The sequence below is a fragment of the Carcharodon carcharias genome, chromosome 8 (genome assembly GCF_017639515.1).
Source record: "Carcharodon carcharias isolate sCarCar2 chromosome 8, sCarCar2.pri, whole genome shotgun sequence".
Classification (NCBI taxonomy): Eukaryota; Metazoa; Chordata; class Chondrichthyes; order Lamniformes; family Lamnidae; genus Carcharodon; species Carcharodon carcharias.
Window position 1 is genome coordinate 141,928,106 of NC_054474.1, and position 144,179 is coordinate 142,072,284.

The following is a 144,179-nucleotide window of genomic DNA, read 5'->3' on the forward strand; positions in this document are numbered from 1 at the left end:
AAGATACAAACTGGCACTTGGGGGTCTTGTGGGGGAGGGGGGTGCGTGGGTGGTGAGAAATCAAAATGGAGGGCAGAATTCATGGCCTGAGCATTGCCTGTTTGAGAGCACAATCAAAGAGGGATTTCCCCCAAGTGCCAGTTTGTATCTTGATCTCATGCTTTTGCCTTTGGAAAAATTGAACTTCAAATTACCTAATCGCCATGACGACACCCAACAACTCGATATTGATCTCAGAGATTTCGTGCCACATCACGAACTAAGATCCAGGAGCACTGAGATACATTATAATGAGTTGACTTTGTAATCAGGTCAAAATTACTACAAGCACGTACACAGTCTCCAGAAACCATACTCCTGACACTGCTGTCTGGTCTGTTTTAAGTTGCAGTTAGATTTGTTAATCAGATCTCAATGATTCTGCATACTTATTTTATTGATCTTAAGGTGATGCTAATTAGGTAATAAACTTAGCAGAAGTCCCTACTTATGGCTAATGCCTTGAAAACCTTTTAATAAATGAAGTTTGCTTCAAATGTCCTGATTTGTTAATACTTTACTTCAGGAACCTAATGAACACGAGGACAGCGTTGAAATCACACAGGTCATTCTTACAACATTGTCTGTGTTTAGATTTTCATATCTGGCATAGTTGAGTAACTGTGGTGAATATGAGAGATCCCCAGGGAGAGAAAACAAAAGAGAAACACTCAGCAGGTTAGGTAGTGTCTGTGGAGAGAGGAAAAAGGTTAACATTTCAAGTCTTGTGGTCTTTTGTCAGAATCTGAAGATGAATAGCTGCCCATCAGGTGATGAATGATTGTAAGTATTGATAATTCACTGACAGTGTCCAGCAAAATGAAATGAATATTAACAAGGGTTGCTGGACCTCCCATAGGTGGACCTCATGTACCTGACAAACTGAAAGCTGCATCCATTTCCTACCCCTGCAGAGACCTCAAAGAAAGACAGAAATATTTGCACATATATAGCACCTGTTACGGCCTCAGGTCCCCCAAATGCTTTAAAGCCAAAGTAAATTTTGAAGTGTCGCAATGTGGGAAGTGCAACTGCGGGCTCCCACAAAGGGCAGTGAGATAATGATTAAATAATCTGTTTTTCAGTGATTGTGGTCGAGGGAGGTGTATTGGGCATATGCAAAGGAGAGCTTCCCTGCTGTAAGTCAAAATAGTGGCAGGGCATCTTTTACACTTTCACAAGATAGGGTAGGAGTGCCACAATACTTCCAGTGTCAGCACACTTTATTTCTCTCCAAGTCACTCTGAACGATAGTATTTTCAACATATCACCACCCACATCATTCAAATTCTGAATGAACTAACTGGATAGACAGATAGACAGACAACAGCATGACATACAAAAAGTAGGTGTTTTAAGCCTGGAATCTACTCTACTTTCTGTCAGTGCAGCTCTTTATCAAACACAACCAACGCGCTCCAGAGTTCTCTTTCAGTTTCATTTTCTGCTGAACACACATCCTCTCTGTAGTAATTATGGTTTTATTTAGTATGTAATGTACCTTTAAGAAAAATACTTATTAAGAAAGATCACATGATTTGTAGTAACCAATAGGAGAGTAGTGCGGGCTACCTCAGCAGTCCATGTAGAGATAGAGTTGGAGTTGAAAGCACACGTGTAGTTGCTGCCCAGTATATTGTAAATAAACTTAAAGTTTCTACCCAAGAAGTGTCTGCAGATCAACTCGATTGCTATTGGCACAACTCAGTCACCCTACAATGCACTCCCTGCATCTTGGGCTCAAAGCCTCACATGCACAGCCATTTCTGAGTGAAATCATGTGCATTGATATGACATGGCTGCACACATTATTGTACTGCTGATAGCCTCAGGACCAGCTCAATGCTCCATATTTTTTTAACTTAATTAACACACCAAAAATGGCTGATCACCAAGGAAAAAAGCCCACCAACTGGATGATAGTGCTGGAGTTTCCCCAGCTTTGGTTTTATATTTAAATTGAACACAATGCCTTAATTAATATTCCTACCTTAAACCAGATCTGTCTCTATCTACCTGTAGGTAGTGGCAACATCAGGGATTATGTCACAGAAGATTACAGTAATAAACTTAGACATAAATGATGCAACAACCACCTGCATTTATATAGTGTTTTTAATGTAGAAAAGTATCCAAAATTGTTTCACATTCCCATTGGCCAGAGGGGCAGAGCCACGTTTTTCCTTTGAGTGACCATTTCTTTTTGACTGATTATCAAACCAAAAAAATTGACACTCAATGGAAAACTCTGGCTCTACCTCTGGATGATGGAAATAGAAATCTACAGATCAAGATTGAAGAGTGTTGAATTTGTCCTTGCATTTTCTTTTACAGATAATTACTTTGTGGCATAGTGATAACATTTGACTGTATTAACAATCTGTCTTATTAGGGTTCAATCTAAAGCCTTAAATTCTGCTCAACAGCTGAAGATGTAAACTGGTAAATTATGAATGGCCAATGCAATGGCCAGTTGCTGATCTACTTCAATCCATATAAACACTTAGATTTGAAACCAAGCTCACAGTGTTGTATGAAATTCTTTCCTCCCCTATTAAATGGAGCCATTAACCTGTTTAAAATCAATGAGACAATGCCTCTGTCAAAATATTGGTGGTGATTGGTCAGGTGGGAGGGGGGTTGCAGAGAAGGGATGTCAATAATTATTTGTACATTGATATCCATGACATAATGCCAATGTCTTCATGCAGTAACAGCAAAAAATTATAAAAATTAAAAAGTTAATTGTCTTGTGATGTAACATTTATGCCACTGAGAGAAACCATATAATTATTGACTCAGCTCTGTGCCTCCATCTCTCTATAACTTTACAAACTTGGACTTGTTCAAAAACATTACAATTGTAAAGAATTTCTAAAGCATCTTTGAAATGGAGCATAATAGCTCTTTGTAAGTCAGCCATGATTCAGCTCCTGCTGTGCAGGCAGCTAAAATTTAGAGTGCAGTTTCCTTTCTTGCTCGATAAGGACTCTAAATCAACAAGATGATATCTCAAATTGAAAACCTTGGCTTTCTCAATCTCATGATGGGATGTCGCTGTTCCTGTTGGGCTTTTTCTTTGCAATAGTGTGTCAAATGTTAAACTCTTTTTTTTCACCTCCTTAGTCAACGCCTCAGCTTCTGTAAAAGCACAAGTGATCCAGAGACAAAAAGTCAATGAGCAGCTACAAGCTGAAATCTCTCTGACTTCTGATGGCAGTTCTCTGCTAATGAATCAAAATGGCTTCAATAAATTAAAATCATGGACAGGATTTTAACATTAGACCATAAGACCATAAGACAGAGGAGCAGAAGTTAGGCCATTCGGCCCATCGAGTCTGTTCCGCCATTCAATCATGGCTGATAAGTTTCTCAACCCCTTTCTCCCGCCTTCTCCCCGTAATCTTTGATCCCCTTACCAATCAAGAACCTATCTATCTCGGTCTTAAATGCACTCAATGACCTGGCCTCCACAGCCTTCTGTGGCAATGAATTCCATAGATTCACCACTCTCTGGCTAAAGAAGTTTCTCCTCATCTCTGTTCTAAAAGGTTTTCCCTTTACTCTGAGGCTGTGCCCTCGGGTCCTAGTGTCTCCTACTAATGGAAACATCTTCCCCACATCCACTCTATCCAGGCCTTTCAGTATTCTGTAAGTTTCAATTAGATCCCCCCTCATCCTTCTAAACTCCATCGAGTATAGACCCAGAGTCCTCAAACGTTCCTCATATTTTAAGCTTTTCATTCCTGGGATCATTCTCGTGAATCTCCTCTGGACCCTCTCCAGGGCCAGCACATCCTTCCTGAGATACCGGGCCCAAAATTGCTCACAATATTCTAAATGTGGTCTGACCAGAGCCTTATAAAGCCTCAGCAGCACATCCCTGCTTTTATACCCTAGTCCTCTCGAAATAAATGCCATCATTGCATTTGCCTTCCTAACTACCGACTCAACCTGCAAGTTAACCTTAAGAGAATCCTGGCCTAGGACTCCCAAGTTCCTTTGCACTCCAGACTTCTGAATTCTCTCCCCATTTAGAAAATAGTCTATGCCTCTATTCTTCCTACCAAAGTGCATGACCTCTCACTTCCCCACGTTGTATTCCATCTGCCACTTGTTTGCCCATTCTCCTAATCTGTTCAAATCCTTCTGCAGCCTCCCTCTCTCCTCAATACCACCTGTCCCTCCATCTATCTTTGCATCACCTGCAAATTTAGCCAGGATGCCCTCAGTTCCTTCATTTAGATCATAGATCATAGATTAGTGCAGAGATCTTGATATAGGGTGGAAATGTATGCTGCAATGGTGGGCAACATGCATTCCCCTGCGTTTTACGGTTTGCAGGCAATTAAGTGCTGCTGCCAGGGTTACCGTCCTATTAAGGAGAGCAGCCTGCCCTCAAGAGCTGCCAGCCCAATCAGAAGGCCTTAAACAATTGTCTTCCAATAACCAAAACCACCTTCCTTTGTGCTGGCAACATTTGTTCTGATGAAAGTCTATTGATCTTGATTGGTAAGGTCAATCTTCTGGTCAGTGTCAGGACTCCTGTGTCTGATGCTGTGTCTTCCCTTCATACGATTTTTCTGTCCAAACTTCCGATGGACAGAACTCCCTCAGTACAAGAATCCATGGAGCGAGCAGCAAAGAGAATCTGTGCAGAATCCACACCCCATTGTTATGGCACTAGCTGCCGTGTTAATGAATAAGTGTTTAAGTGAAAGGGTGAGTGAATGGGTGAGTGTATCGGTGTGTAAGTGGATAGGTTGTTGAGGTAAGTGGGTAGGGTGGCAGCTGAGTGAGGTGGCAGCTGGATAGGGTGGCAGGCAGATAGGGTGGTAGGCGGGTGAGGAATGTAGGGTGGGTGGGTCGGGGGGTAGTCAGGGGGTCAAGGGGGAATCAGGAGGTTTCAATTTAAGTGATTGGGAATCATCTGTATAGTTACCCAGGTAAGTAAGTTGGAACTGTCTGAAGTCTCCGCATCTTGGGTTGTATATCCAGTCTCCGAGGATCCAGAGATCTGAGCTGACATTTCTCAGAAATTATGCCAATACTTGTCCCCAGCTGACACTTGTTATGAAAATGTGCTTTTAAAGATACAATTTCTAATTTTTCTTTTTCTAGCTGATTAAAAAAAAAGGACCCTCCAAAGACAATAGAAACTGTCCCGACTGCTACAATACACACAATCTCACAGACCACCAAGTGGGTGAAAACAAAGAGCATGAAATACCCCATCCTCCTGTTGGCTTCACATCATTCTGAGACTTTTCAAATGTTTCTGAGATGATATATCAAAATGCAATTATCCATTCTGAAACAATAACTGCAGCAGACATGCACGAGGAGAATTTATCTGGAATATACAGCTAGCAAGGCACTTTAAGGACCCCATACTACGTAGGGAAGAGATCAAAAGACATTGCTGTACTAAACAGAGGCTGTTGAATCTGTGTGACCTCTCTGTCCTTCCCTGTCCCTCCTTCTCTCTCTCGAAAGCGCTGCCTGGTTTGCAAATTAACCAGCCTGAGAAGAGGAATCTACTGTGATCTGAGACCTTTTGGTGAAAAAAATGTAGAAATCTGTTCCATGCAACTACACCCAGGAAAACAACTGAACAAAGCGGCCACAACATGAAATCACCACAGAGAGACCAGCCAAGGAACAGCTAACTGTATATTCCTCTGTTTTAATTTTCATGAACTGTAAAAATATTATAAGCCTATCCTCTCACTCTGCCATCTGTACTGATGTGTGTGTTTGTGTGTGTGTGTGTGTGTGTGTGTGTGTGTCAGCCCAGACAAATGCATGTGACATTTGAATGGTGGCTGCGATTTACCTAGTATTTTTTTAGTTTGGGAAATAGTTTCAATGACCTTATTTTGTTCTTTGTTTAACCTAAGAAAGCATGTCTGAATAATTCTTTACAACCTAAAAGTGTAAATAGTGGGACTCTTACAGAATTGGCAAAGCACATCCTCTCTAAATTCACACAAAACCCTGTTATAATCAGACCTGGAGTGAGAAAATAGGGGAGTCACTTCACCTTTCCTCATGTAGTCGTAACACACTGCAGTAACAGATATTATACTGCCTAATGTCATTGCACTGATGCATTTATCAAAGTAGTGGACTGACTGCTGGTGGCAGGTATCCAGCTTAAAGTCTATCTTAGGTGTCATATAAATTACTATGTCTGTTTTGAGGTAAAATGCTTGGAATAAGTAAGCGTGGCAAGGTTTTCAATCTTGAATATTGACACTAGGTCTGGAAAAGCTGTATGGTGTAGCAGCTTTTATTTATTTGTTTACGGATATGGGCATTGCCCATTCCCAATTGCCCTTGAGAAGGTGATGGTGAGCAGTAAATGTAGAGCAGCTCCACCGGCAACACAACATGGAGGCTTGAACCATCTAACTGGTGTTACCAATTGGGTTTTAATTTGTTCTTGAAAGTTTGTTGAAAGCAGTGAACTTGGCTTGTACCAGGTTTGGTGCATTGCTCCCTTTAGAGGAGGCCTTTCTTTGTCACCTTCTTCACACCCACCTCATGCAGCAGCCTATCCATCCACTCCATCAAACAGAAAGGGCAGTGACACTCCAGCTTTTGTTCACAGGCGGCATTTCATGCATCCATATTAGGTTCCACCCTTGACCTAGTCCATTGGCCGAGTCCATTGTTAATTTTCACCCATAATCTCCCAGTCAAAGGCTGGCGACATTTTACAATTAGTGTTGAGGTGTGCCTTGAAAGTCGGTATTCCAGCATCCCAATTTCTCAAGCTCTTTATCTTTTTAAAAAATTTTCATCAAAGCATCTCCCCTTTGGCCCATGATGCCACCACCAAACACATCTTTCTTTCACCCCCCCCGGCGATATTCTGCAGGGATCATTCCCTCCGGGACACCCTGGTCCACTCCTCCATCACCCCCTACACCTCAACCCCCTCCCACGGCACCTTCCCATGCAACCGCAGAAGGTGCAACACCTGCCCCTTTACTTCCCCTCTCCTCACCGTCCAAGGGCCCAAACACTCCTTTCAAGTGAAGCAGCATTTCACTTGCATTGCCCTCAATTTAGTCTACTGCACTCGTTGCTCCCAATGCGGTTTCCTCTACACTGGAGAGACCAAACGCAGACTGGGTGACCGCTTTGCAGAACACCTTCGGTCTGTCCGCAAGCATTACCCAGACCTCCCTGTTGTTTGCCATTTCAACATTCCACCCTGCTCTCATGCCCACATGTCTGTCCTTAGCTTGCTGCATTGTTCCAGTGAAGCTCAATGGAGGAACAGCACCTCATCTTCCAACTAGGCACTTTACAACCTTCCGAACTGAATATTGAGTTCAACAATTTTAGATCATGAACTCTCTCCTCCATCCCCATCCCCTTTCCAATTCACCCCCTTTTTTTCCAATAATTTATATAGATTTTTCTTTTCCCACCTACTTCCATTATTTTTAAATGTATTTCCATCCATTGTTTTATCTCTACCTTTTAGCCTTTTTTGATTCCTTCACCCCACCCCACCCCCACTAGGGCTATCTGTACCTTGCTTGTCCTGCTTTCTACCCTTAATTAGCACATTGCTTAGATAATATCACCATCTTCAACACCTCTTTGTCCTTTTGTCTGTGACATCTTTTGGTTATATCCACCTATCACTGGCCCTCTATCCAGCTCTACTTGTCCCACCCACCCTTAAACCAGCTTATATTTCACCTCTCTTCTATTTTTACTTAGTTCCGTTGAAGGGGCATTCGGACTCGAAACGTTAACTGTGCTCCTTTCCGCAGATTCTGCCAGACCTGCTGAGTTTTTCCAGGTATTTTTGTTTTTGTTTTGGATTTCCAGCATCCACAGTTTTTTGCTTTTATCCAATTTGGCCCTTCCTGAAGGTGCCACATATTAGCCTAGCACAATTTCGCAAGTATTGATTACCATCCTGCAGTCCATCAAGTATCCATTCATGACATACAACACACAACAATGAATGAGGCCATTTGTTTGTGAGCCCTTCATGTTGAAACCTAATCCTGTTCTTACCTGATGCTCATACGTTGCACACCTCTTATAAGGGGTCACAAAGTAAATTGGGAAACTTGGATTATTTTCCCCTTTTCTAATTCAAAGGACTATTCAGTCAATATTATTTACCCCACTGCTCCTCCAGGAGAATGAGCCAGACTGTGGAAAAAATCTGGGGCTTCTGACATCGAGCAGAATCTTGTTGTGGTGCCTAGGGTTGCACCTGAGAGCCAACAAGAGACCCACCTCTTTTTGGGAAGGCCCACTGAACCACAGGCCAATCAGGCAGTGGCAAGGCCAACAGTGGGCTTTCCTCTGGAATCAAGACCCTGGGGTGGAGGTTCCACCTAGTCAGAACTGCCTGCCAATCAGAGACTGGCAGCTCGTGCTCAGCAGCATACTGAGGAAGCTATGGCTGCTGCTGGAAGGTCACTGCCAGCCCCCACCTGACCCTGGGGTCCCAGGATATGGAAGACCCAGGCTATAGGTAAGTAATATGGGGGAAGAGGGCAGTTCACAGGGTAGGCATTACCGGGAGAGGAGAGAATGGGGGTCAAAGCAAGGGCAGGGGGTGGCTCTCAGCAAGCATCCCCTTCCCGACGTCCAGTCCCTTTGATCGAAGGACACCACCTCCTCTCCCCACCCTCAGGGATGACCAGTGGCCTACACAGTTTCAACTTTTGTTGATGCTGGCGAAAGACCCACTTGCAGCTGGGTTAATCCCTGTGGTGGCGGGATGAGGCCCTTAAATGGTCATTAAATTTCAACTTAAGGGCTTCAATTGACGGTGGATTGGGTAGGTCAACCATGGGCCTTCACCCTAGAACTTAATTCTGACGAAGGTGGAAAGGTGGGTTTTGATACATCACTGCCCCGGCTAAGCAGCTGCCCTTCCCAATTCCAAGCTTGCCACCAGTGAGAGCAGAAGATTCTGCCCCATGTTGCTGATCACTATTTCTTAAAAGAGAATGTTGACATATTTTATTTTACTGGGCCTTATTTTACCTTCTATTATCAGATAGAGAACAATTTGAAACATGTGAACACATGTACAGTATGGAGATAATTTTTATTATGTGAGAACTAAGACCATTAAAAGACACAAAAGCAACCTTACAATTTACAAAATGAAAAGATAAATCACTCATTGGAGTGTAACTCAAAAACATTGTGCTATTGTAGCATAAATGTCTTGTAAATCTTCAACAGGGACAGTCTGTTGAACCAGACAGATTGCATCTAAAAGAAACATAAAGTAGATGTGTGTGTACATGCATGTATATGCTTCCTAGCAACATAGCTCGATTGGCAGTTTGCTTACACTGAAGTAGAAGGCTCAAGCAAGAAAGCCCCAAAGTAAGTTTCATATTCACCTTCTGAAATATGGGCATACAAGTGTTTGGGAACATCAACATAAATATAGTCATCAGCATAAAGCTGGAAAGCTCCAGCCTTATAGGTTGAAATCTTCAGAAAGTCATCATCCTTCATTTGGGGCCAAGCATAGCTTTTCAGCAACTCTTCTGCCGCAGGGTAATGGTTGTTCTTTTTTGAAATAGTAGCAGAGAATTGCTGAGAGAGTTTGGAGCAGTCTTGTGAACATTTAAAGGTCACCTGTGCATAAATAAAGTAGACACCACTGGTGGGAATCACCAAATAGCCAGCTTCATCGTACTTCATGTTAGATGTTTTGAAAGCGTGTCCTCGTCTGTGCTCAAAGCACAGGTGGTCTGAGGTATTCTGGAAACCTGCCGTAGGAAAACAGGCAAATGATTGGCTTGAGTTTTGAAAAACAAAAGATTAAGAATAACACAAAAATAAGATGCATGTTTCAATTTGTTTCTAGAAGACCAAATAATGTATATACATCAGATTTGTAAAGCCAGACACAAAACTAACTAAGGGAATCGAAAAGGAAATGAAATGACTCAGTTGCTAATTGGGTCAAGTATATACGGATACATGCTGGTGGTTCCACTGTGCTGCTTAACAGAATGAAAATGGAACAGTCAGTCAGTTACACGTTCCTGCCCACTTATGAGTGTGGGTGCCCTTCCCCCAACCCACCACCAGACTCTGATAGTCAGCCTGTGAATCCTTCCACTGCTTCACACTGTTGTCCTGGGGAAGGGGGTGAAGATACAAAATCAACAACTTTGCCCACAAATAACCAAACCAAATCTCTAGATTATTGTTCCATGCTCAAAGCTTCCTGGACTGCTATCCTCTGCAGACAACATTTTTTCCATTGCCACATCCTCTGCCCCAATTCCAGCTGCAGAGGATAACTCTCTCCCAGGAGTATTTGGTTCTCTCAGTCTATGGAGGAGATTCGCCTCCACAAAATTGAGTGAGATTGCAGCAGGAAATGTCAGAATATTTGGGCAGTGAGCATTAGTGTTGCCATGCCTGCTCCTTCCTTGGCCATGTGCATTTTCCTCTTTGCTGTTTCAGTTTCCATTGCTTCCCAGAGCCAGCATTTGGACATTGTGGGTTGCCACCTCACTCCTCCTCCTCGCAGAGCCCGCGGTTTAGGCTGTGAGTTCCCCCGGTGGTGGTAAAACCTCTTGTAGCAAACTCTTTCCTCTCCATTTAGCCTCAGAGATGTATCTGCTGAAGGCCTCAGACTTGGCCCATTTTGGGAGAGCTTTCTCCCCTTGCTCTCCCCCACGCCACCTGCACCCCACACCGCCATCCCCCGCCCCCAGTTGAAGTTTCTTCAAACACGCTGGCTAACTCCTTTCATGACAGGGTCCCACTGGGACCCTGTTTTGTACATAATGAGTACAGAACCAGGAAAATTAGCTGAGCTAAAGCAGAAACCAAGAGGTGAGCACTGCTGAAACTCAACATCAAGGAAGAAAATCCACCCTCCCCACCCCCGATTACTCTGTAATCACTGATTGTGTTAACAACTGATAGGGCAGCTCTATGTTGAATGAGGTGTCCTAATCTCAGTTACTCCCTGCCTGTTTCATGCATCCAATATTTGGGGGAGGGAGGAATTCTTCTAATCTCGCTTGTGAATTTTAAATTTCCCTCCTTTAAATTTGTTCCAACTGTCAAAATCAAAGAACCTTTTCTTTCACATTTTTAACATCTCCCTATCTCAGCATTTTAAAGACCAGAATAAAAATACAGCCTGGAAAAACTCAGCAGGTCTGGCAGCATCGGCGGAGAAGAAAAGAGTTGACGTTTCGAGTCCTCATGACCCTTCGACATAGTTCTGTCGAAGGGTCATGAGGACTCGAAACGTCAACTCTTTTCTTCTCCGCCGATGCTGCCAGACCTGCTGAGTTTTTCCAGGTAATTCTGTTTTTGTTTTGGATTTCCAGCATCCGCAGTTTTTTTGTTTTTATAAAAATACAGCCTGTTGTTCTGGATTTATCTGTTTCAGAACTAGTTGGAACATATATCTGACTTTCATTTTTCATGTTTGTATTCATTTTGTTATAACTGTTGGTCCAATTTCCTCCAGTTTGTTGAATATCACCTGTGTCACTGTCACCCACCAGTTGTCCCCTATGAAGCTGTAGTTTAGTACTGACCTGCAAGCGCAGTGAAATGAGCAATTGGCTTCTCTGGTTTCACCACTGAGCTCTTAAATGTCTCACTTCCTGTGGTCTGAAAATCTGAAAATACATGTTTTAACATTGAACTTTTGCACAATCTCCGGACACTAATCCAACAAAAGGAACTTCTAGCTATGTTTCACAAAATCTTCACACTCAAGCAATTATTTTCTAACAAGTGCTGCAGATCATCTCTCAATGATATTATCTCATGTCTGTGGTCAAGTTACTCAATCGCTTATGCCATTTCTATGCTACACTTCAGAATTAAAAAATGTAAACTGGATATAATAAAACAAAGGTATTTTATACCCATTGACATCTATATAAATACATTTTAATAGTTAATTTTCAAACAGCTTTGTTCTTTATGAACTATTGTGGAAGTATCTATGTTATGTAACAGAATAAACAACTGTTTGCATTATTTAGTATGCACATCAGTGTGGTATAATTGCACTGAATCCTATGCTACTGACTAGAATTTTTTATAAATGGAAATCAGATAGGCTTTGAAGTTTATCTGATAAATAGCAAGCTTGTTGTTACTTACACTGCTGCAGAAGCCAAAAACCCACTGCCATACAATGTGCTCTCTTCTTCCCTCCTAGTGCCTAAATTATTCCTGTCTCTAAACCTTGATTGTAAGCATGTTGGCTCAATCCATCAAGTATGGAGAGGTGAGCATCACATTTGAATCAGTTACTGATTTTGCACAGGTAATTAGTACTAATTTAAATATAAAACTGAGATTGAAGCAATAGAATGTATTTTTACTTACTGGAAATGGTGGTATTCTTCATCTTTGCCAACACTTCGATACTTATGTCCTTTAAAACAAAAGGTCGCGTTTGTTTTAAATGATGTCTTTACTTGTCCACATTTTTTACCATTTTTTTCACAAAAGGTATTTAGGAAAGCTGTATTTAATGTCAGGGCTTTTATAACCAATGAGTTATTTTTTTTAAAAAAAGAAACATTTCAATATAAAGTCGTTAACATAGTAATCAGAAGTTGATCCTCGCAGTGACCAATCGGTAAATAATTGTTAGTTTGTCTGGGCATTTTGAAACAGCCTGTTGGAAATCCTTTTGAACACTAAGTCATTGAGATGGTCAGGTGTTTTTAATATAGTTAGAGAGGTTCTTAAAAGTTGGAGTACAGGTGTCAAAAATAGCAGTCTGGCCTTGGGTAGGGCACAGGCAGCCAGGCACCAGTAGGTTGCCAAGTGAGAAATGATTGCTGAAAGTCTTCAGGACAGAATACAGAGAGCTTCAAGGGAAAAAAGACGGCAAAATGCAGTGCAACAGCATCATATGTTCTTTATTTTGTCCCACTTCATGAATAAATGTTTCACCAATTGAACATATTTGATCACTTTGCTTGCTCTCTGTACATATCACCTTACTGTGGAATAAAGCAGCCTATTATTTAGACCAACTTTCACCTCAGCCTGTTTTCAGAGAGATTGCAACAGACATGGGCATCCAGTGGAGACATCTCCCACCTTCTGCTGTTGCACAGAAGATTTATGGCAGAGTGAGGCAACTCCCAAAAAGTTGAGGCTCGCAAACAGCATCCGTAGTGCACCTGAAATGTGTGGCAATTCCCTTACTTAAATCACCAAGTAAATATGTCACTACTATCTATGTTCTCCTTCAATACAACCGAAAGCTCTGAGAGTGTAAAATGATGCACTCACCTCCTTTAGCGTGTTGATGTAGAAAAAGACAATGTAGCACATGGCTGCTATTGCAAGCCACTGCAGAATAATAATAATGGTGAGAAGCAATGAGCTGCAACTGTGCTTTCCAGCAGGTGTGTACTTGGAGTTCCTGCATGTCAAGTCTTCTGGATCTGTAGAGGTTGGTTTCTGCATTTTGAAAACACCACTATTCACTTTTTGAGACTTCAGTCACTTTTCTGGATCGCTTACTCCAGAGGACTTTATATACCTTGAGCAGTTTATGACGTGCTGGAACACTCCAAGCCGGATTTCACCTTCAACGAATGAGTAAAATTTCAATTGCTGTGGAGATTAGATTATCTGTAAAGATGCACCAATAGTGGTGGCAGTCATTGTGATCTAATCTTGTTTACCTGGGGTAAGTAACGCCCCCATTTCTAAAAATGATAAATTTATCGTACCATGACATTGATTTCAGATGTACAATGTTAGTGGTCCCCCTAAACCTTTCTTCAGTAGGAAAAATAGGGAATTTTCCCAATAGTCATGAAATGCTTGTACTCTTTTAACAAAAATTATAAATCCTGTAGCTTAAAGTAAAAGTCAATAATGTTTGGAAATGCAGGTATGTAATAAATAATATAAAGGATTATACTGGCAGATTTTAAGATTGTTCCATTTTCTAGCCAACATTAAAATAACTCTCAAATGTTTTAAATTGTATGTGTGTCAATTCCCATATATCTTCAGAATAAAAACAAAAAAACTGCGGATGCTGGAAATCCAAAACAAAAACAGAATTACCTGGAAAAACTCAGCAGGTCTGGCAGCATTGGCGGAGAAGAAAAGAGTTGACGTTTCGAGTCCTCATGACCCTTCGAAGGGTCATGAGGACTCGAAACATCAACTCTTTTCTTCTCCGCCGATGCTGCCAGACCTGCTGAGTTTTTCCAGGTAATTCTGTTTTTGTTTTTATCTTCAGAATACATGTTTGAAATCAAAAATGAGTCTCCACCTCAATATCATTAGTTGGTATCCCAATCTGACATGGGGAAGAGTAATAGTTATAACATATTAACATTGATCTTGGCCTGCCAGTTCTTCCTCTCTATTTGACCCACATTCCATCATGGGAATATAGCTGCCAAGGTCACCTGTTGCAGGCCAGAGGCCAGACTGCATGCTGCATGTTAAACTCTACCCATGAGTAAAGGTATAGGAGATTAATAAACATAATCAAGTTTCCAGTTCTGTCTTTTTTCTATTTTAAATTCCTTTGTTCCCCTTTATAATGGGTTTCTGTTATGTCAACTGATCAACCTGTTTTGTATAATCTGCCTAATGGGTTCTCAAAAATTTCTCAAAATGCTCTTTGAAAAAAACTGTACATTGAATTTTATTTCCTTAGTATCTAAAATTTATAATTTACAAATGAACGGTTTAAACAAAATTTTAAAATATATATTTCGTGATAAAATTATTAAAGTTATTCGTAAAATTGTCTTCTAATCTCTTCACTGAAAAGTTTACTTGACAACCTAGGTCTCTCCCAAAAACCTGGGATTAGATTAGACCTTTTTTTACAAGGAATATGATGATGATGTGATGTGATTATGATGTAAACTGAATCAGGATTGGGCAGACTGCATATCCTCTGTACTAATGGAATATTTTTGTTTTTATTCTAGCAGTTTCTGCATTAGAAGCCAATTTGTACATAGCAAGTACAAACTGTTTTTAATGATGTTGCTTAAATGTTAGCAAGGAAACGTGGGGAATTTCCCTGCTTTTCTCCAAATAGTGCCATGGGATTACTTCCCTTCACCTGAGTGGATGGGCCAGAATTGTCCATTTCTGTTTGCGGCAGGCGTCATAGCGGGTGGAGAGGAAAATATCGGGAGATCGCAAAAATCAGTTTCACTTTGTTGTAAAAACAGTTTGTGATCATCTACTCCACCCGTCAATGGTGGGCTGCATTTCCCACCGCTGCACATCGGGAACCCAATTTCAATACGTTAGCATCCCATTATAAACCCTGCTCGCCGGAATCATCCCCCCACGCTGGATCATCCAGAATCACACCGATGTGTTTCACAACTGTACATAAGCGACATGCACTTCGCTTGTGACTTTGAGGTTTGTTTGCCTACCTTTCTTTGGGCAGCACTCGCAGTCATCAGTGCCAGGCTTCACAGGCAGCACCACATCACTTTTAGGGGGGCTCACAGGCAGGTCTCCACCTACCAGACCAGCCATAATGTAGGGGTGGGTTTTCAATGGCTGCAAGACTAGGGCTTGCTTAAGGAAGGAGAAGAAGTGGCCTGAGGCAAAGGAAGAGGCTGCAGGGCGAAGGGGGATATCCCAGGGTGTGTGTGGGGGCACATGTTGATCTGAGCAAGTCGGCTCAAGATGGTGAGGGCTGAGGAGGCAGTTCTCCAGAGGAGGTGAGGCCAACTGGAGATGTGAGAGTGTGTGTGAGACAGTGATTGGTGATGTCCCTTGAGCTGGCAGTGAGTGAGATGCCAATAAATGTGTGATGGGCTTGTGAGTGCGTGAATTTAGGTTGATGAGATGGTTGCCTTCCCCTGGTTACACAGATGAGATCATTCATCCTCTTTTTGCACTGGATGGTCACTTCTGTGCAGCGTTGGCACTGATCACCGCTGCCACCGCTTCCCAAGCTGGAGTGATGAGTTTGCTGGACCTCCTGCTGCCAGACCAGGGTGGAGGACATCATAGCTGGCCTCAAAAGCTTTCTGGTGATGGTTCACTGAACTTTTCTTGGCTTTCAGAACCATGTCTTCACAGGAGCAGTCCAGGGCTGCCAGCATTGAGAACTGTGTGCATGGCCACAGTGTAGATATGGCACCCAGAGTGAGGAAGTGGCAAGATAAAGTTAAGGCAGGTGATTCAGAGGCCGCCTGCCAGCAATATGGTGTGTTTCCTGTGGCGGTATCACTAATGAGGTGGGAATCGGATGATACAGCGCAAAAACCTACCTCTGCGGCCAGCGAGTAAAATGTCGTTTTTTATGCTTGCTACTGCGCTTAGTGCAAACCTGGGACAATTCTGCCCAAGGCCTCAGTTAAACGTCACCACGTCCAAAATATGGCACTCTCTCAATACTGCACTAGCTGGCCTAGATATTGTGCCTCTGAAACGGAGCTCATGCCATGGCTTTCGAACTCAGAGGGGAGAGTGTTATCACTGAGCCAACATTGATATTGTAAGATATCAACATTAGCTATGTATTTCTGTATTTAAAAGAGAAAGCCTCTTTGCACATATCTGTGTCAGCTTGTGCTTGAGAGAATGTGGAGAAGCAAGGGCTACCGATTACAAACCTGTTCTAGCTTTACACCAATAGACATCAGAAAGTGCATTAAGGTCAGAGAGAGGCAGACTTGTATTCGTTATTGCATCTGTGCTCATTTTTCACAAAATATGAATTTTGAAGCAAATAAGTCAACATACCTGTTTATCATCTGTATTTGGTTGACATGGTATTTGGTAGAATAATCTGATAATCACCTGTTGACAGTTACAAAATTTTAAGTTGCTACCAGCTATCAGAAACAGTGAGGTACACGCAAAATTTCTTATCTTACTTTTCCAAAGTAAATAGTGCAGTGGGAATTGAATACAAAAGTAGGGAGGTTATGGGCAGGATTTTGCCCTTGTCAGGCGGGTGGGCCCAGGAGCAGCCGTGAAACTGACCGCCACCCGAGATCGGGCCCCGACATCAATTTCACGCTGGCTGATCAATTACCAGTCAGTCAGTGTGAAACGTGTGCTGCAGTGCTCAGCGCTGCTGGGGTGAGTGTGGGAGGAGCGCGAGCACGGAATTGTGTGTGCGCGCGCAGTAAAAGCTCCCTGAGCTGCCTCAGGGAGTTGAAGATTTTTAACAATAAAAATAAAGATTTATAAAATAATGAAAACACCGTCCCCTCATGTGACTCTGCCCGTGGATGAGGTTTTGCCAAAAATGCAAAGGCTGCTTGGCCTTATCACCCGCCCGCCAACTGAATGGTTAGACAGGCAGCAAAAAATTCGACTCAATTAATTGGGCCTTAATAGGCCGCTTAATTGGCAATGGACACACCTCTCGAGCACCTGCCGAGCGAAATATCGTGAGAGTGCGCGATGATGTCAGGACGCTCGCCCGCTGTCATCACATACTATTTTACTCTCATCCGGGTTGGGCACACACCCACCCAAAGAGAGATAAATTCTGCCCTATGTTTTGGCTGTACAGGGCATTAGTGAGACCACATCTGGAGTACCCTGTACAGTATTAATCTCCTTATTTAAAGAAAAATGTGAATGCGTTAGAAGCAGTTCAGTGAAGGTTTGCTAGGCGAAGACCAGGAACGAGCGGGTTGTCTTACGAAGAAAAGTTGGACAGGTTAGGCTTGTATCCACTGGAGTTTAGAAGAGTAAGAGGTGATTTGGTTGAAACATATAAGATTCTGAGGGACCTTGACAGGGTGGATGTAGAGAGGATGTTTCCTCATTTGGGAGAATCCAGAACTAGGGATCACGATTTCAAAATAAGGGGTTGTTCATTTAAAACAAATTAGGAGAAATTTGTTCATTGAGTGTTGAGAGTCTTTGGAACTCTCTTCCTCAAACGACAGTGGAAGCAGGATCTTTGAATATTTTTAAGGCAGGGCTAGATAGATTCTTGATTAACAAGGGGGTGAAAGCTTATCGGGGTAGGCGGGAGGTTACAATCAGATCAGCCACAACCTGGTTGAATGGTGGAGCAGGCTTGAAGGGCCGAATGGCCTACTCTTGCTCCCAGTTCATATATTTGCATTGAAAACATAAACTGAGTTTTGAGCATTCTGATTGCCATTTGTATTTTGTGAAAAGATAGCAATAAAGAAGTTTCCATCTTATAGTTGAGAGACCAAGAAAGATAGAAATAGAGAGAATCAGGCAGAGATATAATGACAAACCAAATTTAATGATTATATAGCTCCCTAAGAAAATCAAAAAAACAGTGCAATCATATATTGGACTTCCCTCTCCATATCCCATTGCTATGAGACCACTCCCACTCCCACTCCCACTTGCCATATTGCTGACTGACACTAGGGCCAGGATTTTTCAAGGAAACGGTGGCCTCACCTGCCAGCTGAAAAGCCAAGGCAAGCCCACTTTTATCAGGCCAGGAAGCCATGACCAGATTATATGGTCCTCAGGTAGTTAACTGTCTCAGTCCTTGGTTCCACCCCAATGTAGTAGGATGTCTTGCCTCCAAGAACTGCCAGTCAATCAGATGGGAGCGGTGGCCACTGTTGGGAATGCAATTGTTCCTTGATGAGGAGCCGTGGAGGAGACTGGATAATGGGATAAGTTGGGCCAGCTTTGCTGGTGCCAGTCAAGCAGGCCATGGCAAGGGGTGAGGTGTTCGTAATCAAGGGGCAAAGTTGGGTTGTGCAGTTTTGGCCATTTCCATTGGGGACAGGGGCCTCCATTGGGCAGAGGGTGTCTAAACAGGAAGGCATGTCCTGCCACCGCGAACCCCCCGCCCACCTTCTCCCCCCACCCCCACCCCCACCACCTACCCCCACCACCCCCCCCCACCCCCTACCACTGTTGTATTCTATTCAGATCTTCATGGTGAAATAGGTTGTTTGGTGCAATGGTCTCGTGGTGAAGGAGGCCCTGTGGTGCTCTTGGCCAGAAGGTCTGGCTTCAAGGCTCACTTCAGGATTGATGATCATGATAGGTACATTAATAATGTGGCCAAACAGTTTGATTGTCAGTCTGTATATCCTTCCAATAGGCCTGATAGCAGGAAGAGCGGAGAGTTTCCTGGTCAGACAAAGTGCAGAAGGCAATGGCAAACCACTGCAGTACTTTGCCAAGCATAACCACGGACCAATCCGATGAAAGTCCATGGTCACCAGTGCCCACTTAGGACATGGTACATGAAGGGAGGAGGAATTCCTTATGCTCAGCATCCTCACTCCCTACTTCACCAAAGATTTATCTTTATTTTTCCGATATCTGATGATGCAGCTCAATTTAGGATCATCTAGAAATCACTGTCACAATTTGCATCTTGGATGCAAAAGATCCTTTTTGCTTTCTTGAAATTCAGTAATTGGGAGAATAAACATGCAATTGAGTCATGGCTCAGACTATAATTATTGGACAGGTCATCAATGATTCACAGTAACAAAGGCTGTGCTTGCATACAATGACGTGATACTTTGTGTGGCTTAATCATTCATTGATTTAACTAGTTGAGGATACCATTTTGTTACAATTTCAATTCAAGCTGACCAATACCATTATTCTCCAAATTTAGATTTGTGAAACATCGACAATAATTATTTGATAGAGACGCCGTAAGATTGGACATAGACTAATGCGTACTGGCATTCCAAAAGAAATATAGGGCAGAAACAAACCAGATTTGCACTAAGTGCGGTACCAGGTGGTTAAAGCATTTCACCTGCCAGTCGCAATGGCAGGTTTTCACACCATATCATCCCAAACCCGCCACCTTATTTATGCATTCTCGGAGAACACACCATTTCCATAGCGGATGGATTCCGATTTTCCCACCTGTCATTACCTTGCCGCTTCATCATGCTGGGCGCCATATCTAAAGTCCAGCCTCGCACACAAATCTCAGTGCTTCCAGCCCACGGCTTCTGCAGGGAAGATGTCTATGAAAGGCAAAAAAGCTGCAGCCCCAGGTTTAGTGATGCGTCACGGGAACACCTTTCAGATGCTGTGGATGCCCACTGCGATGTCTTCTAACCCCTACTCTGGTCACAGGATGGGCAATGTCGTGACCAACCAGGATTGGGAGATGGTGGCCAGCACCAATGCCCTGCAAAAGAGGACAGCCACCCAGTCCTGCTACAGGATGAATGGTCTCATCCATTCCGCCAGGTTAACTCACTCTCATTGCTATCAACTCACACACTCACAAACCCATCACACATCCACAAGAATCTCACACCTCAAGGGACAATACCGCTAACTCTCACACACACCCTCACATCTCCATCAGGCTCATATCCTCTCAAGCTCACATCCTCAACCTGTCCATAGTGCTGCTCACCACACAAACATTCTATGCAGCGCCATGTGTCCTGCTTACACTCTCTCCATCTGTTTTCAGGCAGGAGAAGCTGACTCAAAGCAGCAGGGAGAGGTCCCAGACTAGGGGTGGAGTGGCCCACATTAGGCCACTCACTCACTTTGAGGAGCGTGCCATCTTGCTGACTGGTGAGGATATAGACTGTGCCTGCATTGACGGTGAGGTCAGTGGCGAACACCCACTTAAGGATCCTGCAACCACATCATCTCTCCCAAAACACAACTGTGAGTGCTCTCTACCCTGCTTTTGACTCTGCTGCCATGCTTTTTTAAAAATTCATTCTCGGGATGTGGGCTTTGCTGGCTGGGCCAGCATTTATTACCCATTCCTAGTTCCCCTTGAGAAGATGGTGGTGAGCTGCCTTCTTGAACTACTGCAGTCCATGTGGTGTAGGTGCACCCACAGTGCTGGTAGGGTGTTCCAGGATTTTGACCCAGCGACAGTGAAGGAACGGTGATATGTTTCCAAGTCAGGATGGTGAGTGACTTGCAGGGGAACTTCTAGATGGTGGTGTTCCCATGTGTCTGCCAGGTGTCTGCTGCCCTTGTCCTTCTAGATAGCAGTGATCATGGTCTGGAAGGTGCTGTCTAAGGAGCCTTGGTGAATTCCTGCAGTGCACTATCTATCTCTACTTTGGATCACAGGGAGCTCTGCCAAGCGACCAACACCCTCAGCCAGCCAGTCCCTCAGATCCATCCACATCCTCATCTGCAGCCAAGAATACTCCTCCAGTGAAGAGATGGAAATGAGCCTGGAAGACCAGTCACCAAAGCAGTCGGCCCACGAGTTGATTCTGGAGGGAAAAGTGTGTGTGTGGCAGAGACTTTCACAGACTTGTGCACAATACTCTCCCATGCACACAGATCCTTCACGTTTCACATTCATCTCAATGTCCTGGGCATTTAGAATGCTGCCTGCTGGGGTTCGCTTTCAGTAGTCCATTTGAGCTGACACACCCTCTGATCAACTTCCCGTGCAACACTAGATCTCGCCCACCATGACTCTTGTTTCACTTTCGATTTGGAGAGCGTGGTGATAATTTGGTTTTACTTTTGCTCCCCAGTTCTTTAACTGCACCCCCACCCCTGCACCCCCCCCAGTCACCCATTTCCTCTCCCGCATCACATTTGACCCCCACAGCATCACATTCCACCTCCCCACCATTACCTACCAGCCTCAACCCTTTTCCTTTGGGGATGTCCAGGTGAACGTGCACATTCCCTTCCTTCCTGAAAATCCCAGCCCCATCAACATTCACCTCCCCGACTTCCTCCTTCCCACCCCCAGGGTCTGTGTCTGCCTTTGGGTCCCCACCAGCCACCCTCGCTGTCCCTTCTGTCATTACCGTTGAACCCACAGCCTCCCACCCTATGGCCTCACTGCCCTCAGTCATTCTCACCCTTCCTCCATACCACAGCCACCCTCAGTTCACTCCCCAGGAGGCAGGAATGGACCCATCCAACCCCTTCCATGCACGTTCATCTGCACTCTTTCCTCCCACCGCACCCCTTGCCCCCTCCGTACCCCTCCCCCCCACCAAAATTCCTCCCACACCCCCCTCCCAGCCCTCCCACCACCCCCCAACCCAGGACTTCAGCCCCCCACCTAGTCCCTCCCTCTTCCTGACTCCTTCCTCCACCCTTACTGCCTCAACCAACCTGAGTCCCTCCCTCAACAAAAACAGAATTACCTGGAAAAACTCAGCAGGTCTGGCAGCATCGGTGGAGAAGAAAAGAGTTGACGTTTCGAGTCCTCATGACCCTTCGACAGAACTAGTCCCTCCCGTTCCTGGCTCTCTCCTCCAGCCTCAATTCTTACCCCAGCTTTATTCCTATCCTCTTCCTGACTCCTTCCTCCCCGCTCCCCATCCTCCCTGCGCTCTCCACACCCTTTCCTCCTCCACCAACCCCCACGCACCCTCCCCTCTGTGCACCCCTTCCGCAGGCCCCCCACCCCCGGCACTCCCCCAAGGTACCCTCTCCCCTCCGCACCCCTTCCTCACCCGCCCCTCCCAGGCAACCTCTCCCATCCCCCCTCCATATCCCAACCTCCCCCCACCGGCACCCTACCCTCTCCACACCCCTTCCCTTGCACCTTCCATCCACCTTACACCTACTCCCCAGTAGCAGTTTACCCCCTCTCCCCCTGTTCTCACTCGCTCCCCCTTTGACATTCATTTCCCCCCCCCCTCAACCTCACCCCTGCCAACACCTCTTGTTCTCCCGGCCGATCCCAGCCCTTCCTCTCCCATCTCCTCTACCATCACCCACTTTGAGCATCAATGATGACTCTCCAACTTCCGTGAGCTGCTTCGCAGCAGGAGCCATTACCATGAGAATCCATCCAGCATGCCATGGACATTCCTACTGTGTGCTATTGCTGTCAGGCTTGAGCATTTCTACTCCTCGAATGTCCGTGATGCATGCAAATCCCTGTCCTGACTTCTGCATGTCACAGTTGTCAAGATGTGTTCTACACCAATGTGCTTTTCAGCCGACATGGACGGACTATTCAGTGGGGTTGGGGGAGTGGGGGTGGGGGGAGGGTGGCGCTATTCCCGCAGGCTGGCCTAATAATAATATGCAGATGTATTACAATGAGGTTCCCAATGTCCGATGACAGGAAATGCAGCCCATCATCGGCAGGCTAAGCAGACAATCGCAAACTGGTTTCATGCCGTCATGAAACCAATAGCGCCATATTGTCCGCTCATGCCACCGACATTGTTGGGCATGGAAAATCATGGCCATAGGCAACTGAAAACTATCAGTCTTACTTCAGTTCTGTGTAAAATAATGAAATTGATTTTCAGGAGTAATCATGCAGATTATCTGTGCAACAGAACATAAGATAAAGTAAACATCGCTTTAGTATCACATTTGATCAGTCTCTGATTTCCTAAAAGAAGTGATAACCCGAGCAAGTGCAGTAAGCACCATGATGACTTCCAAATTGCATTTGATAAAGTTCCATACAAGAAGTTATTGGGTTTACAAACCTCCAATGACTTGGATTCAGAAATTCAATGCATGTTAGCCAAATTGGAAAGAGGTAAACTGTAAATTACAGAATGATGTCAGCAAAGGAAGTGAGTGGTGAGTGCATTAGCAGATAAAATTATAATGCAGACCAATCTGAAGGAAAAATCATGAATTGTGTTAAAATAGCTGCACTTGAAAATCAAAGAGACCTAGGATGCTGAGACTTGGTGCTCAACATATCCAAACCAAAAGCACAGACATCAATGAAGCCAACAGGAAATTGGAACAACTGAGTCAAAACAGTACAGTAAGTTAGAGGAAGTCATGATGGAACTGCACAGTTGTCTGCTCAGACCACACTTTGAGGACTGTATCATATTCTGGTTGTAGGAAGATGTTCAAGCGCAGGAAGCAGAGCAGAGAAGACTGATGATGTTGGTCTCCAGGGTCAGAGCTATAAGTTATGATGAAAGGCTGCAAAAGTAGTGCCTCATTGATCTAATGGAGATATGCAAGATAGTTAAGGGAATAGAAAAGGTACACCTGGGACACAAATTTAAACAGTTGAAATGGGATAAGGGAACACAAACTAGTAAGAGGTAAATTTAGGACTGACATCAGCAAGTTCATTTTCATGCAGAATGATCAAAACTTGGAATGCACTTCTGCACAGTGTGGTGGATGCAATGACTCGAGTCTTCAATATGAAGCATGCAGTTTCATGGGGAGTATAGGATGGTTCTGTATGATTCAATTATGATGGATTGAATCCATAAAATATCTTGCAATGGGAGCAACAATTTGTTCCTTTTACAATTTGGTATTCTTTCAAATTATCCTGATGAGTGCAAGATGAAAAACTTCGACAACGTGTGTCTTTTTTCAGCAATACTCAAGCTCTGTCCTACCAAACCACTATATTTTGTAATCTTTGTGATTTAGTATAGGTTGTGGGGAATTAATTTGCAGATTCTCTTATTATTGTTCAGCTGGGGCAGGGTCAGTTGATCACAAACAAGATGGGTTAAGCAATCTGATCATGCACAGAGACCAATTATATTACCTGTACCAAGATCCAAACTGAAAATTACTTTAGGGTAAGAAAGTACTCACTGGCTTCAAGATATGTTGTTCATGTACATAGTTCATGACAAGTTTGGGATTTTCTTTGTTGTTAAGTTGGATTTCATTGCCAGTTCAATTAACCTTCAGTTAAAATTTTGACTGACCATATTTGGCAGTACAGGGAACTTTGGAGAAACATCTGCCCCCTCTGGTGATATAGCCAACAACCCTTAGCAGTTGATAATTAAATAAACAAGTTCCTGAATGTGTTCAACATGGGGTAAATTTTCAGTTATCACTAAGTTTCAAATGTGAAGAGAGTATGAAACTTCCATTTATATTATTGGAATGAATGATATTATTTCAATATAACGAATTGCACACCATAGGTAAGAGGTTGCAAGGGACTTTTGTCAGAGCTTTTGAATTCCCCTATGACAGCCCAAAGCAAAAAATAAAAACCAAAGTCTGATGTTTTATGATAAAGACCTGGAAAGATGACACGTAGAGTACATGTCCTACATTGCAAAGTGAGTTTACTTTTGCTTTGAGCACTTCCCCTGTGCCAGGAATAATTGACTTCTGGCTGCAAAGGAAATCAAACTTTTGATACGTCAGAAAATAATCACGTGATATTATAAAATTATACCATTTTTCTTTTTTTTTGCTCTTCTCCCTCTTATTATAAATAATTCACATCTGAGCTCGGAAACACAAAGGGTGGAATACTCCCTGCTGGTCCTAATTCTACAACCTTTTTTTTCAGATATACTGTATAAGGTATATTTATATATACATGTGTAGTAAGCCTCACTCCTTGGGTGGGATGCACCCACCCACCACTGCGATCATCTGGTCCTTCTGCAAGTCAATGGATTTCTGGCTGAGGTGCCGCCTCGCCCATGGCAGGTCTATTTTTGCGTTTTTCACTGAAAGCAATTTTGATTTTTAATGGCAAACTGCCAATAGCATTAAACTAAAAGTGAAAAGTCATGTCAAGCACTTGCTAAGTGAGGATTAATAGCAATTAGGTACATCCTATGTCATATCAACCTTTTTTTCAAATCTTACCTCAAACAAGTCTCAGCTCATGTTTAAAGGAACTTCAAGTTTGTGAAAATATATAGCCGGCCTTCAGCTTTTTTTTTACAAACAAGTGATAAAATTGCACAGACTACATAAATTGCACTCAACAATATTGTGAGTTTCCTTGTTTTTCTTACTTCCCAAACAAAACAGATTTGCTAAGAGTTTCCTTTTAACGAAAGTGGCACTCCTTTAAATGTGGAAACATTGAAACAGGTTATTAATTTCTCCCGTCCAGTAATAGTCAATTACTTACAACGTTTGACCCAGTTGGGGGGATAAAAAGGTTTCCCAAAGGAGTTATGACTACTACCAAATGAAACACACAGCCAAAAGGATAATAAAACTATATCTTCATATAATGAAGTGCGTTACATTTTACTTAGTGTGTAGTTTCTGTTCTCACAAATGGAAACCCTAATGGCAACATCTGATTTTACCTTATGGTAAAATGCATCTTGTAATGCATTAATCCTCAGTACTATCAGTTACAGATAAAAGATATTCACAGCTATGTGAAAGTATTCATTTCAGCAATGTCATGGCCTTTCCAGAAATACAAGGTATTTCAGCTGAAGAAGAGTCATATGGACTCGAAATGTTAACTCTGTCTTTCTCGCCACAGATGCTGTCAGACCTGCTGAGATTTTCCAGCAATTTTTGTTTTTGTTAACTCCGCTTCCCTCCCTGGCATTGGTACTTACAACCTTGGTGTCATATTTGACCCTTTAACGAACTTCTGACTGCATATCTACACCATCACTGAGACAGCCTATTTTCACCTCAAACATTCCTCAGTTTTTACCCTGCCTCAGTTCTTCTGCTGCTGAAACCCTCATTCATGCCTTTGTTACATTTAGACTTACTTACAACATATGTCTGGCTGGACTCTCATGTTCTACCACCCAAAACTTAGGTCATCCAAATCTTTGCTGCCCATGTCCAAACTTGTACCAAGTCTCTCCCTCCCATCACCCCTGTGCTTACTGACCTATAATGACTCTTGGTTAAGCAATGACTTGATTTAAAAATGCCCATCTTGTTCTCACCTCTCTCTATGGACCTCACCTCTGTAATCACCTCCAGTCCCACAGCCCTCTTTGATACCTGCGATATCTGCATCCTGATTTTAATTGCTACACTTTTGGTGGCAGTGCCTTCAGTTGGCAGGCTCCTAAGCTTTGGCATTCCCTCCCTAAACCTCTTCTTATCTGAACCACTTTTTCCTCCTTTATAGTGTTCCCTAAAACCTCTCCCTTTAGCCACGCTTTTGGTCATTTGTCCTAAAGTCTCCTTACGTGACTGTCTCAAATTTTGTTTTATGATGCTCCTGTGAAACACCTTGGGATGTTTTAATACCTTAAAGGTGCTATATAAATGTAAAATGTTGTTATAGCTTTCTATTTGCTTTACAACGTAAGATTTATACTTGTTTCAGCAAGTATTTAACTAAACAAAATGAACCCAACCTGGAACTACCTTTTTCCGTGAATTCATATGTATGCTTTTAATTAAAGCCGAGATTTCCTCAAAGTTCTTATTTTAGTAGCATGTCTTCTTGTCTCATTTTATTCAGAATCAATCCATAAAAATTGTCCACAAACCCACCAGAATAAGGACAGAAAATTTATGGCTCAGCACTACCTTCTCAAGGGCAGTTAGGCATGGACAACATTGCTGGCCTTGCCAACAATGTCCACCTTGCATGAAAGAAAAAAAGTGGTTTGTATATATACATAGGTAGTATTTGCCTTTAATTAAAAATTATATATGATTAGATGCTACAATAAGTAGGAAGGCTTCATTTTATTCAGAGACTTAAAAATAAAGTCAATTTATTTACTGCATCAAGGATTGATTTCAAAAGAACCTTTAGGGCAAGAGCTTCCTACCAGCATTACCTGTCATTAAATGATGTTTAGGTTTGAGCCTGGATCAACTAATGAACCTATTTAATGAGAAAGTAGCTTAATTCCATGTGTGTGCTGCCTGAGATTGCAAGAAAACTCATTATTTGGTTTGTACAACATGTCTTGTCATCTTTTCCATGGTTCATGCAGCTGGGATTGCCTTGTTGGCTTTGTGAATAGTTGCTGACAAAACTCTTAGGATTGTTTTGTGTTCTTATTGAGCCTATTGGAATATGGTGAAATGCAAGTTTCCTGCTCTTGTGTTTCCTGTTTGGCAATGTCAACACCTTGAATGGGACCATATACACAGAGCCCATGTCCTCAGTGAATACCTTCTGGGTGAATTCCACAGCCTGTTACTAGATGGATCTACATGTATAGTGGATGAGAATAGCTATAAAGTAGCTAATCTCAAAACATGGAATGGGATGAGTGTAACTATATGTTGAAGTTGTTTCTTTAATTTTAAACTTCTTTTTTTCTGCTATGTGCTTCTTTAAAGGCCTGGTCATCTTTAAATGAGTGAGCAACTGTATTAAAAGAGTACAAGAGGGAACCTGCTAATCAGTGCATTTCAGGTTTATTTTTCACAATGCTAATGTTACACACTCTGCTCTTACTGACCATGCTCATATTGAGTTCAAGATCATAATGTCATAAGATACAGGGTACAGTGTTGCAAAACTGGCAACCTCAGGACCGATTTTAGATCTTGCTGGATTTTGGGTCAGGCAGTTTGGGTCAAGCTGGGTTTAGTAGGGTCAAGGGTCACTCAAAGTGAAAATATAGATGGGCACGCAACATTCGTCAACAATCGATTATAGTTTCATGGTCACCATTACCGAGACCAGCTTTATATTCTAAATTTATTATTTGAATTTAAATTCTACTCGCTGCTATGGTGGGATTTGAACTTGTGCCCAGAGTACTAGCCTGGGCCTGCAGCTTACAAATATTATCACCACTACGCCACTGTCTCTCCCTATATCAGAGCTGGGAAGAATGTCTAGCAGTCAGCATCATGGTGAAGCAGTCTGGGACGAGTGTCCTGCAGTCAGCATCGCAGTGAAGTAGTCTGGGAAGAGTGTCCTGCAGTCAATTCTTGTTGAAAATAACAAGAGTGACATCACAAGACAGTGTGAGACAGCGGCGGAGAAATCAGAACCAGCATGAGTGTGGGGAAGCTTTGAAAAGTGACGTCAGCACAAAGGTGAGAGCTGATTGGTGAGTAGTGGGTAAGTGTATTTCTCCAGTTTAAAATAGATTAAGCCAAAGAAAGATAAGAGTTCTAGTTTTTATTTAAAGTACATAAATAATTTAACATTTTTTTACTGTATTTAATTTAAAGAAAGGTTTTTTTTTCTACTAGAGGCATAGCAGGGCAGCTCAGTCCTGTGCTATGTACCACCTGCAACATGTGGGAAGTCCTAGATGCTCCTTGCACTCTGACTGACCACGTGTACAGGAAATGCCATTAGCTGCAGCTACTTGAGCTCCAAGTTTCAGAGCTTAAGTGGCAGCTGGAGGCACTGAGGTGCATCCACAAGGCTGAAAATTTCGTGGATAGCACATTTTTAGACAAAGTCACCCCACAACTTATGGAAGTGCAAGCAGATAGGGAATGGGTGACCATCAGACAGAAGAAAGGTGTCAAGCAGGTATTCAGGAAATCCCCAGAGTGCATAGAAACATAGAAAATAGGAGCAGGAATAGGCCATTCGGCCCTTCGAGCCTGCTCCACCATTCATTATGATCATGGCTGATCATCCAACTCAATAGTCTGCTCCCACTTTCTCCCCATATCCTTTGATCCCTTTCACCCCAAGAGCTATATCTAACTCCTTCCTGAAAACACACAATGGTTTGGCCTCAACTACTTTCTGTGGCAGTGAATTCCACAGGCTCACTACTCCCTGGGTGAAGAAATTTCTCCTCATCTCAGTCCTAAATGGTCTACCCCATATCCTCAGACTGAGGCCCCTGGTTCTGGACTCCTCCACCATTGGGAACATCCTTCCTGCATCTATCCTGTCTAGGCCTGTTAGAATTTTATAGGTTTCTATGAGATTCCCCCCTCACTCTTCTGAACTCCAGCAAATATAATCCTAAATGACTCAATCTCTCCTCATATGTCAGTCCTGCCATCCCAGGAATCAGTCTGGTAAACCTTCGCCACACTCCCTCTATAGCAAGAACATCCTTCCTCAGATAAGGAGACCAAAACTGCACACAATATTCCAGGTGCAGTCTCACCAAGGCCCTGTATAATTGCAGCAAGATATCCCTGCTCCTGTACTTGAATCCTCTCACTACGAAGGCCAGCATACCATTTGCCCTCTTTACTGCCTGCTGCACCTGCATGCTTACCTTCAGCAACTAGTGCATGAGGACACACAGGTCTCATTGCACATTCCCCTCTCTCAATTTTTTGCCAGATAATAATCTGCCTTCCTGTTTTTGCTACCAATAACCTCACACTTATCCACATTATACTGCATCCGGCATGCATTTGTCCACTCACTCAGCTTGTCCAAATCAAATCAATCAAAGCATCTCGCTTGAGAACTGTTTTTCTGTGTTGGAAAACGGTGAGAGTGCAGCCATGCTCATGGCACAGTGAGTGGCTCAACTGCACAGGGGGAGAGGAAAAAGAGGGGAACAGCAATAGTGGTAGGAGACTCGATATTAAGGGGAACAGACAGGCATTTCTGTGGCCATAGGCATGACTCCAGGATGGTATGTTGCCTCCCTGGTGCCAAAATCAAGGATGTTACTGAACGGCTGCAGGGCATTCTAAAGGGGGAGTTTTTAAAGTTCTTATGTTCTAACAGACAGAAATCATGGTACATATTGGTACCAACAACATAGGTAGTAAGAAGGATGAGGTCCTTTAAGCAGAATTTAGGGATCTAGGAAGCAGATTAAAAAACAGGGCCTCAAATGTAGTAATCTCTGGATTACATCCAGTGCTACACGCTAGTGACTATAGAAATAGGTTAGTCCAGATGAATGTGTGGCTGGAGAGATGGTGCAGGAGGGAGGGTTTTAGATTTCTGGGACATTGGGACCATTTCTGGGTGTGGTGTGACCTGTACAAGGCAGACAGATTGCACATGAACAGGAATGGGACCAATATCCTTGCGGGGAGGTTTGCTGGTGCTGTTGGGGAGGGTTTAAACTAACTTGGCAGGGCGATGGGATCCTGGGAGGAGGTTCAGCAGGGGGAGATGCACAGCCAAAATTAGAAGAGAGCAAATTAGTCTGGAAGGCGTAGAAATTATAGGCCAGTTAAGGCACAAAGAAGTTTGGCAAGGTTGGATGGTATTTATTGGAATGCAAGGAGTCTAACAAATAAGTCAGATGAGTTGAGGGCACAAATTAACATACAGAAGTATGATGTCATTGCTGTCACAGAGACATGGTTGAGAGAGGTGCAGGATTGCCAGCTCATTATTCCAGGATATAGGATCTTCAGGCGAGACAGGGAAGGAGGTTAAAGAGGATGGGGTATCGCAATATTGATCAAGGAATCAATTACAGCAGTAAGGAGGGATGACATTTTAGGATGCTCCTCAAATGAAGCCATATTGGTAGAACTTAAAAACAAAAAAGGAGCAATCACATTGCTGGGACTGTACTATGGGCCCCCAAACAGTCAGAGAGAAATAGAAAAGCAGATATGTAGGCAAATTTCAGAGAAGTGTAAAAATAATAGGGTAGTAATAGTGGGGGATTTCAACTTCACCAACATTAACTGGGTTAGTCAGAGTGTGATGGGTTTAGAAGGAGCAGCGTTCTTAAAATGCATCCAGGAGAGCTTTTTAAGCCAGTACGTAGAAGGTCCTACAAGAGAGAGACTGATCCTGGACTTAATTTTAGGAAATGTAACTTTAGAAAATGAAATCAGCATTTTGCAGATAGTGATCATAACTCTGTTAGATTCAAGGTTGTTATGGGAAAGGACAAGGATGGGCCAGAAATCAGAGTTCTAAATTGGGGGAAGGCCAATTTTAATAAGTTCAGATATGATTTGTCCAGAGTGGATTGGGAGCAGCTACTTTTAGATAAATCTGCACCAGAGCAGTGGGACTCATTCAAGAAGGAAATAGGGAGAGTATAGGGCCAGCATATTCCAGTAAAGATAAAGGGTGAGACCAACAAATCCAGGGAACCCTGGATGTTGAGGGATATACAGGATTGGATAAAGAGAAAAAGGGAGGCTTATGGCAGATACCGAGGGCTCAAAACTGCGGAAACCCTAGAGGAGTATAGAATATGCAGGGGGAACTTAAAAAAAGAAATTAGGAGAGCAAAAACGGAGCATGAAAAAATATTGGAAGGTAAAATAAAGGAAAATCCAAAGTTATTTTACAAGTACATTAAGATTAAGAGTATAACTAAGGAAAGAGTAGGGTCCATTAAGGATCCTAGTGGTAATATGTGTGTGCAGCTGGAAGACGTAGGTAGGGTTCTAAATGAATACTTTGTGTCGGTGTTCACAAATGAGAGGGACAATGTGGGTATGGAAATTGGGCAGAAAGATTGGGATATAATTAAAGAAATTAGCATAGAAAGGGTGGAGGTTCTAAGTGGTCTGGCAGGCTTAAAAGTAGATAAATCTCCAAGACCAGATGAAATGTATCCCAGGCTGTTGAGTGAGGCAAGGGAGGAGGTAGTAGGGGCGCTGGCAATAATTTTCAATACCTCTCTGGCCACAGGAGAGATGGCAGAGGACTGGAGGACAGCCAATGTGATACCGTTATTCAAGAAGGGAGGAAGGGATAAACCAAAGAACTACAGGCCAATCAGTCTAACCTCAGTGGTGGGGAAACTATTGGAAGCAATTCTGAGGGACAGAATTAATTGACAGTTAGAGAGGCAGGGATTAATCAAGGACAGTCAGCATGGCTTTTTTTAAGGGGAGGTCATGTCTGACCAATTTGATTGAATTGTTCAATGAGGTGTGTAGATGAGGGTAGTGCTTTTGACCTAGTCTACTTGGACTTCAGCAAGGCTTTTGATAAGGTCCTGCATGGGAGACTGATAACAAAGGTAAGAACCCATGGGATCTAAGGCAGTTTGGCAAATTGGATCCAGAATTGGCTGAGTGGCAGGAAGCAGAGGGTGATGGTTGAGGAGTGTTTTTGTGATTGGATGCCTGTGTCCAGTGGGGTTCCACAGGGATCGGTGTTGGGTCCCTTACTGTTTGTGATATATATAAACAATTTAGACTTGAATGTAGGTGGGTTGATCAGTAAGTTCGCGGATGACACGAAAATTGGTGGGGTGGTAAATAGTGAGGAGGATTGCCTTAGATTACAGGAGGGTATAGATGGGCTGGTCAGATGGGCTGATTAGTGGCAAATGGAATTTAATCTGGATAAATGTGAGGTGATGAACTTGGGCAGGACAAACAAGGCATGGGAATACACGCTGAATGGTTGGACCCTGGGAAGTACTGAGGATCAGAGGGACCTTAGTGTGAATGTCCACTGATCCCTTAAGGTAGCGGGACAGGTAGATAAGGTGGTTAAGAAGGCATATGGGATACTTGCCTTTATTAGCTGAGGCATAGTATATAAGAGCAGGGAGGTTATGCTGGAACGGTATAAAATGCCGGTTAGGCCACAGTTAGAGTGTTGCGTGCAGTTCTGGAATCCGCATTGTAGGAAGGATGTGAATGCACTAGTGCAGAGGAGATTTAACAGGATGTTGCCTGGGCTGAAGAGTTTTAGTTATGAGGAGAGATTGGATAGACTGCGGTTATTTTCCCTGGAGCAGAGGAGATTGAGAGGGGGTGTGGCGGGGGGGGGGGGGGTGCGACATGATTGAGCTGTATAATATTATGAGGGACATAGATAGGGTAGACAGGAAGGAACTTTTCCCCTTGGTGGAGGGATCAATAACCAGGGAGCATAGATTTAAGGTAAGGGGCAGGAGGTTGAGGGGATCATAAGACTATAAGACATAGGAGCAGAAATTAGGCCATTCGGCCCATCGAGTCTGCTCCGCCATTCAATCATGGCTGATCATTTTATCAACCCCATTCTCCCGCCTTCTCCCCGTAACCTTTTATCCCTTTACCAATCAAGAACCTATCTATCTCGGTCTTAAATACACTCAATGACCTGGCTTCCACAGCCTTCTGTGGCAATGAATTCCATAGATTCACCACTCTCTGGCTAACGAAGTTTCTCCTCATCTCTGTTCTAAAAGGTTTTCCCTTTACTCTGAGGCTGTGCCCTTGGGTCCTAGTCTCTCCTACTAATGGAAACATCTTCCCCACGTCCACTCTATCCAGGCCTTTCAGTATTTTGTAAGTTTCAATCAGATCCCCCCTCATCCTTCTAAACTCCATCGAGTATAGACCCAGAGTCCTCAAATGTTCCTCATATGTTAAACATTTCATTCCTGGGATCATTCTCGTGAACCTCCTCTGGACCCTCTCCAGGGCAGCACATCCTTCCTGAGATATGGGGCCCACAATTGCTCACAATATTCTAAATGTAGTCTGACCAGAGCCTTATAAAGCCTCAGCAGCACATCCCTGCTTTTATATTCTAGTCCTCTTGAAATAAATGCCAACATTGCATTTGCCTTCCTAACTACCAACTCAACCTGCAAGTTAATCTTAAGAGAATCCTGGACTAGGACTCCCAAGTCCCTTTGCACTCCAGATTTCTGAATTCTTTCTCCATTTAGAAAATAGTCTATGCCTCTATTCTTCCTACCAAAGTGCATGACCTCACACTTCCCCACATTGTATTCCATCTGCCACTTCTTTGCCCATTCTCCTAACCTGTCCAAATCCTTCAGCAGTCTCCCCGCCTCCTCAGTATTACCTGTCCCTCCACCTATCCTTATATCATCTGCAAACTTAGCCAAGATGCCCTCAGTTCCTTCATCTAGATCATTAATGTATAAAGTGAAAAGTTGTGGTCCCAACTAGTGGATCTCTACTAGTCACCGGCCGCAATCCTGAGAAGGACCCCCTTATCCCCACTCTCTGCCTCCTGCCAGACAGCCAATCTTCTATCCATGCTAGTACCTTGCCTCTAACACCATGGGCTCTTATCTTACTGAGCAGCCTCCTGTGCGGTACCTTGTCAAAGGCCTTCTGGAAATCCAAGTAGATAACATCCATTGGCTCTCCTTTGTCAAACCTACTCGTTACCTCCTCAAAGAATTCTAACAGATTTCTCAGGCATGACCTCCCCTTGATGAAACCTTACTTTATGCGCAAAAGATTTCCTGCTCTGAAACACCATTGCAAGAAGGATGACACAGAAGATCTGGAACATCTGATCAACATTTCCCCATTAAAATATTGACAGATATGTACACAAGTACACCTGCATGCATGTCAAAAAATAAACTATCGGTTTCTTTAACTACTGAATTCAATTTGGGACAACTCAATAAACTGATTAAAATATAATGGAATTTGGAATCAGAGGTCATAGCATGGTGGAGACTGGAACTAATGGTTAATGAGTGACTGGCTGTGCTGTAAAAGGAATGCTCATGTCATACTTTTCTGACTGGAATTAGCTGGGTGTTTTTTCAGTTCAAGTTGTGTCCCTTCATTAACCCCTCCTGATGTTGGATTTCATGCTTTGTTAAATGAGATGCGTGGTGAAACATTAGTATGACAGCCTAGTGTGCTGTCACAATCAGATCACAGGCTGACTTTTAGGAGTCATTGTGGAGCTTTGTGGCTGTTTGGTTATATAAAACCAACTGCTACATAATTGATATAGCATTACCATATTTATCTTGACAGAGTCTCCTCAAGGTCTGCTTTGAATATTTTGTGACATAAACAATAGTTCAACATTTGCAACAGACTATTATCTTTAGTTCAAGACACACCAATGACAATGCTTAAGGCTCATTTGTCTTTTGATATGGGGGGGAAAAGGGGGAGGTGAGAAAGAGAAGTGCTTAATAAATTTCTTTCATTGTGTATTCTCCCATTTAAAAGGCATCATATCTGGGAAGTGTGTACCATTCATTTATCACATTCACAAGGAGTCACATGGGTGTAGGGCAAAATATTGTAATTAGGTCACATTCGTTAAACTACCAAATATCCATCAACTGAACGTGAATGGATTGCAGTACCACTGGGGAACAAGCAGGAAAGCAACACTGATTTTAACACTGAGCCAGTTTTCAGTGGGTGACTGAATCTCCTGCTGCTCCACTAATAGAGGCATGGAATAGTTTACCTCCTGGGCCACATCTAAATCCCATTGCCTGACTTTCCACCTGTTTCGGGCAGGAAAAATTACCTGACCCAGAGGCCATCCCAGATAGTTAGTTACCATATTTGGCTGCTGGGGCCGTCCTGTGGGGATCTTCCAAGCCTAGTGATTAATCCCTATTGATTCATTGTGAGTTCTGTTGTGTAAGAATCCAAATAGCCATTCAAGGTTTTGCTCCCAGATGTGTGTTTATTTATGTGAATATTTGCACAAGGATTTCATCTCACAGAAAATGTTTAGTTGTTACACTTCTCTGTAGACTTTCATCCTTGCACCCTTCTAGAATCAGATCCTCCTTCCTTTCTGGATTGAATTGTGAAAATGATTGTACTCAACAGGCCTAGGCAAAAACAATCAAACACTGTAAACTTAAGACCTGATGCAAAGCCTAAATTAGATATGGCATCATGTAGTGGATATTTCATCTGGAGCTTGCTTATGACTGAGAAGTAACCAAATAAATATGCATTATTTAGAGAATAATCATATATCTGGGGGCACTTTAATCAATAATACTCATCGAAATGCATGCATTAAGGATATATTAGAATATACAAACATAAGTACTAGGAGCAGGAGTAGGCAATTCAGCCCCTCGAGCCTGCCCCGCCATTAAATACGATCATGGCTAATCTCATTTCGGTTTCAAATCCAATTTCCTGCCCTCTCCGCATAACCTTTCAACCCGTTACTAATTAAAAATCTGTCTATCTCCTCCTTAAAGTTATTCAGCATCCCAGCATCCACTGCACTCTGAGGTAATGAATTCCACAGATTGGCGATCCTTTGAGAAAAGTAATTCCTCCTCATCTCTGATTTAAATCTACCGCCCCTTAGCCTAAAACTATGGCCTCTCATTCTAGAATGCCCCACAGGGGGAAACATCCGCTCCACGTCTACTTTGTCTATCCCCTTTAGCATCTTGTATACCTCAATTTGATCTCCTCTCATCCTTCTAAACTCTAGCGAGTATAGGCCTAAACTGCTCAATCTCTCCTCATAAGACAAGCCCCGCATCTCTGGAATTAATCTAGTGAACCTCCTCTGAACCGCCTCCAGTGCAACTACATCCTTCCTCAAGTAAGGGGACCAAAACTGTGCACAGTTCTCCAAGTGCAGTCTCACCAATGCCTTGTACAGTTGCAACAACACTTCCCTATTTTCATACTCTATTCCTTTGGCAATAATGCCAAAATTCCATTTGCCTTCCTTTATTACCTGCTGTACCTGTATAATAACATTCAGCGCTTCATGCACGAGGACATCCAGATCCCTCCACACTGAAGCATTCTGAAGTTTCTCTCCATTTAAATAATAAGTCGCCTTTTTATTCTTTTGACAAAAATGGATAACCTCACACTTAACCAACTTAAACTCCATCTGCCAAATTTTGGCCCATTCACCTAACCTGTCCTATCCATCTGTTAATTTCTTATTTCTTCATTGCATCTTACTTTCCCACCTATTTTGATGTCATCTGCAAATTTAGCTATAGTGCCTTCTATCCCTGAATCCAAGTCATTAATATAGATTGTAAATAGTTGGGGCCCAAGGACTGAACCCTGTGGCACCCCACTAGTTACAGCTTGCCATTTATCCCAACTCTCTGCTTTCTGTTGGTTAACCAATCTTCTATCCAAACTAATATATTACCCTTAACTCCATGCAATCTTATCTATGTTTTCTCAGTTAGTAATTATTGTAACAGATTTTGTAAGTAGAATTACATGAAGGAAATAAAGATGATAATGATAGCCGTATTTTCTAACATTGGCCACAGCATTTCATAGAGTTTCCTGACTGACACATAAGGAGATGATCAATATTTAGCTGATGTAATCAGGACTTCTGTAACTTGCTGTAAATTCCATGAATTGTGAATCCAGACACCAAAAGCAACATTTTCTCATCTCCATCAATTGTATCAGCAGACATTACTAATTGCACAATCCAAAACTCATGTTATATACATAATGCATACCATTGCCCATATCTCTGCATCTGTGACACTCATCTCAAATTCAGAGGAAGCCAGAATATCCACATGCATGGCCGCTCCAACCTGGGTGACACAGTTTATAGTTACTCACTTTCCATTGTCTGCCAACCTAGGAAAGCAGGTTTGTAGTAAGTAGAAACAATATCCATCCGAACTTCATAAACATTGGATTATACTGTGCCAAGTTGCCTTCTATTCTCCTCAAATCTATAATTTAAGCAGAAAAATAAAACGGGGAAGTAATGCTGATTCACTGTCTCAACTATTTATTTACTGAAACCAGTATACCCCTTGCCTTTCACTAAAGCTATTGCAAAGTCGCTTCATTCCAGATTATACCACTTCGTCAAACTCATTGAAAGATCACACAGCTGGGTGTATTTTGGGAATAAGAATATTGTAATATAACCAACCCTAAGACCTTATGGGTGGTGATGAGGTTTTTTGTTGAGTGATGCTCAAGTAATAACTATTATAGCTGAACCATATAACCTCATTCCCTCTAGTAGAGTAGTAACCCAATCAGCATTTCTCTGTGGCTTTACCTCTGCAACTGACCTCTTATGATTAACTACACATCTAATTCTTGCAATTGGTACCAGCCTGACTTTTTCTTAAGGGAGGTGACGGCATAGTGGTATTGTTGTTGAACTGGTATTCCAGAGACCTAGGGTAATGCTCTGGGAACTTGGGTTCGAATCCCACCATGTAGCAGATAGTGGAATTTGAATTCAATAAAAATATGGAATTAAAAGTCTCATGAAAACCATTGTCATAAAAACCCATCTGGAAGGAAATCTGCTGTGACTCCAGACCCATATTACTGACTCTTAAAATGCCCCCTGACCAAGGGGCAAATGCTGGCATAGCCAGCAATGCCCACATCCCCATGAAATGAATTTTTTAAAAATTCCATCAGAAGGAAAGATTGATGGTTATTATCAGCCTGATGTGTTCAGTTTGCTTGGGACAAGGTCGATCTGCTCTGTTCAGAGCTACAATGAGCAGCTTATCTCAGACAATTTTTTTTAGAACAGGTTACCTCAAATGACAATAACATTGATTTCTCTGTTCTTACGTTATGAACTGGAATTATGTTTGCGATTGTAACAATGTTGATGTAATACAGAAATTCTCTATAGCAAGTTAATTAGCCCAAACACATCTATAGTTTGTTTCATATGCACTTAATACTCCATTGACTCTATTCTTGTACTACACAGTGAAGTTGTGTTGAAGTGAAGTACAGACACCAAGAATTAAAGGATGCCTCATACAGTTATGGCAATATGGCACTGTTCACCATGCAAGCGGTACTGATGAAATGTCAACTTCCAATACAAAGTGTATTTCTTTTGGTGGGGGGGGGGGGGGCGGGCGCGGGATGGGAACAAGCACTTGCTCTAATTGAATTCAAGAATTCATGTTGATAATGTTTCTAAAGGCTTACTCGAAAACCGTTCAATTTTTTCAAAAGTAATATATTTATTTCTGGAATAACATGGTTTTTAGGGTTTATTTAATCAATAGCTCTTTGCTGATGAATATTAACTTCTTAATAATTGTTCTATGTGATACTGCAAGTTTTGATGGTGAGTAACCATACAGATACTGTAAAGATCAATGCTAAACTATAAACAAAGTCTGGGTAGTGAAATGAAACAAGTTTTAAACAGGGTGAGGGATGATAAACGTTTTCTCCCTCTGTTGTCTTAAATGAATTAAGTTGGTCCAAAATTAGTTCCTGATGGATCCTAATGGTTTATACAAACTGTCCATAACATGTCACATTTTGGAAATTCTCAGATGCAAGAAATGGAGATATTATACTGTAGTGGAGGGGAGGGACTAATTAATTTGAAAATTGAAGCCTTTACCCCATTGTCCATTTCAGTGGGATTGCCCTTGCTGGATTCTAATCTTAACTATTCAATTTAAGGGGAGGTAATGGCTTTCTGGTGTGTCGGTGGACTAGTAATCCAGAGACCCAGGGGACTGAGGTTTGAATCCTGCTATGGCAGATGGTAGAATTTGAATTCAATAAAAAATCTGGAATTAAAAGTCCAACGATGACCATGAAACCATCCAGGGCAAAGCAGCCCACTTGGCTGACACCAATCCACCACCTTGAACCTTCCCTCCTTCCACTACCAGTGCTCAGTGTCAGTATTTTGTACCATCTACAAGATGTATTGCAACAACTCTAAAAGGTTCCTTCCACACCTGCGACTTCTGCTACCTAGAAGAGCAAGGGCAGATGATGTATGGGAATTCAACATACAAGTTCCCCTCCCTATCCTGACTTGGAAATATATTGACAATTATTCACTCTCATTGGTCAAAATCTGAGATTTCCCTCCTTAACAGCATTGCGGGTATATCTGGATTCCAAAAACCGACAAACAAGTTCTCAGAGCAATCAGGGGTGAGTAACAAATTAAGTTGGTCCAAAATTAGTTGGCCTTGCCATTAACAACTATAAACAAAAAAAAAATCCTTGCACTGTGCAAGTTTGTGATACATAAACATCATGGGTCTTCTGCCAAATTAGATACCACTATAGATCTTTGCCAAAAATTGAATTGGACTAATTCCAGGCTACAGTTCAAGAAGTTTGGCTGCTTTTTACTTAATGAGAAATATCGGCTGGGATATTCCGGCCCCATCACGAGCGGGACCTGCCATGGGCGAGGCGGCACCCCAGCCAGAAATCCATTGACCTGCGGTGGGACCGGAAGATCCCAGTGGCAGGAGGGTGCAAAAATTCCCACCCATAATCTCCAGGCAATACAGACGTAATTTTAAAATATTTATCATGAGCATGTTAAAAAATGTATTTGCTGGAATCATTTAGTTTTCAAACTTTGGGACAGTGTTCTATCGTATCATATTATACTTTAGAGTAATAACCCACCTTAAAATGCACAAACTAATTTGTGTAACCATACATTGAAAATTTTGCCAATGTGTAATCAGCGTGCATTAGGATAAACTATGGAAATGTTAACAAGGTGACACAAAGTTCATTTGTGAATCCATCACTGGCACTTACCTGTCAAATATATTTCTTTCAAAAGCTCAACATTAAAAAAAAACTTCCTTTTAGAAAAAACTGTTATAATCCCTTATCAGACTGCTAACTATAAAAAAAAGTGAATTTCTAGTTGAAAGCTGACACAAAAAGATTTCCACGTTAAGACTTTTACTGCAACAAACTGACTAAAAGCATTGTTGCCTAAACAGTTTTTGTAGGCAACTTATACTTCAAACTACAGAACAGAATATTCCTCTCTTCCTTTTAACACAACCAAAAAACCCACTTCACAGGTATACTTCACACTGTCTCTTAAGAAATCATTTAATTTTCATGGGCCCAGTCCAAAGTGATTCTTAGCTCCCAAAGGATTTACTTCTGTTTCTTTCCTTCCCCAGCCTGGTAACTTTTAATGCCAGAACAGCCTTCCATGGTGAGGATTTTTTCCTGGAGTTTCTTCCCCCAGCACAAGCTGAGTGAATCTTCCAGCCTCGTTTCAAATCCTCATGAATTTGGTCTTTCCAATCCAAGTGCAAGCATGCACTCACATTCCTGTGCAGTGAACCAGACAGACTTTCATCCACTAGCTACTCCCTGTCTTCTGGATTCTGCTTATGTCTCTGAGTGTTTCAGGGATTTCTTAGAAACCCTTTTCCTTGCAAATCCCATTTCCCTGGCAATGTGAATCATATGGGCCTTGCATCCACTGAAATGCTGATTAAGTGGGCAGTTTAAAGCTTAACTGTTTACAATCCAACATTCTCAATTCCTTCTTGGGACTTCATGGAGTCCAACGATCTAACCATTATCCTGCCAAGACAACCAAAAAAAATTTTTTTTTAATGTATTTCTCTGCTATATTGTCATTTAAATTGTTTTTTTTTAAAGGACAAACAGCTGGACTGATAAAATGGCTGCAGCTGACCTTATAATCGTAGCTCTGGAAGTTTGAGCAATTTAAAAATGGACAAAGGCTAACTCAAACTCCTGGAACATAACACTCCTTGCATTGTATAAACATTCCAGCCAAGCCAACACAAAGGATTAGTAGATGAAACATATGCACCAGTCAGCTCTAGAAACAGGCAGAGCTATTGGGACTCATCTCCAACTTTGTGCTGATGGTTCTACAGTTACCTGCTCAAAATACAATGGGTTTTAATAAGGGTTCTTGGTTAGCTGAATGGCTCAACCCAAAATGCCCTATCCCATGACTGAGACTTGAGCTGTTTGAATTGCTTTAATTATACAGCTTTTGAATTCTGTCTTCAGTTGCAGTTTAACCTCAGGAGAGAAAACTGGGCTCCAGGCTAGCAGCCTACCTTTATCTGCCATCTTCCATCAACAAAGCAGCAGCAGAAACAGAAGTTTAAATTGCTTGATCCTCATCTATGCTGTTTTCTAGTAGAACATGCCTGCTGCAAGGTTGATTCATCTCTACGTGTGCCTCCCATCATGTTGTGGGAATTAATAGATTGTATCATTCCAAAAACTAAAGTTTTGGGGAAATTATGCCACCACTTATAAAGGGGAAACCAAAAATGCCTTTGTTTACAGATGGGTGGTGCTGCTGCTGCTGCTGCCGCCATCATCTCAAACTGTGAACACCTTCACCTTCTTTCCAGCAAAACAACCCAGACCTCCTTTTAATCTTTATTAGCCTCGTCACCCATGCTTGTTAGGCAGACTTCAGAACAGGTCACACGACCCCCTTCACAAAATTAAGACAGTGCCAAAACAATCTTATATTTGTAACCCAATATTCTGTGTTCAAAGGAATCCAAATGCTAAGATGTATGGTTGTATATGGTGTATTGTCCTATATAAAAACATGTTACTTTTAATTCTAGTACCATAATAAGCATGTTCTAAATATATGCAAGCACATACTTCATACATATTAAAATATATTAAAGATACTAGGTTCAGCCCTCTGCTCCACAGTATTTTGAACATGCATTTTCTTTCAGGTTACTACACCAAATCAGGAACAGGCAATCATCACGCATACCATACCAAAATATGAATCATCTAAAAATGGTAAAGAAAATTAGGACAAAACATCAGCTGTTCCACTATTAATCTTAATTTCACAAATTTCAGTATATTAACCAATATTGGTAACACTGTTTAATGCTTCTGAATAACATAAATTTTGCTTTACAATTTACAGCACTGAATGTGGTTTAGTTTAGCTGTGCACACATGATTTATAGTAACAGTGCTCCAAAGAATGTTTGATTTTCATCATTACCCAACAATGCTAAATCAGAAATATTGGCAAACAGTTCATCTCCCTTGTTCAAAGTAAATTTTCCCCCAACATAGTTTGTTTGAAACCACAAATCATCTATGTTAGGTTGACACTGAACGGTCTTGCTAATTAGTGTCATGGGAGCCAAATCTGTTCGTATTCTTTTGTTGATTGTATGTCTAATGAAGGTATTGCTTTCCACACAGTTTTTAGCACGTAGGTAAACCTGAGAGTACACAAAGTACTGTCCAGTGACAGGTACAATCAAACTGCCATTTTGGTAAATGAATCCATTTTTGATGAATGCCAGGTCCTTCTCAGTTTCCCATTCCATATATCGGAGACGTCCATCACTTGATTTTGTTCCTTTACCAAAAAAACAAGTTAATTGACAAAAATGCTTACATCAATCTTCTTGCAGAGAGTTTTGGACACAGTTATTTTTATAGTAAAACCCATAACAATTACATATAGAACTGATCTAATAGATACACTACACAGAATCTAGTTTGGGTGATTACATTATTGCCAGGGGTGACACCAAGGTGGTTTCCTTTCAAAATAGTTTTGCAGTGCTTTTTTCCCTCATCTATATCAATGTAATATTATTTTGTGACTGTGAGATTGTCTGTTAGTTTTCCTCTTCCTTTGTGATATTGAAAAAAAAAGCGAATGAAACATAGAAAAATAAAGAACTTTTCACATCTATAGGATGTCCGAAAGTGCATCATAGTCAATTGGTGGCTCTGAGTATTGGTCACTCATGTAGAGAAATGCAGCAGTAAATATGCACACAAGGTTCCACAAACAGTAATGAGATAAAGCAACAGTTAAACTACTTTGGTGGTGCTTCCAAGGGGAAAGAGTTGTCCAGGACATTGAAGAAGGACTCTTCCAGTGAATGATGCCATGGGATCTTTTATGTCCACCTGAGCAGGCAGATAGGGCCTCGTTTTAAGGTCTCATCTGAAAGACATCAGTTCTAACATTCTAGCAACCTGTTGGTTCTCCAATGAAGTATCAGCCTTGATTATTGGCTCAAGTCTTCAAGCAGGACAAGAATTCACAACTTTTGGACTCTGAAGTGACAATGCTACCACTGAGCCAAGCTGATGCTGAAAATAACAAGCATATAGATTTGTGGGGGTGAGAAACATTACTTCAAAAAGCTGATCCATTGAGCAATGCTGCAAAAACAATGGTTCAATTCAGTGCTCAGGCTCTTTGCATTTGACAGAGCAATCCGTTTAACCATGTAGAAATTTTTTTGTAACAATTTAGATAACCTACTATATTATGCTCTGCCAGATCATCATTTTGATCCAGAGTTCCAGCTATGACTCAGTTGTATTTAGCACTTAACTGGTCAATATCCCGTGCAACTGAATTGGGGATTAAAGGCTAATTGCAATCATTGTGTGAAGTGGGGATTAGAAGACAGAAGATAGCTTTGTACATTCTGTCCTTAATTTTACATAACATTTGATTTTATATTTACAGTTAAATATTCACAAATTGCTACATTTATAAGTGATAGAGTTGATTAGAGCACTGAAGTTTCTTTGCAGTGTAGGTTGATGGGGTTGTGAGATGCAAGCACAAGGTTCTACAGCACCACCACTGTTTGAAAGATGTAATTGCTGTGACAAGTTTACATAAGTAGCTACCATAATGAGTATGGGCATGGAAAATGCAAATAAAAAAATTTGACAGGAAGGGCACACAAATGCCAGATTCTCATTGTTATGAAGACATTTTACTGTTACATATAGGAATTTTCCTTTTTTAAAATACACAATTTCTCTGTACAATAACATTTGCAAATTTTGGACACTTCCTTGAATATTTATCTATCCTGCTCATGACTGAATGGCACACTTACCGGTAAGATGGGCCACAGGTCTTTCAGAGTGATACAGAATGGGATCTGAAGCTATATATAAAACAATGAATATTCATTACTGATCCCAACAATTCACCATTTTTTTGGCTGCAGTTTTTAAAAAAAATGATTTGTTCACAAAGTTTACATAAATTCGTTTGTTCAACTGCACAAACAAGAATAGATGTATGGTGGTGTGTGTGTAGACCTAAGTATTGCCGCCCATTTTCCCAGCTGTTTATTGGTGTTGGAATGCTTCCACGTTCCTTGCTATCCATATAATAGATGATGGTTTCTCCTTCAGTTCTAATCTCCATCTATCATAATCTATATTTATCAAAATCATTGCAGCCAATGCTACCCTGAACTACTTTTCCTCTTTCTTCAAAGCTACAAATACTCCATCGCAAACAAATTCTCCCTTCCTGCATATTCACTGTTGAAATCAATATTATTGCCCTATCTTGTTTCTCGAGGAGTCCTAATTATTCATCACCAGCCCACCCCTCCTTCGTTGACCTGTATTGGCTTCCTGTCATCTAAGAAATTATATTAAAATTCCTTCTTTGTCCTTAAATTTCCCCACCTCCTTTGTTCTCAAATTTTCTCAGGGCTTCTCACCCTATCCAGTCTGACATCATACGAATTAGGAACAGGGTTAGGCCATTCGGCCTCTTGAGCCGGCTCCGTCATTTAATAAGATCATGGTTGATCTGACTATGACATGAACACCGCTATCCTGTCTACCTTCTATACCCTTTGACTGCCTTGTCAATCAAGAATCTATCTAACTCACCCTTAAAATATTCAATGACTCTGCCTACACTGCTCTCTGGGGAAGAGAATTCCACAGACCAATGACACTCAAAAGATTCTCCTCATCTCTGTCTCCTAGTTTTAGTCTCTCCCACAAGGGGAAACATGCTCTCAGCATCCAACCTGTCAAGTCCCCTCATGAACTTATATCGCATCTCATTCTGCTGAACTACAGTGGATACAGGCCTAACCTGCCCAAACTTTCCTCACAAGATAACCCCCCTCATTTCAGGAATCAGTCAAGTGAAGCTTCTTGGAACTGCTTCTACTGCTGTTATATTCCTTTTCAAATAAGGATACCAAATCTGTACACAGAATTCCAGATATGATCTCACCAATGCCCAATACAGTTGTAGCAAACTTACCTACTTTTATATCCCATTCCCCTTGCAATAAAATGTCAACATTCCATTCATCTCCTAATCACTTGCTGTGCCTATATACTAACTTTTGTGATTCATGTACCAAGAGATTCAGATCCCATTATACCATGGAGTTTTGCAATCTTTCTCCATATAAATAGTATACTGCTATACTATTCTTTCTGCCAAAGTGGATGACATTTTTCCACATTATATTCCATCAGCCAATTTTTTTGCCCATTCACTTAACCTATCTAATCCCTTTGTATACTATGTCCTCAATTTACTTTTTTGCCCATTTTTGCATCATCAGAAAATTTAGAAAATATATATTCAGTCCTTCATCCAAGTCATTTATATAGACTGTAAATAGTTGAGGTTCAAAAACTCATCCCTGAGGCACTCCACGGTTACAGCTTGCCAACATGAAAATGGCCCATTTATCCCTACCCTAGGGTTCCTGTTAGCCAACCAATCCTCCATCCGTGATAACGGACCTGAATTTCTCAGCAATCAGAGTTAGATTGCCACTCCACTTCTACTTCCTTACCTTGAAACGTTTCCGATCCTGTCTTGCCCTACCTTCCGACTCAGGCTGGTGAGAATTGTGCAGGGCAGCAGACTCCTAAGGCTTTCAGTTGAGCGCTGTTGAATCAGAGGCCAAGGGGTCATGCCCCCTATTCTTATGGCACTGGCTGCCATAAATCAATAGAATTTAAAGGTCCAGCCACTTTCAAGCCAAGGTGGAGGTAGGTTTGTCTGTAACTTAGGATTTATTATTTATTCATGGGATATGGGCATCGCTGGCTAGGTCAGAATTTATTGCCCATCCCTAATTGCCCTTGTTCAGAGGGTATTTAAGAATCAACCATGTTGCTGTGGGTCTGGAGTCACATGTAGGCCAGACCAGGTAAGGACAGCAGATTTCCTTCCCTAAAGGACATTAGTGAACCAGATGAGTTTTTAAACAACAAATCGACAATGGTTTCATGGTCATCATTAGGCTTTTAATTTCAGATTTTTTTTTTACTGAATTCAAATTCCACCATCTGCCGTGGCAGGATTCGAACCCAAATCCCCAGTGCATTACCCTAGGGCTGGGATTTTCCAGCCCCGTCATGGGCAGGACCCACCGTGGGCGAGGCAGCGCTCCTGCCAGAAGTCCACTGACTTGCGGTGGGACCGGAAGACACAGAAAATCCCGCCATCAGTCTCTGAATTACTAGTCCAGTGACAATACCACTATGCCATTGCCTCCCCATTGGGGTGTTCAGCCAGTCGTGGGAGTTGGAAGAAGTTAGAGGTAGGGGGGAATTCAGTATGGATCTGTAAAATAGCTACCCAGAAGCTAGAAGTGGTTTTACTTCTAACTTTTCCTCCGTAGCAATTGCTGTATGACAGTCTGAGCCATCCAAAGTTTGTGATCTAAATCGCAATTTTCAGATGGTTCCCAGTGCAGGGCAATTGCCCATGGGAAGTTTGCACTTCCCGGGCCATTGCTGTGCAATCCTCACCTGGGAACTTCCTGGGGTGTGGCAGGGGGGGAGGGGTGTCTTGTTGCCCCTGTGCATCTTTGGGGTACCCACCAGTTAAGACACGCTAGAGCTCGGAAGTTACAGCCCATTATGGTCGTCTCCTATGCCATGAACTCTTATTTTGTGCAGTAACTTTGATGTGGCACCTTATCAAACACATTTTGGAAATCCAACTAGACCATATCTACAGGTTCCCCTTTACCAATGTTGCTTGTTCCTCCATCAAAGGACCCCAATAAATTAGTGCAACAGGATTTCCCTTTCACAAAACCATGTTGACACTGCTTAATTGCATTCAGATTCTCCAAGTGCCTTTCTATAGCCAATTTCCTTAATTATAGATTCTAGCATTTTGCCTATGACAGACATTATGCTAAAAGGCCTGTAGTTACCCACTTTCTATCGCCTTCCTTTCTTGAATGGAGAAGTTCCATTTGCTATTTTCCAATCTGATGGCACCTTTCCAAATCAAGGGAATTTTGGAAAATTAGAACCAATATACACTCTATTGGCAGTGACTTCTTTTAGGACTCTAGGATGACGTCCATCAGGACCTGGGAACTGGTCAGCCTTTAGTGCTAATAGCTTTTTCTGTATCCTTTTCCTGGTGATTGTAATTGTTTTAAGTTACTCGCTCCCTTGCACCTCCTGATTTACAAGTATTCTGTGATGGTCCATTTGTGTCTTCTACGGTGAAGACAGATGCAAAATATCTGTTCAACGCTTCCTCCATTTCCTTATTTCCCCATTATTAATTCCCCAGGCTCTCTCTAAAGGACCCATACTTACTTTAGTTACTCTCTTTTTAAATACTTGTAGAAACTTTTACTATCTTTCTTTTTCCTGTTTCCAGCTAGCTTTCGCTCATACTCTAATTTCTCCCTTCTTATTACTTTATTTTGTCATTCTCTGCTGGCTTATAAATTCTGACCTTCAGCATTCTTCCAAAACTGACCTTTTGTGCACCTCTTCACCATTGGTGGCAGAACCTCAGCTGTGTTAGCCCACTGTACAGAGCTGCCCCTCGCACCCCCACTGCACTACTAATTACTTTAAAAATAACTTAATGAAAATCTAACTCTTTGATTATTCTTTCTAACCTCTCAGTGGTGATTATCCTGTCTAATCTCTGTGGCTTGCCATCTGTTCCCATATCTATTGCCATAGTGAAGCATGTTTTTCATCTCCAATTTTCATATGACCGGTATGATTTAAAGTCATTTGTTCTTCTCTACCCTAATTTATCCCTTTTCCAGAATCTCAAACTATTTAGTGCCCTGGGTTTCTAAAAAATTCTACTACAACCCAAAGGCGTTAAAAGCAACACTTGGCATCACCCAATTTCTACTCTGATTTGCTTCCCCAGCTTTCCATTCTGGGTGAAGCCCTGCACTGGCCTTGACCCCTTAGGATTTAAACAACAAATGCCGATCTTATGGCGTTAGAGTCAGGCTGCAGTCTGATCGTTTTAAGCGGGTCACCCCCACATCCCCAAACTGTTCTAAATAAATATGCCCACCCACACAAGTTATTTCATCAGCATGAAGGAACATTTTTGTTCTTCCGAGGGTTGTGTTGTGACAAAGTAGCAACATCCCCCTCATCACCCAAGCACAACTTTGCTCCTTTTTTTAAAAATTTCAAGTTTCCGGATACCTTCAGCAGGAACATCTTTCTGAAGATGTAAAGAGGTTCTAGTAAAGTCTTACCTTTCAGAACGGAACCTTCCACTTCTTCATCTTCCTGAAAAAGAGGATGAGAACAGGCCATTATTTCACCACAGCAGAAACCATACACACATTCAAATAAATACACAGCAAATATTTTTTGTTTTAAAAAAGTCAGCAAAAGCGTGAACTTGCCAATAGGAAGCCAGCAGAGTTTTGCTTCTTGAGGATGAGAAATGTGAGGGAGGCAACAAGTAGAAGAGCCGCACAAAGGCAGTTCAGTCGAAAACATCGGAAGCAGTCTGGATTCATTTTAATAAATGTATTATCATTTGGGTTTTTAAAAGCTTCGGGTCTTGGATGAAGGCTGACTCGGAAAGCCATGCTGCCCCATCCACAGTCAGGCTTGATCACCGTCCGGCGCCCCGCCGCAGTTCCGCTCGCCGGCCGGGGCTTTCCGAGCAGCCGCTGCCCTTCGCTCGCTTGCTCCGCTCAGAGTGAGAGAGTGAGTGAGTGAGTGCGGGCCAGCCAACCCTTGCTTCACCACCGCCACCCCCCCCACCCCCACCCCACTGCCTGCCTGCCTGCCTGCCTGACTGAAAGGCCACCACTTAAAACTTGCAACCCGGTCAGTATCCTCCACACAAACTCGCTCCCGTTAATTCACTTCTTTTGGGGGTTTAAAAAAAAATTCATGCGCGTCACACGACTTGCACAGTCATCATCGGAGAGAGGAGGGGGGATTGGAAGGTGTAAAGACTGTATTACCGAAAACAAATTGTAAAGCAGCTAAGTGTTAGTGTTGAATGAGGTGACTTTCCTGTCATCTCATTTTTCCATGCTGGGAAAAAAAAATAGTTGCCCTCTGAAAAACCTCAAAATGACTTACAAAAACAACAAGAGACTTCACATCTTTGCCGATTAAGTAATAGATGTTAGAATAGATGGCGAGAAGCTTAGTCAAAGAGACAGGTTTGAAGGAGTGTCTTGGAGGCGGAGAGGTAATTTAGGTTGGGGATTGCGGGGCCTCTGGTCAGCTGTCAATGCTGAGAATCAAGGATGCACAAAAGGCAAGAATTGGAGGACCACAGAGACCGGAAGGTCGTAGGAGGTCACAGAGATAGGAGGGAAGGAAGGAAGGGATTTAAAAACAAGGATGAGAATTAGGTTTTCTTGGACCAGGCACCCATACCAGTTGGTGAGCACAAGGGAGGTGGGTGAACCGGGTGCGGAAGCAAGTTAGGATACAGGCAGCAGAGTTTTGGATAAGCTCAAGTTTACCATGTGTGCAGGGTGAGAAGCTAGCCAGAAGAGCACTGGAGTAATAACGTCGAGTAACAATGGCATGGACAAAGGTTTCAGTAGCAGATGAGTAGGGGCGGACTCAGGCAATATGATGGAAATATATGGTCAGAAACACATCTTGAGGTAAAATGGGATGCCATGGTTATGAACAGACTTGTTGGCCTCAGACGGTTGCTGGGGGAAAAAAGATGGAGATACTGATCAGGGAATAGAGTTTGAGGTGAGGACTGAAAAAAAACGACAGGATTTTCAGGTGTCACTAAGGCCAGAAACAAAGGCAGATAGGACCCAAAACACTGGCATAGGCAGCATGCCAATTTTCTAACCCCATTCTTGGCATTAGCCATTTTGACCAAGGTAGATTCAAAACAAATCTACCTCCTAACTACTTCTATTTTTTTTAAATTAAACTTTGAGAGAGCACCTTCCTGTTGACACTCCCTCTGTTACTTACCTTTTACTGCAGCTAGATGCACCTCTGATTGGCCCTCCAGCTTTAAGAGCCTGCCCAACACCCTTAATTGAACAGCAAACCTGTCTCACTGCCAATTAAGGAGGCACACCAGTCAAAATTCCAGCCAGTGACTGTTACGCCCTAGGGTGGATTCAGTCCCAGTGTCTGAGTTCTCCCTACTATTTGCTTAGAAGAAATTTCTGCATAACTAGGTGTGACACCGGGAGTGTGACAAATTAGACGTGGTGAAAGGTTCAGGAGAGATGGCAGTGAGAAAGAGCTGGAAATTATCAGCATACCTGTGCTGCCTGACATTTTGGTTTTGGATAATGTTGCTGAGGGGCAGTATATGGATCAGAAATATTAGAGGGCTAAGAATGTATTGTTATCAGTGTGCACATCAGCGAGGGAGGAAGAAATACCTGTGAATTTTGATTATCCAAATTTTCTGGCGATTTTTATCACCCTAGCAGTTGGCTTTGTATAAATAACATTTTGCCCATAATGTCCCTGTGATTTTTCACATCATTTGCTGCGTTATATCCCATTCAGCTTATCACAGGAAGTTAAATCTGGTAATTAATAGTTTGAGTACCCTTTTAATAATGTGATTATTGTTAATGGTTGTTAATCAAGCTCTTTTGCCCCAGATAGTGAACTTATTCTAATTCCTTGATGTAGTAAATTGTTACTGCCAAGTTTTAAGTGTAAAATTTTAAATGTACTTTTTTCTTTTCCTCTTTATCTCTTTTTTAATTCAATCTTTCTTTCCCTCCCCTTATTTATCTTTCTGTACATAATTTGACAAGAAATTTGCCCACTCTAGTTCATTACCCACTTCTTCTCAATCCTTCCTTCGTTAATTTCGTAATCCTTACATTTTATTGGTTAAGTGAGTACACTATTGTTCCATTATTCATCAGAGTCCCAGGTGCCCTGTTGCCCTTGTTAGACTGTTATCAGCTTGCATTTCTGGAATTTTGTGGGCAAAATATTTTTGAGCTGAAGCTGAACACTAACCATTCCTTGTGTTTTATTTCCCCATTGTGTTGTATTACTCTTTTTATGAAAGCAAGTAACTCAAGAATTTAATGATTTTGTTTGATTGGCCTATTGGCTTGTCTGTGTATAGCCCCAGGATAAATTTGAAACCAAAATATTAAGCTATACTTATTTGTGTTTCTCTTTCACTTTGTTGTGCTTCCTGATTCTTGTCATTTTCCTCCATTTTATTTGTTTTTAAAAACTGTCATTGATGCAGTGACATATGTAATCATGACAAATTTATATAACATCCAGCCCAGCAGTTCCATGCCAGTATTCTTGCTCCACACCCATTTCCTCCCATCCGTCTTCATCTAATCTCATTTAGGTATGGTGAAGGCAGGTTCAGTCGAAGCATTTAAATGGAATTAGACTGTTACCTGAAAAGGAAGAATGTGCAGGTTTAGGGGATGTTGGATCCTAGTCACCAGTTTGTTGGGACTTATGGATCCAGGTTGCACACTTGTTTTGGGATGGCCAAGTTGGTACAATAGACAGAGTTGATCAGCAGACATTTCTTAAGTGGAACACATTCTGTTTATTTACAAAGGTATTCAGCAGCTACACATGTGTGCTTTCAACTGGAACCCTGTCTCCACACTACTGACTCTGATTATAGACTACTGACATTGCCCGCGCTACTCCCTATCGGATACTAAGATCATGTGATCCTCCAATATAACATTCTTCTTAAATGTATATTACACCTTAAATTACCACAGGGGGAGAAGATAGGAGAATGGCATTAAGTGAATTGTTCATTTGGAGAACTGGTGCAGACACAATGAGACAAATGGCCTCCTGTGCTGTAAGAATTCTATCATTCTGGGGTTCTGTGATCCTTCTATTCCTTTTTGTCTTTGTGATTAGCTTCTCCTTAGTTGCATCCCTTCTATTCACTTGAACAGCTCCCTGTGGAGACATAATTTAACATCCTAACCTCTCTAGTCTCTTTGGTAAATAAATTTCTCCTGAATTCCTATTGGATTTATTTGTGACTACCTTATATCTGTGGCCCCTAGTTCTGATCTCCCTGAAAATGGAAATGTCTTCCATATGTCAAGGGAAATGGAGGGCAGATAGGAAAATGGTGTTGAAACCACAAACAGATCTGCCATGATCTAAATAAATGGCAGAGAATGCTTGAAGGGCCAAATGGCCTACTCCTTTTCCTATGTCTTCCCCATCAAATATTTTCATGGACTTAAAGACTTCTATCAGGTTACTCCTTAGTATTCTATTTTACAGAGAAAACAGCGGCAGCCTATTTAATCTTTCTTGAAAGGTAAAACTGATCATATATTTAGACGCTGAGTGTGCGAGAACTGTTTTGATCTTGAATATCAAAAACCCAAAGTAAAGTAGGTGCTATTGGCTTTCCCTGTGCTAAAGCACCCCCCCCCCACCCCTGCTTCAGACTTATAATTTCATGTTGCTGCTGCTTGATGGAAGCCCCTGCACTGCAGCAATTCCTAGGTGGTTTCAGTTAAAAGAATCTAAACTGATTGCAATATTTCAAATATTTATTATTATGAGACCCTTTAAATTATTGCATTTGTCAAGCCTCGTGTTGCTGATTATTTAGTTATGTGTGATTAATCAAGTAAATAAATGTGATGTTTTAGCTTGAATGATATGCCTTGACAACTGTTAAAGAGGACAACCTAGGCAACCTCCATGCAAACATCACTGTAAAGTGGAATGGCACACATGTAACCATTTACAGAACATGCAAAGGAGGTCTATTATGAAAACTGCACTTTTGGAAGAGAAACTGTAGCATAACAGTTGTTTTGTCTCATCCATTTCATCCTTTCCTGCGCAGGATAAGTCATGTCACAGCAGCTTTATCAGCTTGTTATTCTTTTAGAGGAAGTTGGTTTATTGAGAGATGCCAGGTTAAAGTTTAATTTCCGGAAATTGACCCACAAACTGTGTGTTTGTGTGACTACAAAATTAGGCAACAGCAAGTATGGTACAGATTTACTTTTTTTTAAAAAACAAACGTCACTTCAGTAACATTACTTTATTCATAGAGATGACCGAATGCATTTTTCTCCTTTTTATAGAAAGGGACTTTTTGTTTCTGAATGTTGCCTTAGTTCAATTCATAATGTGATAAGGGTTTCTAAAAGTGATCCTTTGGGGTTTTTTAATGGGCAATAGATTATTTACTGAGAAACTGGTCTCTAAAGGAGATTAATTGGTATACTGGAAATTTTCTCATTAACAATCATAAAACTTAAAGGAGTACCGTTTATCAGTGATTAAGAATATTACACTCATAAAGTAACCAGTTTAATTTTTCAAAGTTTGAAATACAAATGATCGAATAAATCCAGTTAAAGCTTATTTTAAAATTGTTAACAATTTGTCTGTCATTGGAACTTGGTTGCATTGACTGTTTAAAAATAACAAAATCATTCCTCTGTTGAATCTGTTCTATAAAGAAAGCAATCCATATTGATTTAGCATTTTACCACATCCTCAGGATATCTCAAAGTGCTTTACAATGGTTTACACTTTGAAGTATAGTCACAGCTGTTATGTAGGCAAATACATACACCAATTTATGTACAACAAGATCCCAAAAAGATCAGCAAATGAATACTCATTTAATTTATTCTTGTTAGTGTATCTCTTCAAGTGCATAATGAAATTTGAAAATAGGTCTCTGACTCGGCGATAAGAGTGCTGTGAATTAAGTCAAACTGACATTTAGTATCATAGAATCATAGAACTGTACAGCACAAAAGGAGATCATTTGGCCCATCGATTCTGTGCCACTTCTTTTAAAGAGCAATCCAAATTAGTCCCACTTCCAGTTCTTCTCCCACATATCTTAAAACAATGTTTATTAGATAGGACTCACCACATTCTTACAGATGAGAGATGCAATTTGGTCCATCTGAATTCATCCAAGCAGAGTAGTCCCATTGATGAGAGGCCCTTGACCTGAAAGGTTAACTCTGTTTCTCTCTCCACAGGTGATTCCTGATCTGAGTATTTCCAGCATTTTCTGTTTTTATTCCAACTTCATCAAGGACATATGAGTTAGAAGCAGGAGTAGGCCACTTGGCCCTTAGAGCCTGCGCCGCCATTCAATAAAAACATGACTCATCTGACTGTAACCTCCCAGCCACCCCAGATATTCTTTCACCCCCTTATTTATCAAGAACATACAAATATTTCAAGTTGTATTCCAAGTTAGACAAAGTTTTGTTTCTCTAAGTATTTTTGACTTGAAAACTTGCTTTCACTTTTGTTAAAGTGACATTGCCAACTCTTCCCAAGAAATCCTCCTTCTGCACAGAATAGGATTCATTCTTTTTTAACTTGTTTGTGGGATGTGGGTGAGCCTGCCAAGCCAAGATTTATTGCCCTTGGAGCATTAAGAGTCAACCGTTTCAGTTTGGGGCTAAAAAAAAGTGTAGGCCAAACTAGTTAGGACTGATAGCTCCACTCCCTGAAGGACATTGGTTGGGTTCTTAAAACAGTCTGTTTGTTCTGATGGCCATGATTTACAAGATTGTTTGTGATCAGTTCCACATCTTGTCATAGGGGGGATCATAAATTCGTGACCTTCGCAATGCCAGACTACTATACCTTCAAACATTTCTAAATTTATTTAACACATCCATAACCAAATGGAAATTTCTACTGCGTACATTGTATAACATGAGTTTTGAACCATAGATTTAGAATGCAAATTGTGTTCGCTTGTTAGGTGCTTTGTGGTTGTGCAGTCTTTCTGCTTATCTGACACATTTACAGGAACTAGGAAGGATTATCAATCAAATGAAAAGCTTTTCTTTCTCTGTGAAATTCCCATCATTTTCTTTCCCTCTGTGGTTTGCCTCATCAGTTACCTTGATGTTACAAGGTAGAACTAGATATAGCTAAACCTTGGGAGAACTGAGGTGCTTCCGTTCTCTTTCTCTCTCACTTGTGGTCAAGCAATCCTTTAAGAGTTGAGACCATGCCACATACATCCTTTATAGATGATTCTGTGGCCCAAATATTTTGGGGCCAGTTCAGTCAATATGGGTTTCCAATCAGTTACCTTGATGTTGTAAGGTTGATGTAAATATACCTAACCTAGGTTGCAGCTACAGGATCTGGACAGACATGGGAATAGACCTGGCCCAAACTTTTACACTCAGGCCAGATCATCACCCTGCAAAGACCATTTGTGTACCATACTGTTTTGCAAATGCAATGAATAATGTTACTTATGGGTACAGGTGTATAACATTGAAAATGTTACCAAAGAAGTCCTCAGAACTGCTGAGATATTCTTCCACGCTTGACATTAACAAATCCTTTATTTCTCTGTCATTGCTTATATCGCCATCCTTTCACTGGTATTGGGTCAAAACCCTGGAACTCGTTACCTAACTACATTGTGGGAGTACTTTTGACACAAAAGAACCATTACAATGGGTCAAGAAGAAGGGTCCCCATCACCTCCTCAAAGGAATTAGAGATGGACAATAAGTGTCAGCATTGCTTGCAGTGCTCACATCCCAATAATTAGTGAAAGAAATATCACCCTGCTCTATTTTATGGTAGGAGATTTTGTTATTAATCAGATGGTAAATTATGCCTTTCTTTGTTTTGTGTATACCTATTTTAATCAAAATTTGTGACTGAATAATTGCATGCAGTTCTGAAATATGCTTTCTGAGAAAGCAATTTTATGAATAAACAAAATTAAATGTTAAAAATATGTGGCAAGAATAGTCATCAGGAACAACAATTCTTTAATGCTTCTCATGCTCCTGATTAAAACTATTTAACCAATCTAAATATCAAAAAAATAATGCAGCTGGGAATTATGCAATAATCATGCAAAATACCTTAGCCAAATTCAAAAGAATTACTTTTATGAATCAAAATACAGTGGTGACCACCGTGAGAAATTTGGTGATTGAGGATGGTCACCAAGATTATAAAGAACGGCATTGATGTGACAGAGCATCGCAAAATGAGAAGAATCAATGTAATCCTAATGATTTGGATAACTTTGCTTATTGTTTCTGATTTGGAGACATGTAGGAGGAGGGTGACCATGTGATAGGTTACAAAAGACGGAGAGGAATAACTTACCATGGTCACAATCACATAGGATGTCATTTGTGACTTTCGTAAGAGCCATTTCAATACAGTGGCTGGTGCAGAAACCTAACTTGAGGGATTCAAACATGTTTTTTCTGGGAAAGGTGGGCACATATATGAGAGGCAACAGCACACTTAGGTAATTTGGAGAGGATAGGCAGGTTGGAGTTAGGGTGGTAATTTGCACAAAAGGGGGAGAGGTCAAGGGTGTTTTTTTTTTAGGTCAATATTTGACTATTCCAATGCACACCTGGCCAACCTCCCATGCTCTACTGGCTGTAAACTTGAGGTCATCTAAAAGTCTACTGCCCATGCCCTAAATCATACAAAGTTCCATTCACCCATCACCCCATCCCTGCTGACCTATATTGACCCCTGATTATTTTAAAATTCTCATTTGTAACTTCTGTAGCCCCACAACCCTTCGAGGTTGCATCTTTCCACATGTACATTGATGTCACCCAGTTCTATCTCACCGACTTTCTCATCCCCTCCGCTGCCTCTAATCTGTCAGATTGCTTGTTTAACAGTTGAGTACCAGATGAACAGAATTTCCTCCAAATAAATATTAGATGGACTGAAACTATTTTCTTCAGTCCCCACCATAAATCCTGTTATGTAGTCACCAACTTCTTTGCTCTCCCCGGCCACTCCCTGAAGCTGAACCAAGCCATTTGTAACTTTGATGTTGTATCTGACTCCAAGGTGAGCATTGACCACATATCCATGTCATCCCCAAGCCCACCCACTTCCATCTCTGTAAGATCACCCAAGTCTGACCATGCCGCAGCTCATCTGCACCTGAAACTTTGTTCATCTAGATACAAGTTGTTGTTTAGCACTAATCTATATAACCTATCTGTGCTCGTCTCATTCTGGCCTCTTGAGCATTTCTAATTTTAATCACTCCACCATTGGTAACTGATGGTGCCTTCAGTAGCCTAGACTCTGAGCTCTGGAATTCCCTTCCTAAACCTCTCCAACGTGCTATCCATATTTCTTCCTTCAAGACATTCCTTAAAACCTATCGCTTTTGACCAAGTGTTCGGATATCTGTTTTAATACTTTATGTGGCTCAAAGACAAATTGTGCTTTATAACACTTCTGTAGTCATCTTGGGATGTTTTATTACATTAAAAGCCCTGTATAAATACCAGTCGTTGACAGGGTGATGATGGCAGATTTGCAGAGCAGGAGGATAGTACCTGAGAAATGAATGATTTCTCCTGATTTTACATCACTCTTTAATCACATTTACTTTTTCCACTAAAAATGGTGAAACAAAATAAATATGGGCTTTAAGCAAAGAAAAAGAAATGTTCACAAAAATGACCTTAATTTCAGCCTTTATTTCATTAAATATTAATTTTTTTAGATGGATATTAAATCACGATATTAACAACCAGGAGTACAATATGTTAAATGCAACATAAAAATGTAATTTATAGAATTTTTCTCACAACTTCTCCCTTCCTCGCAAAACATTGATTCCTTATTAGACTACAGTTCCATTGGGAGCACCCTCCTTACCCACTTCACAATTATTCATGTGTGATTGTTGGCAGGCTATTCAACTGTGGGAGTGGCAGCACTTAGCCTTACCCTATTCTCATCCAATGTTCGCAGCATGTGCATTTCTAACTGGGGGTCACCAGATAGCATCAGAAGCAGGAGGTTGGGTTGATTTTTTCCCCTACAAACCCCACGCCCCCCAAACCTGGTCCACTGCAGCTTTCAAAGCTGAATTAATTTGTCAAATTTGGGATCTTCCGGGTTTGTATGATGTGATTAATTGTTAGATAAATTCCATGAACCATGAGGAGAACATGTGTTTGAAATTAGTGCTATTGGAATGAAATACATCCTACAAACTAGTTAAAAATCCAGAATCTTGATAAAGATTCAATAGATAAATAATAGTTAGTCCAAAGAATTTCTACAGTACCAGATAGGTATTTTGACATGATCATACAATATGTAAAATATGTCACTAAATAAAATAAGTTTTAATATAAAACATGTTCACAATCTGTAGCTTAGGTGCAGATCATAATAAGGAATAGATGATGGGCTAACCTTTGTAGCAAATGAAGTGGCTGCTGAACATTCAGTTGGTCCTGTACATGCATGCCTATATCTTTACGTATACACATAAGTACAACTAATAATATCAGGGACATTTCCCACTAAATATGATGTACTCAGCTCTAAGCTCTGCATTCTTCGAGTGATGTATATTATTCTAATTAGTCATCAACATTTGATAGTACATAAATATATATGAAAATTGTCTATTACATAGCAACATAATTCACATCATAAATTTGAGAACTTAAATTGAAAATATGCACTGGTCTGGAAATGTTTCCTTGTGTCAAGAAAAGCACACAGTAAACGTGGAACTGACTCTTCCATCTGCTCTGTTGACTAAATTTTCACTGCTTTACTTTGCATTTTAGTGTCATTGTTACTGCATTTGAAGTCTGGGCACAAAATGTTCTAAATATAAATGCAGGAGTTTATTTCCAGCTGTTAACAGTGGAATGATCTAAAAGAGGGGTGTCAAATTCACATCATATAAGGGCCACAGTGATTCAGTTAGAACACCACAGAAGGCAGGCAGATAGGTCAGCTTAATCCTTTACTCTTCTCGGTGTTTTTGCTGTGTTCTTGTTAACTGTTTTGCATTGTCCTCATTTCCATTGTCGGGCAGTTCAATTCTCAAGACTGCACACTTTCGGTGCAGCTGCTCCAGCATCCCAGTGTTGGATTTCTTGGTCTGTCACTTTTCAACAATGTGCCAGGAGGCCAATTTATTCAATTCAAATGGCAAGGTTGGAAACCTCCATCTGACATGGGCAACCCTTCACTGTATTCCCCAGTTCACAGGTTGACTTTGTGCCTATATAACATTATTTAAAAGTCCGTCAATGAAAAACTTCTGCTTCACAAATTTGTGCTAGTGAGCCAGAGTGGATGGGGTAAATAGAACTTCAGGTAAGGTGTCATATATAGCCCTCCAACTTTCTGTTTAACTCCCCTAATTAATGAATACAGCACTTCCTATTTAACTGAGCTATCATAGTAAAAAGGCACCAAAGTAAGTTTTATGATCATTGGTAAAATCCACTTGATTCACACTGCTGACATTTACTACTATCCTGTCCCCTTGCTCTAGGTGAAATACTGCCCCTAAATAGATAGCCACATGCCATGGATCTCCATTGATAGATCTGGTGGAACTCAGTAGCTGTGTGGGATCAGGATAACTTGAAGTCAATTTAGTAATGATATGAGTGATATGAGTAATGTTTTTTAACTTGTTGCTTCTAGTACCTCTAAATGAGACTTGCGAGTATACAAAGTAGTCTCCTTTTCTGGGAATAGTAAGTGCCCGGTTCTGATAATTTAGGCTGCCCTTAGTAAAAGCAAGTCCATTCTTGTCTTCCCATTGGAGAGCGAAGTATTGACCATCGATCTTATCAGGAAGAGTCTCTTTGGCTAAAATTAAAAATAAAAAGCTAGTTATTTAAAGCTTTCCTGTTTACATGAAAAAATATTTTGAAGAAACCAATGTTCTTCAGTCTTAGCAATTATACATTATAGCTTGATTTGAGCTAAGCTTTACTTGTCCAGTGGTGGACAAACAAAACTAGACTACAAAAGCATTAGGCCTGTTTTGTATGATTATAGGTCATTGATTAATATTTAGCGACTTAAACAGCACAAAACCTACAATGGATATGATACAGTCACAATTCTGGTTGGCATTTGTGACTATTATTTACGACAGCTATCCAATTTTAGGGTCTAAATGTTAACCTAGGCATTTGAATCCATCAAAATGAATGAAATTTTGTCAGTCTTTTGTAACTCTCAACGCTAATGTGGTGATGACATCAACTCACAGAGAACACCTTCTGGCAATACTGTCACTCTTGTGAAGAAATGTAACTCAGATATTGCAACAGAATGTGTCTTAGCACTTTCCAATTGGTATTTGTGGAATGTGAGATTTTTTTCTTGAGGAACACTAGAGGCCACTTATCCCTGCTGGATATTTTTGAGTCATTGCACTGACTGTTAAAATGATGCTTTTGAATTTATTAGAAATGGACACTCAGGAAGCTGTTGGTGAGCAAGACATTTGGTAAACTAGTACAAACTCGTACTACAAAATCCAGCAATCCAAGCAACATGAGATCATAATTTTGCATTAAGGCATATTTTCCAACAGATTTATGATGATCACAATGTGACATAGTCCAACAGAAACTTACTAATAAGCAGGACTACTCCAGAGCTTCAGTGGAATGTACACTTCAATGGTTTTGACCACACTGGAGCATATACATATAATCATAATTTCAGACTTGAAAATGGCATAATTGATTCATATATCTTAATATTGCTAATATAATTTACTAACAGTTCTATAATAACCATTTTGTTATAGATTTTTTTTTCTAACTGTCTTTGAATGAGTTCATATCAATCAACCAATCACTCCTGTCTGGATATGATGAAATGGAGGGCGGCCTACAACGTTCAGATGAAAGTTAAAAGCCAAGGCAACGCAGAAATTTTTCTACTGATGGGACAAAGCAAACTTTCTTTTTTAAGCTTTAATTGTCAGGGTGATCTTTTTAAAGAGTTGATATTTTGGGAAAGTAATCTTTAAAAAATATAACCACGATGATTAACCCGATGCAATTGAAAACAACAGCAGCTCTTACCTGTCAGATGTGCCCTTGGTTTGTCAGCGGTATCGAAAGGTTGTCCTGGGAGAAAAAAGGATGAAGTGTTGTCAGCATCAAGGAACAATTGTTAATTCGACAAATCAGACCACAACGAATCAGAATTTCGTTGTGAAAACTTTTTTTTTGAAACTTGCGTATATAACATCATTTAAGAATACTTACGAAGCATTTCGGAATCAGTCTGTGTTTCACCCTGAAACAAAACAAACGTGTGGTATTTATGGAGTGCATGCATTGCTTTAAACAAGTAAGACATTCAGTGCTGGAAATTCTTGTCTTGGATTTTATTTTAACTTAAATGCCAAACTAAGATAAAATTACAAGCAATGTCAACCACAAGGCAAAGTTACAACCAATATCAAACTTGAAATTTACTATGTAAAACACTGAATTACAATTAATGTCAAATTTAAAATAAAATTTGCAATTAATGTCAGACATGAGAAAATTTACAATCAATATTAAGCTTAAAATGTACAATGTCAAACTTAAATTTGGCAATGTTAAACTTAGAATTACAATCAATGTCCAACTGTACACACATTTCATAATCAGTATCAAACTTCCGTGTTCAGCTCGTTAGAAATCCTGTGTGGTAGAAGGTGAATTTTACTCGTCTTACCTTCGGAGCGACGTGCTGGAGAAGAAGGTAAACGCTGAGTGCTGCGAGCAGGAAGCAGCAGCTCACGCAGCAAGCGAGGAGCAGGCGAGTGCGCTTCCAGCGAGCGCCCTGCAGCTGCAGCTCGCCCGCTTGTCCCATCATAGCCACGGCGTCCTCGCCCTTTACATCCATGAGTGCTGTAGCGGTGTGTCACCGGGGGGGTCTCGCTTTGCTCGAAGAGGTGGCGATTTGATTTCTTGTCTTTAGCTCCCCCGACATATAAACTGTAGCTTTCCTAAGGAGCTGTGACGTGGGGAATCCGTACAGGGAATGCCGCCTACGATACGAAACTCGAAGCAAGCTGTGTTTTTTCTAATGTTGTATTTTAACTGCTCCCACCACCCCCCCCCCCCCCCCAAACAATGAAAACTGGAAAGTCCCAGCAACAGGAACCTTTATCAAGATATCAACACACTTGAAACCTCGTTCGGATTGAAAAGACGACAACACAGTGGCGGCCAGTTTGGAGCTAACAAGGCACAAGAGTGAAAGTATTGTCTTCACATCAAAGAATTTTTCAAACACCCACATGATCTTCTTAAACTGTACTAGAAAGAGTAGCGAGCGAGGGGGATTTCACTCAAGACTTACTTTCGGGTTTATTATACGTATTTATTTATTTTCCATGTGGAATAGAAATGTACCTTAAAATAGTTCTCTTGTCTGTCATAATCCCTGTAATTTGGTAGTACAGTTTTTGCTTTTTATTTTAATCCAGAGAGGCCCGAATACTGATTCCCAAGGCCTCACTCGGATCTTTTGGTCTTGCCAAGCCAGCAAGCTTGTCTAAGTAAAGGCTTGCGATTTTCTCCTATGCATTGGAGATTTAGCAGAATGATACTCGAGTTGATGGATTTGAGACTAACAGCTGGATTGTTTTCCTTGGGAGCGAAAGTGGTTACAGGGGAAACGTCAAAGAGTTGTTAGAAATTGTAAAGGGTTTTTAGTAAATAAGGAGAGCTGGAGGACCAGTGACCAGAGTACACAGATTTAAGACAATTGGTGCAAGAACCAGAGGGGAGAATTGAGGAATTTTCTTTTACACAGAAGTTACTATGATCTGTAATTTATGACCTGAAAGAGTGGTGGAAACAAGTTCAGTAATAATTTTCAAAAGGGAATTGGATAAATACTTGAAAAGGGGAGGGGTTATTGTAGGACTGTGGGGGAAAAGTGGGGCACAGGACTATTTGGATAACATTTTCAAAGATTGAAACAGGTGCCATGGGCTTGAATGGCCTCCTAGGCTGTGATTCTATGAACAGCTCGACGTCAGATGAGCGAGAAGGAGGAAATTCTTCCTTGCATGGAATGACTTAAAGCCTTTTGTGCAGTTCACAGTGGCTAGGTTGGGAATGGTATTGATAAAAATTTTACACCTATCCTTATTTTGGATTGTTGAATGATGACTCAAAAGGGGGAAAAGGTTAGTGAGATAAGGACAAATTACAGAAAGCTGCACATTGGTAGAATCGTGTTGGATGTTACTGCACATTACTTGACTGATCTTGTTAGTGAGTTGACAGGAAGACTTAAGGAGGACAAAACCATGTGTAAATATTTAAGAAGGTAACAAGATATGGATACGGCAGAGAAAAATATAATAAACAAGAATGGAAAACGGGGGAAAGAGATGGAGAACTGCAAATGCAGCGCATCTAAGATTAAATTAAATACAAACTATTTAAGTTTCCTTTTACTAGTTTTATTTACTTTCATCATCTCACTGATTATGTAATCTAAATGATTTCTATAAACAATTTACAGATTAGCTCCCTTTTCAGGAATGAAGTATTTCTTAATTCCACATTCCGCTTGTATTCCAACTTTACTAAAATGTTTTCTTCTCTTTTAGCCTTCAATTTTGATAATGAATTAAATCCAAAACAATCTGCCAATGTCTGTAGAGATGTTGACTGATTTGTGTATTTTCAGCATTTTCTGGTTGTATTTTAGGATTAACAATATTTGTGTTTTTTTAATATTCAGACTGTGCTTCAAATAACGCACTTCAATTTGTCATGTGTTTAGTGCTTCCAGATTAAATCACATAACTTGTACCATGCTGTTTGTCCTATGATGTTTGACGTGTAATGCTAACTTTTTTTTACATTCAGCAAGCACTTAGATAAATTATCAATATCACTAACTAACTACAGATTCCACCAACACAAGGTTGTCCACTGTGGTATAAATGCTGCTCCACCTACAAACCATTCTAACTACATGCATTCTCTCAATATATAGAGGCATTTAAGAGTTGATCCATTTCAGTACGGCATTAGCTTAATCCCTTGTTGGGCTATTGCCTTATAGCATACTCCAGGCAATGTGGTAGTTTTTACATGTAGCATGCGTGTTTGGAAATCCATTGTCTACTGTATTTGGCCAAACACACATAGTAGGCGATGAGTACAGTCACACATACTTTGTGATCCTGGAACAGCTTATTGCTTCTGTTTACACCATGCTTTCCTTGCAGGAAATGCTGAATATGAAGTAAATAAGTGGCAGACTTGCCGATGAAATGGTTTGGAGTGTGAAGAAACTGAAAGCAAACGGCATTTTTCTGATGATAATGGACATAATCAAATTGGATTTTAATGGTTGGAAGTTTACTCAGGGAGTGAAACTGTATTCATGAGGAGAAAAATGGTGTTTATTTCAATGCTTTTATTGGAAATATTCTTTTATATACAGTCTTTGTGTATAGCAGCAAATTCCCATTTTAGATGCTATTCAATGCAAATTGAATTATATTTTCTGAAAATAAATTGGATATTATTCTTAGTAACAACTGGAAATATTTGTAAAATATAATAATGTTTTTTTAAAAGTATTGCTGAAGATTCTTTAAAATTGAAAATAATTTTTGGCCTCCCTGCAGCAATTGATTGTCAAGGGCTTTCCCTAATTTCTGCAGAAGCAACAGTGATTGCAATTCTATTGACATTAAATGTACATCATCTGAAATGCCAAATAGGAAGATAGCATTAACATTGCTGTTTGTCTGACATTTTTATCTGTGATTTTCTGTGCAGGCAACATTAAAGACACTAGGTATAATATCTGCAAAGATGCACCACTTATGTTTGTTTATGTCTGGCATAAATTTGCTGCAGTTTGTGTTGGTGCACTTGCGTCTGTATATTGTGCAGTCTGGGTGGGTGGTAACTTGTTATGATTAAGTATTTACTTTAGGCTTTTGCTTAAAAAGGCATTTGTGTGTGTTTATTTTGTAGTTATATTTACTTGTGTAGTTTTTACTGTTTTCATTCTGCCGCCTCCTGCATCTTTTGGGGTTTTGATGTTTAGTGGAAGATATGAAAATAGAAAGTTTGAGCTCATTGTATTTTTGTGGCCAATATCGCTTGTGTTTAAGTTGCCTCTATAATTGTTGACAATGTTGGTTATCATGCCTGGAGTCTGCAGCTATTGATACAGATCTATCATGAGGTGTGTACTTAGGCTGAGTTATTGATGGATGTTGTTAATGGATAAGTAATTCGTGCTGACCCTATTAGTTTATAGATGTATGATGGCTGCATACTCTTTAGGTCTCCCTGTTATTATGTTCTGCATTACCTTTTGTCTGCCCGTCCCTCAATTGACAACTATTACAGATGATATAGTTAGTATAGTTGGCTATGATTAATAGATTAATTCCCTATTTCATGTAGAATTCATTTACTTTCAATCCAAAATTAATAGTTTGTAATGCCATATTATAACCGTGGGTTGAAGACTGTGTGGATCTGGATATCCTTTCATGTAAAATTTATGTGAAATGTTATTCAGTTCATTGATTTGAGAATTTTTACATTGCTTTCCCAACTTTAATTTGATGAGATGGTAAATTTGTGAGTTCCTAAATTCTTTGTTCAAAGTTTTTTTTTCAAATGCCTAGAATTGCCAGGAAGTTCATTTGATTGTGTGGGGTTTTTGTTCTGAGTCACCTTTTAATTGCTTTTGGAACTGGGCAAATCAATTGTTGAGATCTGTTTGGCCATTCTGCATTGTTATCTTTATTCTACCACTAGAGATTTTTCGAAAAATACTGTTTTAATCTTCAATTTTTATTTTCTATTAAATCTTTTTTCTTTCTTTCTCAGGTTTAGGGATAGTTCTTATTGAATTAAAAGTATTATCCCTGTCTTCCTTGCCTAGCATATTAAGAGATATGGATGAAGTCGATGGCTTTGGCTCTTGTTCTTTCAATCTTGATTTTGCAATTCTTAATATTATGTATGTTTCCTTCAAATCATCAATATTCAGAGTGAAAATCTTTATGTCTACTCTCTGTTTTCTTCAGTGTCCTGTTGTAAAATGTAACATTCTAGTTGAAGAAATACTTGGAATTTCTTATTGAGACCAATCTGCAGTATTCTTATCAGTTTATTTATGTGGTGTCTGTTTTGCATTTTAGCGTTATCTACTATAGTGTTGCCCTGTGATTGGGCGATGATACGTGTTGTCTACTTGTGGTTTCTTATGCATTGTCACTGGAAGGTAAATCCTTTTTAACTTGCATTTGTGTAATAGGTGTGTCTTGAGCTTTTATTAATAAATAGGTTATTACATATTAGATGTCAGCCATGACTCAGATAGTTACACTCATGCCTCAGAGCCTGAATGTCATGGGTTCAAGTCCTGTTATGGAGACTTGAGCACATAATCGAACCTGACGCAGTACCATGGAAGCACTACAATGTCTCTGGTTTGGTCTCTCAGATGAAGCATTAAACTGAGGCCCCATACCTCCACCTGGGTGGATGTAAATGATCCCATGGTGCTATTTGTAGTGTCCTGACTAATATTTATCACTGAAACAGATAATCTGTTCATTTATCACTTGGCTGTTTCTGGAACCTTGCAGTTCAGTGCATTTCCCATCATACCACAGAGACTAGACTTCAAAATTACTTAATTTGCTATATAGCGTTTTGAGATGGCTGAAGGAGATAAAAAGTACTATACAAGTGTTAAGTCTTTTTCCACATTTATTAGTAGCTGTATGATGGCTATGGTAGCAGTTCTAGAGATGTCCACGATGTCGTTGCTCCTCCAAGCGCTATTTGGAAGTAATGTTTCAAAAGCTGAGTGTTGCCTTTTGGAGCCAATGGCATAACACATCATTTGCACCAAACTGTTCCTGTACATTTTTAATGCCAGAAGTCCAGCCTTCCAATGCCAGGAAACATTGATATCTGGAGTCTGTAACAATTTTCACTTACTACTGCCAGGACAGAATTGCAACACTGTATACCACAGTGAGTCACGCATACTTAGACATTGTACTTTCCTGACTCAAGAATAACATCTGTTGGAGAACAATTCCAGCTGTTCAGATATCATCTGGGTTCATTAAAAAGTAGTCAAAACACATTCAACGTTTCCAGCTTTTATGCAAATAAATTTAGTAAATCCTACACTGCACCACCACCCCATTGTTGCTGGCACCTCTGGGAGTTTTGAATTTATTTAATATCTTAATTTTATTTTTATCTCCTGATGTACAATGCAGCTCTGCCTGATACATGCAAATAGAGATTATTATATGTCGCCATCTTTGTAAGTTACTGTCGCACCATTTTGTGTTATATAACATTTCTGGACCATCGTGTTTAGACAAGAGTTTCCAACACGTAAATATAATCTGAGTTATTCAGCAATTTCCCCCTCCTTCTATTTCTTATCTAATTGAATTCTTTAAACACGCCTGTACCTCCCTAAACAGGTTTAAGGCCTGGATTTGAACTTGGAGGCAAATTCTATATGGGAATGAGGTCGGGGCCAGAGTGCTGATATGAAGTTGTGAAACCCAGAAGGAGATGTTTTCCAAATTTCTTGCAGAATTTAAATGCAGGGCAGCCATATTTTTTTTCTCCTGTGGGATTCCCACCAACATGCAACCTGATTAACAGGCTGGAGGTCTTCCTGGCAGGAAGGTGACTTCACAAGGCCAAAACCTATGAGAGAAGTTGCAGTGGGGAAGTGAGAGAGATCAGTGGGGGGAAAGAGATCAATTAGTAGCCTGGGGGTTCACAATTTCAGGGGGTGGGAGCCCAAAGGTGGTCAGAACAGAACGATATGGGAGCCAGGGGATCCAATGGTGATTGGTGGGGTGGCAAGGGGGCGGGGGGTGGTTTCTGATGGTGTAGGGGGAGCTGACAGCGGTGAATCAAGGTTTATTGGATAACTTGTTGGACCTGGAGGAAGCATCCCTGCTTTCCCTGACCCACAAGCAATGCTGTAAAGACACTTAGTTTGTGGAGTCTTCCCTTTTCACATCCTTTCAGCTGCCAGGTTTCCTGAGGCCTCAGAAACTGATCGCTTGTGGTTGAAAATAGAATGCTGTTAAAATAAAGGCACATGGCCTAATTTAATATTTAGGTGACCAAACTGCTTCCTGCACTTGTCCTGTCACCATTAGTACCGGAAGTGGCAGGTTCAGTCCCCATTCCAGATTTTTGGCTTTTTAACTTCTGACCCAATTCCAAACCATCTGTTTTTAGGAGTTCAGATTCATCCTTGGTAGTTTGAAATGGGGGAACAGAAAAAAAATATTTAATTGCAAGGTAATGACTTTAATCCTTGAGACATACTTCTCTTCAGATGGTTATGTTGTACAGTCCACTAATGAGGCACCAAAGAATGAATGATGCATTCACTGAAAAGAAAGTCACATTGACAATGGAAAGCAGAAGCAGATAATGTATAGGAAAAGTTTTATGAAGGGCAATATTAACTCATTAATGAGGACTAATTTGGAACATTGGCTTCAATTTTGGGACAGAGGACTTGGGATAGTACGTAACAAAGAAAGGCTGGTAGAACAAAACAGATTGAGAAGCAACATTGTTAATTGCTGTAATGTGGGGATTAAAGGATTTAAACAGGTTTCTTAAATATAGTTAGGTAACTGGAGGTACAATTATGCAGTTAAACAAAACACCAAATTAGAAGAAGTTTTCTCCCCATATTGTAGATAATATGCAATGAAATCACTTCAAAAGAGGCTATTGTTTATTTGATTTAATCTTTTAATGAAGAAATGCGACAAACGTATAATGCAAGGTGGAATTGAAATACTGACAGAAATAACTGAATACTCTTGAGACATTATGATACTAATATGGTGCCTGGGACGATAACTGGTCTGGTGAAACATGCAGATTATGGTGGTAAATTTGTGTCCTGGGCTTTTCCCTTCATGACATGGGTTAGGGAACAGTTTCTCACATATTTCTACCTTATATTTTTTTCACATGGTTATTCAGCTTGTTTGAAAGGTTAACTATATTGGATTCACTTATGATTCTGCAGATTGGATGTGCTGGTTTTCTTACAAGTGTGATTTAAAGACTGAATGGATTTCCCTAAGCCCATGCTTGAATTTCATGTTGGAAGATGTTCTGTATAATTAACTGCTTTGTGATTGAACATTCTTTACAGGTGATGGAAATACATATATTCTGATTCGTGGATCACTATATGAGAAGTTTGAAAAGAGTCCATATAAAAATGGGTGCTTTATCGCTAACGTAGGTTGTCATTACTTTTACTTCAGTATAAATCCTCAAAATTTTCATTTTTTTGTGCCCAAATGTATAAGAAAAATTCCAGAGCTTAATGTTTACAAAATAAAAGATATATTGTACATTATGTTGATCAATGAAGGAAATCACATAAGTAATACTTGAATGGTTTATGTCTGGAAACATAAGGTTCCCATGTAAAGATATGCATTGATTATGTGAAATTAGCAACTAGTATGGACTAAATTATTAAAATAATTAGTAGTACCTGCCACGTTTGACATTTTTAAAAAGTGGTATGTTTTGCGTGTCAGTCATGGCTCAGTGGTAACAGTTTTGCCTCTGAAGCAGAAGGTTGTAGGTTCAAGACCCACTGCAGAACTCAAGCGCACAATTTTTAAAAATTCATTAACGGCATGTGGGCATTACTGGCTGAGCCGGCGTTTATTGCCCATCCAAAATTGCCTTTACAAAGGTGGTGGTGAGCTGCCTTCTTGAACTGCTGCAATCCATGTGGTGTAGGTACACCCATAGTACTGTTAGGGAAGGGAGTTCCAGGATTTTGACCCAGTGACAGTGAAGGAACAGCAATATATTTCCAAGTCAGGATGGTGAGTGGCTTTGGGGGGGAAACTTCCAGGTGGTAGCGTGTTTGCTGCCCTTGTCCTTCTTGATGGTAGCGATTGTGGGTTTGGAAGGTGCTGCTTAAAGAGCCTTGCTGAGTTTCTGCAGTGCATCTTGTAGATGGTACACACTGCTGCCACTGTTCGTTGGTGGTGGAAGGAGTGAATGTTTGTCGTGGAGTGAGTGAATGTTTGTGGAAGGAGTGCCAATTATGCAGGCTGCTTTGTCCTGGATGGTGACAAGCTTTTTGAGTGTTGTTGGGTCTGCACTCATCCAGGCAAGTGGAGAGTATTCCATCACACTCCTGACTTGTGCCTTGTAGATAGTGGACAGTATTTGGGGAGTCAGGATATGAGTTATTCGCTTCAGGATTCCTAGCCTCTGACTTGCTCTTGTAGCACAGTATTTATCTGGCTGGTGCAGTTCAGTTTCTGGTCAATGGTAACCCCCAGGATGTTGGTAGTGTGGAATTATTAAGGATGAGATTTCAGAATACTTGGAAGTGCATGGCAAAATAGGGCAAAGTCAGCATGGTTTCATCAAGGGGAGGTCATGCCTGACAAATCTGTTAGAATTCTTTGAGGAGGTAATGAGCAGGTTAGACAAAGGAGAGCCAATGGATGCTATCTACTTGGACTTCCAGAAAGCCTTTGACAAGGTGCCGCACAGGAGGCTGCTCAGTAAGATAAGAGCCCATGGTGTTAAGAGGCAAGGTACTAGCATGGATAGAAGATTGGCTGTCTGGCAGGAGGCAGAGAGTGGAGATAAGGGGGTCCTTCTCAGGATGGCGGCTGGTGACTAGTGGAGTTCCGCAAGGGTCAGTGTTGGGACCACAACTTTTCACTTTATACATTAATGATCTAGATGAAGGAACTGAGGGCATTCTGGCTAAGTTTGCAGATGATACAAAGATAGGTGGAGGGACAGGTAGTATTGAGGAGGCGGGGAGGCTGCAGAAGGATTTGGACAGATTAGGAGAATGGGCAAAGAAGTGGCAGATGGAATACAACACGGGGAAGTGTGAGTTCATGCACTTTGGTAGGAAGAATAGAGGCATAAACTATTTTCTAAATGGAGAGAGAATTCAGAAATCTGGAGTGCAAAGCGACTTGGGAGTCCTAGTCCAGGATTCTCTTAAGGTTAACTTGCAGGTTGAGTCGGTAGTTAGGAAGGCAAAAGCAATTTTGGCATTTATTTTGAGAGGACTAGAATATAAAAGCAGGGATGTGCTGCTGAGGCTTTATAAGGCTCTGGTCAGACTACATTTAGAATATTGTGAGCAGTTTTGGGCCCCATATCTCAGGAAGGATGTGCTGGTCCTGGAGAGGGTCCAGAGGAGGTTCACGAGAACGATCCCAGGAATGAAAGGCTTAACATATGAAGAAAGTTTGAGGACTCTGGGTCTGTACTCAATGGAGTTTAGAAGGATGAGGGGGGATCTGACTGAAACTTACAGAATACTGAAAGGCCTGGATAGAGTGGACGTGGGGAAGATGTTTCCATTAGTAGGAGACACTAGGACCTGAGGGCACAGCCTCAGAGTAAAGGGAAGACCTTTTAGAACAGAGATGAGGAGAAACTTCTTTAGCCAGAGAGTGATGAATCTATGGAATTCATTGCCACAGAAGGCTGTGGAGGCCAGGTCATTGAGTGTATTGAGTGTAAGACCAAGATAGATAGGTTCTTGATTGGTAAGGGGATCAAAGGTTACGGGGAGAATGGGGTTGAGAAACTTATCAGCCATGATTGAATGGCAGAGCAGACTCAATGGGCCGAATGGCCTAATTTCTGCTCTTATGGTCTTATGGATTCAACAATGGTAATGCCATTGAATGTCAAGGGGAGATGGTTAGATTCTCTCTTGTTGGCTGTGATCATTTCCTGGCACTTGTGTGGTGCAAATGTTACTTGCAACTTGTCAGCCCAAGACTGGATATTGTCCAGGTCTTGCTGCAATTGGACACGGGCTGATATGTCAGTATTCTGGGAACTTCACGTTGTTACAAAATTAGGCCCCCAAATTTGGATGCATAGCATCCAAGCGATGTCCTTAGAGGTCCAAAATAGATCCTAAAAGCACTTTGCGTGGACCTACATCATTTTAAGAGGGTAATCACCACCACTGTCTCTAGGGGATGGTGAATGAATGCTGGCTTTGCCCACCCACACCCCTGCTTAAAATCTATTACATTTCTAACTTGAACCCAGTTCTGATGAAAGACTTGAACCACTGGGGGCAATCTTGCAGCCTCGCCATGGTAAAATGTGATGAACCGTTCAAAACTCCATTGACTTCGGCGAGATCGTAAAATCCTGCCAGCATAAAATTCCACCCATTAACTCTTTTTCTCTCTCCACAGATGCTGCCATAACCTGTTGAGTATTTCTAGCTGCTTCTTTTTTCTTATTTGAGATAAATTATTCTTGCCTTTAAATGTGGCAGTTGAAGGGTTCTATCGTCAGTGTAATTTCCTTTCCCAGTATGACAGGTGACACAATGCCAGCCAGCAATGTGCACAGGCTTACTGCCCACCATATTGGGGACTTAGTCGGCCAGTTAACACAGAAACTCTGACGCTACACAGCCAAATTTCCAGGCCATTCGGTTTGAATAGAGCTCACAGTATTATCAGCAGCAGGGGTAAACAGTTTTCCACTCAACTTTCTTCTGACTTTCAGGAGGTTGAACTCTGTGAACTTAGGGGAAAGTTTGTTTCACATTTTAATAGTTTACATACATATAATAGAAAGTAAAGTCTTAACAATCAATAGAGTCAGTTAAGTCTTCCACATTTGTGAGTAATCAGATTCAAATTCGATACATCATAGTTTTTGAGCACCATGATATAATCAAAGATTAAAATGATATGAATGTCTCAAAATTTATTATGACTAGATTGTATGTAAAAGTGCAAAATATTTTCCGGGGGCTTCAGCAGAATGGAGCTCTCCATTAACACTATACTCACACTGGCCTGCTCTCTGCTTACAACAAAAATTGTCCTGAAGCAGAATCAAATGATTCCTGCCCATACATGACAACATTGGGTTTTAGTTTGGTTCTCACTGACCCCTGTGACGTTGCTCATGGGCACTCTTGTATCTGCAGCACAAATTTTGCCAACTGCTTTCAAATGCTCAACTCATACCCTTGGGTTAAAGCTCTCTTATAAATGTCAAAGAGAACAAATACTCTTTGAAAGTGAACAATGAACTCTAGATGCAAGACTTTAGATATAGATTTATGTAGGTTGTTGGTGGTCACATCCAAAGTGCCTCATCATGAGTGCCTCATCTTTAAACTAACTCCCCATTTACTGCCAAGTTGCTGATAACAAATCTTCATGTTCTGACTTAAGATCTATCCCCATCAAAGCAACAGCACTCACAATTCATTCCAAACTGCAACATCTAAGTATTAGAAATCAGCAAGGAGGTAATGTAAGCTCAAGTAGGGTTGAGTTTCTTGGCTTTTGAGGGCTGCAGTGCCCAGTCTCAGTGTCCCTTGATCAACATTGTGGTAGAGTGCATGCTGTCATTATTTCAATACATCAAAAAATCTAACATCATGATCCTTTTTTGCCTGTAGATTTTCAACCCTGTAAAATTGCTGAATAGGAGCATTTTTTGTCTTCTGTTGAAAACACAAGTACAAGGTGGCATACAGCATGGTTTTATCCAGGAGAGAGTTTCCTCATGATTCCCATTGACTTCAACTTTACAAGGGCTATTTGATGTTGCACTCAGTCAACTGCTGCCTTGATGTCAAGGGCAGACACTTGCAGGGTGAGAAATCTGGGTTTAAAACTAGTGCCTTAAACTTAAAGACAATTATTATGGTATGAAGACAGAGTTGGCTATTGTGGACTGGGAAAATAGATTAAAGGGTAGGATGGTAGATAAGCAGTGGTAGATATTTAAGGAGATATTTCAAAAAAAAGGGGGAGGAGGTGGTGGCATTGTGGTATTGTCACTAGACTAGTATTCTAGAGACCCAGGGAATTCTCTGGGGACCCAGATTCAAATCCCACCATGGCAGATGGTGAAATTTGAATTCAATAAAAACCTGGAATTAAAAATCTGATGACCATGAAACCATAGTTGTAAAAACCCATCTGGTCACACTAATGCCCTATAGGGAAGGAGATCTGTTGCCCTTAGCTGGTCTGGCCTATATGTGATTCCAGACCCACAACAATGCAGTTGACTCTTGGCTTGATGATGTCTCTGAGTGGTAATCCACCACAGCAGACAATGGATTTGAAATTTAATTCAAGGGGCCTTTGTGACTCCTTGCATATGTTGTCTGTCTTTTACCAGGACCTGATCAAAGTCTGGAACATGGTCGCCTTGCGACGCAGCTCTCCCCCGTCAGGAGTAGTGGCTGTCATCAGAGAGCCGCTGCTCAAGATTCTGCACCTTCGGCCTTTTCAGTGGCTGGCGGCAAGGAAGGCTGTAGCTGCCGGGGTGGCCAGAATTGGGGACATACTGTGTGGCGGAGGAGTGGGCTGGATGATACCACAGGAGTTGGTGCATCACGCGTCCATGGACGTCTGGCTCATGGCCAAGGCCTTAGGACGGTCGTGCTTGGCCTGGACGTCATCCTGGGCCTCGCAGTCGCACAGGTGCGCGGTGATCTTCCGTCCGAGCATATGCCTATTCGGACGAAATCCCACATTGGCCCCAAGACCCTCCCTCAGGAACTGGTGCCCCACAGCCTGAGTCGCATCACGGTAATGCCCTCCGTGCCCTTTAGCACAGTGCAGAGAGGTTTCCTGTATGGGCTGCTGCTGCACACCCTTCCTTGCCCTCACCTGCCACCCCTGGCATGCCTTGTTGCAGTCTGTTGGTGGAAGTCCCCAAGTGGGCCCCTTTACAGGGTGTCCTCTCACTTTCCATCGGGGAGCTGGGGTGGAGGGTGTTGCACGTAGCAGTCCCATACAACCATAGGTTGTGTCAGTTCACAGACTCCGAAGATACCTGCATCTTTTTCAGCCTTGTGGAGTCCATGGACCGTATGTATGTGATTTGTTGTAGGCTGCACCACCTTTTTATTTTCTTGTAAAACATTTTACTATTGTTTTGTTTTCACATCAGTCCCATGCTTCTGATCTACAGACACCCGGTGTGGAGGGAGGCCGGGACGGAGGAGTACCTTCTCATGAACCTGCTCCTGGGCCTGGCCAAGTTGGCCATTAACAGGTCCAGACAGCGGGCGATCAAGGGGGTTGTCCAACCCGACTGCCCCTCTTCCGTGGCTATTTCCGCGGCCGGGTGTCCCTGGAGAGGGAGCATGCGGTGTCTGCCGGCACTATCGAGGCCTTCCATGCTCGGTGGACTGAGGTCCTTTATGGACCCTTTTGCTCACATTTTGATTTAAAGTTTCCTTTAAATTTTGTCTTTGTTTCTGCAGTTTCCCTTTAAGGGGTTGCTTTTCACTTTCTAAATGATTTTGTTAATTTAGTTTATTTGGTTGACTCAAAAGAATTACATCTTCTTAACCTTCCTAACCCTGCTGCTATGTCTTTATGCTCCCTAGACATTGACAGCAGAGCTGGAGGCAGCCTGCTAACTGCTATGCCCTGCCTTTGATGACCTTGACAAGCATCCACTGGAGGGCCCCGGCCTGCCTTTGGGGTCCTGCTGTGTGGCAACTGCACCCTCCTCAACCTGTGGAGCAGAAGCTGCTGGGGTCAAAGGAAGAGGGGATTCAGATGGTCTGGAGTCACCTGCGTGGATGGCCCTGGTGTGTGCACCTGCTGATCCTCCTCCCTTTGGGTGCCCAATGGCTTCTGGCTGATTCCTTGAGGGGAAGGGAAGCTGGAGTGAATTTGAGCTGCCCTGCACCCCTCTGGTGTTCACTGTTGGAGGCCAACTATGGCATCAGCAAAGGAGCTCAGTCTGCACAGCAGTGCAGGAGCGATGTCCTGATCCATGGTCTCTATGGGAGCCACCATCCTACCACTGTTGACCTTGGTTTGTTGGCATGCCGGCGCTCTCACCTCAGCCTGAAGACAGACAGACTACGCCATCGCCCCTTGCAATCTGAGGAGTGCAGTGTTCATCTCTTCCTGATGTTCTCGTGATTGTCTTTGCAGCTCCAGCAACTGAGGGTGAACCGAGTCCAGAGGCTCATCATCTGATTCAGACTCAGCAAATTTCTGGCCTCCAGCAGTCCTCCGAGTACCAGGCACAAGGGAAGTCCCTGTCACCACCTGCTGTGGTTCAGAGTGTGATGTGCTCACCAGAATGTGACCCTGAGGCTACTCTAACGCTAGGTCCCACCGTGGTTTGTGTCACTGCTCAGGTGGAGGATGTGGGTGAGTGCTGTGATGGGTCTTCAAAGAGGGTGCCTCCAAATTCCTTTTCAGAGGTTTCTTTCGGGCTTGATTAGAAGGCCTGGGTTGTGGACCTTGCAAAAGCAAGGAGAGATAATTAGTGCATGGCATTGGCCTGTGAAACAGGACACACCACTCACGGCATGGTTGTCTGATGGATGTTGCACTCCTGAATTCTCACTTGGTAGAGCACTGCTGACTTCACTGTCAGCACAGGAATGGTCCAGATCCTCGTCGGCCAGCTAAATGGCTCTGTTTTCAAAGTCTTTGAGGATCTTGATTTCAGGCATTTCTGCACCAGTCTGCAACCTCTCCCTCTTGTGTGTCAGCTTGTCCTGCATGAATAGAGATGGAGAGAGTGTAAGCAGGACGCCTGCCAGGCCAGATGATAAGTTTGCCTGGCATGTATGGGTGGTGAGTGGTCCCATGGACAGGATGAGGATAATGAAGGTGTGTATAAGAGAGTGAATGGCGATGTCCTTGAACCAGCAGTGAGTGAGGTCCCTGTGGATGTGTGATGGGTTTGTGAGTGTGTGAGTTGAGAGATGAGAAGAGTGACTTACCCTGGCGGAATGGAGGAGATCATTCATCCTCTTGTTGCATTAGGTGGCTGTCTTCTTTTGCAGGATGTTGGTGATGACCACTGCTGCCACCTCCCATACTGGATTGGTGATGTTGCTGCCCATCCTGCGGCTAGAGCAGGGGTAGAGGACATCACAGAGTGCCTCCATGGTGTCCAAAAGGCACTTTAGGGATGTGTCATTAAACCTGGGGGCTGCAGTCCTTTTGTCTTTCGGGGCCATGTCTCCCGTGCAGTTGTCCTGAGCTGGAAACACTGAGAGGTGTGCGTGTGGCTGCACTTTAAATATGACGTTCGGCGAGGTGATGGCCTGGCAGGCAAATGACAGTCTGCCGGCCATCGAAATGGCATGTTTCCTGGGAATGCATAATTAATACGGCAGGATTGGGATGAAACGGTGTGAGAAACCGCCATTGCGGCTGGCAGGTAAAACCTCCTTTTTCCAGCCAATTACCACGCTTAGTGCAAACCTGAGACAATTCCACCCCATAACAAAATCAGGCAGAGTCGGCATGGTTTTGTGAAAGGGAAATCATGCTTCCCAGCTTTTTTAGAGTTCTTTGAGAATGGAACAAGCAAGGTGGATAAAGGGGAACCAGTGGATGTAGTGTATTTGAATTTCCAAAGGCATTCAATAAGGTGCCACAAAAAAGGATACCATACAAGGTAAGAGCTCATGGTGTTGGGAATGATATATTAGCATTGATAAAAGGATTGGCTAACTAACAGAAGAGTCAGGATAAATGGGTCTTTATCAGCTTGGTAAACTGTAACAAGTGATGTGCCATAGGGCAGTTCTGGGGCCTCAACTATTTATGGTCTATGTTAATGGCTTGGATGAAGGGGCCAACTGTATTGTAGCCAAATTTGTTGACGATCCAAAGGTAGGTCAGAAAGAAAGCTGTGAGGAGAATACAATGGCTGGGATTTTCCGGCCCTGTCGTGGCAGGTTCCCCCATGGTGGATGCAGTGAGCCTTTTAAATCTCCGTTGACTCCGGTGGGACTGAAAGATCCCGCCGGCAGGAGGGGCCAGAAAATTCCACCCAAAGTGTCTGCAAAAGGCTATAGAGAGTTGGCAAAAAACTGACAGGTGGAGTATAATGTGAGAAAATGGGAGGTTGTCCACTTTGACAGGATGAATGGAGAAGCAGAACACTATTTAACTGGAGAGAAACTGCAGAATGCTGCAGCACAGAGGGATCTGGGTGTCCTTGTACATGAGTCACAAAAAGTTAGCATGCAGGTACGGCAAGTCATTAGGAAGGCAAATAGAATGTAGGTCTTTATTGCAAGGGGTTGCAGTGTAAAAGTGGGAAGTCTTGCTACAACTGTCTGGAGCATTAGTGAGACTGTAGAGTACAGTTTTGGTCCAATTACTTAAGGAGGGATATCCTCGCTTTGGAAGTTGGTCTGAGAAGGTTCATTAGATTGATTCCTGGGATGAAGAGGTTGTCTTTTGAGGAAAGGTTGAGCAGATTGGGCCTATTCCCATTAGAGTTTAGAATAATGAGAAGTGATCTCCTTGAAACATACGGGATTCTCAGAGGGCTTTACAGGAGAGATGCTGAGTGGTTATTTCACCTTGTGGGGAATCCAGAAATATGGGACACAGTTTAAAAATGAGGGGTCTCCCAATTAAGATGGAGATGAGGAATTTCTTCTCACAGACAATGGTTAGTCTTCCCCAGGAAGACTAGATTATTGAAGAATTGAGGGTAGGGATATTCATAGAGCCAAAAACAGAATTACCTGGAAAAACTCATTTTTCAGTTTAACTCTTTTCTTCTCCGCCGATGCTGCCAGACCTGCTGAGTTTTTCCAGGTAATTCTGTTTTTGTTTTGGATTTCCAGCATCCGCAGTTTTTTTGTTTTTATATTCATAGAGCCTCCTGCTCCCATTTGTCATTTAATTGTCCACCACCATTCACAACTGGATCTGGCACAGCTGCAGAGCTTTGATCTGATCCGTTGATTATGGGATTGCTTAGCCCTGTTTGTTGTATGCTGCTTGTGCATGTCCTGTGCTGTAGCTTCACCATGCTGACACTTCATTTTTAGGTGCACTTGGTGCTTCTGGCATGCGACTGTGCATTCTTCATTGAACTAGAGTTGGCCCCTGTGTGGTAGTGATAATAAAGTGAGGGATTTCTTCAGGCCACATGATTACAGATTGTGATGGAATACAATTGTGCTGCTGTTGATGCCTCACAACGCGTCATAGGTTCCCAATTTTGACGTGCTAGACCTGTTCTTAATCTATCCTGTTTAGAATGGTGGTAGTGCCACACAACACAACAAAGGGTGACCTCATTGTGAAGATGGGCTTCATCTCCACAAACATTGCGCGGTGGTCACTCCTACCAATACTGTCATGGATAGATGCATCTACAACAATTAGATAGGCGAGGATAAGGTTAAGTAGGCTATTCCTTTTTGTTAGTGGTGCTATCAAGCCACTTATGGTGATTGACATTAAAGACTAAACTCCGTGCCCTCGTTACCCTCAGCGTTTCTTTCCCCAAATGGTGCTCACATGGAAGTAATCAGCAGGAGGTTTCCTTAACAAAAACAAAAACAGAATTACCTGGAAAAACTCAGCAGGTCTGGCAGCATCGGCGGAGAAGAAAAGAGTTGACGTTTCGAGTCCTCATGACCCTTCGACAGAACTTGAGTTCGAGTCCAAGAAAGAGTTGAAATATAAGCTGGTTTAAGGTGTGTGTGTGGGGGGCGGAGAGAGAGAGAGAGAGAGAAGTGGAGTGGGGGTGTGGTTGTAGGGACAAACAAGCAGTGATAGAAGCAGATCATCAAAAGATGTCAACAGCAATAGTACAAAAGAACATATAGGTGTTAAAGTTAAAGTTGGTGATATTATCTAAACGAATGTGCTAATTAAGAATGGATGGTAGGGCACTCAAGGTATAGCTCTAGTGGGGGTGGGGAGAGCATAAAAAAAACATTTTTTTTAATAAAAATAATGGAAATAGGTGGGAAAAGGAAAATCTTTATAATTTATTGGGAAAAAAAAGGAAGGGGGAAACAGAAAGGGGGTGGGGATGGGGGAGGGAGCTCACGACCTAAAGTTGTTGAATTCAGTATTCAGTCCGGAAGGCTGTAAAGTGCCTAGTCGGAAGATGAGGTGTTGTTCCTCCAGTTTGCGTTGGGCTTCACTGGAACAATGCAGCAAGCCAAGGACAGACATGTGGGCAAGAGAGCAGGGTGGAGTGTTAAAATGGCAAGCGACAGGGAGGTTTGTATCATTCTTGCGGACAGACCGCAGGTGTTCTGCAAAGCGGTCGCCCAGTTTACGTTTGGTCTCTCCAATGTAGAGGAGACCACATTGGGAGCAACGAATGCAGTAGACTAAGTTGGGGGAAATGCAAGTGAAATGCTGCTTCACTTGAAAGGAGTGTTTGGGTCCTTGGATGGTGAGGAGAGAGGAAGCGAAGGGGCAGGTGTTGCATCTTTTGCGTGGGCATGGGGTGGTGCCATAGGAGGGGGTTGAGGAGTAGGGGGTGATGGAGGAGTGGACCAGGGTGTCCCGGAGGGAGCGATCCCTACAGAATGCCGATAAGGGGGGTGAAGGGAAGATGTGTTTGGTGGTGGCATCATGCTGGAGTTGGCGGAAATGGCGGAGGATGATCCTTTGAATGTGGAGGCTGGTGGGGTGATAAGTGAGGACAAGGGGGACCCTATCATGTTTCTGGGAGGGAGGAGAAGGCGTGAGGGCGGAAGCGCGGGAGATGGGCCGGACATGGTTGAGGGCCCTGTCAACGACCGTGGGTGGAAAACCTCGGTTAAGGAAGAAGGAGGACATGTCAGAGGAACTGTTTTTGAAGGTAGCATCATCGGAACAGATGCGACGGAGGCGAAGGAACTGAGAGAATGGGATGGAGTCCTTACAGTAAGAGGGGTATGAGGAGCTGTAGTCGAGATAGCTGTGGGAGTCAGTGGGTTTGTAATGGATATTGGTGGACAGTCTATCACCAGAGATTGAGACAGAGAGGTCAAGGAAGGGAAGGGAAGTGTCAGAGATGGACCACGTGAAAATGATGGAGGGGTGGAGATTGGAAGCAAAATTAATAAATTTTTCCAAGTCCCGACGAGAGCATGAAGCAGCACCGAAGTAATCCTCGATGTACCAGAGAAAGAGTTGTGGAAGGGGGCCGGAGTAGGACTGGAACAAGGAATGTTCCACATACCCCATAAAGAGACAGGCATAGCTGGGGCCCATGCGGGTACCCATAGCCACACCTTTTATTTGGAGGAAGTGAGAGGAGTTGAAGGAGAAATTGTTCAGCGTGAGAACAAGTTCAGCCAGACGGAGGAGAGTAGTGGTGGATGGGGATTGTTCGGGCCTCTGTTCGAGGAAGAAGCTAAGGGCCCTCAGACCATCCTGGTGGGGGATGGAGGTGTAGAGGGATTGGACGTCCATGGTGAAGAGGAAGCGGTTGGGGCCAGGGAACTGGAAATTGTTGATGTGACGTAAGGTGTCAGAGGAATCACGGATGTAGGTGGGAAGGGACTGGACAAGGGGAGAGAGAAGGGAGTCAAGATAACGAGAAATGAGTTCTGTGGGGCAGGAGCAAGCTGAGACAATCGGTCTACCGGGGCAGTTCTGTTTGTGGATTTTAGGTAGGAGATAGAAGCGGGCCGTCCGAGGTTGGGCGACTATCAGGTTGGAAGCTGTGGGAGGGAGATCCCCAGAGGAGATGAGGTCAGTGACAGTCCTGGAAACAATGGCTTGATGTTCAGTGGTGGGGTCATGGTCCAGGGAGAGGTAGGAGGAAGTGTCTGCGAGTTGATGCTCAGCCTCCGCAAGGTAGAGGTCAGTGCGCCAGACAACAACAGCACCACCCTTGTCAGCGGGTTTGATGACAATGTCAGGGTTGGACCTGAAAGAATGGAGTGCAGTAAGTTCAGAGAGAGACAGGTTAGAATGGGTGAGAGGAGCAGAGAAATTGAGACGACTAATGTCGCGCCGACAGTTCTCAATGAAAAGATCAAGAGAAGGTAAGAATCCAGAGGGAGGGGTCCAGGTGGAGGGAGAATATTGGAGATGGGTAAAAGGATCCGTTGAACTGGGAGAGGACTCCTGCCCAAAGAAGTGAGCCCGGAGACGAAGACGGCGGAAGAAGAGTTCAGCATCATGCCGAGCCCGAAATTCATTGAGGTGAGGGCGTAAGGGTATGAAACTAAGTCCTTTGCTGAGCGCTGAACGTTCAGCATCGGAGAGGGGAAGGTCAGGGGGTATAGTGAATACACGACTGGGGTTGGGATTGGAAGATGGGGTGGGGACGGAGGGACAGGCAGGGGTGGAGGGTCCTAGATGGGTGTTGGTGTCGATGAGTTGTTGGAGCTTGCGTTCCTTAGCACTTGAGAGAAAGAGAAAAAGTTTCTTGTTGAGGCGTCGGATGAGCCGAAGGATAAAATGAAACGGGGGGCACGCGCAGCTTTGAAAAAGGGTACGGCGGTGCTGCTGGAGGGAGAGGTCGAGTGTGTTCATATGGCGGCGCATGGCACTGAGTGTGGATTTCAGAATGTGACGGGAACAGCAGTCCAAGAAACGTTTTATATCCCGGAGATACCTGTAATCCTGGGTGGGTTCGAAACATGAGGGGTGGAATTTCAGTTGAAATCCACGTGGGGTAAGTCGGAGATGGAGACAGTCACTGAGAAAGGAGATATGGCTGTGAAAGCGAGTTTTAGTAAACACCTTGTCAAACACCAGGAGGGAAATGGAAAGCAAGGAAGGTGAGCAAGACAACAGAGAGATACGGAAATCTTGTCGCAGAGAGGAACAGAACTTCTTCAAGGAGGTAGGCATTTCTTGAAGAGCAGTGGCAGTCAATTAAACACAGAGATAAAAACAAAAGAACTGCGGATGCTGGAAATCCAAAACAAAAACAAAAACAGAATTACCTGGAAAAACTCAGCAGGTCTGGCAGCATCGGCGGAGAAGAAAAGAGTTGACGTTTTGAGTCCTCATGACCCTTCAACAGAACTTGCGTTCGAGTCCAAGAAAGAGTTGAAATTTTAGCTGGTTTAAGGTGTGTGTGTGGGGGGCGGAGAGAGAGAGAGAGAGAGAAGTGGAGTGGGGGTGTGGTTGTAGGGACAAACAAGCAATGATAGAAGCAGATCATCAAAAGATGTCAACAACAATAGTACAAAAGAACACATTGGTGTTAAAGTTAAAGTTGGTGATATTATCTAAATGAATGTGCTAATTAAGAATGGATGGTAGGGCACTCAAGGTATAGCTCTAGTGGGGGTGGGGAGAGCATAAAAGATTTTTTAAAAATTTAAAAAAAAAAAAAAATTTTTTATTATAAAAATAATGGAAATAGGTGGGAAAAGGAAAATCTTTATAATTTATTGGGAAAAAAAGGAAGGGGGAAACAGAAAGGGGGTGGGGATGGGGGAGGTTTCCATTTGATCTGATGTGAAGCAAATTATGTCTAATGACATATTGTTAGACATAATCTGCTTCACGTCACCGTGAACGAGTTTAGCTGGCAAGAATGCCGGAAAAGGGATAGGCAAGAAATAAATTCTCCTTCAGAAAACTAGTTGAACTACTATTCAGTCCCTCTTTGCAAAATTTCAAGACTGTGGCTAAGCTTTTCAGCTTGGCTGTACTGCGTGGAATTTTTTTTTTCTGTAATTTCATTAGTTGAAGGGAAAGTTTAATGGTAAGCCTGAAAAAGATCACATTATAAAATGTCAAGTGATTGTTTCATTTAGAAATCTGCCATGAGAGCGTTATAAATAACCAGAAGAACAGCCAGTCTGCAAAAGTGGTAGCTTTGGACCCAGAAACACAAGATGAACCTCATTTTAACTGGATCAGCAGTAAAGAGTATTGAAGAGGGCCCTAGGGCAGAATTTTTGGGTTGGTGAGTGGCTGGGAGCAGCCAGGGAATGGACTGCCAACCATGATTTCACGTTGGCTGGCCAGTTAATGGGGGCAAGTGCCGAGTCAGCGCGGGTGCAGGGGAGCACAGAAGGAAAGCTCCCTGACGGCAGAGAGCTGCCTCAGGGATCTGATGAATTTTAAATCAATGAAAACAGAATGCAAAATTGGGAAAAAATGTCCACACGTCAGAATGAGACACCTCAACATACGGTTGCAGATTTTTTCAAAACATTTTAATTTATTTTAAAATTTATCACGGAAACCTCATCCCGCCTTTGGATGAGGTTTCCTCAAAAATGCAAAAAAAAAAAACTGCCTGGCCAAATTGCCCGCCCGCCAACCATAATGTTGGATGGGCAGTGAAAAATCACTGTCAATTGCTACTTTAATGGCCTTGGTAGGCCTCTTAATTGTCAGTGGGGCAATGCCGACTCGTGTGTGCCCGCTGACCGAAATATTGCGCTAGTGTGCGATGACGTCAGGACGCTCGCCTGATGCCGTTGCACGATATTTCACGCTCAAGTTTGTCGGGCACCCGCCCACATGGCGAATATAAAGTTCTGCCCTGAGTGTATTTTGTAGAAAGGACAACAGTTGACATGGTCATGTCTTAATTGGTGGTTATGGGAAGGAGTTTTATAGAAAATTGAAATGTGGATTGCTACCTTTCATGAAGTGATGTTAGTTTGAGCATTTATGTGAATATCCTCCATGGAGAAGAAACCATTATTAGGAATGTTTTTATGGCTGGCAATATTTCTCTGCATAATGCTTCAGGAACAGTCATATATTGACACTCCCTGATATCCAATTCTATATTGGTCCATAGGTTGGTATGTGTCCACGTTCACTGAAGGTTTTTGCAGTCTGCATGCACAGGGATGTGTCTGTGTAGTGCTGAACAATATCCCCAATAGTACTGGGAAGCCTGCTTGTTCACTTCCTTCAGTGAACTGCCATTTCCTAACCATGAATTTCGGTGCTTCTCCCATTCAAAGCCCATGTTTCATTTTTCAGTTGCGCATTACATGTTAGTATTGGTTTTGTTGATATTTTCTGGCATTTATGAGAACAATGTTTCATATTTTAAAATAAAACTGCTGATAGTATTTAATGTTTATGTGGAATTTTAAAACACCAAAATGTCTTCTAATTCAATGAGAAGTTGTTGTAACGAAAGCAATTACAATATTTCAGAGGCAATAATAAATAGTAACATTGGGAATATGAGAAATGAGCCCTCACAATGCAAATTTGCATGGAAGCCACAGGATATGTAAGTAAGTGTCCAATATACAGTGTTTTCTTTAAACAAGATGAAAAAACAACCCACCAGGGAATTAGAAGATGTCTCAGCCAGACAGCACACACCCATCAGTATGTCTCAAAGTACATTAACATCTCATAGAACATTTAGCTGCCAATAGTCAGAGGAGAGGACTCCCCCAAGCTTCAGAACAGCACAAAGCTTAGTTGAAGTTTTGTGCAAGGTCATGTGAAGTCAAGGCAATGTCAATAGGAGTTGAGGGCACTCCACTCCTCTTTTTTTTACCTTGGCCTTCTTCCAGGCTAGAATAGAGATGAACTGTAATATTAGCCAATGTACTGCTCTCAAATGTACTTCAAATATGTACTGGATTCATAGGTCATCAGGACCAATACTGATATCTGCAATCTGGCTGAGTAACAATAGCACTTTGACACAGCTGCCCAGTTTCACTGTACTCCCTAATCAACAGCAGCTATCCTGTAACAATTGTGTGTGTCAGTGGGCAATTGTACGTCATGCAGATTGATTATGTTACAATGTTTTTCACATGCTAAGCCCTTCGGAAGATGTATGTATATCAAAGGTCCTAGGTGTGGTTTGAGCTTGGCTGTGTGTCCTTCCTGAGCATAGGAATGAATTAAGAGCAGCCAGAAAGTTGTAATATTGTACAAAGAATTGGCCAGAGCCAGCAGTCAACGTGGAACAAGTAATGGGCCACGTTTTGTGGTATTTAACAAAAACCTTTGGAAAGATGATCATGTCGTGGAACTGTCAACAACAACAAAAACAACAACTAATATTGTGCCTTTAACATAATAAAATGTTCCAAGGCACTTCACAAGACAAATTTTGCAGCAAGCTGATTAAGCTGATGTTAGGGCAGATGGCCAAATGCTCGATCAAAGAGGTAAATTTTAAAGAGTGTCTTGAGAGAGGTAGAGAGACAGAAAAGTTTAAGGAGGGAATTCCTGTGTTTAGGGGCTAGGCAGCTGAAGACACAGCTACTAATGGTTGAGCAATTAAAATCAGAGATGCTCAAGAGGTCAGAATTAGATGAGTGTGGAAATCTGGATGTATTGTGGGGCTGGAGAGGAGTACAGAGGTAGGGAGGAGTGAGGCATGGAGGGACTGTAAAACAAAGATGAGAATTTTAATTCAAGGTGTTGCTTCACTAGGAGCCAGTGTAGGTCAGTGAACAAAGAGGTGTTTGTGAATGGTACTTGGTTTGAGAATGGACACAGACAACAGTTTTGGATGACATCAAATTTGCGGAGTATAGAATGTGGGAGGCTAGCCAGGAGTACATTGGAATAGTCAAGTCTAAAGGTAATGAAGGGGTGAATGAGGTTTTAGTAGTAGATGAGCTGAGACAGGGGCAAAGTCGGGCAAAGAGGTAAGCAGTCTTAGTAAAGGCATGAATATGAAATTGGAAACTCACCTTGGGATCAAATGTGACATCAAGGTTGCAAGCAGACTCGATTAACCTCAAACTGTTGTCAGGGAGATGGATGAGTCAGTAGCTAGGGAATGGTGTTTGAAGTAGGGACCAAAAACAATTACGTCAATCTTCCCAATATTTAATTGAAGGAAATTTCTGTTCATCTGGTACTGGATATCAGGTAAGCAATCTGATAATTTAGCAGCAATAGAGCAGTCAAGAGAGATGAGATGAGGTAGAACTAGATGTCATCAACGTACATTAGAAAACTAATATTATCTTTTTGGTTGATGTCACTGGGTAGGTGGGGGTGGATGGGCAGCATCTAGATGAGAAATCTAGAGGCTGCCACAGATAGATCCTTGGGGAGTAGCAGAGGTTACAATGTGGGATTGAGAAGAGAAGTCTTTGCAAATAATACTCTAACTACAATTAGATAGATAAGAACAGAACCAGGTAAGAGCAGTCCCACCCAGCTGGATGACAGTGAAGGGCCATTAGAGGAAGATGGTGTGGCCAGCCATGTCAAGGGCAGCAGACAGGTCGAGAAGGGCAAAGGGGGATAGTTTACTTCTGGCATAGTTACAAATTGCCATTATTATTTTGATAAGAGCATTTTTGATATTGTGTACCCTGATTGGAGGGATTCAAACATAGAGTTCCAAGAAAGATAGGCACAGCATGTTTACAAATTTGGGAGAGGAAAGGGAGGATTAAGATGGGGTAGTAGTTTGCAAGGATGATGAGGGTCAAGGGTTGTTTTTTTGAATGGAAAGATGATAATAGAAGTTTTTAAGGAGAGAGGGACAGTGCTGTCAACAATATCTTTCATGCAGAGTAAGAAAAATATTTATACGTTATCAACTAGCCTAATTATCATGACTACTTTCTGTTTACTAGAGAAAATGTTCATGCTTACAACATCAGTATAATATGCAGTTTATCATTTTTACTGGTCATTTATTCATTTACTGTTTAATAAATTTGTTAGGGAAAAAGTCTATGCCACAATTGAGTGTTATTCTGCCATCATTTGAAGTCAAAGAAATTCACATGAGGACAAAGCAGTCAGCCATCATTCTATACCTTTACAAGGACTCCAGATGTAGATATTGGGATCAACTTGCTTCAAGATTACTGATGTGCTCAAATTTCACCTGTTGAACTCCCACTACCCCCTCCCCTTCCAGCCCACCCGCACCCATTTTGGAAAGTGGCAGGACCAATATTGGCCAAAATGCTCCATGGTTTGGGGCAGTAGATTGGCAAAAGTGGCAAGACCACTCCAGCGGGTAGCCTCGCATGGTGTTAAGTTTACACCAAATGATGTACAATTCTGGCCCAGTAGAAAGCTACCCAAGCACACTTGCACAATGCTGCTTCATGAGTAACCTCAGAGTGGCCTTTGACAAGTTTCTCAGTGCAGCGTCACTTTAAGGTTGCTTTGCTGAAGTTTGCAATCTATACACGCCTGTTTAACAAGGACGCTTAAAATTTTCATCATGCTGATTTAGTACTTTTAATTGGTTTCAGGTGGGGCAGAATTGAATCTAGTTCCAGTGAATGAAATTAGTAACTGATGACTAATTGGTGCTGTGGGCTTATGTAGCAATGATTAAGTGAATCAGTGACTGAAATAACTCTCAAATTCAAATCTTGAAAATTTTTCTTTAGTTAGTGCAATTTTTCATTTACATTCATAAGAAGAATTAGTATTCAAAGATTATTCATATCTTCAAGATTGAACTGGAGGACCTTTCCCTAAATGTGCTTATTCAAGCATGATAGGATTGGGCGAATAGAAAAAAATAGTTAAGACAGCTAAAGTAAGTTTTGATCATATTTAAATGTAATGAAAATAAAGTTATTCAATTTAAATTAATTTACATACATTTAGTCATGAAATCAATCCTTGTTGATGTTCTATTAGAATTTTTATGTCTAGAAACTGTAAAATGTGTGCTGTACCTTTAGGGCAAATGACTCAAATTGCAAAATTTAAAAAATCTGAAAGACTAATGTAATCTAATTTGTAAGTAGGTAATCTTGTTTTATTTGACTTGCCATTGGCGTCGGGTGTCATAGTGGGCGTGAATGGTCAATATGGCGGAAAGGCCAAAAATTGATTTTACAACATCGTGAAACCAGATAGCAATCCACTCCACCCATTAATGATGGGCTGTCACATGTTGGGAACTTCATTTTAATACATCTGCATATCATTATAAGCCCAGATCGCCAGAATCATCCCCCCATGTCAAATTTACCACCCATGTCGGCAAGAAAACAGGCCAGTGCAGAACACGTCTTGACAACTGTGATGTGCAGAAGTTGGGACTTACCATCAGGGCCTTAATCACATCGTGGACATCCAAAGAGTAGAAGACGCTGGAGCCCTACAGTTATCGGACCCTGAAGAACGTGCATCTCATGCCACGTGAATTCTGATGGCTCTACTGCAAAGCAGCTCACGGAAGGTGGAAGGTCACCATTGAGGGTCTTCTTCGGGACATCATTGTCTTGGCCATATTCTGCCATAGATGATCATCAAGGACGTGCTGAGGAAGGTCCAGCTGTGAGTGGGAGAGGAGAGGAAGGTCTAAGTTTGAATGGGAGAGGAAGGTGTGTCAGGGGTTGAGGTTAGGAGGGAGGGAATGATGGTGTTGGGCAGGAGTGAGGTTGGGAGGGAAGAGAGAGTATGGGGGGGAGGAGGGTGTAATGGCAGAGAATACGGCAACTGGGGAGATAGGCGTAAGGGGGGAGGAAAGTGTAAGGGAAGGAGTTCTAAGCGGGTAAGGAGCTCGGGGGAGAAGCACTTTGGGTGGAGGAAGGATTTGGGAGGGGGGCAGGACTTTGGGGCAGGATGGGGTTCAAAGTCCTGTTCCCCACCTCTGAGCTCCAGGACTTCGGGGGATGAAGGAATTCGTGGGGGGGAGGAGTCTGGGGGGCGTGGGGGGGAAGAAGGAGTCTGGGGGAGGAAGGAGTAAGTGTTGTGGGAGGGTCCTGGGCTGGAAGCACTGAAATGTGTGCGCACGGCTGCACTTTCAATATGGCACCCAGTGTGAGGAAGCAGCGAGGTGATGGCATGTTGGGCGAATGAGAACCTGCCCGCCCATCAAAATGGCACGTTACCCAGGAACGCATGAGTAATGAGGCAGGATTGGGATGAAACAACGTGAAAAGCCACTTTTGCGGCCGGAAGGAAAAATGTTTTTTTTATTGCCCACTACCACCCTTAGAGCAAATCTGGGACAATTCCACCCAATGTGCTTTAAAATTGGTGTAGAATGAGTCACAATTTGATCATACAGGCATTTGAGGGAAAGCATAGCTTATACTGCAGAGCCTAAGGAATTGCATTAACTGCTTCCACAGTATGTGGTCATCTGCAACTTTCCCCATAATCTTCAGTTCCTTTCACAACTAGAGATCTTTCTTCAACACCAGTTAAAGATACTGACTCTGACTGCTTTATGTTCCATATGTGTATCTTCCTTTGAGCAGGCTGCTTCCCAACTTTTTCTGATGATACGTTGGCAACATCAGTTAGTTTCTTATTCACATGACCATCCGGCAGGTCACAGATCTACAAACAGCTTTCTGGCATCCCCATGGAGGCTAAAAGGAAGGAAGAGCACTGGGGTCCACAGGTATAGGGGATCATAGGCTCTAATCACATAGTCCTGTGTATTCCCCATCACAAACCAGCACTGTTTCGCAGCAGGAAGGTTTTCCATTCATGGTGACTTATTAGTTACCACAGGCAGACCACACGTCTGTATCTTGCTTCCTGGCAATAGATATGACTCTTTTGTAACTCACAAGACCTCAGGCTAACTACTGGGAGTTGAGGATTATCCACTCAGCCCATGGCTATCACCCAGAATGCCCATCAAGATTTATAATCGTTGGCTTCTTGCTCCACAACCTTGCAATACAAAGAGAAGTTGCCATGAAGTTTCCTGAGGTTGAAGTGCCTGTTTGAATGGCTCCGGCGAGCCCCAAAAACTTAACTCCGGGCCCTCCTTCATGGTGGCTAGTTCAGGCCTGTTGCAGTACCAGCTGTGGCCACTGCTGCTTCTGATTGGTTGGCAGCTTTTGGGGGTGGAAGCCCCCTTGGCAGGCAGTTAACTGCCTGATTGCCATTGAATTCCATCAGGGCTTCCAAAATTGGCCATGGCGGGGTTCCCCTCCCCCCCGCCCCACCCTAGCTTTCTGGCTGGTGGATGGGACCACCACCACGGCCATTAAATTCAACCCGTAGGCCAGCATCTTCCGGTCGGCAAGCGGGGGCGGGGCCCACTCGCCAACGCGTAAAATGACTCGGGGTGACATTGGGACATTTAGATTGTCAGTTCGGCGGGCGCGCATCCAACTGGGATGCGCGCCCACCAACCTATCAGCGGCCTATTAAGGACGTTAAAATACCCATTGAACTCATTAATGGACCTGCCCGTCCAACCTTAAGGTTAGCGGGCAGGCCAGGAGCCCAGGCGGGCTTGTGAAAAAACATGAAACCTCATCCACGGATCTGTTTAAAGTAAACAAAGCTTGAGATCCACGAGACATGCTAAGAGAAAAAAACCACGAGATACCATGGTTTTTGGGCAAACAAAATAAACTTTGAAAGGTCAAAATGATGAAACAATTTGCAATATTTACTTCGTACGCTTTACATTTGTACATTTGGCGTTAGCTTGATATAAATGTAAACTAACATGCAAACTGCGGTAGAGCACTCGCATTACTAATTAAATAGCGGATGTAACCAAGACAGATTCCACTGATTTCTCAGTAAAGGGAATAGAATATAAAAGTAGGGATGTCTTGCTACAGTTGTACATGGCATTGGTAAGACCACATCTGCAGTATTGCAGTATTCCACGGGTGGAATGAGGTTTCATGAGTGATTTTAAAAATGCAAAATATTTTACAATTAAAGTTATGGACATGTCTCAAATGTCACAGGAGGGGACATGGCAGGGAATTTTTTTTCTAATCTTTATTCAAAGTTCTAAATCGGAGCCAATCTCCCTGAGGCAGCACTTTGCCTTGGAGATCTGTGTGCTCTTTCATGTGCATGAGCAAAAGAGCGCGCTCCTGGCTGAGGGACCCCCCCCCAACCGCCCCTCCGGCCGCACAGGGAGCGCATGGTGCTTCCTGGCAGACGTCATACTGGGTGGGCCTTGATTGGCCCTCCCATGTAAAATGGCAGCACCCCCAACTGGGGGCGCCGATCGGAGGCACGCCCGCTCCCACACTTCTGCACCCTCCCCTCCCCCCACCCCCGCTGACAAGTAGAAAATTTTTCCCATGGTCTGCATTCCCCGTTCTCCCTAATCTCAGAATTATCCCACTTCTTCCAGACCTTTAATTTCTCTGCCCAACACGTTTAGATCCTTGTGTACCTCTGTGATCCAGGATCTGCTTCATTGTTGCTACTGTCTCCACCTCCATTGTTCTTGGGATCTCTCCTCCCAGTACGCCAAGATTGCCACCTTGATACACTGTTAGACCCTGATACTCTATTACATTACTGCAAGATCCTGAACTCCCTTCGAGGGATCTCGGGGCCATTCCTGTGAGAAGGCAATGTCTAAGTATAAGTCTAAGTTCTTAGAAAGCTTCCAAGTCACTAAGCAGTGGTACAATACTTAGTATTGTTATGGTTCTGCACTGGGCTCCAAAAGTTATGTGAAGATCTGTTTAAAGTAAACAAAGCTTGAGATCCACGAGACATGCTAAGAGAAAAAAACCACGAGATTCCAAGGTTTTTGGGCAAACAAAATAAACTTTGAAATGTTAAAATGATGAAACAATTTACAATATTTACTTAGTACTCTTTACGTTTGTACATTTGGTGTTGGCTTGATATAAGTGTGAACTAACACACAAACTGCGGTAGAGCACTCACATTACTAATTAAATAGCGGATGTAACCAAGACAGATCCCACTGATTTCTCAGTAAAGGGAATAGAATATAAAAGTAGGGATGTCTTGCTACAGTTGTACATGGCATTGGTAAGACCACATCTGCAGTATTGTGTACAGTTTTGGTCTCAAAGGACAAAGAAAAGTACAGCACAGGAACAGGCCTTTCTCCATATTTAAGAAAGGATATAAATGCATTAGAAGCAGTTCAGAGAAGGTTCTGACACCTAGGACGAGGGGATTATCTTATGAAGAAAGACTGGACAGACTGGGCCTGTATCCATTCGAGTTAGGAAGAACAAGAGGCGATCTTATTGAGCTATACAAGCTCCCAAGCGGACTTGACAGGGTGGATGTTAAAAGGATGTTTCCTCTTGTGGGAGAAACAAGAACTAGGTGACACAGTTTTAAAAATTTAAGGCGGAGATGAAAAGAATTTTTTTTCTCCGAGTGTCATGAGTAATTGGAACTCTCTTCCCTGGAGAGCAGTAGAGGCAGGATGATTGGATATTTTTAAGGCAGAGGTAGATAGATTCTTGACTAATAAGGGAGTCAAAGGTTATCAGGGGTAGGAGGAATGTGGAGTTGAGGCCACAATCAGCTGTGATCTCACTAAATGACATAACAGGCTCCAGGGGCTGAATGACCTACTCCTCTGCTTTCAATTTGCATGTTCGCATGTGCATACAGTCTATTCCTATATATTATAAAACAGCATGTTTTATGAATCATAGTGAGAAATAGCATAAGAGATGCAGCAGTGTGTGTGTGTGTGTGTGCTTCCATTATAAATATAAAAACACATCTTTATCAATTTGAAGCGACTTTGAGTTTCCAAATGAAAACTTTTCAATGCTAAAATATCTCAAAACTATTTCAGTAACTGTCTTATAATACAGAAGTCATCAGAATTACACGTATTTTTTTATTTATAAATTTAAAGCTACTAATTTGAAATACTTAAGTTTCAACGCATCAATACTGAACTGACCTATCAAACTTTGTGTCAGGTAAACTTGTTTGGAAAAATATATTGACTTAGATGCCATATTTAAGCTTTAGGGAAGAAAGGGCTGAGGTCATTTTACCTTATTAATGGAACATTACATTTTCAACAAGCCATAACCTTTCATGTGGGAAAGCCCCCTTCTAACTTTCATCCAATTAGCCATCAAGTAGCTGTTGGACTAAACTAAATAAATTGGAGGAAGGTCTGGTACACACTGAAGTGGTTTTGAGAAAATCAAGTTATTTTTGTACAGAACCAAAAAAAAGATATTGTTCAACATGTATTATACATATGGATGATTAAACAATATTATTAGATACAAATATTAAACCAGTATCTGAAAACAGTGCTACAAAAATTGAAGATTTGTTGACAGAGAATGATTGTCACCTGAGAATGTATTACAAAAGATCAGGGTTCAGCTGACACCAAACTGCAAGCATTTCATATTATTTATCTTCTCAGCCCCTTAGCATGTAGCTTCCTCATTGGAGATTCATAATTAGTGTTTATGGCTGCAAAATGAGGCTCCATAGCACTGCTAGTTTCAGTGCCACAGGAGTTGAGGGAAAATAAATGGGGGAGTCCACTGACACCCTGCACAGCCCATGCCAATCACCATGGGCAGAATTTTATGACAGTGGGATTTTGCGTTCCCGCTGAAGTCAATGGGGTTTAGAATGTCTCGCCGCTTTTTACGGCCCTGTCCCCGCTGAAACGGGGCCATAAAATTCTGCCCCAGGTTGTGGTGTGGTGTGGCATAGTGTACCAAGGCATGCAGAATGGGCAGATTGTGACATCAGTTGATTTGACGTCCTGCCTGCCATTTTTAACTTTGCTGCCTGCTCTTAAATACATGCAGCTGAGTATGTTTTCAACTAGCCAAGGACCCACAACAACACCATTTAAAGGCATTATGATTCAACTTGCAAATGCTTTTGGCTATCTGTTTGGTGTTGCTGTTGGTGTAAGTACTGCATGGTTGGAGGAGTTGACAGAAGTTCTGTAAATACGAAGGAAGTTGTTCTAGGCCTTTGGAAAGAGATGTGGGCTTTTGGAAGGCCTCCAAGTACACCAGTCACAGAGGCCATAGTTGCAGTTCCTCTTAGACTGCAGCATCACAATGAAATGGAGAAGAGGCAGCAAAGAGGGGTTATCAATGGGATGCTATGCTCATGCAGTGTCTTCAGAGAACACTTATTGCATATGCACCCCAGTCAGGGACAGTGCATTTATTGGCTGAACATCACCAAGGAGACACACATGGAACTGTGCCACCTGAATGACCTACAGCCTCAGAGTAAGGTGGTGTTGCTAGTTGTCGACAAGGCGACTGTGGCCCTCAGTATCTACACTTGTGGATCCTTCTACACTGGAATAGGTGCTGTCACCAGCATATTGCAGTTCACCCTCCATTGCTGTACCTAGGTAGTTACTGAGGTCCTGTATGTCAGGAGCAGGGAAGTCATTATTTTCTCTCTAAGCATACTCCTAGCATTGACCTCCCTGTCAATCTGTTCTGCCTTCGAGGTATGTGTCTGGAGGGCTTTCTGTACCCCTGAAGAATGATGAACTCACTCCTCCTTTCAACCTCCTGCTTTAAAGTTTCCAATACTGCATCTGAGAATCTTAGAGCCCTCTTTCTGGCCTTCGACTCCAATACTTTGTTTTTTCCCCTATTTCTAATGTCTTTCCCAGCCAGCTGCTGATGCCAGAATGCAGCCTGCCTTTAAGAGGTGCTTGCTGGCTTTAAGAAGTGTAGGCTAGCTTCAGTTAGTGCTGGCCCTGTACAAACTTGGGCCCTCTACTAAGCATGCAACCTTTCAACATGTTTGGTAGTGGGCTATATGCCACAATCATGGATGTGAGCAGGCAGCGCAAAGGTTGCCTGTCTGTTCCAGGAGCAAAATGTCTTTGTTATCTCACCTGCCAATATCATTTAAACACAGAGTTGGAATTCCTAGAACAGAAATTGTGATTCTGGAAATTAATGGAGCCATTTAAAAATGTATTTCAATGTTGACCATAATCAGTATTTGAAGGAAATGGATTTCACTTGACAGAATAGTCTTAATTCATGATCTTTGAGCAATGCAACGTTCCCTGTTGTATGGTTGTGGGTCATTCATTCAGGGTTAGAAACGTGGTCAAAACAGGAATTAGTTACTATAGCATATGCATGGGATAATCGGGTTCGCAATTGGATGCAAAACATTTTTGGAAGAAAACCAAGGTTAGAATAAAATGGACAAGATTCAAGATTTTAACTTGAGCACAATCCTAGAAATTTCAGTAATGTAATAAAAGCAATTATTTTCGGAAACTCAAAGATATGCTAGATGTGCACTCAGTAAAATTGTTCCTTCCCTCTCAGGTCTCCACCATGAACTGCTTTCAAAGTGATGCCAGGGAATATCCTAAACAACTCTCTCTCTGATTCTCATTCTTGCTTTGGGGATATACCAGGACTTCACTTGGCAGTTTTCTTTATGCGCACAGTTGTGAACTCAACTTGTGATGGATCTTATGATACTGTTCTGTTTTCCACATCAATGGATTCAGGAGAAAATTTGTTGTGGGAATGTGCTTATCAAATCTTACCCCTCAGTTAGTTTATACATGAATGGATTTAGTGATGGGAACAAAATTTAGATGATGGATTTCCTACGCTAAGGGTACAATGATAGGGTATACATTACTGTGACATCTGATTTGTACTATCCCCATGTCCCTTGATATCTTTTAATATCTAGAAATCTATCAATCTCTGTCTTGAATATACTCGATGACTGAGCACAGTCCTTTGGGTCACATACTTGAATGCTGGTCACAGTATCACAGAATCACAGAATCTTTACTGTGCATTCGACCAATCAAGTCTACACTGGCTCACTGAAAGAGCATTCTACATAATCCCACTCCCCTGCCTTATCCCTGTAACCTTGCACATTCTCAATTTTCAGATAGCAATCCAATTCCCTTTTGAATACCTCGATCAAACCTGCCTCCACCACACTCTCAGGAAGTTCATTCCAGACTCCAACCACCCTAGGTGAAAAAATTTTCCTCACGTCACTTCTACTCCTTTCGCCCATTATTTTAAATCTATGCCTTCTATTTCTTGATGTACTCCTGAGTGGGAATAGTTTCTCAATATTTACCCTGTCCATACCCCTCAGGATATTGAATACCTCTGTCAAGTCTCCTCTCAGCTGCCTTTTCTCCAAGGAAAACAGTCCCAGCCTCTCCAAACTATCCAGATAGCTACAGTTGATTATCTCTGGAATCATTTTTGTGAATTCTGTCTGTACTCTCTCCAATGCCTTCACATCCTTCCTCAAGTATGGCGCTCAATACAGGACGCAGTACTCTAGATGAGGTCTAACTAGTGTCTTATACAAGTTTAACATGACCTCCTTACTCTTGTATTCAATGCCCCTATTAATAAACCCTTAATAAAATAAGGATACCATATGCTTTATTAACTGCTCTCAACATGCCCTGCCACCTTCAATTACTTTTTAAAAATTCATTCACAGGATGTGGGCTTCGCTGGCTGGGCCAGCATTTATTGCCCATCCCTAGAGGTGGCGAGCTACCTTCTTGAACCACTGCAGTCCATGTGGTGTGCAGACACCCACAGTGCTGTTAGGAAGGGAGTTCCAGGATTTTGACCCAGCGACAGTGAAGGAACGGCGATATATTTCCAAGTCAGGATGGTGAGTGACTTGGAGGGGACCTCCCAGGTGGTGGTGTTCCCATCTATCTGCTGCCCTTGTCCTTCTAGGTAGTGGTGGTCATGGGTTTGGAAGGTGCTGTCTAAGAAGCCTTGGTGAATTCCTGCAGTGCAGGTTGTAGATGGTACACACTGCTGCTACTGTGCGTTAGTGATGGAGGGAGTGAATGTACATATGTACATATACACTGAGGTCCCTTTGTTTCTGCACCTCCTTTAAGTTTCTCCCTTTATTTTATACTCTCTCTCCATATTCTTCCTGCCAAAATGAATCACCTCACACTTCTCTGCATTGAACTTCATCTGCCATTTGTCTGTCCAATCCAGCAATATGGCTATGTCCTTCTGAAGTTTAAGACCATCTTCATCACAGTTGCCAATGCTTCCAATCTCCGTATCATCCACAAATTTTGAAATCATGCTCTGCACACCACAGTCTAAGTTATTAATATATATCAAGAAGATCAAGGGCCCTAACACTAACCCCTGGGGAACTCCAGTACAGGACTTCGTCCAATCTGAAAAACAATCATTTATCACTATGCTCGTTGTTCTTTCACAGAATGCTTACCCTTGTTCTGCTATCAACACATTCTGCTTACTTACCTTTATGCCACTATCAGCACCTACTTTAGCACTTACCACTATCTCTTTTTCTCCATGACATCTTTGTCAATTTCTCCTCAGCCCCCACCTATCACTGGCCTTCTATCCAGCTTCACCTGCTCCGCCCCCCATAAAATGTATAAATTTCATCACATTTCTACTTCTCTTTAGCTCCAGAGGGGGGTCATACAGACTCGAAACTTTAACTCTGTTTAACCCTCTGCAGATGCTGTCAGACCTGCTGAGTTTTTCCAGCATTTTCTGTTTTCATTTCAGATTTCCAGTATCTGCAGTATTTTGCTTTTATCATTTATCACTACTCTGTTTCCTGTCACTCAGCCAATTTCTTATCCAAGTGCCTACTTTCCCTTTTATTCCATGAGCTAGAATTTTGCTTACAAGTCTGTTATGTGGCACTATATCAAATGCCTTCTGAAAATTCATATACTCCACATCAACAGCACAGTAAATGGCTATCAATATGTGGCATGCAAATTTCAAAGGTTGACAGAGCTACTAAGACAATGTTGAACATGACAATAGATCTCCAAGCATCCTCACCTCCAGGCCCCAAAAGGGTTGCCTTTTCTCGGCAACTCGGCGGCTGCTGAGAGTGACAGTCCTTCATGACCAAATGTGACTGAGTTCTGCCCTGATTCTGACAGGAGTTCCTCTCAGAGTTTGGGGAGCCTGCCTCTAGCATAGAAATGGCCTTATGGCTGGAAATGCAGCCAGATTAAAGGAAGTAGCATTTATTAAAGGAAGTGGCATTTCTGGGACAGGGAGTAGTCCCTGGAGCGATGCTTTTAATGGAAAGCTTAAACCTATGGGCGGGATTTTCCTGCCCCACCCACTGCCAGGATCATCCAGTCCCACTGAAAGTCAATGGACTTTTGGCTGGGCTGCCAAATATCTCACGGCAGGTCCCACCATGATGGGGCCATGAAATCCCAGCCTATATGTCCTTCTTTATTTTCTATGCTTCTTCCTGATCCTCTTCCATTTTAAAGCTGCAAAATAATTATCTCCTTCTTCTAGTGGTAATTTTTCACATGCAACAACCACCAACCCCCACCCCCAACCACCACCACCACCACCACCAACCCCCACCCACCTACCACCACCGTGAAACTAAACCTGGGGTTTTCTTGACCTGAACTAAATTGCAGCTGCCTGTACCAGGAATGACCTCAATGCCCTTTTTCTAATAATTAGGAGTAAAAAGAGGATTGGGCAGAAAGAAAACTTAAAATTGGTTGGAAATTTGATTGCATCCTCAAAGTAATTTCTGTTATGTTCTCTCCAGAAAATTATAGAAAAGAATGGAAGAAAGAAAGACTTGTATTTCTATAGCACCCTTCCTTGCTTCAGGATGTCACAAAGTGCTTTACAGCCCAGAAAGTACTTTGTTTAAAAAATGCAGTCACTGTTGTAATGCAGGAAACGTGGCAGCCAATTTGCACACAGCAAGCTCCCACAAACAGTAGTGTAATAATGACCAGATAATCTGTTTTAGTGAAGTTGATTGGGGGATAAATATTGTCCAGGACACTAGGGATCGCTCCCTGCTCCTCTTTGAAATAGTACAGTGGGAATTTCTACACCGACCTGAGAGAGCAAGCAGGGCCTTGGTTTAAAAGCTCAACTGAAAGGCAGCACCTCTGACAGTTCTGCACTTACTCAGTACTGCACAGGAGTACAGATTGGAAAAATCCATGAGTTCTTCATGATTAGCAAAATAATAATTACACAGAAAGAAGCATAGAAACTAGGAGCAGGAGTAGGCCATTCGGCCCTTCAAGCCTGCTCTGCCATTCATTATGACCATGGCTTAATTACATTAAGTCCTCACTTGTATCTGAAAATGTACAAGAGTCCTAACTAAATAATATATCAGAACGTATGGGGAGAATTTTCTCCCTGTCGGGTGGGCTGGTTGGGAGCGAGTGCGGGCAGGCGGGAAGCTGATTGCCGTCTGCGCACCGCCATTTGCTGCCTCAGGGAGATTAATTTTACAATAAAACATCGGAAAAAAGAAAAATAAAAATTACTCAGATATGTTCCCTCATGTGACATTGTCACATGAGATGGGACATGTTTATGAATTTTCATAAAACATTTTATTTAGTTAATAAACCCTTCATGAAACCTCATCCCGCCTGTGGATGAGGTTCCATGAAAAATGCAAAGCCGCCTGGGCTCTTCACCTGCCCGTCAACCTTAAAGGTTGGACGGGCAGCACTGTCAATTACTTCAATTAATTCATTAAAGGCCTTAAAAGTTCGGCAGGTGCGTAGCCGACTCTGGTGCGCGCCACCAAATGAAGCTTGGAATGACGCGCAATGATGCCGGCACGCACGCCCAGCGTCACCATATGTCATTTTACGCGCTGGTGAGCGGGGCCCGATCCCACTCGCCAAATAGAAGATTCTGCCCTATATTACAAACATTTCTTTGCCTAAGAGTGTGGAATAACCTTGCTGAGATTTAAAGCAGCAGTATGTAAATAATATAGGGGAGAATTTTTCCGAAGGTGGGCGGGGGGGGCGGGCGTGGAGTCGATAACTGCCCGCGATCGGCTGCGTGCCGCCATTTAATGCAGGCGGGCCAATTAATGCCCGCCCAGCATAACACATTGCCAGTAGCAATCAGCGCTACCTGTGAGGGTGGGGGGGAGGAGAGGGAGCCGGGGCTTGCGTGTGAAAGAGCGCAGCAATCTCCCCGAGGCAGGGGGCTGCCTCGGAGGTTGAAAGGGTTGCAAAACTTTTTAATAAATAAAATAAAAATGTATTTAAACATGTCCCCTCATGTGACAGTGTCACATCATCTGGGGCATGTTTATGAAGTTAGAAAATTTCATTTATTTATTTTATGAATGCTTCAGGAAATCTCATTCCGCCCGTGGATGATGTTTCCTGCAAAACGTGAAGGCCGCTTGGGCTCTTCGCCTGCCCGCCGACCTTAAGATTGGATGGGCAGCATTGTTAACAAGTGTAATGGCTTTTCTAATGGCCCTAATAGGCCATTGGCAGTCCAGCGCCCGCCGAACAAAATATCAAAATGAAGCGGGATGACGGACACCCAACGTCATCCCGTGTCATTTTACGCATCAGCATGTTGGGCCCGCCCCCACACACCGACGGCAATATTCTGTTCTTACTGATAGTAAACATGCTTGTTTATTCTTTCCTGTTTAATCTGTTGCCATCTACTGGCAATTTGTACATGTTTAATGTGGACCTTTACAGCTTGGAACAGTGATCTTGGCCCAGGCTTCTGAATCAGAAGTGAAGAGACAGTACAAAAACAGAATTACCTGGAAAAACTCAGCAGGTCTGGCAGCATCGGCGGAGAAGAAAAGAGTTGACGTTTCGAGTCCTCATGACCCTTCAACAGAACAGAAGAGACAGTGCTTGCCACTGCCCTCAATGAAAGCTGCCCACAAAAATCTAGTGATCTCTGTGGCATGGATTTCCTTTTTCCCAACAGCAATTTGAATCCGGCTTCAAGTCAAGAAGATCTTCGGGCATCCAGATAAATGATGTCATCAAACAGAGCGAGCAGTAAACCACACTGAAGAATTCTCACAGACAGCAAACCAGGCAGTAAAATGCACTGATTATCCTTCATTTTTAATTACGTTTTACAGAGACCGAAATGAATGATTGGGACATATACATGGGGTTGAGATGGAAGCCAAATATATATGTATCTAAAAAAGAATTGTTATATCTTGAATTTTTCATCAAAATAGAGAAATTTGACATTACAAAAATACAAAATTAATTTTTCAGGGCCAGAATGGTTTTCCAGCTGTAATTATGAATTTAAAATACTGTTAAAAAATCAAGTTAATACTTCTTTCAACAAGGTTTTTACAGTGAAACTAATAGTGTAAAAGGGCTGGTTCTCGTCAGGTTCAAGGCTGGTAAAAGGGCTGGTTCAGTGATTTCTACTTGACTGCAGACTGAAGAGACTTGTAGAATTATTTATTGTAACTCCACATTTCCGTGTTTGACAACAGGTGTGTGGGCTCCAGGTTTTGCTGTCAGTTTCAGAGCAGTAAAGACAATGAATGCTGACGGTATTGCCATCATTACTATTGCAAAATCTAGGCCTTTATTCTTCTTGACCTTTTGAGTGAACCTTGTAACTATTAGGGCTCCTGCAAACATTGGCACTCCACAGGTCCTTGGTCTTAACCTCTGAAGATAGTGGTAAACTGGCTGAAGGAAAGTCCTTTTTAATCAGTATACAACAACAGAAATCACATGCTAGTGAGTAAAGAAATACAGAAAAATGCCAGAATCAGGCGACACACAGACAGAAATCTCTTGATCTTTAGGACCTGTGAGATTCCTTCATGGATCATGACTCAAGGATTTTTTTTAAATTCATTCGCGGGATGTGGGCTTCGCTGGCTGGGCCAGCATTTATTGCCCATCCCTAGTTGCCCTTGAGAAGGTGTTGGTGAGCTGCCTTCATGAACCGCTGCAGTCCATGTGGTGTAGGTACACCCACAGTGCTATTATGAAGATGGTACACACAGCTGCTACTGTGCTTCGATGGTGGCGGGAGTGAATGTTTGTGGATGTGGTGCCAATCTAGCAGACTGCTTTGTCCTGGACAGTGCCCTGCTTCTTTCAATGTTGTAGCAGCTGCACTCATCCAGGCAAGTGGGGATTATTTCATCACACTCCTGAATTGTTTCTAACATCGGTTACTTGGGAATATACAGTGAAACATGTCTTCAGGAAATGAATATCAATCATAGAGGTTTTGTCTGTTGTGGTCCTAAGAAATAATAACAATCCAAATGGCTCTAAACCGCATCCAAGCCTCAGTAGTTGGAATGTTGCTGATTTTGTTCCATGACACTGAGACACATGTCTGACCTTGCTGACTTCATCCTGCCTGTGATCAGACAACAGAGTTCAGACTGATTGAACTTGTCGATCGTCCTACTATATAAGGATCAGAAACACAGCGGACTGTGCAGTTAATCACAGTGCCAAGGGAAGCCCATTCTAGCTGAATTTATTCATACCTTTTCTAATATAAAGACAGCCATGAAACTCCTTTTTTCTGCCAAGTCTGCTATATTCTGAACAATTATTGCTTAGGTCACTTCTCATTTCTTCTGAGACATCGCGCTGTCTCTAACTTCCCCCTCATTTCCCTGCTCTGCTGCTAGTCGTTGAACTTTAGTGAGTCATCATGGCCCACTTGGCAGAAAAATTGTGCAAATGAGCCAAATATCAGGACTCATGCTCCCAACGTAAACTTGACAGTCAAGTACAGCATTGCAGGACTACGTGTTATCAGAGAGGCTACTTTTCAATGAATTGTTAAACAGATCTTGTCTGCCTGTTCAGGAACTCTTAAATACCCTTAGCACTATTCAATATAGAGGAGAGAAATTTCCTGCCATTCTTGCCAACATTCCTTCCTCACACATAAACCACCAAAAAGATATTAACTAATCCTCTGGCTCACCACTGCTTATGGAAAGTTGCTGGTGATAAATGACTGCTGTTTTTGTGTAGAACAGTGACTACGCTTCAAATAGAAAGCATCTTGCAAAGCACTTTGAGATGATGAGGTAAGAGTTTTATACATGTCAGAATTATCTGTTATATAGCCCCAAACCAAGCTCCTCAGTTACTGGCAACCATCACAAAGGTGCTTCCCTTCTGACTGAATGTGTGGGCCAGTACCAACCTGAGCAACACTAACCCAGAAGATGGGACAATGTAATAGCTCCCTCTAGACTTCATGAAGTGAAGATGCTTGAAATTATTTTACCAGGAAGCATTTGTTCCTTACAAGAGGAACTGAGGTTTGGCCCCTGTGAAAAAGCTGTGGCATGCAGGTGGTTTTGTTACATCATTAACACGCCAACATCTGTGAGACTATTTTACATTCATTTTCAATGTGAGAGTAAGTTTGTAAAAGTACCCTCACCATATTTATCATATCTGGTTTCTACTGTGTCAGCTGGAAAGTGGGAACCTCAAAACCTAAATGAACTGAGTGGGCTGTCTATGTTGGTGGCTTACTATCATCATCAACACATCACAGGCAGGTGTGTAGCAAAACAACTTTAACATTGCTGCATTGTATAAAATTAATGTGGTTGATTATTTTAAAGGGAAATGACCTTTATGAAAATTTATTCGCCAGACTGCTTCAGATTTGCTTGCAAATATAATTGTGTTGTTTGGACATAATGGGTGTCCTCCGTGCCCAATCAAAAACATTATTTGCCAGACCTTTAAACAGCCTTTAAGTCAAGAGTTAATAGTCCAATTTGAACTTTGTGCCAGAGTGTGGGTTTTGAAAGAGTTAAATTAAACCTCACCCAATAATGCTACGTAATGGAATTCTGACTCAGTACGTGAACCACTTTAGCCTACACTAACCCTACTGCTGGGAGTCTCGAGTTTCAAACTTGGCTTCAGTTGACATTTGTAAGTGTCATTCCCTTCTCAAATCAAACATTCTTCCCTTGGGTGAAAATGAAAAGAGAACTTTGACCTAGGTGGAAACCCTACAGTTCAGGATAGGGGCACTACTCAGGAAACTGAGGGCCCATGGACCTTGATTTACCATCTGTTAAGATGAACAAAAAGTTAGTGTCTACAGGACCACAGTGCTGCTGCAAGTGTTGCACACCTAATAAGGGCAATAGAAGCATTTATCCTGGGAAAAAAAGATTTTCGGGGGGCGGGGCGGGGGGTGGGAGGGGCAGTAAAAAGGCTGGACATCTTTCGTAGGGGGAAAGAGCCAAGGAGAAATGTGAAATGTAAGCAACAAATACTGGAAATACTCAGCATGTTAGGGAGCGTCTGTGGAGGGAAACAGAGTTAATGCTTCAGGTTAGTGACCTTTCCTCAGAACTGAGGAAATATAGAAATGTAATGAGTTTGAGCACATGAAAGGGAGGAGGAAAAACAAAAGGGTAGGCCTGTGATAGGGTGGAGGCCAGGAGAGAATAAATGACAAATGTTTCATGGCGCAAAAGCCAAAGAGAGTGGTAATGGGATAGGTAAAGAAACAAAAAATGTATCCAGATGAGTCTGCATAACAGCTGTCCAAATGCAAAGTGAAGGAATAAAAAAAGAAAGTAGAAAAAACGCATCAACAAAAAAAGAAACAAAATGTAGATTCTGTTTATAGTTACGCATCCCAAATTCCCTGACAGTGCCTGATATTTCTTCGAAGTTCCATTTTTTTCACCTCCTCAGTGTTGAGCTGAATAATACTGAACTTGCAGCAACCACACTGCAGATGTCAACACTCACGTCAAAACAAATCACATAGTCGGACTTGGCCAGTTCATATTTGCACTTTCTCTGGGCAAGCCAATAAAATGGAAAGTGAGATCAGCACATATTCAGAAAAAAAAGGGCTGCTGTGAGCATTACTTAAAACTCATCACCAAGCAATTTGGTTTCATATTCTTTTTATTTTACTGAAAAATCTCTTCAGATTCAAGCAGAACATAAATAATTTATGGAATCAGACAATTATAAAATTAAATACATTTTTTCTTTTTGGCTAAACAATTAAAAATAACAACCGTATACATTCAAAAATCTGTCACGCCAGTTGCCTAATATGAGGGTCAGAAGATTACACAATATCTATTTACAACCTTAAAAAAAGAGCAGAAAATGGGCTTTACCATTAGAATTAAGAGGCTTCTGTCTGCAGATTTGTTTGAACAACTTGTTTGGAGTCAGGAGTTGCATCAACAGTGTACACAGATTAAATTGCTACAGTAAGTTTAGAATTTGAACTAATGTCATTCACCGTCTGTAAGCCCTATGTTTAAAAGCATTATGAATCAAACTACTTTCCTTGTTTTCCTAAAGCTTGCACTGAATGGTCTTTTGTTAGACTGTACGTTTCAATGTATTCCTCCAGCTGTTATTTCTTTCTTGGCCATATATCAGGGATTCTATTAACAAGGTGCTGCTGCTGCTGCTGCTATGATTGTTTTTCTCTACTTTTCAGCACTGTGCTCTTTTTAAATGACATAGTATTTATTCCAATAGTTTAATTGTTTTCCTAATTTCAACCCTGTCACTTCGCAGAAGCAATAAACGGCAATTAGGTGCTCTCTGTGGGGAAATTCTGGTCAAATCATGGCTGAATTCAAAGTAAAATTGGAAGAAGTCTTGGCCAGGATTTCCCGGTCGGCGAGCAGGGGGGCGGGGCCTGCTCACCGACGCGTAATGCGCGGTGATGTCGGATGGAACTCCCGATGTCACCGCGCCCCATTTAAATTTTCAGGTAGGTGGGGGCTCAGCAGAATCAGCTGTGCACCCGCCGACCTGTCAATGGCCAATATAGAGTCATTAAACCAATTAATGGACCTGCCCGTTCAACCTTAAGGTTGGCGGGCAAGCCAGGAGCCCTGGCGGGCATTAGAAAAAGCATGAAACCTCATCCATGGGTGGGATGAGGTTTCATGTAGGTTTTAAAAAATGTAATTAAAGCGTATGTAAAAGTTATGGACATGTCCCAACTCATGTGACAGTATCACATGAGGGGAGATGTCAGGGATCTTTTTCCTCTATTTTTCAGATTTTTAAATTAGGGGATAGCCGATCTCCCTGAGGCAGCACTTAGCCCTTTCATACGCATGTGTGAAAGAACGTACTCTCGGTATTGGGATTTCACCGCACCCCCGCTCCCCCCCCCCACCCCCCCCCCAACCCCACCACCCCCCGCCACAGGGAGCGCATAGATGAAGAAGCATTTTATTTAGTGGTCCATCCTAACTAAACCAGGGGGAGAAAAATTCTGCCCAATAGCATTGTAGAACTGGTTTAGTCAGGATGGACCACTAAATAAAATGCTTCGTCATCTGTGCGAGGGCAATAAGAGTATTGTACTGAATGTAAAAATTCTGGAGCTAAAATTTTGCTTTGGGGGTGGGACACAGGAGTCTGTTTCCAGGTCCCAAACCTGCCCCCTGGGGAGAAACACCCACTGAGACTTTGACCGGGACATTCTCTTAAGGAGAGAGATCCCTGTCCAATTAAGGGCAGCAAGAGGGCTCTCAAAGCTGGAGGGCAATCGAAGGACTTCCAGTTTCAGAGTAGCCCCTGGCTGCAGTAAATGGTAACTGAGGGAGTGCTTTGTGTGCGCTCACATCCATTTTTAGAAAATGTCATTTAAAAGTAGAGAAATAAGCACAACTGCCACTGAGGAAGAGGAAGCTCCTCTACAGGGCAGCGCATGGAAAATCCCAGTCAGCCTCCAAGTTACATTTAACAAGGCTCTCAATGAGCCCAAATGGCTGCCTGCCTCATGGTTGCAGGGGCAGCCTTGGTGGCCCTGAAGCCACCTTGGACAAAAAGGTTGAGGTTGAAAAACTGGCATGCAGGTGAGTTCTGGCATTTTCAGCCCCTGTCCACCTATGCTGCCAAGTTCACTCCAAGATTCCTACCCTGATCATATCTTCTCAACAAATCCTTGCTGTTCACCATTTACACTAGACTTTGAATCAAATCAGTTTTGGGGGATTCCTAAGCCACTAATAAGTTATGAATCAGATTTCCTGTGAATTTTGGTGCATTTATCCTTCAGAGTGATTGATTACCAGTTAATTGTGGGTATTGTTTTTAGGGAAGATAATTAAGTGAGAATATTTGTTCCAAAGAAGAGAACATTTGTTCAAAAAATGGCAATAAATATTGTAGTACTTAAAACACTATAATTGCATTAGGTTAACAAAACAGTTTCTGCTGTCTTATTAAAAATGATTAAATTGTTAGTGTAAATGCTGCACAGTACCTCAGTGCTATTTCTACAGCTGCTGCTACATGTCAGTGCCAACAGGCTCAGTATAAATAATGGTGTTTTATTGTGGAGGCTGTGATAAATGAAATGTTCCCAATTTTTACCATCTACAGTTATATTCTACTCTTCACAAGACCAGCTGCATTTCCTCACCCACTCCTCCTCCATTAACACAAGATTCTTCAGTCAGAAATTAGAATATCAGGGGAAATTTGTTCCTTTGTCTCATTATTATGGTGCCTCCACAATTAGCATAATAGAAAAGTTGCAAGAGATGCAAGAAGATACAGAACTTTATTTTTAAATTATATAAATGTCTTTTCTATCATGAGAAATGGAGCAACATCTTTAATGAAGGGGTGCAACAAATGCCAGCAGCAAGAGCTCTGATTCCTTGTTATATATTGTGCACAGATTCTGTCATTCTGACAAGTTACTGCACCCTTCTCCGTGCACTTTCATCAAAGTTTAACCACTAGGGTATCTTTACATAGGCTATCACATTAATTCTGTTTAGATCTCTTTTTATGGAACAGGCCAATAAAGATTTTACTCTTGTCTCATGAATTGCAGTAATAATGTCACTTGGGGTGCTAGTTACAGGCTGTGCTAATTAAATGGTTATTCACCACATGACCAGATCCATAGAAACTTTTTCCATTGAATGTGTTGATGCAGAGGGTCTACTGGTAAAGCTCACAATCTAAAATGTTGGTGATTCAGGTATAAGAGCTCAGAGAACAAAAGTAAACACAGATTACACATTCCCTGGGCACCATGGTTTTGATTTCCAGGTTTTGGTTTGATGATCAGTTAAAATGATCACCAGCATATGATATTTACATCAAACACAGAATTGTATTCTTAATTCAATTAATTAGCTTATATCAAAATAAAACCATTTTAGATAGTTGAACAGCATCAGTTCAGTCACTTTAAGAATGAAGATCATATCAAATTACACTGCAGTATCCATAAACATGTCATATAAATTAGATATATCACACAGCATACAATACATTTGTTTTACATTTAGGTAGGAATTGCTTATCTTTCTTTGTAGGTCTCATATTCAAAAATATCATGTGATGACTTTTTGTATTAACCAAAATCTAGTGATGCTTGCAATACATCAGAAACTTGATCACTAGATGTTTTGTTTTAAATACATAACACCCTCAATAAAATCCACTCAGCAACAATCCTATTTCTACTTTAAACTACTGAATGTTGCCCCCCTCCTCAGCTTTTTAATGCCAGATTATTTTTGCCAAAGTCCCAGTACTTTGTAATGTGCAAATCATTGAATGGATATTCAAAATGCCTTCTATTTGTATCACACATGTAGATTCACCAGCAATACTTTAACAGAACATGCTGTCAAAGATTTACTTTGTGGCTATTCTCCCCCAGATTACTCATGTACTCAGTAATGTCTCTCTTCTGAACTGAACACAAACTGACACCTTAATACTGACCTTTATTTGGCCAAGTGCCATTATCATTAAACTGTGAACATTTACAAGTGCACCTATGAGATCAATCATCAGAACTGATGAATGGTCATCTAGACCTGTTTCTCTCCCCACAGATGCTGCCACACCTGCTGAGTCAACTATTCAAAGCCTGCAGATATGCAGGTCAAGAACAATGAGGAGGAAGTTCACCACAGTTAGTCACTCAGGGTGTCATTTATGACTTAACAAGAGCCATTTCAGCACAGTGGCAGAGGCAGAAACATGTTTGTAGGTGTCCAAATATGTAATTGGGGGAAAGATCAGCTTGGATTTCAGAGGTTACAACAGTTCACTGATGTTGGAGAAAGCAGGGAGTTTGTAGCTGGGGCAGTAGTTTGTAAGGATAGAGGTGCCATGGTGGATTTTTTTAACAAGAGGTTAATGATGACAGATTTCAAGGAGAGGGGAAAAGCACCTGAGGAGAAGAAATCATTAGCAATGTCAGCTAACGTGGGGGCCAGCAAAGGAAGTTGGCTGGCCAGCAATTTGGTGAGAATGGGGTTGCAGGAGCAGCAAGTATGTCTCATAGACGAGATAAACTAGGAGAGAGCATGAAGAAAGGTCGAAGAGAAACTTGAGGAACATGTGAGTTCAGAGCTAGCCTAGGGCAGAGAGGGTGAGTTTTAAGGGAGGTTTGACGTTATAGTCACTTGCTTCAAATCTCTGTGATAAAAGTGTTGAAATGAAAAAAATTGCTCCTTTGGTGTAGTTGAAGTTTGCACCTGCATAATGAGCTCCCTATTTTGATCAGACCATACAAATGAGGGGAAAAGCATAAAAGAAAACTGAACAGTTCAAAATTTAGTGGAACATTAATTTTGACTTTGGAATTGGTGCCTCATTGAAGACAGGCAAATAAAGCGTCATGAAATTCTTATGATTCATAATTAATTAGCTGATCTGAAGGAACATGCATCTGAGAATACATTTGCAAGTACCGAACTTTTACATTGCACAAGACAAGTTACAATAATGAATTACTGAAAACAGAAGTGTAACAAAGCTTAAAAACGATAAATGTCTGCCCTCCCACCATTTGGTTAAGTTCTGGCCAGTTAAACGGCTTTACTATAAAATGACCAACAACACTAACAAACAATAAAAAAAGATCTTTGCAATAAAGTCAGATCTAAAAATAAAAACAGTTGAAATTAAAATCATTGCACAAAATAAAGGGTAAAACAAATTTTACTCTTTACAGTGTAAGTAGTCATACAAAGGGAAATAATTGCATTATGAAAATAGTGAAGGGACTCAAAATGCATTCGAGTTCCTGATTATTTGTAAATTCCATACCTAGCATAATGAGAGATAATTACCTGAAAAAGCACTGCAGTTTCCACTGAGCAGGATATGAATGACCAGACCAAATACATCTATAATACTACATTGCACCCATACAAAACAATAATTTTGCGTCAACTAAAATTTGTCATTGATTCTTTAGCAACTCTTTCGCTATAATTTAACAGGCTCTCAGATGGAGAAAAATACGATTAAGACATTCAAGTTATGGGGCATAACCTTAAATACAACCACTGTACACACAATACATTGTTTTTACGCAAAAGCAAAATACTGTGGGTGTCGGAAATTTGAAATAAAAACAAAAAAATGCTGGAAATACTCAGCAGATCAGGCAGCATCTGTGAAGGGAAACAGAGTTAACATTTCAGGTTAATGGCCTTTCATCAGGAGCCCTGATGAACGGTCATCTGCCTGAAATTTAAATTCTGTTTCTCCCTCCAGGGATGCTGCTGAGTACTTCCAGCATTTTTTGTTTTTGTTACATTGGGGAGCGTTTTTAGCTTGTCGGGTGGGCGCACACTCAACCCGGCCAAGCATAAAATGACGCGCAGTCAATGTATTTTGGGTGAGCATCCCAATGTCATTGCGCATTTGCGCAATATTTCGGTCAGTGGGCTTGCGCCGGAGTCGGCAGTGTGCCCGCCGACAATTAAAAGGCCTACGAAGGCCATTTAAAAGGTAATTGAAACAAATTTTTCACTGCACATCTAACCTTTTGGTTGGCGGGCAGGCAAAAAGACCAAGCAGCCTTTGCATTTTTTAGGAAACCTCATCCATGGGCGGGATGAGGTTTCCAACAGCAAATAAAAATAAAATAAAACTTTTAAAATGTAATTAATAACATGAGTCACATGAGGGGACATGTTTAGAAGATTTTAGAAATCTTTTTTTTTTACATTTAAAAATGTTCACTTCCCTGAGGCAGCTCTGTGCCTCAGGGAGATTTTTAAGCATGCACTTGCAACCCCCCTGCCCCCAAAGATTACAATGATTTGGAGCTGGGGAGTGATGGAATCTTGAAGACTAAGTTTGCAGTATCATGTGCAAAGCCGATAACTGTTACTAATTAGCCTGAAAAGATAATGGACGATTTTTGAAAGAAGGAAATCACTAAAAATATGAACTACTCATTCCATGTTGGATTTGTTTGTTCACTTGACAGCTGAAAGCATATTTTGAGGTCCAAAAGAAGATATTTGACCAATATGCAACTTTATTCATGGTTGTTTATTGAGAAATATTTCTGGAGTTGACTGCAGGGAAGTTTGGATCCAATACAGAAAGTTTGGATTAGGATCCTTGGATCAGGCATGAGAGATGAATAAATTATTTCTAGATAGGACTCTCATGCAGGTGAAAGAATGCAGAGATACAAACCTACCATATTTAATGTTATTATTCAACTCAAAAGTTTTGGAAATTACGGAGAAACTGTGAGAAAATTCAGAATGCTAGACCTGACTGTAAAAAGTTAATATTATTAAGTAGGAAGAGTTGTCTTCTCTGAGAATGATTCTGCTCCTTTTTCAAATAAGTGCAGTTCTCCATTTAGTATCAATAGGTGGCGTGCATAACGGAAAAATCTATTGCACATCTGTGAATTATTGTTTTCTACTTTTCTGCATAAATGAATTAATACTTTATTCGGGCTCTGAAATTATCATCGAATAATGGAACTTAAAAATAATGAAATTATTGGAAAAGGCAAAAGAAAACTTCATTGATGTATAAATAGATAAATAGGGAGGTAGACAGCAAGATAGATAACTGAAAGGTTATTGAATCATTCAAAGAGCGATAAATAGCAAAAGAGAAACTGTACAACTATAAATAATACAGAAACTGAGAGTAGAATCAAATCTTCATCTACATGCTTCCTAGTGTTACAATTTAAAAATGCCAAAGATATTATTATAGTTGTAATCAAAATCAACATATTCCATGGTGGTGGTGTTGACATGTATATTATCTCCTTTCTCAAAATAGAAGATGGCCGCTTGGGTGAGAGTCCTGGTCCACTGTGTGCAATTCTCACTTTTACACACTGATAAGCTGGTCACTAGCAGTTCTTTCTCATTTATTTTCACCTCTTTCTTGCACAAAGTTGTTGTCAGCAATAAACACTCTTTGATGCAATTCCCTCTGAATGTTACCTGCACATAAACAAAATAATTTCCTTTTTCTGTTATCTTATGTGAGCCGTGTATCCATTCCAGCCTAGAACCATGTTTTGCTTCTTGCTTCAATCCTGAAAAATAATAAGATGCAATTTGTTGATATAGCAAATGAAAAGAAAATATGGACAGATTTCATCTGCATGTGATTATGACTCCAAAAGTTTAATTGCAAAATTCATCTCACTCACAAGCAGACTCAATGAAAACTGATTGTATTTTCTGCAAGATGCTGAGGAAAGCTTTGAAAGTTCTTACATTGTTTGTTTTATAATGGCACAAAGGTATGAGTACTGTATCCCAATCATGGAGCTTGCTTGTGAGTGGAAAGGATTACCAAATTGTAGAGCGTTTTTGACGTGGATTTCCCATGACCTTGCACACAGGCTCTCCCCCACAAGGTGTGAATACTCTAAAGGTTAACACTGCACTGACATAACAGGTAACTTTTCTGCCACATCAACAAGACGTTTTACACATAAAAGCAATTTTTACATGTAAACTCAGGGGAGGAAGTGTATTGGTTAATTTGTTAAATATGATATGTAATGGAACTGTGAGACCTGTGTGTCACCACTTACAGCTGGGGTCAAATCCAGGCCAGAATGATAGTTGCAAGTGCGTAGTATAAAACACCCCACGCACAGAGTTAAAGAGATCAGAGATGCCATAGAGTGGTTGATGTGGGAATTGGAAAATCATATTGATGCAATGGTGTTTTCTTGATAGGCTAAAGGTTAGAGCATGTTTCGTTTAAACTGAGAAAAGCATTTACTCCTCCTCTGGCTGTGCACTGTCTGACCTGGGAGTGGTCAATATTGATATGAAACATCCTTACTTTAATGGGCACACAAATAAAGCAAGAAAATATAATCTGAAAGCAGTTGGATACAGACTTGATACTTTCACGACTCCACAAGATGCAGTAATTAGCCAATAATAGAATTTAGAAAATGGAGGATCCAGATCAAAACATAGAAACATAGGCCTAGCGTTTTCTCCTTGGGCACAACCCAGAAGTTAGACCTGAAATTGTGCCTGAAACTGTGGCCATTTTTCTGATGTCAAATTAGACCCAAGTATCCTCCCAGCCTCATTAGAGTACAGCCCAACCTAAAATGGACCTAAATGTTCATAGAACAGCATAAACGAACGGGGCCCAAAGAAACACTGTATATTTCTTTCTTCTCATTTCATGCACGTCAGTCGTAGCAAATTTCAGAACTTGCAATTGGGTAAGCTTTTCAATTTTTAATGTGATGGATACTGAGGTCGTGAAAATGTATTTGAAGAAACAGGAAATGCGGCGCAAATCTCAGAGAGGGAAACTTTTAAAAGAATGTTCACCTAATTGCAATAAAAGATTAGTTTCCTTTCCTCTTGCATCTCAAAATCTGGATGTATTGTTGAAAAGTCCTCTGAGCAAGCATAATTTTCATGATACTCCTATTTGAGTGTTAGCGGTGTGGCTATCTTTGTGAGCGAGGATTCACTTGGATGGAAAAATTGGTGACTGGACGGAAGTAAAAGACCAAGGAGACTTGTCATAGAATTATGAAAAGTTGTGTTGTTTATGAACTTCCAACAAAGCAAATTAATGAGTAAAAAGGTGTATAAAGGGACCAGGATATTAGGTATAAAAACCGAAGCTGCTGGAAATGTTCAGCAGGTCTGGCAGCATATGTGTAGAAAGAAACAGAGTTACCGTTTCAGCTCGATGGCTTTTCATCAGAGTACTAGATAACTGGAAACCTTGGAGCTTTCATGGTGCAGGAAGAAACTGGAAATCTGTATGATGATACCTTTGACTGGGTGATGTAATTCAATTCATTTTTTATTGAAAGATAAAAGGTTATTGCGGTATACCTCAACTTTGGCAGGGGCAAGAAATGGGCACCCAACTACACTTCACCCAATTTATTACTGCCAGTTTTGTGCCCCTACTAAAGTTGAATTTACCCCCTGTAACTGAAGCACACACAGCAGCTGAAAATACGCATGCATTGTACAGTGAGATTGCATATATTGGAACCATGATCCCGCTCAGAACATGAACCTCTGAATATTAATTGTTTCTCTAAGTTGGAAATTGCAGTGCATTTGGCACAAGGAACAGGAAGTGAGACCCTGTGCCAAAAAATCTATCTGATAAGATTCTGAGTGATCACAAGTACTGTACAGCATAATATATAAATTTAGTCCATAAGGTTAGAAGATGCTCAATCCACAAAGAAGTTATGAGATATGTATTCCTCCTTTACAAGTAAAACATATATTTTGATCAGTGACATCCTATGAGTTCTATTGTAAGTGGAATCAACATTTTAATGAACAACGTTCAATGAGTAGTACAGATTCCACTTACAAGCAGAATAAACATATTATTCAACAACTTTCCAAGAGGTATACATTACTTTTACAATTAGAGCGCTGCATTTAATAACCTATTCAATCTATACATTAAATTGGAACACATATATTGTATTTACTAAATACTCAAAATCGAACTTTCCTATCATCATGAAGTTTTTAGTTAATCTTTCCTCTGTGGAGTAGTGGATACTGAGAGCCAATGTGAGGTTCAGGATTCGTTCGCAACTGAATGTTGCATAGATCCATTTAGCTGCAGTTACAACCGACAGTAAGAGTAACAGCTGAGAGTATGAGCTGGATTTTCCCAACTAGGTTGCAATACTATCTTTGGCATCCCTTTGGGTCACGACTTTCCTGCAGGCAGCTAGTTAAGAAGTCACCTCTAACTTAAGTACGGCGACTGGACCAAGGAAATCAGAAGCCCAATAGGATGGCCCACAGCAATATTCGGCCAGGAACCCCCCCAGGAGACATGGGCACTGCTAAGGCAGGCAGCCCACAAAGGTGCCTCAAATCACCGTGCTTTCTGAAGAATTATGAAATTGTAAAAAATTAAATGTGGCCAAGGCTGAGTCCATCATCGTGGAGGGGGAAGTCGCCTCCAGGCACCGGCCAGGCTTCAGCTTCAGCAGAGGGCCTGTCTGCCATCAAAAAATCACCACTTTACCCCCAAGTGGGGACTTAATTGAGCATAATTAGCTAACCACTGTTATTGGGCAGGTAGCAGGTGCCAGTCAGACACTGCACCCAGCAAGATCCCTTCAAGGTGGGAATATGAAGGGGAGCTTCCCCAATGGCAGCATCTATAATTTTGCTTTGGTTCCACCTCCAAACCTGTCTCCATGGGAACGGGAAGATTTAGCCCCCTGGGTGTGTTGCTGTTTGAATTCGTCTTACCTGCCAAGTGCTTGTTGCAATGCGGCTTTGGTTGACTTGCTAAGCTCACAATACCTCTCCACATTCCCCAAACTCTCTGCCAATGTTCATTTAGCTGCATTTTCCAGCTGCAGGTAGGCACCAAAGATACACCCATAGTGGCACGGGTGCTCATCAGTCTGTGCAATTTAGCAGCTCTTCCACTGACTCTTACTCTCCCACTGGTTAAAAACTAGAGGGCACCAGAGTGATTCCTGTTGTGACTCGTTGCAGCCTAATTCTCTAATTTATTTCCTTTCATCTTGTTAAATTATTTATAGTTATGTCAGTTTAATCTGTGGTTTCCAATTCTAGTTATGTATTTATCTTGTATTCTTCATAATGTTGCCTTAAATTCTATTTAACTTCAACAGTTTTTTTTAGATATTACCTTTCCTAGTCAACTTGTCTAAACTGGTTCTGCTTCGCCTTAACATCTGGCCTGTTAGAATAGTTTACGAGGAGACTAGGGCCAGGATTTTTCCTATGGCGGATGGGCTGGGCAGGAGTGGGTGGGTGTGGGCACGGAGCCGATCGCTTCCCGGGATCGGCTCCATGCCGGCATTTCACGCAGGCAGGCCAATTAAGGTCCACCCAGTGTAATACGCGGCTGGTAGCGCTCAGTGCTACCTTTGCGGGCGGGGGAGGAGTGAGAGTCGGGACCAGCGCTCTTTCCCGAAGGCATGCAAAAGAGTGCAGCAATCTCCCTGAGGCACGGCGCCGCCTCAGGGAGATTGGATGAATATTGAAATAATTAAAGAATTGAGTTAACATTGTATGTCAACATGTCCACTCATGTGACTGTGTCACATGTGTGGGAACATGTTTTTATATTTATGAAAATTCATTTATTTATTTAATAAAAGCTTCAGGAAACCTCATCCTGCCCGTGGATGAGGTTTCTTGAAAAAACGCGAAGGCCGCTTGGGCTCTTCACCTGCTCGCCAACCTTAAGGTTGGACGGGCAGTGTTCTCAAGTGGCTCAATTGATTTATTAATGGTCTTAATAGGCCATTTACATTTCGGCAGGCGTGCAGCCAACTTCGGCATGAGCCTGCTGAACGAAATATCCCGATAGCGCACAATGACGTCGGGACACACACCCGACATCATCGCGCGTCATTTTACATGTTGACGTGTCGGGCCCACCCCTGTTCACTGACCGGAAAATTCTGCCCTAGATTGCTGTATTGATTCTTTGTATAAATATTTGAAGTTTAACCATATTTTAGACATCAGTCCCAGAAGTGCCATTACATTTATTTCCAATTGGCTGTCTGTGTCATTTACCATTATAAAGTTTGGAGAACAGTTACCATGCTTCTCTTCAGAACCTCATTGAATGGTCATGTTAAGTTTAGCCAGTTTCAAAATTGCCTGTGCAGGAATCGTAGAATAATACAGCACAGGAGGATGCCATTTGGCATATTGTACCTGAGTTGGCTCTTTGAAGGAGCCATTCAGCTAGAGCAAACACCTTTCTTTCCCCACAGCTCTGCTAATATTTCCTTCTGTTTTGGATAAACAAGTCTAACATCTTGACTGAGTCCAGGTGGGTACTACTCGAGGTAAAGTGACTTCAAATGAAATGTGCCACCTAAAGAAATCTGGGAAAGGAGTACCAGAGTCAGCCACCCCACCCTTAAAACATTGGATCTTGGCTTAGATTCACAACATAAATTCTTAAACTCATCTCCTGCCCAAAATTACTTGTTCCTATCACCTGTTTTGTTTTCTCCTTTCTTCTCTCTACCCAGTCTGCAGGTCTGACAGCAGGCATAGGCTGTGGATGTCAGTCCACCCCTTTGTTTTGTTTTCTTCTAATTCAGAATTTTTCTAATTTCTTGTTCAGAAGACATATGATAATGGAATAACTTGTGATTTTTGGCGTTAATAGAGGTATATTTTTATTAGTTTCTTCTCTTTTTCTCAGGGTGGATGACTCCAAGAATGAGGAGGAAACTCATAGACAACCCTCTAGGATCCACTGATGGCTCGGTGAGTAAATGCACCACCCTGCACAATACTGTGCAATAACAATCAAGAGGGTCCAGGTTGAATCTCTGGTTTTCACTGAATATGGGTAGTGATAGAGAGTGTTAGTTTGCTAATACCATCAAGTAAAGGACATAAAGGCTAGTTATAGTTTCTTTTTCTGTAGCCAGTAAAGTTAGAAGTCTGAGGCAATGTGGTGTCAAGAGGTGAAAGGTTATTGGAGGTAGGCAGAAATGTGGGGGTTGAGGTTACATACAGATCAGCCACAATTTTATTGAATGGCGGAGCAGGCTTGAGGGGCCACGTGGCCTACTCCTGCTCCTAATTCGTATGTTTGTATGTTAAAAAGAGTGAATCTGATTGGAATGTATGTTTGGTGTTTGGAACGGTTAGGACTTTACCAGTCTTTTATCAAACAAGCTGTAATGGGTGTTGAGAACACTCTTCCGACCAGTCACCTCATTGAGATCCTTTGCAGGGGGTAGTAATTATGGTTTTATTTAGTGTGAAATGTACCTTTAAGAATAATACTTGTCAGTCAAGATCACATGATCTATAGTAACCAATAGAAGAGTAGCACGGGCTGCCTCAGCAGTCAGTTTGGAGATAGAGTTGGAGTTGAAACCACAGTTGAGTATATTGTAAATAAACTTAAAGTTTCCACCCAAGAAGTGTCTGCAGATCAACTCTATCATTAATAGCACAACTTGGCCACCATACAACAAACTAGTGATGAGGATAAAACAGGATTGAACAGAAGAAATCAAGTTAAAAAGAAATCGGCACTGTACCTTGCCCAGTGATTGTAAATACCAAGCTCTGTTAGAATTGAAGAAATTATCCTCTCTCAAGATGCTACAATTTGGGAGAATTGATCCTTTTGAACCAGCCACAGACAATTGGTCTCAATACATAGAACGCCTCACATTCTTTTTTCAAGCGAACATGATTACAGGAGAAGAGAGGAGGCAAGCGATCCTATTGAGTACTTGTAAGAGAAAAACCAACAGTCTGATTCAAAGTTTAATGGCACCCACAGCCCCAGATTCGAAGAATTTTGATGAATTAGTGGAACTCATGAAGGGTCACTTTCAACCCAGGCCTTCAGTCATGATGCAGAAGTTCAGGTTTAATTCACAAAATAGAACCCTGGGTGAGACAATTGCATGCTACGTTGCAAATTTTGAGGCAGCTAATGGAACATTGTGAGTTTGATACAACTCTTAGCAACATGCTCAGAGACCATTCGTGTGTGGTGTGAAAGAGAACACTATTAGATAAGATTATTGACTGAAGCGAATCTGGATTTCAAGAAGGCGCTAGAGATAGCGTTGGCCATGGAAAGCGCAGTAAAGGATTCAAAAGCAATACAGGGTGCGCAAAATGGATCCGTTCTCCACATCGAGAGGGAAAGCTCAGCCAAAAGTGGCACAAAAATGAAAGGCTCAGCCGAGAAGCAGGAAACAGCCAAGAATAAAGAAAAATAACTTAGCAGTGAAATTGAAGAATAATTTTAATAGAGGTGGAAACAATCAGTCTTTTAAGTGATTGGCAGTTTAAAAAAATCGAATGCTACTATTGTCACAGAAATGGATATATAATGAGACAGTGCAAGGAAAGATTCAAGCAGGCTTGTAAACAAAAGAAGAAGCCCAATGAAATCTACAATGTAGAAGAGCCTGAAACAACAAATTCAGACACTTATTCACTGTTTAATCTGAAAGTCGGAAAGACAGAACCAATATCTGTCACAGTGAAAGTAAATGGCAAACCTGTTAGAATGGAAGTGGACATGGGAGCTTCCACTACAGTAATTGGGGAACATACCTTCAGATGTTTGAATAATAGTGAACATCAATTAAGTTTAGAAGAAACATCTGCCAAGCTAAAAATATATTCGGCTGAAGATATTCAAGTAAAAGGCACATGCAGAATAATGCAGAAGGGTCATGAGGCCATGACTCGAAACGTCAACTCTTTTCTTCTCCGCCGATGCTGCCAGACCTGCTGAGTTTTTCCAGGAAATTCTGCTTTTGATATGTAGAATAATTGTCCATTATGGAAGCCAATTGGCCAAGCTACCAGTGTTAGTATTGAGAGACAGAGAACCAAGCCTTCTAGGGTGAAATTAGCTAAGGGAAATCAAGCTTGATTGGCCACTAAGATTCCAAAAGGAAGCTGGAAGTGTTCCTGTTTTGAAAAAGGACTCAACAATCTAAAGGAATGCAGGCTGTCTTAAACAATAACCTGGAAGAACAGCAGAATTAACTCGAAGAGACCCTGCTTGCTGACAGAGTTCGAGGTGAGGTGAGCAACCTTCAAAGAGAAAAAGAAAACCTGCTGAAAGACCTTCACACACTACAAGATTCCCTCAGGTCAAAGTTTGTACCTCTGGAAAAGTATGAAGAGAAACAGAAAGAATTCAGTGCTTCTCTGAACAAACTGAAGAATGAGTTGCATAACAATGCGCAATGATGTTCAATTTTCCAGGAGACAGCAAACACATACAAAGAGACAGAAGAGCTGAAAAATCAGCTAAATGAAGCAAAAGAGGCTTTGGAAGCAAAAGTCATAAAATTTTCCAAGAAGCAGACAGATAATGAAATTTTGGGAGACTCAGCCACTGAGCTCAGACAAGTTGAGCTTCCATCTGAGAGAAGTCTGGCCAACAGTGAAGTCAAAAAGAAAGCTGAGATTAAAGTCTGTGCTCGAAAGAAAAGTGCACATTCCAAGCAAGGGAGGTAATCTGTTTGGGTCACTGGGTAGATTCATAGGGTCTCTTCTCGGTTGAGAAGAAAGTGAGAGCCATAAGAGAGGCACCTGCACCAAAGATCACCTCAGAGCTCAAATCATTCCTAGGAATGATCAACTATTATGGGCGGTTCATACCCAATTTGTCTACAGTGCTGATCCCTTCCAATTTATACTAAAAAGAACCAAATTTGGTCTTGGGAGGTGACCCAGAAAGAAGCTTTCATAAAGGTGAAACAATTGTTGCACTCGTCCAATCTATTAGTGCATTATGACCAGGCAAAAGAATTGGTGCTCAGATGTAACTCATCTCCCTACGGAGTGGGAGCAGTGCTCTCTCATCGGATGGACGACAACACGGAACAACCAATAGGTTACATATCAAGGACGCTCACCACAGTGGAAAAGGGATACTCACAGATAGAAAAAGAAGGCCTGTCCATCATCATTGGTGTCAAGAACTTTCACCAGTGTGTACACAGCCGCCATTTTACAATTGTTTCAGACCACAAACCATTGTGAGGATTGTTCAGTGAGGACGAGTCTATACCACCCATAGCCTCAACAAGAATACAACAATGGGCCTTATTTCTGGCAGCATACGAATACACTTTCGTACATAGGCCTGCCAATCAAATCACAAACGCCGATGTCCTTAGTCATTTGCCTTTTAAAAAAAATGGTGAGGAACGTCCCAATTCCACAGGAACTTGTTTACGGTTAAATTTCTTAGATTCCTCATCGGTATGTGCTCAACAGGTCAGAGATTAGACAAGTCTGGACAAGACAGTCCTATCTCAGGTACAAGAAGAAACGTTACATGGTCACAGGAGCCCGTATCTACAAAATGAAACTGTACTTAAACAGAAGACATGAAATAACCAGCCAGGGTGGCATCTTATTGTGGGGAGTACGAGTGATAGTTCCTCCAAAGGGAAAGGAACCACTTTTAATTGAACTATACAGTGCCCATCCAGGAATTTCCCGAATGAAGACCATAGCACGCAGCTATCTATGGTGGCCTAGGATGGATGGCAAAATAGAGAGTTTAAGTAAAGCACTGTGGGCAATGTCAGCAACTGCAAAAGTTGCCAGTGACAGCTCAGTTACAACCAATGGAGTGATGAGGTAGACCCTGGGCGTGGTTACACATTGACTATGCTGGACCTAGCCTGGGAACAATGTTTCTGCTCATTGTCGATGCCCCCATTCGAAATGGTTGGACGTTTGTGAGGTGAAGTCAACATCAGCCGCTACAATTGAGAAACTACGTCAGAGTTTTGCCAGTCACGGATTTCCAGAAGTAATTGTTTCCAATAATGGCACAGGATTTAAACTGTTGAAACCCAGCACTTTTATCAGCCTCAATGGTATCATTCATGTGAAAACTGCACCGTACCACCCCTCCTCAAATGGACTGACCAAAAGGGCAGTTCAATCATTCAAGGTAGGTATGAACAAGCTAACTGGTGATTCCTTGGCAACCAAGCTAGCACGCTTTCTTTTTCATTACAGAACTACTCCTTACACAACAACAGGTGTCACACCTGCTGAGTTATTGTTGAAATGCCGTCTCAGGATGAGATTGTGCTTAATAATACCAAATTTAGAGGGGAAGGTGGAAAGGCGTCAGGGAAGCCAGAAAACTAGGCACGATAGATAGGGTGGATAGGAAGGCACTTTTTCCATTAGTAGAGGGGTCAATAACAAGGGGACATAGATTTAAGGTAAGAGGTAGAAGGCTAAGAGGGGAGTTGAGGAGAATTCTTTTTCACTCAGAGGGTGATGGGAGTCTGGAACTCGCTGCCTGAAAGGGCGGTAGATTCAGAAATCCTTGTAAGATTTAAAAAGTATTTAGATATTTACTTGTGTTGCCATAGCCTCTAGGGCTATGGGTCAAGTGCTGGAAAATGGGATTAGCCTAGTCAGATCTTTGACTTACTGCAGTAGTCAGTGTAAAGATAGAGTTGGAGTTGAAACCACACATGTAATTGCTGCTGAATATATTGTAAATAAACTTAAAAGGTTCCACCCAAGAAGTGTTTACAGATCAATTCTATCATTAATAGTACAACTCGGCCACCCTACAATACAGGGCTATTCTGTCATTGGGGCATCATGACCAATCTCAATCTTTTCTTTACCAAAATCTACAAATATCCATGATTCAGCATTGACTACCAAAAGGCCATGAGTAATGGATGAAAGTTCATGCAGCTAAACTGTTAACTTTGTTTTTCTCTCCACAGATGCTGCCAGACCTGCTGTGTTTCCAGCATTTTTTGCCTTTAATTCAGATTTCCAGCATCTGCAAAAGCAAAACACTGAAGTATTAACCCTCTCCTGCCTAGCTTGTAAATTCGAAGGCCAGTTATAGCACCTCTATCATTTCCCACAGCAGAGATCAGATATTGATCCATGTGGTTCAGTAACACATCAAGTAATGTATTTATAATTTAACTATCATAGGTCCTTCACGTTTTCGCCTAACATTTTAGATTTGGTTTTCCCTCTCAATTTATTTTACACTGATGCTGTTCTTTTCATCCTGGTTTTGATTGTACCATTTATCAGAATATGTTTTAAAAATGGATGAAAATTCTGGAACTTGAGACATAAACAGAAACTACTGGAAATGGGCAGAAGGGTATGTTGGCCCATTGTGAACTTTCCATTTTTAAATTTACCTTTGTGTGTGAAAGCATTGAAAAATTAAGAGTTGTATTGTAAAACGTCAACAAGAGTTGAAAGTGTTTTTGTTGAGTTGACCTATCTCACTCGCCTCAACATTCATGATGACAAGAAGTGGACATGATCATTTAAGTACATGTTTAAACATTTTTATGTGGCTTTTACCAGTAGATGTGAAGAATTACTGAAGCAGACTTCTCGTCATTAGTAGCCCACTGCTACATCTTAAGGTGGAAAACCAGCTAAACAGGACATACATAGCTTACAAGAAGCACTCATTTTCAGCAGAGAGGAAGTGAACACATACACTTACAAGAAATTTAAAGGAAATCTCCAGTACTTGCCTCTTGTGTGCTTGGAAACCATGTGGTTGATTTGAAAAAAATTAACAGTCTGCACAATTTTCTCCTTTTAAGCAAGTGGAACTGTGCTCACACCTACCACTGACTGTCTGAAATGCAACAAGTCAGGACCTGTTTTTACCTCATCTCAAGACATGTTTCCAGCTACTTTCTACATCAAGCCATTAATTCTAAATCTCAATCAAACCTGAAGCCACCATGTCTAACAACAGGGATGTAAGGAAAATTTTAAGGCCAAAAATCTGAAGTAAATAAATGAAAATGCTGGAAATGTACAGCAGATCTCTGGTCATTAATGACGGACCCTCTAAATGTTCACTTGTTTATTTCACCTGCCGAGTTATTGCCAGCATTTTCTGTTTGTGGTGTAAAGCAGCTTACAAAACATTTTATTTAATGATTGCAGAAAGCCTGGCGTTTCTATACTCCAATACTATTTATATTCACAGTCATCAAAAATAACATCGTTTTTATCTCACCACATGGCCTGCGTGTGGAAATTTGACGCTCTGGATGAAATGGAAAGCAGCAGGGAGATATGAATTAAGTGCGAAGGAACATGTGGGGTTAAATTAAATACACTCCAAAAATGAGCACGGGGTCTTTGGGGGGTGGGGGGGGGGGGACGCCCGGAACGCCCGGAAAGTTCTGAGCCAATACATCCTCTATTTAGCCAATCCCCTTCGCAATAACTTGTATTTTAATAGAGATGTAAATGTAGTAATGCTGCACGGGAGTATTAGCGAACAAAATTTGACCTTGTGCCACATAAGGAGATATTAGAATAGGCAATTAAATGCTTGGTCAAACAGATAAGTTTTAAGGAGCATCATAAAAGAGGAAAGTGAGGTCAAGGAGCAGAAATGATTAGGTAGGGAATTCCAGAGCTTAGGGCTGAGGCTGCTGAAGGCATGGCTGTAAATGCTGGAGCAAAGAAAATCCATATAGGTAGTGTTATTAGATATTGGCCACAAATTATGCTGTTCATGCACCCCCCAATATCACAATATCTCCAGGTCATCAATTGTCCCCAAGTATTGCTCTATTATATTTTAATTGGCTGAATTTGCTCAGCTTTCTAATGCTGAGTAAATTGGTAAATTTTAATGTATTAGATTGCAATATGGTACAAAAACTGAAAATTAAACACAAACCTTAAAATGCACTACCAAAAGTGAAACTTCTCATGAGTAATTCATGAACATAATGAAACTATTCTTTCTGTAAAGCAATCTTTGATGTCCAGGAATATTTTTTTCATTGGTTTTTCTATTAATCTGTTTAAAACTGTGCATTGATATGTCTCACCAGCTGTCTCGTACTTTGTGCCTGGATTGCTGATTGCGCCCAAAGCAAAAAATGTTGGCCTGTATATTTGAAATCTGAAAGCATGCTCTCAGTCCATGTAATCTTGAGCCTGCTTCTCAAGTGTCAAGAGAATCAGGACCGGGATGCTGGGACCAGGAATCCATGACCCTTCCAGTGCATTTCTACTGAATCTCTGGCAAGAAAAATGCCACGATATAGATTGGAACTCAGACACAATTTCATTAGCATCGTTAGAGGGGCAGAGTCTCCATCTATTGCAACCAAGGCCAGTAACATAGGAGGTGGAACAGGACCGGGAACATCCAAACCAGCAGCTTCCACATATGCAGCAGGCTAGTAGGCCAAATGGAAGCAGATATACTGGTTCACAAAACATTGGAGGTAGAGCCTGACTGGGAGTTCTGGCTTGTATCCTATCCTCAACCCTTGATGAAGGAAAAAAATGTCAAGGTACATCTCAGCCCTCTTACATGTGTCTTTTTTTCAGAGGAGGTGCCTGGTGCTAATGCATTTTACTGCCTCCTGAGATATTGGGAGACACCTAAAATGTGCCCCCAGTGATACAGATGACTATCCTGTGACCCCACAAAATTTGAAAGGCTTAGCACAGAGATCATAGGTGGGCACATCCAGGACCTACTCTGGGATATTGGGTTTTTGGAGTCAATGGCCCCAATATTTGTGGAGAAACAGCTGGACAGGTGTCTGAGGTGGGGGAGTGCAGTAATCTCAGCAACACAAAGATCCTGCCAAATTTAACAACAGGACCCCAGTCTATTTTTTTTTTTACATCATTTCCCTACCGGCCAGATTGACAAGCTGTCAGCAAAGCCAGGATCACAGCTGAGGACTATCAGGAACAGCCCCGAAAAACTGGGAAACATTTTGGTTCATGGGGGCTGGTGGCGGGGGGAGAGTTAAACCATCAACTGAAAGAAAGGAAGGACCGCAAAACATTGTACATTTTGTTGGGAGTTTGGGGGGGGGGGGCGTTGGAGTGGCTCATTGTAATAGAACATTCTTTTGAGGGATCAGGGAGAAGCACACCTTTTCATCCTGACCCACAAGCGGTGCTATAAAAAGAACATGCCTGCTGAATCGATTGCTGTTCCCCCTCCTTTAGAGCCTAAAACTTGGGAAATCGACTGGCCAGTGTTGAATTTAAATTGCTGCCAAAATATCAAGAATGGAGTTTAATTTACATATTATAATCGCAGACCTGCCTCTCCAGAGCAGGTCAGAAACCACAAGACCCACTGCAATTAATATGAAACATCATGTTAAAATTGCCCAAATGACTCAGCTGTGGTTCATTTGATAGCTATGCTTGCCTCTGGGACACAAGGTTCTGGGTTCAAGACTCTGCAGTCCAGGGCTTGAGTATAAAAATTAAGATAGACATTCCAGTGAAGTACTGAAGGAGTACTGAACTATTGGAGTTGCCTTATTTCAGATGAGGCATAAGACTGAGGTCACATCTGTCTGCTTGGATGGATGTTAAAAATCTCAAAGCAGTATTTCGAAAAGGAGCAGAAGAGTTATCCCTGGTGTCCTGGCTAATATTTATACATCATTAAACATCACAAAAACAGATTAGCTTGTCACCATTACATTTCTGTTTGTCACAACAGGGACTACACTTCAAAAATGACTTTATTGACTGTAAAGTGCTTTGAGATGTCTGGTGTTCATGAAAAGCATTATATAAATGCAAATATTTCTTTTTTTTTTTTAAAAACTCATTCATGGGATGTGGGTTTCGCTGAATGAGCCAGCATTTATTGCCAATCCCTAGCCCTTGAGAAGGTGGTGTTGAGTTGCCTTCTTGAACCGTTGCATTCCAGGTGGTGTAGGTATATCCATAGTGCTGTTAGGAAGGGAGTTCCAGGATTTTAACGCAGCAACAGTGAAGGAACGGTGATATATTTCCAAGTCAGGATGGTGAGTGACATGGAGGGAACATCCAGGTGGTGGTGTTCCCATCTACCTTCTGCCTATGTCCTTCTAGATGGTAGTGGTCGTGGGTTTGGAAGGTGCTGTCGAAGGAGCCTTGGTGAATTCCTGCAGTGCAACTTGTAGATGGTACACACTGCTGCTACTGTGCATTGGTAGTGGAGGGAATGAATGTTTGTGGATGTGGTGCCAATCAAACGGGCTGCTTTGTCCTGGATGGTGTCAATCATCTTGAGTGTTGTGGGAGCTGCACTCATCCAGGCAAGTGAGGAGTATTACATCACACCCTTAATTTGTGCCTTGTAGATGGTGGACAGGCTTTGGAGAGTCAGGAGGTGAGTTACTCATTGCACAATTCCTAGCCTCTGACCTGCTCTTGTAGCCGCAGTATTTATGTGGCTAGTCCAGTTCAGTTTCTGGTCAATGGAAACCCCCAGGATGTTGATAGTGGGGGATACTTTGATGGTTATGCCATTGAACACCAAGGAGAGATGGTTGGATTCTCTCTTATTGGAGATGGCCATTGCCTGACCCTTGTGTGGCGCGAATATTACTTGCCTCTTGTCAACCCAAGCCTGGATATTGTCCATGTCCTGTTGCATTTGGACATAGGCTGCTTCAGTGTCTGAGGAGTCCACGAATGGTGCTGAACATTGTGCAATCATCAGCGAACATCCCAACTTCTGACTTATAATGGAAGGAAGGTCATTGATGAAGCAGCTGAAAGTGGTTGGGCTGAGGACACTACACTGAAGAACTCCTGCAGTGATGTCCTGGAGCTGAGATGACTAACCTCTAACAACCACAACCATCTTCCTTTGTGCTTGGTATGATTCTAGCCAGCAGAGAGTTTTCCCCCTGATTCACGTTGACTCCAGTTTTGCTAGGGCTCCTTGATGCCACACTCTGTCAAATGCAGCCTTGATGTCAAGGATAGTCACTCTTACCTCACCTCGGGAGTTCAGCAGTTTTGTCCATGTTTGAATCAAGGCTGTAATGAGGTCAGGAGCTGAGTGGCCCTGGAGGAACCCAAACTGCAAGTCAGTGAGCAGGTTATTGCTAAGCAAGTGCTGCTTGATAGCACAGTTGATGACCCCCTTCCATTACTTTACTGATGATGGAGAGTAGACTGATGAGGCAGTTACTGGCCGGGTTGGATTTGTCCAGCTTTTTGTGTGCAGGACATACCTGGGCAATTTTCCACATAACGGGGTAGATACCAGTGTTGTAGCTGTACTGGAACGGGTTGGCTAGGGGTACCAATCAGAGGGAAAACTCTTTGCTGGTTGGAATCATACCAAGCACAAAGGAAGATGATAGTGGTTGTTAGAGGTTAGTCATCTCAGTCCAGGGCATCACCACAGGGTAGTGTCCTTGGCCCAACCACTTTCAGCTGCTTCACCAATGACCTTCCTTCCATCATAAGGTCAGAAGTGGGGATGTTCGCTGATGATTGCACAATGTTCAGCACCATTTGTGGATTCCTCAGGTACTGAAGCAGTCCATGTCCAAATGCAGCAAGACATGGACAAGACCTGGCAAGCTCTGGAGCATAACTCTTCAGTACTATTTGTGGAATATTGTCAGGGCCCATAGCCTTTGCAGTATCCAAAGCCTTCAGCCATTTCGTGATATCACGTGGGATGAATCAAATTGGCTGAAGACTGGCATCTGTGATGCTGGGGACCTCCAGAGGAGGCTGAGATGTATCATCCACTCAGCATCTCTGGCTGAAGATTGTAGCAAATGCTTCAGCCTTAACTTTTGCATTGACATGCTGGGCTCCTCCATCATTGAGAATGGGGATATTTATGGAGCCTCCTCCTCCAGTGAGTTGTTTAATTGTCCACCACCATTCACAACTAGTTGTGGCAGGACTACAGAGCTTAGATCTGATCCGTTGATTGTGGGATCACTTAATTCTGTCACTTGCTGCTTATGCTGTTGGGCGTGCAAATAGTCCTGTGTTATAGCTTCACCAGCTTGACACCTCATTTTTAGGTATGCCTGGTGCTGTGCCTAGCATGCCCTCCTGCACTCTTCATTGGACCAGGATTGATCCCCTGGCTTGATGGTAATGGTAGAGTGAGGGATATGCCAGATCATGAGGTTACAGATTGTGGTTGTATTCTGCTGCTGCTGATGGCCCACAGTGCCTCATCATTGCCCAGTTTTGAGTTGCTAGATCTGTTCGAAATCTATCCCATTCAGCATGGTGGTAGAGCCACACAACACGATGGAGGGTATCCTCAATGTGAAGGCAGGACTTCATCTCCACAATGACCGTGTGGTGGTCACTCCTATCAATTCTGACCTGGACAGATGCACCTGTGGCAGGCAGGTTGGTGAGGTCGAAGTCAAGTATGTTTTTCCCTCTTGTTGGTTCCCTCACCACCTGCCGCAGGCCCAGTCTAGCAGCTATGTCATTTAGGATTCAGCCAGCTCGGTCAGTAGCGGTGCTACTGAACCACTCTTGATGATGAGCATTGAAGTCCCCCACCCAGAGCCCATTCTGTACCCTTGCCACCCTCAGTGCTTCCTCCAAATGGTGTTCAATATTGAAGAGCACTGATTCATCATCTGGTATGTGATAATCAGCAGGAGGTTTCCTTGTCCATGTTTGACCTGATGCCATGAGACTTCATGGGGTCTGGAGTCGATGTTGAGGACTCCCATGGCAACTCCCCCCAGACTGTATACCACTGCGCCGTCACCTCTGCTGGGCCTGTTCTGCCAGTGGGACAGGACATACCCAGGGGTGGTGATAGTGGTGTCCGGAGTCTGGATGAGCATGAGCATGACTATATCAGGCTGTTGCTTGACTAGCCTGTGAGACAGCTCTCCCAATTTTGGTACTACTCTCCAGATGTTAGTAGGGCAAACTTTGCAGGGTCGACAGCGCTGAGGTGGCCATTGTCATTTCTGGTGCCTAGGTCGATGCCAGTCTGGTTTCATTCCTTTTTTTGTGATTTTGTAGCAGTTTGATACAACCGAGTGGCTTGCTAGGTCATTTTTAAGAGTCAACAACATTGTCACGTGTAGGCCAGACCAGGTAAGGAGGATTATGCCCCTAAAGGGGATTAGTGAACCAGATGGGTTGTTACAACAATTGACAATGGTTTCATGGTCATCATCAGACTTTTAATTCCAGTTTTTTACTGAATTCAAATTCCACCATCTGCTGTGGCATGATTCAAATCAGGGTCTCTGGATTACCAGTCCAGTGACAATAGCACTACGCCATTGCCTCTTTCTTTAGGGCTATGCTTGATGCATTTTTGTGTACTGGAAGTTTATCCATTGCAACAGAAATGATAGAATGCTGAGTACACTTGCAGCTGAGTTGTGAAGAGCCTCTGACCCACCATATTTTTCAATCTAAATTCTCATCCTCATGTTCACAGTTACTATGTTCACAGCTGTTTTTTGAACTTGGCAATTTTTCTTGGCTGTAACAATTTTTGAAGCGATCAGGTTTTACTTTCTGTGTGGGCTAATGTGGTTGGAATGATTATGCAGTTCAGGGAATTTTTCTGAGCATTTTCATCTTTTTTTTAATAGCAAGAACTAGCTGATCATTGCCATATTTTTCATCATATTTCAGAACATTTTAGGGATTGTAATTTAAAAAAAATTCTGGCCTTAAGTTTATTCAATCCAATTTCACAGATGAATTTAATCCATTGCAACAAATGAATTGTCGAGATCCCAGACTTCAACCATGGAATTAATAATGAAAAGTAATATATTAATCATGGGAAACCATAGGTGACAGCTAGCAAGTAATCATCTAAAGTGTAGGGTTACAATCCTTATATTTTCACACCTTAATTGTCTGCAGCACTTGGGAGAAAATATTTTAGCTTGAAATATAGAATGACAGGAGACTCCAAAATGCCAAAAGGTGCATCAATTAATGGGTCTTAGCTCAAAAAATTGGAGTTTCTAGGATCTCCGTGCATGCAAGCAAGAACTTTTAATGGGATGCTGTGTAAGCTTTTTTGGTTTGAGCAGGAAATTATAAACCATAATCATTGCTCCCATGTTTTCAGACAGCAGCTGTTGGTAATGATGCTACTATTGTCATTCACAGCTCCTCTAGACCCAACTTTTGAATCTCCATTGTCCCATCACCATCTCCAGTTACCTTGCACATCATCTGTTGGGCTATTTAATGAGTCCTCCTTCCATCCTATGCTCTTTCTGCCTCCCCTATTTCCCAGTCTTTCTATCTGCCTAAAACCAGGTACATCTATAACTGTTTCCAGTTCTAATGAAAGGCAAATGACTTGAAATGTTACCCATGTTTCTCCCTCCACAGATGCTGTCTGAAATGCTGAGTATTTCCAGTATTTGTTGTTTTTATTTCAGAATTCCAACATCTGCAGTATTTTGCTTTTGTTGTCAGTTGTGACTCATTTCTGTTTAAAGGATGGTTTTTGTGAAAGATCTCAAAATTATTAACCGACAAGTAATTTCAACAGGAAAATCAGTATCATAATTAATAACATATTTAAATATTACACTTAAAAGTACATTTTCCTTGTCCATGAGTCACTCTGCATTATGCATAAGCAGCAAAGGATCTGACCTTTGCTCAGCACCTCTGCTATGAAGTACCAGGAGATGGGAAGTGAGTTTTCTGCTGACTTGTGCTCCAATTTCCCCTGCCTTGTTGTGGGAAAGTACCTAGCCTCTGCTCAGCACCACCCCCAGATAGCTCCACTGACATCAGGAGGCCAATGCTGGGTGAACTGTGGGCACAGTAGGTTGGGGGAAGTCAAAATGTTGCATGTTACCAAGCATTAATTTAGGGGAATAAAAACTGCACCAGCAATTATTGTGTAGAAGCAAAACTAGGGCAAGATGGACATTTGTGTGCATCAGAACTTTGTCACAAGTGTACACATACATAAAGATCTGATAATAGGACTAATTAATGTGTCATATCAATGGTGTTAATCAACACAAGCAAGAAAGTAGCCTCATCTCCAGTTCCCTAAATATCATGACACAGTGCAAACATGATTTGGAATGACTTTTTAAAGGAATCAGTGTAATGTAATTTTACCTTGAAGGAATTTAACTTTTTTCAATGGTTCAGGTTCAGGTTCAGGCGCAAAGCTTGTTACTATGTGAGAAAAAAAACACAGAAGTATGTTAAAATAGCAATATTTGTTTTGTGTTTTTTTTTAAACTTTAGTCTGTTTTTGTTCATCTAAAGTTCTGATCAATTAGGTACTTTGCAGGTGCTGCTGTGTCAGCTCATTGTGCTTCACAAAGTGTCAAATTTTTAACTTCACTGGTAATTTTAACATTAGGTGATATCATTTCTGGAGATGAGTTTACCTTTTTTAAGGGGATTATGCCACAAAAAAATCATCTTTTTTAAGTTAAAATGAATGACTCTTGGAATGCGAACTGTTTCTATTACATGCAATTTCTGGGAACTGTGGAACTTTTTCTAATTCTATTGCTTTGATTTTGGCAAACAGTTTCTAAATGAGTAAATAGCTTAAATAGAGATGTGAAAACTAACTTCACTCAAGAGGCTGATTCATCACTTTATCAGCTTTATTTTTTTTTGAGTTTTCACATTTTATTTTGCAGCTACTGTACATGAAGGCACAGTACTACAGCAGACCAATGTACAAGATCTTCTCATGAACAGCATCCAAAGTGCCTCTAAATTGTTGGTCTTAGAAAAAGATGTATAAACAGAGGCAACACAGTCCATTTGCCATGTAAGATTCAACAAAGCCTGATCAGTACTGCATCTTCAGCAGTTGTTCACTTGGACCTCTGTCTCATCTTTCATCTTTTACATTTCAGTCTGCGCATATGCTTCTTCCGCCACTTAACTCTCATGTCAACAAGGACCTCAAAATGCTGAACCAGCTGTTAACTGATTTATATACAAGCAGCATTTTATAGCCATTGACATTAACCCATGTTAACTGTTTAACAAGCTTTTCAGTTATTAATTATTTTACATTAATGAATGAAAATACAAGTTTTTAGGAATATTTCAAAGTCAGGTTTGAACATGGAATACATTTTTGACTCATTAATAGCTCGAAGGAGATATGCCAGTGACTTATTAACCAACTGCATTCAAATTACATTATAAATCACAAGTGAAGATTTCAAGTAGTTTCTGCAAGGTATTGATCTCTTAGTTAGCGGTATTGCCTGTGAGTTCCACCAAGATATTTTTTATAATGTGTGCATTTTAATTTCTGAGCCAAGGTCGGGCAGTGTTTACTTGCTGAATCAGTATCAGTGAACAGGTATTACAATCGGTGCTGATGTAAATAAATGAATGATACAGGCAGGGAAAACCAGTCTATGTGTAATTAATATTTTCTGATTTAAGTTCTCACTCTTGTAGATTGAACATATAATAAGTTGGTTAACTTACTTTTTCATAATGCCCAGGTGTTTGTAACTAGTAAATATTAGAATTCCATTGGCCAAATTTTTATCTTTTTAAACAAACCTTTAAAGGACTTGGTTCACAATGTCTAGTTCTATCTGCACCAATGCCAAAGATTGGTAACTGCTGCAACATCACATTAAGGGGGCTAAGTTTAATTTGGGGTTTGGATCAACAAACCTATGGAAATGTATTCAAATATTTTTGGAAAATACTTGTGGAAATTGGATGGTGCAGTTAGATATTGACTATTCACCTCCAGCCCAGATTGATATGATGATTGTTCTCTGTCTGCTAACAGCAGAAATCCTATGCACAATGACTTTATGCAATCCCAATCCAGTTCCTAGTGACTATGGGTCTACAACACAACAGCTCTCCCTAAATTAGCACTAATTGTCAATCCTACACTAAGAGACCATAGGATGGCTTGTGAAAAAAATCAGGAAAAATGGATTACTGTGTTCAGCAAGGAATGTTCTTAAGTGGTTGGTTCTGAGGCATGTTGTTGTGACAGAACACTGGAAGTTTTACTGTGGGTCTGACTGCAGTGTGCCTAATCTGGGAGCGCTTGATGCAAAAGTTCAATTTCCCGCCACTAACAACCTAAATGTTGATGAGCACAATTTCAAAAGAAACAATGGGCAGGATCTTTAGGTCAGCAAGTGGGGGGCGGGGCCCACTCGCCGACACGTGAAGTGATGCGGGATGATGTCAGGTGGAACTCCTGACCTCACCCTGCATCATTTCAATTTTCAGGTCGGCGGGGGCGCAGCCAAATCAGCTGTGCGCCCGCCGACCTGTCAACGGCCTATTGAGGCCATTGACAAAGTAATTAACGGACCTGCCCATTCAACCTCAAGGTTGGCAGGCAAGACGGACGCCCTGGTGGGCTTAAGAAAATGCATGAAACCTCATCCATGGGCAGAATGAGATTTCATGAGGGTTTTTAAATTTTTAATAAGTGATGGACATGTCCTAACTCATGTGACACTGTCACAGTGTTGGATGTGGGGACATATCAGGGAAATTTTGTATTTGTCTCTGTTACATTTTTAAATTTGGAGCCAATCTCCCTGAGGCAGCACTTAGCCTCAGGGAGATCAGTGTGCTCTTTCGCGCATGCGCACTCTCAGCTGAGGGAATCCCCACCCCCCACCACCCCACCCGCACAGGGAGCGCATAGTGCTTCCTGGCAGATGCCACACTGGGCAGGCCTTAATTTGCCCGCCCACATAAAATGGCAGCGCACCCCCAATTGGGGGCAGCGATCAGAGGTGCCCCTGCCCATGCCCGTTCCTGCACTTCCCCACCGACAGTTTGTGAAGTTGCATATAGAACAGAACAGAAACAGATCATTTGGCCCAGCTGGTCTATAATGGCATTTATGCTTCACACAAGCCTTCGCCCTCATCTCCCTCTCTAACTCTATCAACATGACCTTCCATTCCTTTCTCGTTGATTCCTTGTTGTTAATCACTGTGCAGTGGAAGCCATATGCAAGTAGTTTTTACAGACAATGAATTCAAAGACTGCCTTTGCTCTATCCTCAGTGTGTAATTTGGACAAATGAATTAGAGATATGAGTTCAAATCCAACCATGGAAGCTGGAGTATTTAAATTCAGTTAACTAAATACATCTTGAATAAGAAGCTAGTATCGGAAATAATGACCATGTAACTAATTGTTGTACAAACCCATCTGGTTTGCTTTCCTTCCTCTATGGAAGGAAATCTGCCATGCTTACCTGCCCTGTTCTATATGTGACTCCAGATCTACAGCAATGTGCTTGGCTCATAACTACCCTCTCAGTTGCACTAATTAAAGGGCAAAGGGGATGGGCAATAAATACTGGCTTTATCACCCATATTCAGTGAATGAATTAAAATGCAGTCAAGCACCAAGTCAGTTTATCAAATGCAATTTTTTTTTAAAGCAAGCCAAACTCTTAGAAAGTCCTTCATTTGAAATGAAAACAAGTATATTGCCTCAGAGTGACATTCTCAACCAACATCAGACACAGATTTAAAAACAAAAAAACTGCGGATGCTGGAAATCCAAAACAAAAACAAAAACAGAATTACCTGGAAAAACTCAGCAGGTCTGGCAGCATCGGCGGAGAAGAAAAGAGTTGACGTTTCGAGTCCTCATGACCCTTCCACAGAACTTGAGTTCGAGTCCAAGAAAGAGTTGAAATATAAGCTGGTTTAAGGTGTGTGTGGGGGGGGGGGCAGAGAGAGAGAGAGAGAGATGGAGTGGGGGTGTGGTTGTAGGGACAAACAAGCAGTGATAGAAGCAGATCATCAAAAGATGTCAACAGCAATAATACAAAAGAACACATAGGTGTCAAAGTTAAAGTTGGTGATATTATCTAAACGAATGTGCTAATTAAGAATGGATGGTAGGGCACTCAAGGTATAGCTCTAGTGGGGGTGGGGAGAGCATAAAAGATTTAAAAATATTTAAAAATAATGGAAATAGGTGGGAAAAGAAAAATCTATATAATTTATTGGAACAAAACAAAAGGAAGGGGGAAACAGAAAGGGGGTGGGGATGGAGGAGGGAGCTCAGGACCTAAAGTTGTTGAATTCAATATTCAGTCCGGAAGGCTGTAAAGTGCCTAGTCAGAAGATGAGGTGTTGTTCCTCCAGTTTGCGTTGGGCTTCACTGGAACAATGCAGCAAGCCAAGGACAGACATGTGGGCAAGAGAGCAGGGTGGAGTGTTGAAATGGCAAGCGACAGGGAGGTTTGTATCATTCTTGCGGACAGACCGCAGGTGTTCTGCAAAGTGGTCGCCCAGTTTACGTTTGGTCTCTCCAATGTAGAGGAGACCACATTGGGAGCAACGAATGCAGAAAACTAAGTTGGGGAAAATGCAAGTGAAATGCTGCTTCACTTGAAAGGAGTGTTTGGGTCCTTGGACGGTGAGGAGAGAGGAAGTGAAGGGGACACAGATTACCTGGTCATTATCAACTTGCTGTTTGCGCAAATTAACTGCTATATTTTCTACATTACAACGGTGTCTTCAAAAAATACTTAATTGGCCATAAAGCGCTTTGGGATGTCCTGAGGTCATGAGAGATGCTACTTAAATCCAAATTCTTATTTATTTCTTTAATACCATCATTCTAATAACTAAAATCTATAAACAGCAAGATCAGGAAAATGCCACTTCCCTGAACAGTCTTTAAAGCTCTTAGCTGCTGCACATTGACACTGAAGTAAAGACTAACATTATGGTAATAAAACTATTTAAATTTAAAATCTGTTTCTCCCGCCAACACATTGGAACAGGAAGTCGGTGCCACTGACATCACCATTGTGCGCCTGGAACAGGAAGTCGGCACCGACTCCACCCCAGGCGCGGTGCCACTGACATCATTGTTGTGAGCCCAGTGAACGCTTGCCACCCACTTACTCACCTGACTCGCCGCCCACTCGCTGCCTTGCTCACCCTCACCACCCCACTCCCAACCCTTGACCTCTTTGCTCGTTGCTCCATTTGCTGCTTTGCTTGCCGCCCCACTCCCAACCCTTGACCTCTTTGCTTGCCACCCTGTTCGCTGCCTGTAGACAGCGAGGATACAGGATGGAGAGTGAGGAGTCAGTGAAGGGGTTGGGAGTGGGGTGCCAGCGAGGCAGTGAACAGTGTAGTGAGCAAATTGCAATCATGATCCCAAGATTTTTAACTGATTTTTTGGTGTACAAAATTCTGTGAAAACTGCAATCCTTAGCAGTGGCAAAAAAATACAAATTCTATTGATGCTTGACTTGCTTAATTGTTTTTACATTGCTCAATATTACAGATGGCCCTTTTCTTTGCTGCAGGCATCTACCTGTGGCTGGAAGTGATGTCACAGACACTGCGACTGCATGTCTGGTGCATGCAGCCCTGCAGTTGTGTTGGTAGCAAATGCAGCCTTTTATTAATAGCTTTATAACTACAATAGTAACCATAATACATGTAAATTCAAAGCCTCAGAAAATTTAAACCCTTGTCTTCTGCTTGTCCTTTATGATCAATTCTTTCTTCTATTTTTCTGCTGTTGATGTAGTAATGAAGTAAATGTCCAAAGTGCATTCTGCAAGCATATGACCAAAGGAGTGCAGATGCCCAGGAGTGAGATCTGATGGCATTTAGGTCATTCTCAATCTCATCACCTATGAACATGTATGGTGGTCAAGTCTTCACCTGTTTATTGTGCACTGTAGCGGACAAGGCTGATAGGGTGCTCTCATTTCCCTCTAACTCCTAAAGGCATAAGTGCTAACAATTGGTATATGCCACCATAAAGTGTCAGTGAAGGAGAGAACAAGGCCTGACATCAAAATCTGTGCAGCCTCCTGCAATAATGGAACTTATTAAACAAAAGCAGGGAAAATTATGACTTTTTTTATTCAGAAAAACTTTAAGAAACCAAAAGATGTCATTTAAATGTCAACAATTATACTATTCGTCACCAACAAAAATTACATCACCATTATTGTCACACATTCTGCAAGATATCACATATTTTCCTTTTTAATGTTCCGCAGTCTCCCATTCCTTTTCCTGGGGAATTGAGATGGATTCGCCTCCTCTGAGCTGAGAAGACTAATCAACATGAGCTAAATTGTATTACAATTCAATTGGTTAAGGAAATAAACCATTGGATCTGACATTCAGAAGGCTGCAGATGCCCAGTTGGTCTCATCATTAACAATTTGCATTTCCATCAATTTGCAATGCAAAAATAATACAATCTGAGGGTTGAGGGAGGAAAAAATCCAAATCAAAGCCATCACTGCAAGATGCAACGCTCCAGCAATTTCTGGGCCAATCAGCTCTGTAGAAGTTTGAAAATGTTGCAGACAATCTCCTTGAGTTGATTAGAAATGGAATACTGGCACATATGGATTATTTACTCACTTGTAGACCCTGCAGTTTCCATGGGAAGGATGGCAAATATTGGCTGCTACTGGTCATTCTCTGTCTTTCTATCCTTCCGCTTTAGGCTGTCCTAGACTCTCAGCTTCCCTTCCTCTTTAGAGTGAGTACCATATGCTTTTGATGTTTGAAGTTGAGCTAGTCTTGAATGCTGTGTGCCAGGTGAAGCAAAGAGCTTGGCCTTACAGTCACCAATTTGATTTAATTATACAATTTACTCATTTTAACAGAGCTTTTTACTTCACCTTTTGTGGTGGCAATAATCATTCATTTGCTAATCTACACTTACATTGTTAATACCCACCTGGAAATGTTTGTTCAGTTCCTCTTGAGTGAGCAGCATTGCTTGGATCCTTCAGAGACAAACATGAAAAAAATATATTAGTAGCTTAAAAATTCCAGAGAAAAAGATAGGTAGACTTGAAACCATTTAGTTAAAAATTATTTTGACTTCACATGTTTACAGAAGCATTTATAGATTTAAAATGGACATGAACAATAAAAAGAAAGAAAAGCAGGAACCTGCGTTCATATAATGCCTCCAAATGTTCCAAAGTTGTTACAGCCAATGAAGTACTCTTGAAGTATAGTCACTGTTGCAATGTTGCACGCACCAAGGTCCCACAAACAACAGTGTGACAGTGAGCAGAAAATCTGTTTTAGTGTTGTCGGATGAAGGGAATACTTTTGGGCCAGGGCAGCGGGGAGAACTCCCCTGCTCTTTTATAAAGTTGTGCCATGTGATCTTTTACATCCACCAGAGAGTGCAAATGGGGCCTCAATTTAACGTCTCACCCGAAACACAGTACCCCTGACAATGTAGTGTATGCTCAATACTGCACTGGAGTGTCGGCCTGGAATATGTACTCAGTTCTCTGGAGTGGGACTTGAACCCACAGCCTCCTGACTCAGAGGTGAGAGTGCTACCATTAGTTTTTTTATGCATTAGGTAGCGTAATAACATGGTGCAATTGGAGGGAGCAATAGTGAGGGTAATTGTCTTGTGAATTAGGCTCTGCTGTCTCAAACTGTCTAATTCGGTGTAGGTTACTGACAAAACCCTAACAAACTGAGGGTGGGAGAACAACTTTCTGTGTTAACATCATGATAAATACAACAGGAAAACTTCCTCTCATTGCTATTTGCAGCATAAGACAGGGCAGGATTTTCCAGCCGGTGGGCAGGCCGGGAGCCCAGGGGGGCCTCGGAAAAAGCATGAAACCTCATCCACAGGTATTTAAATTTTTAAGAAAGGTTTCAATAAAACTTATGGAGATGCCATAAGACAGTGTCACATGAGGGGACATGGTGGGGAAAAATTTTAAACATAGTTATTAAAAGCTTTAAATTGGAGCTGATCTCCTTGAGGCAGCATTTAGCCTCAGGGAGATCTGTGTGCTCTTTTGTGCGCTTGAGTGAAAGAGCACACTCCCAGGTGACGGAATCCGCCCCCCCCCCACGCCCCCGCCCACACAGGGAATGCATAGCGCTTCATGGCAGACGTCACGCTGGCCGAGCCTTAATTGGCCTGCCCATGCAAAATGGCTGCATCCCCTCAACCGGGGATGCCGATCAGAAAGCTACCCACCCACGGCCGCTCCCGCACTTCACCCCCAACAGGAGGAAAACGTTGCCCATAACATTTCAGAACATATCTACAATTACATCACAAACAGTAAATTTAGAAAATCTCCTTTCTTCATAAAGAATTGTTAGTACAAGGATAATTTTAGAATTTACTTAAATTTATTGAAGATAATCCCACCACATAACTTGCTGTACCATTGCTTATTTAGAAATTGACTGTCCAATAAAGTAATATTAAAAAAAATGTCTTATTGTCCATGTGTTATATTTTTGTACTTAATTGACATTTCAATTTGAACATTGGAGGTAATTAAACCTTTATCGATTACCTATTATCCAGTTAAAATTAAGTAAGCATGCTTCAATGCAATGGAGGGCATGCAGTGGATATACCATCAATTAGTCCATCAGCTCTAGACTCTGCTATGCATCTGGCATCATTTGAACAGTGGAAGTGTGAATAGGACTGTCGCTGCAAGCCAAAAGGTTGCTCCTCCTGACAAGCTTTCACAGTCTGTGCTGTGTGCCAAGTTACGCTCTTAAACTTAAGTTCCTCTCACTTGTCTTGTTCACGTCAAAATTGCTGCATTTCACAAAAAACAGATAATCTGGTCATTATTACATTGCTGTTTGTGGAGTTTGCTATATGCAAATTGGCTGTTGTGTACACTACATTATAATTGTGACAACACTTCAAAAAAAGTATTTCATTGGCAGTAGTATTTTGAGACTTCCAGTGATCGTGAAAAGTGTTATATGAATGCAAGTCTTTCTTTCTTTTGCTGAGTAATTATTTCAGAATATTTCATTCCACGATCAACTAAATGTCTGGGTCAACATCCTGTGAAACAATTCCATTTCAACAGCAGAGATCCTTGAAATTCAAAAGGATGCAGTGTGCTTAGATAATCATTTAATTTTTCATGTAGAGAATAATCCAAGGTTTCCTAACAAATCAATTGAATTGGCTTCATTATCTAAGCCTATTTATCCACACCATTTATATAAAGCACTTTGTTCTTTTTCCAACTTATATTTTAAGATAGTTGACATCTTTTGGAAAGCACTTTAAAAGTTAGCTGTCTCTTCTGCATTTCATTTTTTTTTGCTGAAGTTCTATTTTATTAAGGTGAGAATTGTTGCTATTGGAAATTCAACACTTTTTTTTGCACACAGTCAGCATTAAGCACTCCCTAGACAAGTTGAGCATTTATTAGTTGCAATGTAAAGTTCTCTTTGTATAATGTCATTTTCTCTCTATTCCAGTGGTTTCTCTGAGTAATATTGCCAATTTTGTTCCAGAAGTCTATCACAACAGGGTTGAAACTGGAGAGACTTAGTTCATGTAGGTTTCTTACAAATTGAAGAGAAACAAGACTCTTGTCTTGGGTACAAAGCCAGGTAGGTGAGGTGAAAGGGTAGTACTTCTCCCTCATTACCCAATCCCCCTGAAATATAACCAGTTTCTTCCGTTTCCAGGAGTTTATAGAACTAGATAGTTATTTGAGGGAGAGTGTGCAATGAGGGACATTTTTTTTTGGACTGTCCATGTCTCCTGTACTTTCTTATATTCTATGTTGGGGGAGTCGTTACTCGGATACCCTAACTGGAAGATTACTGCCTGTGTGAGCATTACAATGTAAAGACCAACATGCTTCCCGAGGCTAAAAAAAATTGTCAGTAGCAACAAAGCAAACTAGTTGAAGGCATTTGCTCCAAAAGTGATAATTCTCCTTTAAAACACAATATATTATCTTGGGACTAAAGATTAAAGCTGAAGGGGCTCACTAATAAAATTAAACACGGAACAAATAATTTTACCATGATTTTGACTTCAAAGGCATAATGTTCAGGTTTCTGTTGCTAATTTATGTGCAGTAGTGATTCAAATTACAACCAGGTGGCCACTTATACTTAGACCTCATTGGGAACCACAACAAAAGCCCCAGTGCTTTGGTCAAATAGTCTTGAAACTAAATTTACTTGGCATAGATACATCATTTACAGGGATAGCAACTAAAGATCCAGGACTTCTTTGTAAATCTTTGTTAGAATGCAATTATATTAACCTCAATATATGAGGTGAGCATAGATTCTCACAGTCTTCACCATTGAGCGACTTGTGTGGAAAACTTTTATTTATGGTCATCAGGTAAAGGCAATATTTGTCTGAGCTGCTATGCCCTCCACAGTCAACAGACCTGTTGACACTTCACATCCAGGCTCACAATTAAAAAGAGTGATCACTAAACTACAGAACCAAAGGAACCTGGCACACTTGGAACTACATTCCAGGAGTAGTCATTCTTGTCAGGAGAAGCAGTTGGGAAAAGAGGAAGAATCAACCAAAAAGGCTCCTCTTGCCAGTAATTTAAACTTTGGAAGAATATATCAATTGAGAACTGTAATGCATACTAGTGCCTCAAGATTATAAATGCAATTGAAAACAGTTTTATAATTGAACATAGATTGTGGGATTGTTAAGGCAAACTTTGGTTCATTTTATTTATGGGTGGGGAGGTGGTGACAAAATAAATCATTCCTCTCTGTGATATAATTTCTGAACTTCAGGTGCCATAAGAGAATAAGAAGAACAATTTTGTCCTTTTCACTATCCTAGTTAATTAAGTGCTATGTGATTTGGCAGACTCCATTGACAGGTAGAGTTACCAAATGTCCCAAAATTATCAACATCAGTGAAATGAGCTAAGCAATGATATTTATGATCAGAAACCATTTAAATACTAGGAGCTGATGTTGTTTTTCACATTAACGTGTCAACATGAGTAATTGCCTCTCTCATTGACCAACCGCAGAAAATCAGCCATCCTGGGTTTTCTAGGAGTATTATGAAATATTACATTGTCATCGTAAGACATGCTTGAGAGGCCTGAATGTTTGAGAGCCATATGCCCTAACACATTCAACTGGATGGCATGAAATCACAGAAAAGCGATTGCTCCAGTCCCTGTCCCTCCCAACATGTTAAAGAACATTCTTTTACCTGGGGTGATGTGACAAAGTCAAAATTGGTAGAACGTTCAGGCTGTGTGGAGTTCGAGCGAAGGCTGTTTCCAACTGAAGTATGTATGTCCTGGATGGGGAAGGAAAATGAACAAAAACATTTTACAAATTGGCCACACAAGATAAAAGATACGATTGACTGATGAGCATGTTCGCTATGTTCCCAATTTGGCAGAAAGAACTTCAAATGATTGTGTTCTTTCATAGAGGTCAGTGTTTGCTCAGGATCTGGATCCTTATTATGTAATCCTGTTTCCATAGAACAAATGTGACAGAGTATATTTTTATACTTCTGTTTCAAATCCATCAGTATCAGTGTTCCAACCAGAAGTATCCATGTACGGGTAGAATGGCCCTCATGTGCTCATCTATTTACATATTGATCAGTG

The 144,179-nt window shown here is 41.7% G+C and overlaps 3 protein-coding genes and 1 long non-coding RNA gene across 5 annotated transcripts; 1 reads left to right on the plus strand and 3 right to left on the minus strand.

Annotated features, from left to right (window-relative positions):
* Positions 1–9,381: 9,381 nt before the first annotated feature.
* Positions 9,382–13,515, minus strand: LOC121281503 (tumor necrosis factor ligand superfamily member 15-like). Its single transcript, XM_041194447.1, has 3 exons — positions 13,339–13,515; positions 11,613–11,688; positions 9,382–9,812 (listed from the first exon to the last, which is right to left on the minus strand). Exons 1-3 carry the CDS (start codon positions 13,513–13,515, stop codon positions 9,382–9,384), a joined length of 684 nt encoding a protein of 227 aa, XP_041050381.1.
* Positions 13,516–42,908: 29,393 nt separating this feature from the next.
* LOC121281318 (lymphotoxin-alpha-like) lies at positions 42,909–49,862 on the minus strand. 2 transcript variants are annotated; one of them, XM_041194208.1, is made up of 4 exons: positions 49,503–49,858; positions 49,350–49,383; positions 44,928–44,978; positions 42,909–43,411 (listed from the first exon to the last, which is right to left on the minus strand). In XM_041194208.1, the coding sequence occupies exons 1-4, from the start codon at positions 49,689–49,691 to the stop codon at positions 43,002–43,004; spliced, it is 684 nt and encodes a 227-aa protein (XP_041050142.1). In that variant the 5' UTR covers positions 49,692–49,858; the 3' UTR covers positions 42,909–43,001. The 2 variants fall into 2 exon arrangements, with proteins under 2 accessions (XP_041050142.1, XP_041050143.1); XM_041194209.1 differs by lacking the exon at positions 44,928–44,978 and having other exon boundaries at positions 49,503–49,862.
* Positions 49,863–49,909: 47 nt separating this feature from the next.
* LOC121281320 lies at positions 49,910–118,725 on the plus strand. Its single transcript, XR_005943860.1, has 3 exons — positions 49,910–49,935; positions 70,105–70,193; positions 118,668–118,725. It is a non-coding gene; the product is annotated as an uncharacterized LOC121281320 (long non-coding RNA).
* LOC121281319 (tumor necrosis factor ligand superfamily member 15-like) lies at positions 58,560–62,958 on the minus strand. Its single transcript, XM_041194210.1, has 4 exons — positions 62,611–62,958; positions 62,151–62,181; positions 61,965–62,009; positions 58,560–60,729 (listed from the first exon to the last, which is right to left on the minus strand). The coding sequence occupies exons 1-4, from the start codon at positions 62,779–62,781 to the stop codon at positions 60,308–60,310; spliced, it is 669 nt and encodes a 222-aa protein (XP_041050144.1). The 5' UTR covers positions 62,782–62,958; the 3' UTR covers positions 58,560–60,307.
* Positions 118,726–144,179: the final 25,454 nt, after the last annotated feature.

Bases quoted from the DNA above. Each gene is read 5' to 3' on its own strand.
- LOC121281503 (XM_041194447.1), bottom strand. From the start codon at position 13,515: ATGCAGAAACCAACCTCTACAGATCCAGAAGACTTGACATGCAGGAAC. The intron at 11,689-13,338 runs GTGAGTGCATCA...TCAGATTTTCAG, and splicing joins ACATCAACACGCTAAAGGAG to ACCACAGGAAGTGAGACATT. The intron at 9,813-11,612 runs GTCAGTACTAAA...TTCCTACGGCAG, and splicing joins TCATTTCACTGCGCTTGCAG to GTTTCCAGAATACCTCAGAC.
- LOC121281319 (XM_041194210.1), bottom strand. From the start codon at position 62,781: ATGGATGTAAAGGGCGAGGACGCCGTGGCTATGATGGGACAAGCGGGC. The intron at 62,010-62,150 runs GTAAGTATTCTT...TTTTTCTCCCAG, and splicing joins GACTGATTCCGAAATGCTTC to GACAACCTTTCGATACCGCT. The intron at 60,730-61,964 runs GTAAGAGCTGCT...TTTTAATTTTAG, and splicing joins ACCAAGGGCACATCTGACAG to CCAAAGAGACTCTTCCTGAT.
- LOC121281318 (XM_041194208.1), bottom strand. From the start codon at position 49,691: ATGGCTTTCCGAGTCAGCCTTCATCCAAGACCCGAAGCTTTTAAAAAC. The intron at 49,384-49,502 runs GCAAGTTCACGC...CCTCTTTTTCAG, and splicing joins ACTCTGCTGGCTTCCTATTG to GAAGATGAAGAAGTGGAAGG. The intron at 44,979-49,349 runs GTAAGACTTTAC...TTTTATATATAG, and splicing joins GGAAGGTTCCGTTCTGAAAG to CTTCAGATCCCATTCTGTAT.